Here is a 142,748-nt window from a genome sequence, read left to right as displayed (position 1 = left end):
CAGTTGAGATGGTTTGGGATGAGTTGGACCGCTGAGTGACGGCAAAGCAGCCAAGAAGTGCTCAGCACCTCTGGGAACTCCTTCAAGACTGTTGGCAAACCATTTCAGGTGATTACCTCACGAAGCTGTTTGAGAGAATGCCAAGAGTGAGCAAAGCTGTAATCAAAGCAAAAGGTGCCGACTTTGAAGAATCTAAAATATAAAACATATTTTGGTTTGTTTAACACTTTCAAGTTTACTACATGATTCCTTATGTGTTCCTTCATAGTCTGGATGACTTCAGTATTAATTTACAATGTAGGAAAAAAGAAAAACATTGACTCAGAAGGTTTGTCCAAGCTTTTGACTGGTACTTTATATAAAAGTAAAAATATTAAATTCTAGTCATTGTGGTATTTACAAGAGGACACGTTATGTTTTCTGATGGAAAAACACTTATTTGCCAACTTTTTACAGGAGAGGATTAGGTCCACTGAAAACAATTATGTTTTTTTTTTTTAAGGGCCTCAGAGAAAAAAAAAAAAACTGACAGGTACCCCAGCCATGCAGCATGAACAGGCAGGCAACTGAAAAAAAAAACAAATAAAAATCATTTATGCTATCTGCTACAAGCTGGGGTATCTGTTGGTTGGTAGTGTTTTAATACATCATTGGCCCCCTTTTTTTTTTTTTTTTTTGAGTGTGTGTGTGTGTGTGTGTGTGTGTGTGCGTGTGCCCGTGTGCACGTGTGTGTGCTCATGCTTGCATGTCCCTGTGCACATACATGCCCGTGTTCATGCACTTGTGAAGGCATGCATGTGCTCCCTTCCAAATTTAATGCAGTGATCCCAACTCATCATAAGATTTTTATTTTCTTCCCCTTTACAAAAAAAAAAAAAGAATAAACAAGAATAAAATAAACAAGAATGAAAGCACCTCACTTTAAAAAAAGAAGAAGAAGAAAAAAAAAGAAACCAATTATGGGTCACAAAAAAAAAAAGAGTGAAAAAAAGACAGAACTGCATTCCAGCTTGTACTGCAGAGTACACACAACACGTTCGGTACCAGTTATTGTCTATCCATTCATTGCTTCCACATTCTGCACTTGCAGTTTTTATTACTAGTTTCACTGTCCGCTGTCTCATTCAAGCTTCATGTTGCAACTGTTGCTCACATTTCCTGCAGCAAAGACCACTTATTAAGGTTTTTGGGAGGCAGGCAACAAGAAGCACAGTTAGATACAGACAGATGACAGGCAACTCCACAGCAGAGTAACTCATTTTACTGTGTCCAGCAGTTATGCGTAAAACTATTTCCGCCATGTGCAGCATGAAATCAGATTACTGTTGCTCGTGGCTCGGCGGAAATGGCGGATTATTTCCTGTTTGGATAATTAAGCGGTGCAAGTTTGTTTGGCTACTGGTTGGTTATTATAGAAAACTAAAAATAAATACAAAGTTATGTCAACGTGTGAAAAAAAAACATTCTAATTAACTGAAGTGGAAAAAGCTCCAGGCTTTAGAAAATAAACAGCACACAGAAAAATCATATTCTAATATTAGTATAGTTCAGTGAGTCTGTGCCAGGTTGCTGATGTAATAATCACCATCTGGAGAGGTGAATTATGACTGACCACAGCCTGTAAAGATCCAAAGTCTACGATCCCTGGAGTAGGATTACGAGAAAACACATTAGCATCTCATCACCTGGCTTTTAATGGCTTTGACTGCCCCTCGTTCCACAGCGAGCATTGAAGGGTTACGCAATTTTCTCGTAACTGTGAGTCACAGTGTATCCCTCGCTTCCATGGAGAAGAGGTTAGGATTGTCTTCTGTGGACATCTCATCCATTTCAGCCCTCTTTCAACCATCAGTTTTTCCACATTCAGGGTCATTATGTCCTCGGCAGCTTCTTTGAGCAGTTGGGTTTCACTTGTCACGCTCACCTTGTCACTACATTTTTATTGATTTGTCTGTTTTCTGAACTGGTTAAATATTTAAAAGGTGTGTAATCTGCTACAGTAATTTAAAATTCCAATAAAACATCTTGGGTTCATGTATTTTGGTAGTGCGTGCTGACATTTTAAAAATGAATTAATTAGACGGGTGAAAAGCTATAACTGCTGTAGGACTATTTCAATATAACGGAGATTGTTTTGGAGACTGCCTACATCTCCTGTTTGAGTAACACAAGCTGAGTTTCTTGTTTATATGCCAGTGAATTCCCAAACGTTTGCATGTAAAGCTCAATTAAAGTGCTTCTTGTATCGGAAAAACCATAAAAAAGGTCGATGAGTTCCACTCTTAGCTTTGAAAAATAGTGACATTTTCTGGAAAGTTCTTGAACATCTCATTTATTATTCTTCACACTCACTGCTAAGTTATTTTCTGCAAAGCATTCAGCGGCTCCAAAGCTTCAAAAGTCATTATGGGGCCTGACGCCGAGAGCCACTCCGACATACTACAGTCCATCTCATTTCAGCAGTGTGGGTGAAATGAGTGGGAGCCATTTCCATTTTTTTTTACAGACCTGTACCTAAAGACATGCTTTCAGCTCTGCCAGCCAGTATTGATCTGTTTGGATGCTCTCTGAAGTCTGGGGATGCATTAAGAAGAGGAGTGCTCCCAGAGCCACTCCACGGATAAAAAGCAAATGCAGTGAAATGTTAATTAGACAGCAGGAAATAGATGATATGCTCATCCATTTATGATGAATAGAGTGCATAATGAAATAAGTGATGCTTTCTGCTGAAATAGCTACGAAACTGCAGTGTGAGTTCCTTGCGTGTTTGGCTGGGCCTCTGACTGCTCAGACAGTTTTATGAGCATTTTTATTAGCTGTATTTAAACATGTACTGCAACGGATTAAGTAGGCGTACTAAAGTATGGGACAGCGGCGCTGGTTGGCAAACTTCTCACTCTGATTCATAATTCTTTGTTAAAATAGTCAAACCACTGCAAGCTGAAACAGTGGAAACATCATGCAAAGAATGAAGCGAATGCATCCCAGAAGTGGAGGACACATTCAGCTGAGTTTATTCACAGTTTAACCAATTAACTATTTGTGTGGGGTGATGTGTATGCCTGCATGCGTGTGCTCCCTCTTGCCCTCAGTCTCCTGACCGATGTTCTGGCTGTACCTGCTTAGTGTCCTGATTGGTATGAACTCCATTGCTTTGTGTTTTGAATGTTCACCTGCCTTGCCGCCTGTGTCCTCTGCCTGCTTTTCTTAAATCATTTCTTTCCACTTTGACTGCAAGAAATACAAATAATTTTATGTTAAGAAATAAGCTTATTGATATTTATTTTCACGAGGATGCAATTCTGATGAAAAATCCTGATGAAAAATAAAGCACACTTTGTATTAATATAACCTACCACTTATATGTGAAATGCAGTTAACCCATTTATATCCATATTACACTCGTACCTACCAACCCCATCCACATTAAGACAGACTTCTGTTGCAAGTTAGCATCATTCACCTCGGCCTTTAAAATTTTATATCAAAATAGACCTGAATCCAATCTCGATTGAGTGAAATTGTAAATTCCCCACTCACCCTGCGGGTGGTCTTTGGTCCTGCTATAAGCTCAGGTCCTCCACCAGAGGAAGATCTCGGATGTCATTCCTGCAATCTGCTGGAGACACTCCTGCAGGTTGGGGGTGGGGTGGGGGGGTGGGGGGGTACTTATATTTAATCTCTCTATTACAGTTCTAGATTGTATTTTTTAGGAAGGGGATGTTGCCAACCTGACCTGTGATAATGTTATTTTACAGAACAGTTTCTGTAATTTAAAACGGTTTTTTATTGTTAAAAAAAAAAAAGTCCCTCCTGCAATCTTTATAAACAGGTTATTACATTAAAATATATCAGCAAGTCCAATCCATTTACCCTGAATTATGATTTATGTTCCTTCAAGATATTGCTTATTACCTTTGCTTATTTCTCCACACAGCTAGACTGCTGCAGTATCAGTTTAGACTCACCCTGAAGATTAAATTGGCCAGCTGTGATTTAAAACCACAGGAATTTCGGTCATGGTGGCTCATTCCTCACCGACCTGCGACACAGTCCTTGGCCTAACAAACACTGAAAACCAGAACAGTAACAGTCTAAACCAAAATCGCTCAAATGACTATTACAACACTTTAAAATTAAGGATCTGAATTCAAACATTCTCTCTGTGTTTATTAAGTATTTTACAGTTTATTTTTAAATTTATTTACACTCACTGTGCACTGAATAAGGCTAAATAAGATTTTTTCAGATGAGTGAGGAGCAGAGTAAAAACAACAGAGAGCCTAAAGTCTGACAGTAGCTTGCTGTTAACAGTTACAGCATTTGCTTTATTAAACTGTATTGACAAAAGGGAGATTACTGTAAAAAAAAAAAGTACTATGTTTTTGCAATACTTTTTGCAGTGTGGTAGTTGAAAATATGGACACTGAAGCACGAATTAAACTTCTCTTAGGCCAGTTTGAGTATGAGCGCCGGGTTGTGTTAGCATGAAAAACACACTAACCGTTAACATTTGTCCCTGTGGTTGGGACACCGTGGCAAACTAGCGCTCCACTGCAACACAGCAATGAATGTCCTGTTAAATTTGTCTGGATGGATGCAGGCTCACTGAGATCAGAAACAGCTGCTATTTCAAATGAACTGCAATCCATATGAGAAGCCTGCTTTTGTTTATAACTGTCTGAAATTAAGCATCTCTCAATAATCGGTAATTATTTTTAAATGCTATGTGCTAAATCAGACACAGTTATTAGTGTAAATGGAATGTGTGCCTCGGGAGAGCAAACAGCAGCGGGAAGAGCAGGAAGCTGGATACTTCAAAAGGGAGTGTGCTGCCTTTAGTGAAGAGCATTTCCACCCTAACTCCTTACACATGATTTATGGGGGAAAAAAAGCGTAACGAGGCAGGCAGACATCTGAGATTAGCATCTACACTTGTATGTAAAGACAAAACAAAACAAGCGACTGGTGATAAAACTGAATAATAAATATGCACACAGACACTAAACATGGGCTGATTTGAGTCGTCTGAAAAACTAAAAACTACAAGTTGCCTTTTCTATTTTGGGAGTGCCTGGGAGCAGAATATGATTATTTTCAAGGGCAGTGGCATTAGCTGCTTTCCTGTTTGTTGTACTTTAGTTGCTGACGGCCCTTTTTTGGTGAGCTTGTAGAATTGCTATTCAGACTTCATAATCTTTCTCGTGATATCCCAGAATCGCCTTAAAATAAGGGGCACATGCTGTCAGTGGGGTTAGGTTAATTGGTGATTCTGAATTGCCCATAGGTGTGAATGTGAGTGTGAATGGTCGTCTGTCTCTCTGTGCGACAGGCTGGCGACCTGTACGGGGTGTAATGTTGCCTCCAGCAGCTGGGATAGGCTCCAGCTCCCCTGCAACCCTGAAAAGGATGAGCGGAAGAGAATGGATGGATGGGAATTTAGCAGCAATCAGGTTAATGAGTCAATTTCTCTGAATTTACCGTGCTATTCAAGTGTCTTCAGTTATGACTAAGTTCTTTATATTTTGCTGGGAAAATGGGAAATACGTACAGTAATTTATTGAACCATGCAGACATATATTAAATACATTACATCAAGCAAAAACAGAGTTTGTACAGTTCTGACAAGCTTGAAAGTCAATACTTGGTGTGACCACCTTCAGCACAGTCTGAACTCTGTGAGGCAGCTTTCTTCTCATTTCTTTAAGCAGTCGTCAGGAACAGTTCTCCAGGCTTCTTGAAGGACATTCAAAGCTCTTCTTTGGATGTTTCTGCTTTCTGTTCTGTTCTCTGTCAGCATGATCCCACACCGCTTCAATAATGTAAAACTGTAAAACAGATGGCTGCAGACACTCACTGTTGTACCTCTCTCTAATGTGGCATACCTCAGCCTTTTCTCCCTGTTTCCCTTCCTTAAGAATGGCGTCTTGACAGCCGCCCTTCCACTGAGACCATTTCTGATGAGGCTTCAGTGAACAGTAGATGGATCAGCTGAAGGTCCAGATGCATCTCTCAGGTCATGTGTCAGGTCCTACTGTAGCTGGATTTTTTTTCCCTATGTCTTTAGGACATGACTTTCAGATACTGTTCATCTGCTGTAGATTCTGTTGACATTTTTCCACAGAACTAAAGAAATACTAACAAATAATGTGTTTTTGTGACAGGCTGCAAGTAACAAAGTGTCTAAAGATACAATTTAAAACCGTCCTTTGCTGTTGCCCTATATGGTTTATTTTGTGAACATATCACTTTAAACTGCAGTTCAACTCAGTCATCTTCAGTGTAAAAGAAACAGAAATCAGGGCATGAACAGAAAAGAAATTAGATTGTAATAAATATCCTACTTGGTACTTCTCTTCTGACTCACAGGCTCCATTTCTTATACTTTATTTTCACCCAGACTGTTTATTTGGATTTTTTTAAAAACGTCATCAGCAGCTAGTTACAGGAAGTGTTTGCCTTGAAGGGAGAACATGTGCACAACTGTTGATATTTTTCGGAGCCAAATGAAAGCAGAACTGATATGGATGCATGCCATCCAGCTTGGTTAACCATAGTTCAGAAAGAACTGTAGATATTATTAATGGATACCTCTTTTATTCCTTGATCCCGACACAGTTACCACAGCAAATCACCAAACAACGCAGCATGTTTTTCACTCGTTGGCTGGAATGGGCCGCACGAATTGGATCAATAAAAGCGGTTTATACAAGTAATTCTTGAGCACGCTAGACTGATTAGTCATAATGTTGATTGTGTGTGTGATTATTTTCTTTCAACGCCAAATTCCACAGAGAAAAGTTTCATGCACTTTGTCATGATCAACAGAACGGGGAGTTGACATCATGTCTGTCTGATTGAGTGTTGTTTGAGCTTTCTTTATTTAGACATAATTCCAGCTTCCAGATGTTTGTGTGCTTTTCTCAGTGAGAGTGGTGAGTCATGCGCTGTGTCATGATCCACGGTTCTCAACCCATGGTTTTGAATTATTATCTTATTTTCTGTTTAGCCCTTGGTGCTTTGTTTTCAGCTTCTTTTTTATGTTTCATATTGTTTTTGTTACTTTGTGTCCTCGGTTTAGTTATTGTTTTCACCACTTCTGTTAAGTCTGCATTTCTGTGTCTGATGTTACTTCCTGTTTTATTTTGTCGCTCTCTTCTGTTGTGTCTGCTGTGTTTGGTTTTGCCCCCCCGTGTTGTTTTCCTCCCAGTTAGTTGTAGCTGTGTTTCCTGGTGTTTTCCTTTGCCCCAGCTACACCGGTGTGTATCTAAACCCTCGTTTGCATTTGTTCATGGTTGCATTGCACTGTGTGTCCACCTGTGTGCACCACCCTTGGGTCCTTGATATTCTGAGCTCCCCGTAACAGATGCTGTAGCTCCCTTCAGTGATTGCTGAGCATTTAGGCATTACTGGAAAATACTTCTTTATACACTCCATGTTCACCTTTAAAGAGGAAGCAGGGATGCAGTCAGTGCTTCCTTAAGCAAACGGATGTTTATTTTTAATAACAAGTGGAGACTTGGGCAAACTCTGGCTAATGTTATGAAGACAAGATGTCCTCAGATATGAAGAAAATTAAACATCCTTTGTCTGTTTCCAAAATTTATGTTAGAAATTGGGTCACATTACTTTTTTTTTTTTTTTTTTAAAGACACTTATTAGTTTAGATTTAACATTTTCTGCATGTTCCGCTTGCCTGCTGTCCTCACTTGACCTGCGGTGTCTCCTCTCGGAGCGGAAGAGCTGAACAGAGGCGAGATTGTGAGAATTGCTGGGAATAACAAATTATGTAAACTAATAGCTCCGTAATGGATGCTTTCTATGTATCAGTGAAGCATAACGAATGCCGCAGATGTGACTGTAAACAGGACTGTTCAATTTTATACAGAGGAATGGAAAGGCCAGTGCAACAGTGATGAGGGAAATGTCAGAGTGTATACACAGAAAACTAAAGAGCGACAAATATTTTCCCAAATTTAAAAGTATGCACTCATTCCATTTTAAAATGAGAAGCACTCCGAGACCACAAACCTCCTCCAAGGCAGCTCCCTCTCTGGGTGGTATCTACTTTTAAGGGAATAGTTTTGTATTTTGTATATTTTTATTTATTTATTTTTTTTACTACACTCTAAGAAGTTTGCAGTAACAGCAGCATGGCAGATGTTTACTTTGCTTACACAAACACGAGCTTATTACAAAGTATTATATTACAGTATATTTCTAACCATATAACTATAGCTCATTTTGGGGTTCAGCTTGAAAGAAAGGCAGATGTGAATAAAAGTCAGGTCAGAGGTCAAATGTGACATTATATTTGAAATCTTTATATGTTGGAAACACACACACCACACTTGTGAGAACGAAGCATTTTTCCCATAAGGCCAGGTAGGTTTGGATAGCTTTATTTTCCCTTAATAAATCATATCAGCATTTAAAAACTGCAATTTGTGTTTACTTGGGTTATAGTTGTCTCATACTGAAATTTGTTTGAAATGTGTGTGTGTGACAAATATGCAGAAAAAATCAGGAGGGGGCAAAAAGTTTTTACAGCACTGCAGATTCTCAGTCATTCAGCTCTTGATAATGAAGGCTATTGGACTTCTTTTTGTTTTGTGCATCTGCACCTAAAGGAGAAAGACACTTTTTTTTTTTTTTGAGGATGCTAGTGTTCACATTTTTGTACCTAGAAGAAAGACGATTTGAAAGAGGAGTAAAGGAGGCCATCTACGTCCACTGGAAATGACCATCATTGAACAGAGGTGGTGGCCTATGACACCAGCGATCAGTGCAGTCCTGAGATCCCTTCCCAGGCGATTGATTCATGCTGTGTTCCATTTAAAGTTGGAAACTACGAGTCCCCAGTCCCCAGTCACATCCCCTCAAGTTGGAGAAGCTCCACCAACCCTGACTTAACAATCAAAAATGGCAGCAGTGCATGTACACACTAGGAAAACTGTAAAACTTGCAATCTGTACCAGTACTACTGTGTATTTTGACTCGCTAAATGAGCCGAGCGCAGACCAAGCTTATCCATGAATGAGCTGCAGTGGTGTTTTTAAGTGCAAAAAACATCAAGCACTGCACTGTAGAGTAACGACGCAGGAATGGCTCAGCCTCGCTGTTCTGACTTTATAACTAGAACACGTTCAGCTCGGGAGTGAAAAAGAAATGTAAATGGTAAAAAAAAGTGCCACATCACACCTTGACCCATGTGACCTTAATAACTCATGTGATGCTGGGGTGGGCAGTGTCTCAGAAAGGATTCACACCTTGGCTCATGTGACCCTGATTGCAGGGTCAGAGGGTCAGTGGCTCTCTGGATCACCTAAGGGTACAAACAGATAAGAGGTTAAATACCGAGAACTCTCAATCAGTTTTCAATCTTCACAAACTAAAAAAAAAAACTAGGATTACAGGAGCCTTTTTTTATTAAAACTTTTACAATTTTTAAGCTATTTACAGTTGTTTGCATCTAAATTCTATTTCATTTATTGTTGTGAACTCAATGCATCAAACTCTTGCAGTTAGCCTCCACCTGTTCACTGTGTCGCCATCAGGGCCGCAGCTATATTCTTTCTGAGGTGTATGTGGACACATTTTCAGGTGCCTCCCCCTTGTCCAGCACCCCTATGCATTGCATATAGTGCATACCCCCTTTTTGCGCCACTGGTCACCATCACAAAGTCAGGAAGGCCATTACTAAAGGTAATGACTCTGTGGCTACAAGATTAGGTCACCGCTGAGGTGAGCCATGTGTTTTTGCTTTATCAAGAAACGTTTTTTGAAATTTCATTTTATTCTAATAAATAAAAAGATATTAGGACAAAAATTCTTGAGCAAAACTTTCTCTTGTTAGAAAGCCTAACTGGGACGTCCAGGCGACGTTTAAGTAGCTCAAAGTGACGTTGTGGGAACGTCCTCAATGTCAGTTCCACTTTCATTTTGGAATTATTTTTCATGACCGGAGAGACAGTTATTCAGCACTGAAATGTTTGTCTAAATTTAAATTAGAATGATAGAATAATTAGAATAATGGGAATAAGAAATTAGAAAATGCAGGGCTTTGGAGGGCTATGCAAGCGGTCCATAAGCAGTCTCTGACTCAGTCTTCTTGCCAAACATCAGTGTCACACAGCTGATTAAATAACTATGAACAACACCACTGTAACTCAGGCTTGAATGACGATGAAATGAAACAAACCAAACAAAAACCCTCACATATCTAATCTAGTGATCAGCCCACGGTTAAGCTCCTCAACGCTGAGATACGTCAGAAATTTCCAGGCTGTTTATTCTTACTGATGAGATCAAAAGGTCACAGAATGCAATTTTTCACTTGGTGACAGGATAACTGGAACTGTATTTTTGCCGGGCCTGAGAGGAAATCAGCTTTGTGACGAGTAATTTGTAGTTCTCTTTGGATTTATCAATAAGAAAACACGCTTCAAAACCAAAACCAAAAAGGATCATTTGTGAAGAATGCTTTGCTGTCCATGTAATCTATGACTATGAAGCTGCAACTAACACTGGCAGCCATCATTCACAACTGGCCGTTTGGCCCATCTACATTAGGCACTGATTTTTTGGAAAAAATGGATGGTCACCATTTTGAATATGAGTAATATGAAAGCTGATGCAAAGGCTGGCTGCAGTACTTCACTGAGATCACACAGACAGAAAATCCTTTTGTGTTTGTGACCCTTAACGCAGACTAGTCCCAGTGGGATTGTTAATTACCCTTATATTCAAAGGGTTCGCCATTCATAGAGTATCAAAACATCTGAAACAGACTTGACAGTGTAAGAAGTAATACTGCTATCATTTGGTGCTCATGGGACAGGTGCATCAGTCAGATTCATCCTGTCGGGCCATGAATGAAGAAATGTAAAACTGCATCCAATTATAGCTGAGATATTTCATTCTGGGCTTAAACCAGCCGATGGTGACAGCTTTAGTCACACAGCAGTGACGTGCAGTCAGGGGAGGCAGGTGAGGCACGGCCTCACCTGTCATCGTGGAAATATAAAATTAAAAAATAAATTAAATGGTTATATTCATTCAGTGATTTGTATTTTAAAGTTCTTTTCCATTTAACTACACCATTTTTAGATTAGTTTTTTCAAAATCGTTGAATTTTTGCATTTGCCGGTCAAATACTAAGAGACGAACGGTGAGGCACCAGCCCGGCGAGCCGCACCACGGATTGCGCAATCCGTGGTGCGGCTCAGTATAGTCATTGCCAATGACTACTAACTGTGCTGGCATGCTATGCAGTGAGACCGGATTACTTTCCCTTTGCATGTGGCAATTAAAATGTTCTAACACTTTTACTATATGAACTAAATTTCTATATTTTAGCTGGTGTATATAATGCACAGTTTTTTTTGTTGTTTTTTTCATTAACAACTGTATGTGTGTAATGCATTCTTGTGTTGAGCGATCATGAAACTGCTGCGAAGAGACACTAGGTGAGGCACGCAGTTCTCGTGCCTCATGGTAGGGGGCGCTGGTGATCCCAGGGACTCTACGACTCCTCGGCGGCAAGCTACCATAAACAGTTAGCAAGGCCAGTTAGTTTTTCCTGTTGCTTGGCCTTATGTTCAACATGGAAGATTACATAACTCAACTGAAAGAATTTTCTAAACTGGACTTTCAATCGAAGCAGAAGATAATAATTAAAGGAAGACCAACACCGGAGCTAAAAGGTTTGCTTCAGACTATGTTAATGTTAAACAAAACAACTGTTGCCAATCAAATGGTGAATAAGCTATATGTTTGTAAATCTGATGTGATGACGTCAGTGCCTCACCAGTCACGACCCTCACCGCACGTCACTGTCACACAGCTAGTGTGGCTAAGAAATGCTGGTGAAAACAGTTAGCTGACCTCATAAGGACTGAAAGGTGAGTGAGTAACTACAGAGCTTTACTTGTAAAAAGCCTGTTCAATGTTACAAAACCAGGCAGACAAACAAAGGGAGCAGACTGAGACAGAACGCGTGTATATGCTGCAGGATTGATAAGCTGAGTGGAATCCAGTGTGTGGAGCGGAGGCAGTTCAAGTGACACCATTGGTGGGAATGGACAGGCAGGTCAGAGTTTCCAGAAAATAAACAGACCGAAAGGACGGCTGAATTCTCCACATCAGTGCTGAGATTCCCCTGGAAAGGCCACACTGATGTTTATCCACCTTTTCACAGTAACTAGTTGTATAAATACATTATTTTCCAGGAGGTCAGAGGACATTTTACTCTGGGCTGACTTTCCCGGTGACACAGACATACAGTCATGTGAAGAAGAAAACACTCCCTCTTTCAATTCTAGAGACCATAATAATAATTTTTTTAAAATTAAATCTTAAAATTAGCTGGATACAACCATAGATGGACAAAACACAGCATATCACACAGTGCCATTATACACTCCTGATCAAAATCTTAAGACCAGTTAAAAAATTGCAAGAATTTGCATTTTGCACTGTTGGATCTTAAGAAGGTTCTAAGTAGAGCTTCACAATGCTAAAAGAAGAAATCGGCACAAGAGACAAAAACTTTTGAGCAGGGAATTTATTGAAAACTGCATTTACACTCAAACATGATTTTTCAGCTGATCAAAAGTTTAAGACCAGTAGCCAGACTATTACACTGTGACGACACCCCAAAAATGGCAAAACAGGAAATATGCGACACAGAAAAATGAACTCAGACCATAGGGATGTGGCCCTCTGTGCTAAATATCTTGACAGCTTTAAGAGAGGAGGCCGTTTCCAGTGAAGCTCCACAGCTGTGCAGTTTAACAGGAGGGCCGCCTGCAGCCTGACCACAAAAGGAAAACTAGAACAGAGACTCACAAACACGGTCATGTAGTAAATTCAAGGGAGTGGGAGAGATTATCTTGGCAAAACAAAGTCGGGACTGTAATTGAGCTGCACAATAAGTTTGTCTGGGCTTCATTAAAAATATTCCTGACACATTAATGTGTTACACAGATGACCGTGTGCTCCTCAGCACCGCGCACAAGTGTACAGCACAGGCTTTGATCTTGATAAGATCCCTAATCAGTCGTCAATTAACACGGCAGCGGAAACAGTGCACTTCTAAAGTAAAAGAATACTCAACATCACTTCTACACTGTCAAACAACATGTTTTATAGTATTAGTAGCATTTGAATTTCATTATTCTACTTGTCAGTACCTGTCACAGTACAACCACATACACCTGAATGAGAGTTTCAGGTGTTTTTCTGATACTAAGCCCTGAGGGCAGAGTGGAAAAGGAAAGTGATTTGCACAAATTTATTCTTTTTATTATTGTTTTTTTATCGTTGGTCTGAGAAAAATACAAAGAATTGCTGGATGTAGCCAGTTTTAGTTCAAACTTCAGGAGGATGGGATGAGGTGAGTTGGCCACAGGTCCCATTCAGCAGTCTGATACAGCACGCTTGAGGCTTAAAGGCGCCTTTGAGGTCTTTCAGCTCATTGTTTTGGTTTTATGGCCCACAACTGTACATCACTCTCATCCACCCTGTTTCCAGCTATTTTTTTTTTTAATGAATATCCCATTGTGTGTTACACCCAGCACAAAACAGCTGGCAAATTTCAGCCATTAGAGAGCGTTTATAACGTGGCCGGACGCATAACTCAAAATAAATGCTGATGCTTCTCCATGGAGCATTAAAAAAAAACTGCTGAGTCTAAAGATGCCATTATGTTAATCATCTGTTTAATTCACTGGGTTAAAAAAAAAAAAAAAAAAACACCAAACAGTTAAATCTGCTTTATTTACATTTTTTATTATTTATTTTTGTACAATTTTTAAAATACTTCCGCACGACAAGACTAGCCTCACTGTGATCCTTGGCAGGAATCTTTGGAGAACGTATCCCTCATCGCAGTGGCCAAAGAAAGAAAAGTGCTGAATGACAGATCACCCCCACCCCACCCCCCATCTGTAAACTTAAGTCCTATTATTAATGCTGAATTATTGTGAACAAGAACAAGAAAAGGATGAAGCGAGCTGGGAGCACAGGGACAGTGGGCTTCACCATATCTGAAGTGGTTATTGTTCTCACATAATGACTATTGTTGGGAGTCTGCTGTTTGCCTCTGTTATACGCTTCCCCTGGCTCCAGTGAGGCTATACCACTTAAGAATAATTTGAACACTTGCCTTTTATAGAAGCATAGAAGAACACACAAGCTGTTTCTCATTGTTTTCATTTAAAAACTTTCTTTAAAAATGCTCATAAGGCCAGTTCAGGAAAGTATAATATATATAGCATATTTCTGCTTTAAGCTAATCCTGAGGGCCACTGGGAAGGGATGGATCAGTGCTTTTGTTTTGGTTTCTTTCTTATAGTGGTGCGTAAGAAAAATGATCAGAACTGTGATATTCATGAGCCTTAAATGTCCAAAAGTCTGAGCTGATATTTTACATCACTCTGTTGCTGCAGATATGTCAGCTGCACATCCATGATGTGAATTTTCCGTTCCTCCACATTCCAAAGGTGCTCTATTGGATTGAGATCTCGTGAAAGGAGGTCATTTGAGTGCAGTGAACTCATTGTCATGTTCAAGAATCTAGTTAGAGATGATCTGAGGTTTGTGACATGTTATCCTGCTGGAAGCAGCCATCAGAAGATGAGTACACTGTAGTCATAAAGGGATGAACATGGTCAGTAACAATACTCAAATCAGCCGTGGCATTTTTGCCCTAAGGGACCCAAAGTTCATTTCCATTCCATTTTCTGCAGCTTATCCATGTCCGGGTCGTGGGTGCAGAAGTCTAAGCAGTGGTGCCCAGACCTCCTTCTTGTGGCCACCTCCTCCAGTGCATCCAGGGAGACAAAGAAGTGTTCTCAAGAATGTCTTGGGACTGCCCTGGGCAGAAATTCCTGCATTTGAGCCCTTTACTTTGCAACTCAGGAGATGCATTGAAAAACCCACAATACATTTCTTTTTACTATCTGCTGAATCGTTATTTATAGGGGTGGTGGGTTAATATAATGTATAGCCTGCAGATGAGACCAGATTCATGTCTGAAAAACCTGAAAAAAGGTTCTTAATTAAGTCTCTGGAGCTTGAAAGAGGGGTGACTGAATGTTTCAGCTCTCATCCGAAAGGTGAAACGTCTTCAAGAAACAAAAAGAAGTCCAGTCGCCCCCTTTTCAAGCTCCAGAGACTACTATGACCTGGAGTACTGAGAAGCTACACAGACAGGTTCTTAATTAAAGAATTCAAGTAACATACATAGGTCAGGATGATTACAATAGCTGAACTAAGCAGAACAAGAATGCTGTCCTTTTATTCAAAAACCATGACTGAAGAAAAACCAGTGTTTCTGCCTTCTTGCAGGATTAATCCCACAGGGAAAGGCTTCAGTTGGATATTGTTTATATCTGCCAACCACAATGGATGGAAGTCTTCCCGTCCACAGCCCCTGAATGTGCAGGATTCCCCTGCAGCATTTTCAAGTCAAGTCATGTTTATGCTTTTAGGTGGACGGTAATTAGCTTGAATATGTTATTTCTTCTCCAGGCTACAGTCTTTCAACAAGTGCCTCTATCTGTCAACACCAGCAAATTGCTTTTCTTATTATATACTTCTATATAACAATCACAGCAGTCGTTTCTGAAGAGAGTTCGATCAATAAATGATCCTGCTGGTGTGTGATGATAAGGCAGATTGAATCATTGGGTATTACCTCATCTAAAAGGCATCTGGCAAGTGGATGTGCTTGTTTGCCAGTAAAAGACAAAGCATCTGGAGGCTCTTGCCAATTTCCCATTTGAGGCTGGAGGAGGCAAATACAATGACAAGTGAAAAAGAACCACTTAAACACTGGCTTTTGCTTCGATTTCAGCACCAACTGGAAGATGACACAGAATCAGATAGCCACGAAAGACTCCAAAGTGGATCTAAAAATGATTAGGTCTTAAAAGGGATGTTGGATTCTTACTTATGGTCGGTCCACAATCACTTATCTCAACAGCTATTATGAACTGCTGTGAAATTTAGAGACGTTCAGGATCTCCAGAGGATGAATCTTGTGGCCAGAATCGACTCGGGGATCGTTTGGCAGCTCCCAGCGGTTTGTTGTAATTGCTCTCTGGTGAAATAGCTCAACATTTGCCCTCACGATCAACATGAAAACTTTGGTGGTTACTTAAATTCTCACCTCGTACCATTATCAGATCCTCGGCTATACCTCCCGGTGAGTGCTAATCAATCGGTCTTAGCATTCTTAGATATACATACCTACTAAAGCTCCAGTACAGCTTCAGGTTTGTTATGGATTTTTCTGTGATATGTCTTTAAGGTCATGCTCAATGGTGCCATGTAGGAACGCTATGTCCCAACCTTGGGGTCTCTGCTCAGGCATCTCATCATTGCCGCCGCCTCACAAAGGCAAACTAAATACTGAAAGACAGTTCACATCCGGGCCACACAATCTATTTGAAATGCTGCTGTCAGGCAGAAAATACAGAATGCTAATAGCTGAGACAAATAGACTGGACAACAGTTTTTATCATACTGCCATCACCACACTAAATGCTGCCAAACATATCACATGATTATTCCAAGCAGCCCTGGAACAATCACACGGGTGCAGCATACAGTGCAACATGGAGAGGAATACGTAAGGCATTTGTTTTCATGTGGTTCTACAATGGACTTATTTTTTCAGCATTATTTATGGACTTGTTGTTGTTTTTACGTTCAAGCAGCTGAAGGACCGCACTTTAATTTCATTGTGTAAATTATTTTATGCAGTAACAATAAAGATACTCCATTCTAGTCTAGTCTAGGGCTGAAGAACCGAGAGAGAGAAACCTGTAGAAAAAAATATTCTCTGTGGAAAAACATCTTAGGAGTGAATATACTTGTAATCAGTGAGTCTCTCTTTGTTATTCTTTAGGATGAAATAAATATTACTTAGCTCTTTGGCTAAGGAGTGAGAAGGATTTTGGGAATTCAACCAAAGCAGAGACTTCTGAGATGCATTTGCACCGCGCCACCTGATGCGGACGACATTATGTGTAGGCTGAATGCTGATTGGTTGAAAAGCTGGCTTAGACAGGAAAGGGGACCACAGGATTTTTTTTTTTCAGACAATTACTCCGCTGAGAGGTTTTAATTATTTTTAACAGTTAGTTTCACTTCACTGCAGGACTGTGTTCATTGAAGCAAGAATACATATTATAGTACATACATGTTCAGCTTTTTTGAGATCGTGCATCCATGTCAGATGCAGAGATCAGATTTTCAGCAGCAATGTGAGAACAAGTAACTGAGCCAGAGGAAAACAAAAGATTCTATCAGAGAGTCAGATGCAATGATCTGCTACCAGTTCACGGAGTCCGATCATCAATTTTCAGTCGTCACTGTTTTGTCATCCACATCTGCACTGAACAGTTAGAAAGCTTAATGCTGCACATCACGGATGATACATGAACTCCCTGCAGCTGCTGACAAATCAGCCTGCAGCAGCATCCTAGACTGGGACTATCAGCACTCATTCAGTGAGCTTTGAGCTTGGGGCCACTCCTGTGGCTGCTTCATTAACTAATGTAACAACTGCAGACAAATATGGGCTAGTATCAGTAGGAGTCAGGGTGGAATATCAGTAAGGAGGTTCAAGACAAGGATGCATTTGGATGAAGGTGTGCAGAACATAATAATTGAAGTTACCATACAAATACAACATAAAGCTAAGCTGTGTGGACAAGATAACCCTTATTGTCCTCATATAGTTTTGAGCTAATGAATGCTGATTCCTATAGCTGTCTGCTCTGTTTCACTATGAAGTGGAGAAAGTGGTAGTCTGTAAAATCTCCACCAAGGATCTGTAGGTTGGTTAGAACCTCTTCTCTTCATTGTATGCTCTCTAGCCCAGACCTCCCTCTCCCCAGCCACCTTCACCAGCTCATCCAGGTGGACCCCAAGGTCTTCCCAGACCAGCTAAGAGATATAATCTTTCCAGCATCTCCTGGGTCTGCCCTGGGGCCTCCTCCTGCTAGGACATGCCCAGAATACCTCACCCAAGAGGCGTCCAGGAGGCATCCTAATCAGATGCCCGAACCACCTCAACTGGCTCTTTTCGATGTGGAAGAGCAGCAGCTCTACTTTGAGCCCCTCCTGAATGGCTGCACTCCTCTCCCGATCTCTAAGGGAGAGGAGTGCAGCCACCCTTCGGAGGAAGCTCATTTCTGCCACTTGTATTCACGATCTCGTTCTTTCGATCACTACCCAAAGCTCATCACCATAGGTGAGGGTAGGAGCGTAGACTGACCGGTAAATCGACAGCTTTGCTTTCACACACAGCTCACTCTTTACCAAGAAAGATCGGTGCAGCGTCTGCATCACTGCAGACGTAGCTCCGATCCATCTGTTAATCTCCCGCTCCTTTCTCCCATCACTTGTGAACAAGACCCCACGATACACCAAATATCAGTAGTTTTACAACTATGTTTTAACAGACACTACAAAACTTTGTAGAACACACATCCACGTGACTTTGTGGATGGATGCAGTGATTAGTGCTGCAGCCTAATGATAAGAAGGTTCTGAGTTAGGACCAGCTGGTCAGCCTTTCTGTGTGGTTTTATTGCTTTCTCATCTCTGGCCATCTTTCCTCTTTTTCTTCCTCATTTTCCTTTTCTTACATGTAACCTGTTCTGCCTTCTCTTATGACATCCTTATGCTCTTGGTCTCTCTCTCTCTCCCACTCTCTCGAGGGGGAGTACTCCACGTACTCCACAGTGAACATTAGAGACAGTAGATAAGTCATTTTCCAAATTTACTTGCAAATCAGGAGAATTTGGCTTTCTCCCTGGATAGAAACACACTTTGATACATGCATACATGTATTTGTGCTCCTCCATGCTGTAGCGTAGACAAATAAGTTTTGCTCTCAGGCCTCTCCAGGAAGTTCCCCAATTTGTATTTGGACCACGGTGCTAAAGGAAACAAGCTGTACCCTGGGAAGGGTAGCGCTCGAGGTCAAGAGGAAACTGCAGCAGGAGATTCGATGAATGATACAGAAATGAAAAGGACTGCGACTCAAACAGTTTGACAGTTCAAGGAAGGCAAACAGAAAAGAGAGATAGAATCTTTTAGTGGTGTTATTGTTTGTGTCAGCAGAGACTCTGTGGCAATATGACAATGAATGACCACTTCAAAGGGCGCTGCAGCCATCTGTCATGAGTGCTTCTGTATGACCTGGATGTCACACTTCACCCAAATATGCCATTTAAAGAATGTAACAAAGGGCATCGGCTGTGGTGCACGAGTGTGCATCACAGCTTTTATAAACATTTATTTATTTAAACTTTACTGAGTCAGGGAAAAAAAAATAAAATTAAAAAATAATTCAGGTTAATTTCCTGGAAAATTAGATTTTGCACAAAGGTTATAAAGGAACGCACACGCAATACTACCAAGCACTCTTCACAAAATAAATACACAAAATGCTCCACAGAAATCTCAGAATCAAAAACTTCAAAACAAATATACAAAAAAAGGCCAAGCAGTCAAATGTGTCTGCCTTCAAGTCATTTTAAAAGGTTACTTTGAATTTACTGAGAGAAGCTGCCTCCCTAAAATTCCCTTGATTTTGCAGTATTATTATATTAGAAAATATATTTAAAGTTTTCTTGGTAAGTGAAAGGTCACTGGTTCAGTTCCAGACGGAGACACAAATCCCCTCTGGGATTGCTTCAGGAAGTGCACAGGTCACAAAACTCTGCCAAATCAAACATGCAGAGTGACCCCTTGCTACAAGGAGCAGCTGAAAGTAGCTTCTTGTTTCGTATGAGTGGAGCTGGTCCTATAACACTATAACGCCTTTAAGGTTCATGATGAATGTCAGTGCTCCATGACATCCGTATCCAGCATTTGTAAACATTGCAAAGACATATGAATGCATAAAAAAATACCCTAATGTTAACTTCAGTATGTTTCACCAACTCCTGGATCAAGCACAGTCCCCAGAGGTCCCAACCCCACAACACAAACTAAAAGACATTCTTTATCAGTATTAGGCAGGTGGCTTTAGTGTTGTGACTCTTCTGTGTAGTGACTTAATCCAACATTACTTCCAAGGCCAAGAAGCTTTTCATCTATTATTTTGTGGAGAAAGAACATTAAAAAAAAAAAAGGCACATCCATAGTGTGTACCAAGGCTGCACGGTGAGGGTCACCTTCTTTGATTTCCATTCGATACTATTCAGCTGCTGCTACTGAGAGAGGTGTTTGCTACAGGCAAACACAAGCTCACGGATTACTGACTTTAATGGATCTTTCATACCACATTATTATTTAATCATCATTTCAACTGCTGTAACAAAAGAATTTCCCAAATATGGGGAAAAACAAAGTATTTCTCATCTCATCTCATTTTCCAACCCTTCCTGGCTGGTCCTGCTATCAGGTACTATGACTTTAGAATGATGTTAGCCTACTCTCTGTTCTACTGAAACAGGGGACATTTACACACCAATCAGCCCAGCAGACATATTCAAAATGGTATTACTGTTTGAAATCATGTGTGGAAATGATCAACATTTGTCAGCTCCACTAACAATATTAAAATTCCTAGCTACAAGTAAGCGGAGACTTTACACCAATCGACGAGCAGTCATTTCTGCTGCACTTCTTTGAAGTCCACCTGAAGGGCGCACACGTACTGCAGCTGGTGCACTGTAATGTCAGCTAACTATGCTGCCACGTGGCTGATCCAGTCCAGCACAGTTAGCAGATCAGACTGTGGACAGTTCTGAGGTTTGATGGTGTCTGTTCTGTTCCTGTGAAAGATTGGCTCTCAGTAAAGCTAATCTTCACAATTAAGAAGATAAAATGAACTGTTAGATAATTTAAGCCACAATCAAACAATCAAAGGAAACTTTCAGGAAACTTGAGGAGCAATCGACTAAATTAACCACACAGCTGACAGCAAACATCCCTGGCTTTAAATTCAATTATACTGTTTTGAAATCACTGGAAAATATGCAAGGGTGGAAAACTTGGCAGGTCTAGAAACCATTTCCAGTAAGTAAGGCCACTGAAGAAGCAACAGATTAAGACATCGGAGTTAACGCCATATTTCAGCCACAAATTACAGCTACAAATTTGTCAAATCTGTCGAGTCAATAAATGTAAATGCTAATCCAGGTGTCTAATGGCAGCATGAAGGGCCAGACGGAGGTCCGTGTTTGAGTGATGTGATGCATCTGGTCTCAATCAAGGAGGGTGCAGGCAGGAGAGCCCATTACACTCTGGCTGGCACTTTGTGAATGAGGCCTTTATAAGGGTTTGGATGTGATTCTATAAACTAAATCCAGCCAATTCAAGCCACACTTTGACATTTAAATTAGTTTTTGGCAAAGGCCATGTTATTCTGCTACACATATACAAGCATCTTGAATGGTGAGAGAGAGTGACTTAAAAATCAAAGTTCAAAAACTTGTTATTTTTGCCTCAGGAGCATCACTTGTGTAAACCTAATATTTTTGCAGCAGAATATGCAAAGGCAACACAGAGTGTTATTGTTATGCTTTAAAATTTAATATAGAAAAGTGCAAACTGGCTCTGAAGCCCTCCTGAATTATGTTTGATTATATTTTAGTGCCAGACTTCCCGCTGTGTCAGCAAACACTGCTTGCTAAATGACAATTTTTTTTTAGACCTCACATCTAAGAAAAGAAGGATTATTTGCTTTAATGCAGAATGAGATATTCCATCCATCCATCCATCCATCCATCATCCATTCTCTTTCACTTATCCAGGGCTGGGTGACTGTCTAATTTAGCCCTGCAACAGACTCATGACCTGTGCAGGGTGTGCCCTATGACAGGTGGGATAGAGCTCACCCCCCTGCATCTCTAAAGAGATTAAGTGGAAGAAAATATATGGATAGATGGATGGATTTATGGAATTTCTAGCTTCTAAATCATAATTGTGACAATACTTAGGTTGAACTCTGTTAATTGCAGGTCACTTAAAGGCATACATTTTTAGGTTGTAACTATAAAAAAATAAGAAAGTTTGAGGAGATAGTCGTAATGACAGATTATTGATGAAACCACTGTAGCGCAAGACCTTTAACCCTTTGTATTCAGTGGCTGTTGCTAGACTAGATTAGCCGAAGGAAGTCAGACGAGGGGATCTCTGCTGTGATTGGTTAGAATTAGTGTCAGACAACAGAGCCGATCCAATCTAGGACCAACCATTGTCAGAGGAGCTTCAGGTCAGACTGTGGGTTTACTGGGCAGGTTCCAGGTTTGGGTGTGTGAGTTTTAAAGTCCCAACTGATGCAAAGCTGCACTAACATACTGGTTTTGCTGGAGTTTTAAGCGTGAAACTGAGCGAATGAAGAAACCGTTGAGCATGGTCCTCCATTTTTCAGTAGCCATGCCTCGGGGGAGATGAAAATCAGCAAGTACAAGCCTTTTAAATTTCTGTAGTTGCACACAGTTTGACAACAACTTTATGAGAGTATTTATCATACCCGTGGCGTTTACTGGCTAATCCCAAGCTCTCACAGTTTCATGTCACGGTGCCAGTCGAATCAGCCAACTTAATGGAGCTGAGTGGCCCAGACCCAATCAGTGTTTACTGGACTTCTACCTAATAAAAATTAATTTGAAATATGGAATTCCTTCATAATTATTTATTTTGACTTTTGAGGTCATACCTTTAAAATCAATTCCCGTTATTTACTTGCTAACAATAATACATTCATTTTGAGGTGGATTTTGATGTCACAGTTATTATCACTCTCTGATTTAGCAAGAGCGTGATTTTTGTTTGCATTGTCTTACTGACAAACACACGGTGCTGTCATATGTCATGAATTATTGGAGGATTTGCTAAAAAGTCCCATACAGTTTTTCTCTGTAACCACTCAGCTAAACCTCTTTTAAGAAGTCATGCATGTCTCTGTGGAAGCTGCTCACTCACGGGCATGTACAGCCGTGCATCCAGAGAGCGAGAGTTCTGGGTGATTAATGTGAAAGGCTCACGGAGATGTAATGAGATCATCTAAGATCCTTTGAATGGGGATACCAACACTGCAAAATGCTTTAAAAAGTATTCTGGTTTATACTTTATACCCTGGGGAGCATGTGTTGAACTCACTTGATAGTTCCTGTGTAATGGGGGGTAGAGGCAATAAACACTAATTACATGGAATTTATAGACTCACTGTTAATTAGATAATTACACAGAACTGACGTCACTAGCTTGACTTGGAGCGGAGCATGGGCAATGAGACTTTGGAAAACTGTGCCATAACTGCAGTTACTTTAACCTACCAAGAAAAGCTGATATAAACAGCCTTAATCTAAATTCTTCATTTCTGCACATCTTTCTCTTGCTCCTCTTTGCAGGCTTCCATTGATCCCATATGAAGTATATTTGGTGCAGTTGATGCTGGATGGGAAATTTGGAAAACTGGACTTCAGTGAAACAGTTTGTTTTGTTTGAAGCTAATTGTATTATGCTGTGGCTGTGTGATGTTTTGAACATGCTGTATAATTTGGAACTGTGGTCCAGGCAGAAGCTGCAGTTTAAAAATCAGCTTCGAAATGAGCTCAACAAGTTGGTTTTCATAAAACGCTGAACGAAACCCAAACACGACCTTGGAAGTGAGGCAGGAAAAGTTTAAAGAGTCCAAAACGCGGATACTAAAAATGGTTAAATATGGAAAAAATACTGTAAAATCTCCTTTAAATAGGCAGACGCTTTAATCATTAGCAAGGCGAGGCCTATCTCATGCATATTGTTTGACCTAAGATAGTCAATGACACAAATGACAAGCATGTTTTGTTACCAGACAAATATATATATATATATCTCTGCCTCTTCTGTGCTGCTGTGATATGGAGCACAGAGGAGGCAGTTATCCTGCTGCAGTTTCTCAGCAGTTCTGATGTTTATTCAGAAAAAAGCATTTAAGATAAAAAAGAATAAATAAAGTGGTTCTTTGAAAAAAGCTCTGCCGTTTAGCCATCTGTGAGCTGTTGGGTGAGGTCAAATGTGAAAAGAGGGATTGATCTTAGGGCCAGATTATGAACAAATGGACATTTATCTTACTGCTTCATGTGGCTAATCATTGAGAATCTGATATACACCTCAGTGAATAGTTGTAAAGAAGTTATGTACAGATTCAAGGACTCATATTATCAAAAACTTTTAGAGCTCATTCTGAATCCAGCAGGTAATGATGGCCATCTCAGTTCGGCACGCTTGCATGCAAATTACTGTAAACATGAAGTATAGCTGAAAGCAAAGAGAACTTAATCATTTTTGCAGGTATCTAAGCATAAACAGACCCCCAGTGATGGCACTAGAAGAGAAACATAAGTTTTTAAATGTCATCCTGAAGGGTTGATGAAAAAAGTTAAAGTTTCATTATTAAACTGGAAGAACAGTGGGCACCAAATGTCATCAGATTAAATTCAATGACTAGCTGGAACTATTACTTACTCATAGAGATGACTTCTAAATAATTATTGGGACCAGAGGGGACCTTCAGAGCTTACATAACTATCATCTGGTCCAGTGACACCTGATTACTAAAGTTTCCACAGGTTCTTTGCAGTTAGCCGTCTTTGCTTTGCTAGCACGGTTTGCTGAAATGTTTGACTTGTGTTGGCATTAAGGTTCTTGAGAGGGACTTGACTCGTGCTGTGGAGAAACTGAGGACAGAGGAAGAAAGGTAATTGCAGAGGACAGAATTGGACAGCTCTTGATTTTTTAAAGGTCGCTTTTTCTAAGGTCTAATGAGAAGAGGACCTGAAGAAGAGATGTGTAACTCTCATAGTCATATTAGTTGTCTCATCATTTTTCCCTGCTTTTTTATGTAACTTTTGGAAAAGGAAGACATTTCAAAACTGTTTGAAGCAGTTTTATACCTAACAAGTCTCCACTGAAATCAAAATATCTCTTATAAATATCTCATTAATTTAATTACAAGGTTAGGAACCTTTTTACAGGCAGTAAACGAAGCTTTTCGTTGTTGTTCATCTGATTTTTTTTCCTGCCTTTACTTTATTTAAAGCACTCATGGCTTCATAAAGGCACTGAAAATCTTTGATGAACCCTGTGTGGGATCGCAGGTTAGAAACCAGCTAGTGCAGCTCAGTGGATGACTCAGCTGCTAAGCAGGGAAGCATTTTTCTGAAGAGCTGATGGCGACTGAAAACAGATGGTTAGAAAACTTGAAAAGGAATGATGCAAGAATGATGGAACACATAACTGAGGTAAAGCTCTGTTCATATCTCCTCCTGGAATTTCAAGTAAGTTAACATTCTTAGCAGCAACTATCACAGCTATGTCAGGCTTATCACGAATGGTGCACACAGCAGTAAACTGCCAACTACAAACCAAATGATGACTGCATGACTCATTTAAGTGCTCTCCCAAAATGCTGCCTTTTGAAAGGAAAACTCCTGCAAATATGAAGGCAATAAAGTGAGATTCAAAAATAATTCCTGGAACAGGGCTTCTTTAACATCAAGAGAGAGGCTTGGACTGGCACAGATGTTTACCAAATTTGGCTCTAGCTGGTGTTTTAACTGCTAAACAATCAGTTAATGCAGGTGTAATAACTAAGAGATAACAGGGACTCAATTTGACACAGTAACACAGTCTCACAGCAGTTTGTCAACTAGTCACAAAATGTAATCTATTGATTCGTGTTCCTGGATCCAAATTTCCCCTTTTTACATTGACATGAACACAAACTTTAAGATATCATTGATTTGTACCAGTGTACACAGAATAAAGGGATTTCAGTTATCAGGGGAGGAAAAGAAAGCTGTAACTTTTTTTAACTTAGTTGCATTTTCATTTTGGTTCAAACTGGGCACCAAAGCTGCTGGGTTGGAGTTAGAAACTGAAGTCTTTATGAATGCTTACTGTGTGGATGGGTGAACCCAAAATGCAGGACTCGAGGCAGGAAGACAGAGCAGAAGAAAAAAACCAGACCTTTATTTACAGCTGGACTCAACTGGTCTCAACTAATCAGGAACAAGAAAGACACTTACAGAAGCCACAGTGGGCAAATACAAACTAGGAATATTGGATCCCGGGATTACAGGGACATAGACAGGGATGGACGCCACCACGATGCAGAGACTCTGATGAAGGACACGGGAAGACTGAGACAATAAATACACAGAGGGAATAAACAGTCAACAGGTGGGAGCACAGCTGGAAGTAATAACAGACAAAGAAGACAAGGGAAGTAAACTAAATAGAAGCACAAGAGGAAAGGGATTATCCAAACGCAACAGGAAGCAACAAACACTGACTTAGACACAAGTACCTGAAACTAACTTAATGCAGGGAAACAAAGGCCCACACACACAGAACAGGGGACAAAACTGAACCTAAGACATGAGACCAGGGACTGGCAAAGTACAACAGGAAGTAAACATACAACACAAACACAGGCCTGACATAACACAGGGAGGCAGGCACACCAGAGGAAGTACAATAACACAGCACACATGAATGGAGATAGCACTGGGAAGGCCGACACCCTGAGAGACAAGACAACAGAGGGAAGGATAAGGGCCGGAAAAACTGAGCATCCAAAGGCCTCATTACCACCACAAGAGAGCAGCTGCTCTAGCCGGTCAGTGAGGAAAGTGGCAGCAGATGTGACGGCTGGGGCCCCGGAACAGAAGGGCTCCGCCTGCAGGTGGAGCGACCGGAGAACCAGTCCAACTCTCCACCTGAGAGAGGAAGACAAAGCAAAAAACAAACAAAACAAGCCCCGGGCCTGCCCGGACCATGATGTGTAGTCACCAAACTCCATTCAAGCAAAACATCATCCATCACCTTCTACAATGTGAAGATATGAAGGGGAAAGGGCGAGCAGAAACAAGCTTAATGTCACTGCCTAGACCGAGACTGAGGATGGAAGACCAGCAGTCAAGTTTACAACAGCTCAGACTTATCACGTCAGTGACTTTTGACTCAGAGAAAATCAAATATTTCCCCACTCTAAAGGAGCCATTTAAAAATTGAAGACGATGATGGATATAGACAATAATCACCTGTGAATCTGTATTTTGAAAGCTGGTTATGACGATAACGAATGGCCAAAATGTCAAAACCACTTAAGGGAATATTTTGAAAGCGCTGACCAGGGGCTCAGTCAGAATGAACTCTGACTGTCTGAGGAGGAATTTGTCACTGTGACAAACGCAGCCTCCAGGCCTACATGATGTAATGCATCCTGCAGGTCCACCATTACATAATCGCACAGCATGTCACGAGTCCTGTGAACCAGCATGTCTCATAACTGCAGCAGGACGGCTCTGAAATGAGACAGACGCGTGCATTAAGCAGAGTTATGCATTGAGGTTGTCTGCAGCGGTGACGTTTCTCTTTCTGTGCCCGACCTTTTCAGGATGATTCGGTCTCTCGCTCGCACCGGATAGAGCCTGTTTTTCACATTCCCATTCCCTAATGGAGTTTTCATTTGATTTATACAGTAAATGAATGATAAGTGGTGCCCGCCCTTGTGCTGCCTCTATTTCACACTTCTCTTAGTCTTGGGAAGTGACCGTTCATTAAGTATGCTTGGTGAAAGGCAGGAATGATAATGAGTTCAGTGTCTACAGTTTATCTAAGCAGGGCAGATTTTACAGGAAGAGTCAGGCATTCACAGTGATCAGAAGGCAATTCATATAAATGTGTTTGACATGTTTGAATATGTGCGACACAACATTTAATGTTGTTATTTCTATGGTAAGCGCACTGGGGGTTGGCTGCAGAGATTGAATTGAATGCTGTGGCTCTGACAGGAATGATGTGTGGCAACCAGAGGGTCCCAGCAGAGAGGTCAGCTGGAAGAGGACAATTGTGATGCTAGAAGCAAACAAATCTGCATTAGTTTCACTTTTTGACCAGCTAGTGACTAAAAAAGAAATTAATGGACTAAATTGGATAAGCTACGTGAACATGTTTGGCTAAAAGGAAACGGTACAAAAACATAAGTGGCTCTCAGGCAGTATTAACTGATTTTACGGTCACTCGATATGGGTCGAGCACATTTTACACATAACATTAATGTATCACCTTACATGTGAAGCATAATTATAGATCGAAATTCGTATTCATCTAGAGTCACCATGGCTTTGTGTGTGCATGTGTGTGTATTTGTGTATACAACTGAACCTTTTCCTGCATGCATCCTTTTCAGCAATCTGTTGCTTATCCATTTATCAATAATCTAAGGCAAACTGAAGCCCCGCTGACAGCAGGTAGCTTTGAGTCTTCTTCAAACTCTGCACACCTGGGGTCTCATTTATAAAATCGCAATAAAAATGCATGCACCACAAAAGCCTCTAATAGCTCTTAATCTTTATTGACCTGTGAACACCTGCGGGTAATGTTCGCTTTATGAATCACATTCAGTCTGGAAATGTGCGCCTCGTATGCCGCCCTCTGCACACCTCCATTCAACCATAAACCATTCAGCCATAAACAGTGAGCGTACAAAGCAGCTCATAAATGTTGATGCAAAGAAAGGAGCCTGAGAAGCATAGGGTTTTCCATTACCTAGCATTGCTGCTGCATCGTGTTGCTGCAGCATTTACGTTTACAGCAATGCAACTGTTTGATCCACAGCTGGGCAAAAATAATCTCAGTAATCAGCACGTCTCCACCCTGAGATATCATTTGAAAACTTGGATAATAAAGTGATATGTATTTATTTATTTGAGTTAGTTGTGGTTCAGGATATGTTCAGCTCTGTCACTGGCTTTATTTGTAGGCTGCAAATTAACCATCTGCATGTGCATGTAAAGGTTTGCTTTGAAAAGAAAAAGGTTGCTGGTTCAATTCCAGCCAGAGACACAAATCACCTTCGGGGTTTGCATCAGGAAGGGCGTCCGGTCTAAAACTCTGCCAAACTGAAAGATTTATCTGCATTTTTGTGACAGGGAGCAGCTGAAAGTAACTTCTTTATGTGCATGTGAAGGGTGAGGGTGAATGGAGAAAGCATGGTGTGAGTGCGTCTGATAGCCTGGTGCAGAGCTAAGGCCGGTGCATCCTGTGGGATGTGGCGCAGAGCTGAAGTTAAGTGCATGTGAAGGGTGAGGGTGAATGGAGAAAGCATGGTGTGAGTGCGTCTGATAGCCTGGTGCAGAGCTAAGGCCGGTGCATCCTGTGGGATGTGGCGCAGAGCTGAAGTTACAGTTTTCTAGATGAACTTCTTTTAGGGATGCATTTCAACAGGGCCGTTGTTTGCACACAGACACATTTTAACCACACATTTAAGCTGTAATCATCTTTTGATCTTTATCAAAAATGCAATAACAGCTTCTGAAAATTAATTCCCAGTTAGAATTCCATAGAAGCTGTCACGGTCCCAGGGTTCTGCTCCCGGGATCCCAGGAGGGGTCACAGTTTTGAATTCTTTGAGTTTGGCTTTCGTTGAGGGTTTGTTGTTAATCCAAGTGTTTGAAGTTTAAAGTTCAAAAATAATTCTGGGCAAAGTGCCTATTTAATATCAAGAGAGAGGCTTGGACTGGCACAGACATTTACCAAATTTGGCTCTATGTGGTGTTTTTGTTGCTAAAGAATCAGCTAATAACTCTGTCTAAAGATAATAGGGAATCAATGTGACACAGTAACACAGTCTCACAGCAGTTTGTTGTTAAATGGTCACAAAATGTAATCGATTGATTCGCGTTCCTGGATCCAAATTTCCCCCTTTTCACATTGACATGAACACAAACTATAAGACATTACTGGTTTGTGCCTGTGTACACAAAGTGAAGTGATTTCAGTTATCAGGGGAGGAAAAAATGCTGTAACTTGATTTGATCTTTATCAAAAATACAACTAAATGGGCTTTCGTTGAGGTGCTGTTGTTATTTCAGCTGTTTCCAGTTTTGAATCAGATTTGGGAGGCTGAGTTTTGAATCTATGTTTTGATTTCTTTATTTTTCTAATAGTGAGTCTAATTCCTTGTGAAATTTTTGAGTCTTTGATCTCTGTTTTTACAACATGATTTTCCTTGTAAGAAGTTTCTGTTTTGCGAACCTGTTTTTGTGTTCATGATTTCATTCTTATCGTATTATGTTGAGTTCAAGCCTCATGGTTCCTGTCTAGTTCACACTGATTTGTAGATATCTGTTTATTATTTACTGTTGTAGCAGTACCTGTGAATTCTTGGTCTATTTTCAAGTTTGTTATTCCTCGTGTGTTTAGTCCCCGTGGAGTTTCCATAATTGTCTCATTGTTCGTTTTTTATTCTGTTTCCTTCTGTTTTGTTTCTAAGGTTTCCTTTGTCTCTGTCATGTTAAAATGAGCCTCTTGTTTCTGTGTTTTGTGTGAGGTTACTTCCTGAAGCGTGCACTACAAAGCAGCATTTTTGCGTATCCAGGAAGCTTCGAGATCAACCCTGTTTTTTCTGTACTATGAAGGTGGGTGGCCCACTTCTGACTGGGATATATCACTGTGGTAACTTGTGCTGTGCTCTCAAACCTAACCTTGAGATTAGGACTCAGCACCGTCCACGGACCAATCAGTCATCTGGAAAAGAATAGCGTCACCATTCCTGGAAGATCTGTCGGACCTTTGTGTGCGGCTAGCAGGAGGGTCTGAAGTTTTTTAGTAGCACTGAATGTTGAACGTGTTTCCCTGATGAGCATCAGCAATAAATGTTAAATCTTAGCTGCAGCTTTATCCTTTGATTTTTTTTTTTTCTGCTGGCTGCAAACAAATTTTGCAAAAATTTGATTGTTCTACAAGCACCCATTTATACTTGTAGACTTTACATCAAATCTGCATGTAGTCTAAACCTATGTTTGAATTATGTTCTTATAGTTCTTCTTTACTTTCAGACCGTTAAACACCATCGGGGCTGCAGCCGAGGGAATGAAACCGAGAACAGTTGTTAAAGCATTAATTTAATAAAGTGCTCGATTAGAATCCGTCAGATTCTCCGTGTCTTAATAATAGAGCCGGGATATTGATAAGTCTGTTCACTTAGACAGTTAGCATGGGACCACACGGGACCAACAGCATTAAGGAATGATGTTTTTGATCCTGTGCGAGACCTTTGTGCTTTCTCTCAAGCCTGCAGCCCCTCAGATGAAACTGTTTGTCGTGTCTTTTCACAGGGATCCTGTGATTATTGCTGGGTTTTTCCGTGTGCAGGAATACGCTTCACTGCTGTCAGCAAGAATTCATATTATTGCGGACGTTAAAAGCTGAAGAGCTTCAGGATCAAAGCAATCAATAAAACAAAGACAGTTTGACAAATCTGCGACTCCTGGATTGTCTTGATCATGGTGGACTATCAGACATACAACTCATGTTAACATAAGCGCCGTTGCAATTATTAGTTTTTATGCCAAAGTAGACCAAAAATGGCTGGAATATTTTTAACATTTTGTTTCTTTTTTTTGTTTGTTTCATATTGAATGGGTGGCTAATTGGTAGCTTTAATCATTTTTTGTGTTACTTGGGGTAACTTGTGTCATTTCAGTGCTAATGACATAAAGATTTTATTCATTAGGGAGAAAACAAAAAGAAACACAAAAATAAACTCTTCCCAAACCAATATTTTTTACACTACCTATTAGCTTAATAATTACTTTGCCAATGTTTCAGTTTCACCTCTGTAAACACCGTCAGCATTTAAAGGGTCTTTTTTTTTTTTTTACCAAAATAGGAGCAGAAATGAAGAGCCAAGATACATATGAAGATTAATAGGTACCACTTCCACAGAAACGGCCACACACACACACACACACTGCTGATTTGCAGAATTTGTTTTCATTTAGTTAAAAATGTTCTGCAGTAACATAAAAGCTCAAAGGCCTCACAACCAGACAGACAGGAGACAACAGGCAGATGGGCTTTTACAGAACTGTGCAGGCCAGAGGAGGATGATGCTGTTTGTGTAAATTATACATGCACTGCACACTGCAATCTTTCATGATGCTAAAAGTATTTGCATCCATTCATGCATTGAAATTGATCCTATATGCAGTGGTGCAGCAAAGATGGAGGAAGTCTTTGGCTCCTTACTGCAAAGTGAAAGTCCAAATTCCTCCAAATTTTCCTGCCCTCTGTTTTTGAGAAATGCACTTTCACTGAGGCAGTCCAAACCAAACAGCAAAACATGTGTAATTATGCAAAAATGTGTTTTCTAAAACATGGCAATTATGAGGCTCTCGGCAAATAAATTTCAGACAAACAAGCAGCATTTAAACCTTGTCATACTGGAAACTGTCACAAAATGATCCTCTCTTTAAGAAAGGAGCGCTGACTTTTCACTAGATGCGCAGCAAGCAGAAATATAACAAACATGATGGCAGTATAAGAATACATGGGAGTTCCTGCAAAGGCCGGTGCTTCTGGGTGTTTATGCGAGGACGTGGGCAGTGCCATTCAGCCAGCAGATTCCTGTGAAATGAAGTGAGACATTCAAGGTCCAAAACACAACCTTAGACGGGGGTGGAGCTCCTTGTATTTGAGGTATCAGGTAGAGCTCGTTTTAGGAACGGCTGGACTTACTGCTTAATTCATGTCTGTTGTTCATGTAACACACAGCCACTTTTTACAGCTGTCTTTGTCACGCTGTTTCCTGTCTGTCTGCCTGCCTGTGGACGGACTGGCGCACATCCAGAGATGGCAAAGAGGTCTTTAAAGCCACTTTTTCAGCAACTTTGGTTTAATTGATCTAATTTTGCATTTCCAAGGAAATCCTCTCTCAAATATATGTTTTGGCATCTAATCTGAAATGAAATGTTTACGGTGGAATAAAACACATTTTTGTATAGTACTGTAATTGGACTCAGTTACTAATAAAGTCTCAAAAGTAGTACAATAAACATCTTTTTGGCATATTTGTTCACAGCATGAGCACATGTGTTGCTACAGACCTTCCATAGCCTTTTGTTTTGCTCCTATAAAAAAAGACAAAGAAATGAGGTCTTATGTAACAGTTATGGCTTATTTGGCTGTAGCTGCATTGGTGAAAAATGGTCCATAATTGGCAACCTTTCCTTTTTTTGTTTCCCAGAGTAAACTGACTTCCTGTCCCACCATCCTAATGGCCTTTCTCATCAGCGGATCACTCATCTGCACCTCCTTCTTTCCACCCAAGCTCTATTCCATTCATGAATCCATTTAGCTATATCTGCGCACTGGCAGGACTGCATTAACCCAAGCTAATGGTGCTTTAGCTGCACCTGTATCTACTGTAATGGCATGCCGGGTCACTCTGTGGGACACTTCCACGTGCAATGCAAAATTTTAGTTTTTAAACGCCTCTTTTTGCTTTAATTGAATTGTTCTGGCACACATACCGGTCCTCACTGCCAGCCAGAGAACGTTTTTCCACACACACGGCACCAGTGTTTCTAGGAACAATGAGGCACACTGTGTACATTAGTGTTATCATTTTACAGCAGATTCTTCGTGCTGTTTTGACATAAGATAACAATATAATAATACATCCTCTTGCTGGAGGAGGAATTTCATGAGTTTCATAAGATATGGCTGAGGCTGGGAACCCGAGCAGCTCCAGATACCTTCTTTTCATCATCTGATAGTGCACTCTCGGTAGTTTGTATATTTTCAGAAGTCTGGCTGGATTTCTGGTGAACTGGAGAATCACAGTGTTGCAGCTGCAGCCCCACAGGCTGAGGCAGACATGTTTGCATTAGTGGGAATACAGCTGGTTTGCACTGATGAGAGCTGACCACAGGGCTGCTGATGTTGTTCAGATGAGCCTCAGGAGAGCAGAGTGTGTGTTTTACTTTCTAAAGAATTAAAAGACAAGGGCCCCTTTTTAGTATCTTGAAGTAGAGCAGCTTTGCATGATTCACAGTAGTGATAGTATCGATAAATAATCCTTATTTATTCTATGCTGTGCCTGGGTGCCACACATCTCACGGACAGAAGGTGCAAATAGCAAGTGGGTGGCACTTCCTCTCCTCACAGCCAGAGCTGACCACAAAAGGGATAGCTACTCTCTATGACATCATACAGAGCCAAGAGTGGAAAAAAAAACTCTCTGAAATGGGGAATTTAGAAGACTCACAGAGCCTACTTGTACATACTTTAGATACTTACTTGTAGATACTGTGGGTTTGTTATTTGAAAATTTGGCCATGTGTAATGTGAGCATCCACCATACACTTCCTCCTCATGCTGGTCACACACTGCTGTGAGACGGCATCCCATTCATCAACCAGCATTTGTTGCAAGTCAGCCAGTGTGGTCATGTTGGTCACAGAATGAGCTGTTTGGCCTCGGCAGAGAAGTTTTGGCAACTTTTTCAAAGGCACAACCCACATTCTCAACTCTGCTGCTCAACCCACAAATGCATTTTCCTCACAAATGTGGCACCATTTAAGGGGAAATAAACAGGCTTTCCAATGGCATAAGATTTATTGCCGTGAAGCATTGTTACAGAAAAGAAACAATCCACCAAAAACAAATGTCCTTAGTTTTTGGGCTGAGCTTGTGTGTATTAGAGACTGCTCTCATATTTCTGCCCATTAAAAGAGATCCTTGAAAGAAGCTTTTTCCTGCAGAATCATGCAGGTCTGTCCATGTAGATCTGCACATAGTTATGGGCTTAACATTTGAGCCTCCACATTGTTTGGTGGGGTGGAGCTTCAGACAGCTGGATTTTAAAATATTCATATGTGGGATATGGGATTTGTCCGAATGGCCTGTTCATTCCTTACCCTCCAGGGGACTCTGTCTGCAGGAAATAAGTGACTTTCAATAACCAAGACACCCAGAGGCGGCGTGGGCACAGTGCAGCGCTTTAGTATATAAGCAGCCAGTCGCACTCACGGCTCACAGAGAACATGTTTGTGCAATGCAACAGAGAGGCTGCTTGTTCTGAGAGAGGAGTTCCCTGCATAGTTTTCTGAGGAAACACTCCAGGTGAAGGAGTCATCTTTCTCGGGAGCAAAACTCAGGCAGCATAAAGAACAGCTTGGATTAATGTGTTTTCACATGCGCTGAAGATGACTGACTGTCAAAATCAAAGCCATCCCGATCGTCTTCATGGATTTTATGTTTCAAAGGTAAGCAGAACGTTTTTTAAAATGTTAACTTTGCTTGAAAAAAATGTGTGTACTGTTTGTTTTCCCATTATTTACATCAGGAGATGGATCGACTTCAGCTGGACACTTTTAAAGCACCTTAAAACACACCAGAAATGGTTTAAAACTAAACACAGAGCATTTCTCTCATTCTGTGTGCATCTTTATGACTTTTTCAGCACTTTTATTTTTTTACTGTTTTTTTTGTTTTCTTTTGTTTTTTTACTGTATTTATAATGATATGTTACAAAGAATAAAAATCAGGTCATAAATAAGAATAACATTAAATAAACATGCTCAGATAAAGAGGCTCCATAGTGTGGGGTTCAGATAAAGAAAAGAAAATGCATATAATAATGAGGAAAACACTAAACACAGCTAGTGCATATTAAATCTATTTTAATGGACAGTTGGGCTCTTATAGTATATTAGATCAGAAGACATTTTTTTCTCTCCTGTGTGTAGATACCTATCAGCATCTACATGTGTAAATTCCTCTGTTTTGATATAACGCAGTGATAGCTTTGTTGCTGCCCTGTTGTACTGTAACTACACTTTAAAGGAATGCATGCCGCAGTATCCTGACTGTCACAACTTGTTTGGACTTCTGTTCTTGACTGGTATGAAAAGATAAGCGAGGCTCTTTGCTCCAAGCAAAGGTGAGGGCGCCGGGAACAAATCTGTGGCTCGAATAGTGAGTCATGTTATCCTGAGCACCTTTGTCTGCCCTTACTGGGATGACAGTAAACAAAAAGTTGTTTTTTTTTTTTTACACTATTCCCCAGTACATATATGTGTGCTCATTCTACATAAAAACTGTGAGGGGTACGTGGTGAGCAGACGCAAGGAAGGGTAGTTTGAATGTTCTGGGAGAGGAGGAAGTGGACGGAGTGGGTGTGGAGTTCAAAGATTAGGGTGTTTATTTTTTTCACCCTTTGATTTATACTTTGGGCCAGCTGTGATGCTGACCAGCTACATAAACAGCTACATGCTGCTCAGTCATTGTGGATTCATGTGGTGATGGACAGTCATGCATAAGGTATTGTAGAGTTTAGACAAATCAGAGCATCACTGAACTAAAATTTATTCTTTAGATTTTGCATCTGGGGGAGATAAAAAAAAAAGAAGAAGTTATGGCTGAATCAAAAATAAAAATTTGTTCAAAATGTTCAACATTTTTTTCCATTAATCTGTCCATTTTGAGAAATTAATGAGATCTTGCAGTTGTTGTTATTCCTCCAAAATTCATTATGTTAAATTGGGATACTTTTGAGATATTGTGGGAAGAGTTTTATATCTATACCTTTAAGTCAGAGGGAAGCACCTAAGAAACTAATAATAATGAGGAGAGCTGGCAAAAATCATTTTCACCATGCTAATCCAGTCCTTTGTCCCCTCTCAGTGTGTTCTCAGCTAAAGGAACCACATCAGGACAAGAGTCCAGTGGTGATGCTGGCAATGCAGCAGTCCAACTCCTCAGGCATCAGTGCCTCACTTCCTCTCTCTAACCACACCACCATGGCACAAGATCCTAAGGTGGAGGCCATAGTAGCAAAAAACACCACCCGTCCAACAAGCAACCCCACAGCGGCTGGCCTATCCATGACACTGGGCATCTTTTTCAATGTGGTAGCCCTCATCATCCTCATCAAGGCTTACAATCGCTTCCGTCGGCGGTCAAAGGCCACGTTTCTGCTCTTTGCCAGCTCCCTGGTAGCCACAGATCTGGCTGGACATGTTATCCCCGGAGCCATGGTACTGAGTAGATACTCGGCGAGCACTGAGACGGCAGCTGGCCAAGCCTCCAGTTTTCAAGATAATTCTACAGATGAAGATGCCTCTTGCCTGTTCCTGGGGGGTTGCATGGTGTTCTTCGGCCTGTGCCCACTCTTCATGGGCTGTGCCATGGCTGCTGAGCGCTGCATGGGCATCACCAGGCCTTTGCTGCACGCTCGTCTGGTGACCACAGCACGGACAAAGATGGCACTAATACTGATCTGGCTCCTGGCTTTGTGTGTAGCACTTCTACCTTTCATCAGACTGGGTGATTACACTTCCCAATACCCAGGGACTTGGTGCTTTATCAGGGTGATGGAGGGCACTGAAGCCACAGATCTGGCTTTTATGATACTCTTCTCTGGACTGGCTGTGAGCTCTCTGGCCCTGGCCTTTGTGTTCAACACCATCAGTGGGATCACACTGGTGAGAGCCCGGCTAAAGAGGTCCTGCTCCCAGCGATACTCGGCCAGGTCTCATGACACAGAGATGGTGGTCCAGCTGGTCGGAATCATGGTCACTTCCAGTATCTGCTGGAGCCCTCTGCTGGTGAGTGTGCAGGACATTTAAAGACTTTTGAAAGACGTACACTGGTGCAGTATTTGATTAAAGTGTGAATTTTCAAACCACAGATTAGAGTTTCAGATTTAAAGGTCCAGCACTGATAAGGCAAAATAAAAAAAAAAAAAAAAAAAAAAAAAAGCTTTAAAAACTTACATTTGCTGCATTTTTTTAAGTAACAATTAATATTATTTTAAAGAACAAAGAAGATTATTCCAATAAATTAAATGACAAGAACAAGTGATTCCTAATATAATGTTAGGAATATGTATCTATAGACTGTCTGTAGAACATATATAGAATAAATATCTTCTGTTGGCCATAATAAAAAGGTCTTTCACGGATTTTCCTAAATATAATTTCCCACCAGCTGCCCTTTGGAAATGGTTTACAACAAGTTGTTCGGTATAATTATGAGCTCATTCATTTTTTTCATGAATGCACCCATAATTATGTAAGATTTGAAAAGCAATTAAAAGCTGATTTTTTTTAATGAAGGGGCTGCACTTGACTATTTGATGAAAGTTGTGATGTTGGCTTAAATATTGTTTCATTGTCACTGATTGCATTTACTAACTGAATGTATCAGTAATATTTCTAAAATGTTTGTGTGATTGTTTGTTGTACAGGTTGAAGGAACTATTTGATTTTCATTGTGGCTTTTTTCAGTTTATCGGTCGACTGTCTGTAGTTTGATGGTTCGATGTTTTGTTTTGATCAGTGGGCCGTGAGAAGAATAGTTGTTGCTGTGGTAACAACTGATTGGGATCGAAATAAAGAAGAAAGGATAATTATGTCACATTGCAACAATTATACTGACATACCACTATAAAAGATACAATATCAAATTGGCCAGATATTTGTTAGATGAGTTATGAGCTAATATTACTTTACTTGAATGTATTTGTTATTGTGATACAGCACGAGCCTAAAGCTGTTTCCTCTTTTTCTTTTAGATCTTTGGATTGATATCAGCCACACGGTCCTACACCAACTCCCCATTTAGTGACAAAGACACTTACAAACGTTTGATGGTGACAGGTGTCAGAATGGCGACCTGTAATCAGATCCTGGACCCGTGGGTCTACATCCTGCTGAGACGCGCCATCCTCAGAAAAATCTACCGCATCACCAAAAAACAGGCCAGCTTCAAAGGAAGTACCCTCCGTCGCTGGGATCTCAGCTCCTTTCAGAACTCAGAGAAAAACAACGTTATTCTCAAAAGTCTTAAATAAAACGAGCGATGGGAACACGAGCCATCCTGGTTTAAATAAGATTGTTATTGTGAGTGGGGATGTCAAAGTTTCTGACCTGGAAGATCACCAGCTGGCTAAGGATAGCCTCTGTCAGTCAGTCCTCCTCGAGAGCCCATGTAAAAGTGGACTCTTATGTATTCACTTTTCCTAAAGTACAGACTCTATCTAGTCTTTAAGAAAACATCTCAAGTAAAAGGTTTGGTCTTCAGTGTTGTCTTGTTTTTGTTTGTTTGTTCTCTGAGGTTCTGTAAATGACTTCTGTAAATGCTTAGGCAACAGCAAAAAGATGTGAAAAACTCCTTGTGTGTGCACAGTGTAGGGTTGTGACATGAATGTGAATATGTGTCTTTATTGTGTGTTTGTTAATGTATCAGCAGTGTATACTGTTCCCCAAGTGTGCGGGGACTGAAGTGAAGCTATGTGCTGCAAAAGCTAACTGAATGTGACATTGGTTAAAAAAAAAAAAAGAGAATGTAATAAATAGCTGCATTGTCTCTTTTTGAATTTGAATTTTGATCATATTTTTACAAGTTTGTTAAGATCTGGTAAAGTTACTTTTATTTATACATATATTCTGAATGAAGGGAAGCTTGACAGTAAAACAGAAGGAGTGAATTTAAAATGGCAGCTGGTAGGTTTCAGGTTTAGATTCAAATGTATAACCAGCATTTAAACCTTATATGATAAAGTTACAGCAGGCAACAGGTTAGTTTAGAGCTGGCTTTAATTAATGATCATTGACTCCTAACAAAATAAAAAGACAAGGTGCAAAAACTTTAATGTCAATTAGTGAACACTGGTTTTAAAAATCTACAATAAAGTTAAAAACAGCTATAAGAACAAGAGCTGTCCTTCTGTGAGTCTATCATGTGCATCTTGTGTGGGTTAACCTGCTGTGAAGGGGTCAGGGTTTCACAGCAAAAGAGAAAAAAAAAAAAAAAGGCCGCCCCAGCACTTTTTGCGCATTCCAGAGCAAAAGGGAGGCGTCTGCTACGACTTCTCTGAACTCTTCAAGGCCGAAAGACAAAAGACCTCAGTTTTAACCACTCCTTATCTTATGGGAACACAGACGTTCACTCTGTGTTAAAAATTTCCATCACAGCCTTAATGGTGCTGCTTGTAGGATTTTGGACTCATAGCCCGCTGTTATTAATCTTTTTACTAACTCAAATGTGGGTTCTTACATCATATAAATGAGAGAAGTATAATTTTAAGAGTTCCTTTTCTTTTAACGGACCCTTGGAAATGGCAAAGGTACCTGTGCGTATAAATTTCCCTAAATGGTAAACTATGTGTTGTCGAACCCCTGCAACGGACTGGTGACCTGCCCACTGTGTATTCTGCCTCTTGCCCTGTGACTGATGGAACAGGCTTTTTATGACCATTACATTAATGGATTTTTACACAGCCTAATTAAAGAGTCTGTACCACGTGAGCTTGTGTGTCTAGCTCATATGGTACAGACAATTGCAATTACAGTAAGTCAATTAAATGCACTTTTCAAACATTTGTACTGAACGTTGGAGCCGAACCGAGTCACAAAAATTAAAATGATTTTATAGGGTTTATCTAAAGACACCATGGAGACAGACCTTGGATAAATAAGTGGTTTGTAGTATGTCAAAATAAACTTGTTGACCTCCAGATATTTGACAATGGAATGCTGAAATGTTCATGTTTCCTTGAACTGAGTAGAAATCCATGTGAATGAGATGTAGCACAGTTTTATTTGAAAAGATTGTTCCAGACTGTTCCTGCTTACACTGAATGCATAGAAACTGAAACAGGTTTTATTTGTTGCAGTCTTAAATCTAGTTTTGAATGACAGCAATGTCACCTAATAAAAGGACTATAGTTAATTTGTAGAAATGTATGTTGGTTAATCAGGTTGCTTTGAAAAATCTGAACAGAAACATGTACAGAATGAATCAAAGGGGATAAATATCAGTCTTTGTTCATACTGAGTTTCTTTTTTACCTAGTTATTATACATGCACCATTAAAGGGTCCAGGTACAGCATTAGGTGATATTCACTTCAATTTTATTTATATAACACGAAATCACAACACATCACAACAAGCAGTCGCCTCAAGGCGCATTATATTCTAATGTAAAGACCCTACAAATAATTACAGAGAAAGCCTAACAATCAAAATGACTGCCTATGAGCAAACACTTGGTCGCAGTGGGAAGGAAAAATTCCCTTTTAACAGGAAGAAACCTCCAGCAGAACCAGGCTTAGGGAGGTGCAGGCACCTACTATGACCAGCTGGGAGTGAGGAGAGGGAAACAGGACAAAAGACATGCTGTGGAAGAGAGGCAGAGATTAATAATAACTCATGATTAAATGCACAGTGGTGTATAAACAGAGTGAAAAGAGGTGAGTGAAAAAAAAATACTCAGTGCATCATGGGAACCCCCCAGCAGCCGAGGTCTATTGTACTGTAACTAAGGGAGAGTTCAGGCTCACCTGACTGTAATCTTTATCAAAAAGAAAAGTTTTAAGCCTAATCTTAAAAATAGAGAGGGTGTCTGTCTCCTGAATCCAAGCTGGGAGCTGGTTCCACAGAAGAGGGGCCTGAAAGCTGAAGGCTCTGCCTCCCATTCTACTCTTTAGTATCCTAGGAAGCGCAAGTAAGCCAGCAGTCTGAGAGCGAAATGCTCTATTGGAGTGATACAGTACTGTAAGGTCTTTAAGATAAGATGGAGCCTGATTATTCAAAATTTATACAAGAAGAAGGATTTTAAATTCACTTCTGGATTTACAGTGGCTTGCAAAAGTATTCATACTCCTTAAACTTTTCCATATTTTGTCTCATTACAACCACAAACATAAATATATTTCACTGGAATTTAATGTGAAAGACCAACACAAAGTGGTATACAATTGTGAAGTGGAAAGAAAATTATGCATGATTCAAAACATTTCTTACATATAAAAAACTGAAAAGTGTGGTGTGCAAAAGTATTCAGCCCCCTTTTCTCTGAGTGCAACCAATTGCATTCAGAAGTTGCCTGATGACTGCCAATGACTAAAAAGAGTCCACCTGTGTGTAATCTAATCTCAGTACAAATACAGCTGCTCTGTGATGGCCTCAGAGGTTGGTTAAGAGAATAATGGGGAGTAAACAGCATCATGAAGTCCAAAGAACACAGCAGACCAGTCAGGAATAAGCTTGTGGAGAAGTTTAAAGCAGGCTTAGGCTATAAAAAGATTTCCCAAGCTTTGAACATATCACGGAGCGCTGTTCAATCTATTATCTGGAAATGGAAAGAGTATGGCACAACTGTAAACCTACCAAGACAAGGCCGTCCACCTAAACTTACAGGCCGAACAAGGAGAGCACTGATCAGAGATGCAGCCAAGAGGCCCATGGTGACTCTGGACCAAATGCAGAGATCCACAGCTCAGGTGGGGGAATCTGTCCACAGGACAACTATTAGTCATGCACTGCACAAATGTGGTCTTTATGGAAGAGTGTCAAGAAGAAAGCCATTGTTAAAAGAAAACCATAAAAAGTCCCATTTGCAGTTTGCCAGAAGCCATGTTGGGGACACAGCAAACATGTGGAACAAGGTGCTTTGGTCAGATGAGACCAAAATTGAAATTTTGGCCAAAATGCAAAACGCTATGTGTGGCGGAGAATTAACACTGCACATCACTCTGAACACACCATCCCCACTGTCAAATATGGTGGTGGTAGCATCATGCTCTGGGGCTGCTTCTCTTCAGCAGGGACAGTGAAGTTGGTCAGAGTTGATGGGAAGATGGATGGAGCCAAATACAGGGCAACCTTGGAGGAAAACCTGTTGGAGTCTGCAAAAGACTTGAGACTGGGGCGGAGGTTCACCTTCCAGCAGGACAACGACCCTAAACATAAAGCCAGGGCTACAATGGAATGGTTTAAAACCAAACATATTCATGTGTTAGAATGGCCCAGTCAAAGTCCAGACCTAAACCCAATTGAGAATTTGTGGCAAGATCTGAAAACTGCTGTTCACAAACGCTCCCCATCTAATCTGACTGAGCTTGAACTGTTTTGCAAAGAAGAACGGGCAAAAATTTCATTCATTAGATGTGCAAAGCTGGTGGAGACATACCCTAAAAGACTTGCAGCTGTAATTACAGCAAAAGGTGGTTCCACAAAGTATTGACTCAGGGGGGCTGAATACTTTTACACATCACACTTTTCAGTTTTTTATTTGTAAGAAATGTTTTGAATCATGTATAATTTTCTTTCCATTTCACAATTGTATACCACTTTGTGTTGGTCTTTCACATTAAATTCCAGTGAACTATATTTATGTTTGTGGTTGTAATGTGGCAAAATATGGAAAAGTTCAAGGGGTATGAATACTTTTGCAAGTCACTGTAACAGGGAGCCAGTGAAGAGAATTCAATATGGGAGAAATATGCTCTCTCTTTCTATTCCCTGTTGCTGCATCATTTTAGATCAACTGAAGGCTATTCATGGAGCTTTTAGGACAGCCTGATAATAATGAATTACAATAGTCCACCCTAGAAGAAACAAATGCATGAATTAGCTTTTCAGCATCACTTGTGCAACTTTTTTCTCAGATGCAAAAGTTACCCTTTTTGTGTGTGTGTGCTGCAGCTTTAACCAAACCAAATCCTTAAAAAATACCCGTCAGTATTCTTGGAGGGGAAACTCTATGGAGATCTCCCACAGTAACACGCAAGCGTTGGAAATAAATAAGAATGATCTGAAGTAACATAACTGTCATAACAACATCGTGATTTTAATTGATATGACCGCTAAGATTTGCCCCAAACACCGCTGAATGAATCAGCCAACTGTTGGCTATGATTATTAGCCACGCCCCGCATTCGCTACTCCTATTTCCTATTGGTAACAACTACAGTCACGTGCAATGAGCAGTCCAATGAGCGCCATCCTGGTTTCACTCGACGGCGTTTCCATTTGAGCTCCGGCTAGCTGCTGCCCATACCGGGAGCTAACGTGCAGCGCTGTGTGTTAACGACATAAAGGTGAGTAATAGGTAAAGACCTAAATTTCTCACTTTATATATTTAGGAATGAACATACGAGGGCAGCTGAATGCCAAGAGTACTTCCGAAGCTCGGCCATGCATTCTGGCCTGATCTCGCAGGCTTTAGATGTTGAGCTTTTTGCCATTGTTCGCAAAGCTAATCTGCTAGTGCTAACTGTTGCTGAGGATTCAGTGGGGTCTCGTTTTGTCTTCTCTACCATTTTGCTGTCTGACAAGCAGCAGGCCAGTATTTAAACTCAAAATTATATGCACCTTATTATTGAGCTCTAAGGTTGACAGAAATGACGATAACTCGTATGGTTGTGTCTCGCCGTTTGGAGAGCGTATCCAGCTTTAAACCATGGGCGGTCGGTTTTTGTCGGGGATGCGAGCTAGCTGCCGTCAACTAGCCAGACTCTGCGCAACATTAAAATGGCGTCTGTTTTTAAATTCAGCCGATGGAGCTGTGAGGGTTGGGGTCCTGGCTTCTCCCTCAAAACTTAAGTTTTCTTCTTCTTGGAAAGGTTATGGCTCCGTGTCGTCTATAACAGCATTAGTGGCTCGCAGGAGTGCGACATGAGGTCATTTTGGCTTTGTGCCCCGTTTAGGTAAGACAGATTGGAGCGGAGAAAGCAGGGCAGTGCTGACTGTGTTTACAATTTCAGCTCATTTACCTTTTGTGCACCTGGATACGAAGTGACGTAACGTAGAGAGTTTATGCTAGAGACCCGTGGGTGTGTCGTGATTAATGAATGGGTTCTGCCCGCCCACTTAACGCCGCTGTTTCATCCAGATCTCGTCGTTTTGCTGTAGTAACACATCAGCAGCCACACTCACATCACATGAGACAACACAGATGAACAGTCAGTCATCCGTGAAGGTTCTGCTGGTGACCTCTGCTCACATAAATCTCTACACTTTTTTTTTTTTTTAGCACCGCCCTTGCCTTTTATTTGAATTAAAAATAAAAATCTAACATAATTTTCCTTCATTTTGAAGTAAGGTGGTTTGTAGAAACAAATGAGTCATATTAATTATGCTTTTATTTATTACTGTGGAGCAGGAGAAGATAGGTCTGTGTCCTGAGGCATGTGATGCTGTGCCAACTATGTTGCTGCAGCTGGTGACTAAAGATACCAGTGAAGTGTGAAAATGTTTCCTCCTTGTTCCCACTGAATGTCTGCATGGATAGCTTGAAATCAAAAATATGTGCCTTCCTTGGCTTATTTGAATTTTGGCTGTAGTTTGATTTTTGTTTTCCTCCTGCAGTTTCGGACAGCAGCAAAGTCATCTGCTGCCAAGACAACCATTTTAATACTGTTGGTCACTGGATAAGGCAGTCATCACGGTCTCCAGAACAGCAATGGTAAAGAGTTAATAAATTTCCTGCACATTCTTGTCATGCATTAAAGTCTGGGTAGTGTTATGATGGGACTGTTTTTGTTGAAACTAGCCTGTCTAGCCTTGCTACTACAAGAGGCTTCCAGATACGTTTCCCTTAACTTCATGCTGCTCTTTCTTTTTACCCCTAGCCACCACCAATGCGCCACCGAGCCATGCGTGTCTTTATGAATGACGACCGCCATGTCATGGCAAAACACTCCGCCATCTACCCAACACAGGAGGAGCTGGAGAGTGTACAGAACATGGTGTCTCACACAGAAAGAGCCCTCAAGGCCGTCTCTGACTGGCTGGATAAACAGGAAAAAGGGACGTCCAAGTCTGACTCTGGCACAGACACTGATAAGGAAAGGTGAGGAGATGTTGGGGGGCTCAGTGAGCAAAACAGTACCCCTTTTCAAACCAAATCGGATTTTGTTTTTGTCTTGTGGTTCTCCATTGCACTTCCTGTGTTTTTTTTTTTTTTTTTTTTTTTCTTTTCCAAAGTGAGCATAAGGATCAGGCCACACGCTCTCTGCGGGGCGTCATGAGGGTGGGACTGGTCGCTAAGGGCCTGCTGCTGAAGGGGGACCTGGACCTAGAGCTGGTGCTCCTTTGTAAGGATAAGCCTACCATCAGTCTTCTGAAGAAGGTGTCTGAAAACCTTGTTGCACAGCTGAAGGTGAGAAGTGTGACTCAGCTCATTCAGTGTATATCCAGAATATGCATATTTATCTGAATCAACATTATTATAGTCAACTAAAACTATGTGTGATTTATCTAACTGAAATAAAAAATAAAAAGTAGATTTTTAAAAACAATCAAACCGACTGAGCCAACTGTTACGAATTTACAAAAGTAACATCTGAGGCTTTCAGTCATGTGTTTATTGAGACATGGGCTACCTACATGGCTGTGAATCAAATGTTATTTATATTTTAATGTCTGTTCTGATTTCCCTAAATCTTGGCCTTGACAAACACCTTCCCTATTATAATAAATAAAAACTAAAACTGCACATCTTGAAACGGTAAAGGCTAAACTGATACAAGCAAACCAACTCTGGGAGCTAAACAAAACTGACTTGGAGAAAAAAATCTGCATTTTGACATGGCTGAGCTTCAGGGTGTCCTTGTCCTCCTGTGCAGTGTGGCCAAACAAATGCACTCAACTAACTTTAAACTGGAAACATTAAAACTGCCCACTGACAGCATGCAGAATAAGCAATGACCCCAGCCTAAAAAGCAGCTCGTCTTTCCATCATTTGGGAAGAGGAAATGGAAAGCTAAAATGAATTCAGGGTTGTAGTGAACTTATGAAAATGTTGTTTGGCTGAAATCTTACCTAGTTGTCAACCTGCTAGCATTTTATAGATTAAATGAATTAATAATTAGGCATGAAAAGCATGTATTTGCAAAATATGAAATAAATTTACCCTTGTTATTTTAATAGCAGACTCTCGGTCATTTTTCTGTTTAGCTGATTGAGGAGGCTTCATATCTTGCTTGTTCTGAGTGGAGCTGCTGCTACAGGTGAACAGTTAAGCGTAATGTGCCTGTTCTGATGTGTACAAACTGAGCCGTGATCTGTAAACTGCTGTGAAGTTTACACTCAAAAATACTGCCACACCAAAGTAACGGGCGCTTCAGCAGCGATCGCCCGGCGTTAAAGGGCTACGCAAATCAAAAACAGTGGTCTAGTCTTTGGCATCCCTACATGTGCCCTGCTTCATGGGTGGATGAGTAAAGGAAACCAGCATCAGGATTAAGTCCTATTCAAACTGTACCGATTCTGCCTGTTTTCTCTTTCAGTCCATCACAGAAGACAAGTATGTGGTGACCCAACAGATCCGTGAGGCTAGCATCGTCATCAAGAACACCAAGGAGCCCCCTCTCACCCTCACAATTCACCTGACGTCCCCTTTGGTTCGTGAAGAGATGGAGAGGGCTGCAGCTGGAGGTAAGCTCCTGAACGAGAGCCTCAGTATTTTTCTTTTTTCTTCTTTTTTTCTTTTTAGTGCCGCCCTGCTTCCAGCAGGGAGGCCAGGCAGGTAACCAGCCTAGACAGATATTGTTTATTGGGCCTTCAATGGAGCTAGGGGACAAGAAATGCACTGTCACATAATAAAAGTGTGCTATGCTTATAGCTCTCTAGACACTCTCGTAGTTCCATGTAATGTAATTGGACATTTTTGATGGCCCAATATACAGTACAGGGCAGGTAGTTTACTGACTTCTGAAGACGTGGCTTTCTCTTCCCCCTTAATGATCAAGGTCACCAAAGAAATGAAGGCTTACTGAGAATTTAACCAAATACAAAAAGAGACCACTTTGTTTGCATGTGTTTTATCATTGATGATGAACAGTTTGCATTGCAGCAAAAATGAGTAGCAAAACATGTCGTGAAACTGTCTTTGGTTGTTAAACCCGGCAGTGGGCTGCTGACAGTCTCTGTTGTTCAGCAGGGAAGGCTCGGGGTTGCAGATAATGACAAGGGACGCTTGAAATTGGCGCGCTCGCCCAACCACACTCAAAATCCAGGGATTGGCCCCAGATGTCAGCTAGTATTAATTAAAAACAAACTGAAATATGTAGTGGTTTAGGTTATTAGTAGCCATACAACAAAACATTCCTTGTATTTTGCATCTTTTTTGAGAGTTTTAAACAACAGTGAGGACCTCTACCTTGACTTTATCTGTAGCTTCGTGCTCACAGTGGTGCCCAGTTTGGGTCTTGCTTATGTTTTTCTCTCTCCTTTTTTAAGCCATCAGTTTTGCTGCAGTGTGGACTTGTTTTTTTTATTGCCCACCTTTTGTGCATCTGATCATTTTTGCCTGTGGTTTCAATTCTGATTCTCTCTGTCAAGCCTTCTAGTTTGTCAATTTTTAGGGACGCTGGACCTTTGACCAACTGGCCGCTCTCTGTCTCGGAAGGGGCAAAGCGCAGTGTACCCAACATAGGGGTGAAGGGGAGGGGCTCTACCTCCTGTTAGCAACAGAAAAAGAAAACTAGACCATTTTAGGCGACGAAACTAAAGCATCCATTTGAGTTGAAGCACCTATGGAGAGACAACCTCCCATTTGATACGACCTATAATCCCTTTATGAAGTTGCTTTTTACAGCAGGGATTTTGTTTCCTTTTGGTAAATCATCTTTTATTTTTCTCACGGTCCAGTCATAACCCACTCCGTAATACAGTCACTTCGGTGGGCTTTAAGTGTAATTGTTATATGCCGGGTCATGCCAAACCATATTAACTGGGAGGTTGGGCGCGTTTGGTGGTTCTCCAGTGGAGGGGTCCCCCTCCCCTTCCCCCTCCTGGCTGTGGTTTGGGAAGGCTGCCTGTGTTCCCCCTGGCCGGCTGACAGAACTCCCCTTGGTCAAACTGTACCTTGTCTTCTTATTCCACCTGCCAATAGAAACGCTTTCAGTCAACGATCCCCCGGATGTTCTGGACAGGCAGAAATGCCTAACTGCCTTGGCGTCTCTCCGCCACGCTAAGTGGTTTCAGGTTTGGATCTTGTCTTTATTTGTCTCTAAAACAGAAGTAGTTTTGAGTTTGGTTAAATGCTGTTTGTCTTTTATTTGGGCGTTCCATGTGTTTTTTTTTTTGTTTGTTTTGGTTTTTTTTTTATATATTTATTTATTTACTCTTTTGAAGTGTACTTCCTGTAGTAATACTTGATGACCTGGATGTTTGTTTCTTAGGAAACCTTTGTCATTACACTGTTGTAGAGTTGCTTTACTCACATAACCGATTCTATTGCTTTATCATTTCATAAGCAGAAAAATTGTTGCTTCTCAGTCCCTGAGTTTCTTTATTTTTATTTTTAGCTCAACAGCTTCTGAACTCAAATCAGTTAAAAAAAACAAACAAAAAAAGGGACTAATCCATCATGTGTCCAGGTGCAATATTTCTCTAATGTCAGTGTTGCTGTGAGTGAGTTGTCATTATTTTCACACGTTTGCAAGAAGCCAACGCCACATTTGGTAGTTTTCTGAGAAAGAGTTCCCTGTAGATAACCGTGTTTGATAATACCTCATTGTAGTATTGTCGCCTGTTTCATTTCTGGCTTTCACACTATAACAATCAGCGCTCCATCTCTGCAGCTTGTTATTGTAGAGTATGTGGCCTCAGCTGTTCCTGCTCTCTGGCTGTTTCTGTTACTCTGTGTGCCACAAAATTAACAGAAATATTGCACCTTGAGTCATATTTTAACGTTCTTTTGCCACTAACTTAATCATGACCCCTTTTTAATGACAGCACATGTGCTCACAACCTCTTAAATATTACACTTGTTGATCATTTTAAACCTGGCGTTAAGTTTGAGGTGGCTTTGGTCACTCCTTCGTATGCATGGTTTTTCCCTACAAACACAAACAACTGGTAACTACACCATCAATCATGTTGGCTGTTGATTTGCATACATAATTAGACTCTTCCAACAAAGTGACCAAACATCATTCTATCACCTAATATCTCTGGACATTTCCATAATGACAAAGCTAAGCTGTTATAGTCTGTGGCTTCATTTTTTTTATCTTTCCACGTATTTGGATGTTTATCTTTGTTTCGCACAGTCTGCTTTTTTTCTTTCTTTTTTTTGTTTCTTTCTTTTTTTTTAATAACTAAGGCTGTTTGTCCCCCCCTCATGCCCCTCCCCCCCATCCCTGCTTGTTTCCCCAGGCCAGAGCCAATGGGCTTCGCTCCTGTGTCATTGTCATCCGGATCCTAAGGGACTTATGCTCCCGCGTCCCCACGTGGGCTCCACTCCGTGGCTGGGTGAGTGAAAGAAACCAACATTATTTAAAATTTCATTTTTATTATGTTGATTGTGGCTTTTGAAGACTGTCAAATATGTGAACTATGGTTTGCTTAAGGCTAAATAAGCAAACTATAGGTATGAATTGCTAATATCAGTTGGTATTGCTATGACCTGAAATCTCTTTGTGTTAGTAACTGGGATTAAAAATAGCATCCTCCCTCTCATGCTTTGCAGCCACTGGAGCTGATCTGTGAGAAAGCCATTGGCACAGGGAACCGGCCCATGGGGGCAGGAGAGGCTCTGCGGAGGGTTTTGGAATGTCTGGCTTCAGGAATCCTCATGGCAGGTATGCCCGTGGGATCTCTTCACCAAACTTTATTTAACTGTGCAAATGTAATTGCACTTGTTCAGTTTGTGTCTTTTATTCTAAGCACAATCCAATGTACTTTTCTTTATGTTGTAAGATGGGCCTGGAGTTTCTGATCCATGTGAGAAGGAGCCAACAGATGCTATCGGCCATTTGGACCAGCAGCAGAGAGAAGACATCACAGCGAGTGCACAAGTTAGTGTGATTAAAATTGTGTGCATGTGTTAGTATCTGCTGAAAAATTGAAGCCAATTTTCAGAGTCCATAAAGCAGCAGTTCCTCAAAAAGGCCCATTTGAGACTTTGATATCATTGACTTCTGTGTTGAAATTCACAAATTTGCAGCAGAGGAGGAAAAAGCCGTGTTTACATCCTGTAGAAAAAAGTTTTGGCTTGCTTTTATTTTTTTTTGGCTTCTATAGCTGATTTCCTGGTTGAAAAGGGGGGGGGGTTATTTATTTATTTTAATTTAACTCATTTAAACCTAATTAAGGTTTAATTTAGGAGCATGGCTGCTTTGAAAAAAAAAAAAAATTCTAGTATTTTGTTACTCTATTAATTAGCTTGAATTAGCTGGTTTCCATGATGCAGTCAAACAGTTTATGGATTCAGCTTTCTAACCAGGTTTGCCTGCTGTAGCCGATAACTTAGCACTTCATCCTCTTGTCCAACATTTTTGTCTTCCAAAAAAAACCAGGGCTTCATAAACTGTGTCCATCTTTCACATACAGTCCAAGTTCTGCATATTTATGAATGGGTAAAATTATAATTCACATCATGTATTTGTCATCCCCAGCATGCCTTAAGGCTGTCAGCTTTTGGACAACTTCACAAAGTGCTTGGAATGGATCCACTTCCTTCTAAGATGCCCAAGAAACCTCGCACTGAGACTCCTATTGATTATACAGGTAATCCTGAGACTTAAGTCATCTACAAAAGCACAATAGACACACAGAATTTTTATCTAGCCATGGCTGAATATTTAATGTTATTTTGTTTGTTCTCATGGCACAACTTTGTGTGTTGTTACAGTGCAAATCCCACCCAGTACAGCATATGCCCCACCAATGAAGAGGCCCATTGAGGAAGAAGAAGGTACTGATGACAAAAGTCCCAATAAAAAGAAGAAAAAACTGCAGAAGAAATGTAAGTGCTCTTTTAGCTCTTGTATTTGGTGAAGCTTGACTGACTTGAATGTGAACTTTTCACACTTGACACTCTGCCTTTCCCAAGCATGTTTGAATCCAGTAGGTTTGGCAAGTGTGTATGTGTACTTATCTGGGCATTAAACAACAATCTGTGCCCGGCGTGGCTTGGAAGAGGTACACTTGGATGCAGTACAGATCAGGTGTGATAGTCAGCTGTACCACAAATTGAGGAATGGTACTAAAATTTGTGTCGTGTGTCTTGACTGCCATATAAACATTTGACGCACAGCTCATGAGACTTGAAAACAGCAAGCATGCTGGGTGTCCTCCCTGTTAGTGGATTCAGAACAAAAGCAGTAGGAATGTGTTGTGTGGATGATGATTTGTGCTCACTCACCTACGGGAAAATGTGGTCTTAATAGTGACATAAGTAGGCAGCAGAGAGATGAATAGAGAATAGATTAAATACTAGAGTAAAGATTCTTCCAGGTTTGGTACAATTAAGGGACAAATAAGTGTTGATGTTTGATTGATCATTTTAAAAGCAATTAGGATATATTTGGTTTTAATAATTATAACTTAATTTTTTTTTTAATTCACTAGACTGATAATACACACTTTGGTTTTACTGAATGTTATTATTGGTGGTATAATACTGTTGTTCTAACCTTACCAACAGCTGCAGAAGAGAAGGCTGAGCCTCCCCAGGCCATGAATGCTCTAATGAGGCTCAATCAGCTAAAGCCAGGCCTCCAGTATAAACTGGTCTCCCAGACCGGCCCAGTTCATGTTCCTGTCTTTACAATGGCTGTAGAAGTAGATGGCAAGACGTTTGAGGCTTCGGGCCCATCAAAACGCACCGCCAAGCTGCATGTAGCTGTAAAGGTGAGCAGAATGTTTGCAAGACTGTCTGAAAAATGTATTACATTTCATTGTTTGCTTATACCCCACTGTCTTTCTCCTACACTGTCTTTTTGTTATTAGACTTTATTCTTGCATGCTTTTAAACTACACTGAATCTTTGTGGGCACCTTTTAGGTCTTACAGGACATGGGCCTGCCCACTGGAGTAGAACTAAAGACTGCAGAGCCAGCGGTAAAAGCAGATGAGGCGGTAGTAGCAAACACTGTGGAAGAACAGAAACTAGTAGTAACACCAGTCGAAACTAGCACTGCTGTCACAGGAGCAGCCAATGCAGAGAGCACTGAAGCTGTAGAGGTATGTGTGTTTAACAAGCAGCATTTGGGCTTTTTCCTGTACTACTCAATATCCTGATTTTACCCACCATCTCTCTTTCATATCAGACTGCTCGCCAGCAAGGACCAATCCTGACTAAACATGGCAAGAACCCCGTGATGGAGCTGAATGAGAAGCGGCGAGGCCTCAAGTACGAGCTCATATCAGAGACTGGCGGCAGCCACGACAAACGCTTTGTCATGGAGGTGGAGATTGATGGGCAGAAGTTCCAGGGCACAGGATCCAATAAAAAGGTGGCCAAGGCTTATGCAGCTCTAGCTGCACTGGAACGGCTCTTCCCTGAAGGCTCTGCACCCGAGGCTGCTAAAAAGAAAAAGGGACCACCCATGGTAGGCATCCCATTTTTAAAGTCCAGGCTCAAAATATTTTGGCCATAGCATGTTTGCAGTGAAAGTAACTGTGGTGAGCATATCACAGATCAAAAAGCATCCAGTGGTAACAACTTGAAGCTTGGATCTTGTAGTGTTTGCGCAAATGGGTGTTTTCATTCTCTTATAGTAACTTGCACAGAAGCGGAAGTGTTGTTAGGTCTTATTGCTTACACAAAAAGTGAGGTGTTAGAACTTTGACATTTTTGATGTGTTAGAGTTTCTAATTGCTCCTGTGTGAAATGGTAAATGGACTAGTTCTTATATAGCGCTTTTCTACTCAGAGCACTCAAAGCGCTGAAAGGATTGTGTTAAAAAATGAGACAGTTTCCTCTGACAGGCTGAAAAGTGATTTCTATCTGAAGGATGCAGAACAGGTTTCTCTATTTAAAAAAAATATATATATTTAAATAAATAAATATAAAAAAATAATGGATATGCTGCTTGTGTGTTCTCTTTGGCTCCCACTGGAAATAGGAATTTTATTGTCAGGCAAGAATTATAGTCTGCAGCAAGACATACAGTTAATGGAAGTCTTCTTCTGGCTAATGATAGTAACACTAGCTTGCCTGTTAACACAGATGAATTGCAAATGATCTTACATAGAAAATATTCTCTTGAGTGGATGATGTTAATTCATCCAGACTGCTGGGCTGATCTGGTGACTGCCTGCTACGGCTAAATTACAGCCAGCTGGCTAACCATGTCTTGCTAAGACCTGATTTAGACGTTGGTGAATCTTTTGCAGAGCGTACAACGTAACCTGTGTAAGTGGCCGACATTGTTGCTGACATTTGTGATTGTGAGGTGTATTATGTGGTATCTTATCCTGGTGTTTTATATGTGGTGCCAGCTGATAGAAACAAATAAAGGTCTGGGACTTTTTTCCCTCTGGGGTCTTTCCTCTTTATGCATGATAGAGGTTAGGTTACAGTGTAGCGTTTCAGAGGTGTTTGCAGTTACAGTGTACCTACGGCATAGATTTCCCACTGAAGCATAAATCCTGAGTAGAAATGTAACTACACATCAGCCCACGATTATTGTGATTGGGCAGCTCAGTATCGTTGATTCCTCCCGTGTATTTACAGGTATTTTTTTTTTTTCCACAGTTTTTGATTTTTATCAGTGAGAGAACAACAAACATCATCTCAGTATAAAGAATAATAATCATAGTGTCAGGATAAGGACTCACAAATGTCAGCAAATTCCTGGAGGGACATTGCTGAAACTATCTGAATTGACATACATACTGTAAGAGCCAATATGGGGGTGGTTAGCTAACTGTAGCTAGTTACTATGCAGCATGTATCTGGTAGCTTTGTCACTTCCAAATCAACTTTGTCATTATTACTGAAACTCGGGTATACAGGACGTTATGTTGAACTCCTTTCAGTGATGATCGTTTTTTTCTTTAGCACACACCAGGGTTTGGCATGATGGGAGCTCCTGGAGTCGGAGATGTCGGTGCCCCCAGGGGCAGAGGGAGAGGAGGCCGAGGCCGTGGAAGAGGCAGAGGCTTCAATAACGGAGGTGGCTACGGCCAAGGAGGTACAGATACTGGATTTACTGGTACAAAGCGGGTAAACTTTGTCAATGTCATTAACACAATATTAAATCTGTATATTAAATGTGTGTACTGCTCCTAGGTGGCTTTGGAACATATGGTTATGGGAACAGCGCCAACTCTGGATACAGTAAGTGTCCATTTCTGCCTTTCTAGTCCTGTTATGATTGGGACTGTAATCTTTGCCTTGGCTCTCATTTACCATGTGAGCTTTTCAATCAAATATGTCTGCCAGTGTGGTAGCGTAGATGTTGTTGTCACCCTGCATCTGGCTAGAATTCTGGGAAATGTAGTCTATCATGTAATCCAGCAAGCAAGACCATATTATAGTAATAGGACATGCTGGGATGTTCCCAGTTCAGTGATTTTACATTTCTCTGCTTTAAGCCACAGGATTGAATCTGGTATTGACAAGTCGCCTCTTATGAGTACCCCTTTCTTCGTTCTGGCAGCCTGTTCTGAGGACTGACCTACCTGAGCGTGACAGGAGCAGAGAAATCTAAAAAAAAAACAAAGACAAAAACAAATCCACAACTCAGTTTGAACAAAATCTGACCGAGCATTTCACCTGCCGCCCATTAAGGCAGGAAAAAAAAAAAAATTCAAAATAAAATCTAAATCTAATTTTGATATTTTTTTTTTTCCCTTCTCTGCCCTGTCTCACTCTTTAGGTGACTTTGTCTCAGACTGCTATGGCTACCACGAGTTTGCGACATAGATGTTCCCCAGTCTTAGAAAATCCAAAACAGTGCTGTAGCGAGGATAAAAACGGACAAAATACTCAGTAGTTTTCCAGAAGCATCACGAACTCCCTTCGCCACCAAGTCCTCAACCCTGGGAACAAAGTGACAACAACCCTCTGCCCTGTCTTGCCAGTTCCTCTTGTCGTATCCGTGGCGCCTCGGGGTGAGGATGAGCCACTGCATGCATGTAGCCATAACACCTTCTGTTCTGTCAACTTGCCGTGGATTTACCCAAACACTTGGACCTCCCCAAGCTGCAGGGCTGATTTATTGCAGAGTGTCTTCACCCGTCATACCGGGGACAGGGCTTTGTATCTGGAGCGTGATTAGCTGGCAGCGGGACACTTTCCTGCCTTTTGGATTATTGTCAAGACCATAACAGCCTGGTCTTGGATACGAATGCTGAGAAAATTTCCGCGTGATTTGATTTTATTTCATTTCACTCTTAATGTTTTTCTGTCACTCCCAGTCATATTTTGTATTTTCTGGTTTGCTTTTGGAAATTGGTCATGTGGTTTATCAAAAGAACAAACCAAAAAAAAAACAAACTGTTGAGCCATGACTACACTGAATGCAGGATGGTCTTATTTTGGGGATGTCTGATCGTTTCAGTTTTCCATCTGTAACAGTATTAAGTTCTGAGCTGAAGCTGTTGGTGCACACAGACTGGATGAATTACAAGATCTGATGTGTGTTTGTGAAGAGGACTTGCTCTAGCTGTTTTTATATGTTTTTGGAGGTTTTTTTGTTTGTTTGGTTTTTGGGTTTTTTTCTAAATAAATGTGACAACATTCATCACTGTGCTACTACAGGCTCTGTTTCAGTTGTTCATGATGAGAATGTGTTGCCATTAAGAAACATGCCAGCAGTAGGTGTACCAAGTGCCATGTTATGTTTTAAGACTGTGCTGTGCCGTTGTTTCCCAGATTACTACAATAACGGAGGTACAAACGGAGGAGCTGGGGTATCAGGTAGCCCGTCAGGTGGCCCTCCAGCCAACACAGCACCAGGATCAGCACAGGGCTCCTATGGTTCATACTACCAGAATGATGGAGCCTACACTGCCGCAGCTGCCAACAAGCCCCTCAAAAAGAAACCCCCTATGCACAAGGGAGGGAAGGCAACCTTTCCAGGTCCCCCAGGGACAAATAGTGGGCCTGTAGGGGGCTACCAGTCTGGCAGCGGCTCAGGGCAGGGCTCCTATAACCAGTATGGCCAGGGCTATGGGCAGGGAAAGAAGAGTTTTAACCAGAACCAGGGGGGGACGGGTGGATACTCGTACAGCACTGCCTACCCGAGCCAAGTGACAGGAGGGGCTGGAGGTAACCAAGATTATAGTTATGAAGGTAAAGTGATGGGATTTTAATTCTGAGCAAAATGTTGTATTTATACACATTTTTATTTAGAAATTTCCATTACTAATTGTCATGGTTTTCATGTAGGATTCAACAACCAACCCAGTTACAACTCACAGGGAGGCGGAGGAGGCAGCAACCAGGGCTTTGGCTCTCAGTACCACAACTCTGCGGGCTACGGCAGAGGAGACGGCAGCATGAGCTACCAGTACAGATAGATGGTGTCCCTCATCTGTGAACCTTCGGCGCCAAGCTCCCTGCGTCAGTATCCCAAGCCTTCTCCAAAGAAAGTGATTGACGGCTCGCCTGTGCTCTCTGCCTTTTCCATGTCTGCTTTTTGGTTTATATGTAGCACATGTGGGCACAAAATGACATGTCTGGACTTTTCACGTGTCAGAGCTGAGTTGTGGCTGAGTTTAGTGGTCTGTTTCAATGGTCTGGTCAGTGCTTAGTCTTGTGTTTTTGAGTTAGTTTTTTTATTATTATTTTTAGTCTATGCCACCAGTCCTCATTCTCATCACTAAATATGAAAGCCGATGCTACAAGTTACTCGCTTGCTCTGACTTGGTTTCCTTTAAGAGTTATGTGGCAACAGCGTTTATTTTCACGTGAAATTAGTTCAAGCTTGTGGTTTTAAACTACAAGAGTTTTTCTTTCTTTCTTTCTTTCTTTCTTTTTTTTTTTTTTTTGTAACAATCCAATGGACCCAAAATCTACTTTTCTTCAATGCTTGTAATTTCAGCTTATTTTGTAATTTACCTAGTGTGATGTAGTTATTTTAATAAATGGTTTTGAAAGTTACTGGAAAGTAGAAATTTACGTTCTGGTGTTTAAACACATTTCTGCTCAGTGTAGCTTTTGGATTGGGCGGGATTTGTTTCAGTTGATGTACAACAAACTGTGTTTGTATTAATAAATGATTTTTATTTTGAATAGCAGCCTTCATTACGGTTTTGACTAGAAGTATCAGTTAACTGTTACCCAGCTTTCTATTACTATAATTCAGAGTTTATAATAATTAGTTTTCTGATTTCCCATGAGCCCCCCATCAAAAATTTCAATTAAAAACACCTGAAAACTGGGTGAAATTGCAGTGAGTTATAAATGAATTTTTTAATGTGCACAGACCCCCTGCCTCTATAAAAGTGCTGCAATGATGTAGTCTGACAGTAAATATGTTTAATATTACTGAGCTGCAGAGGTAAATAGTGTCTCACACGTGCTTTGGTAGGCAGAAGTACACGAGGGGAGTCCTTTCCAAACTTATAAATTGTTTTCCAGCCATAATTTAACCATTAAATTTCACTGCATCTAATGTAATTTGCAAAACTTATTCACAGAAAAGGGGGTCTTAGACCTCCTTTTACCCCCATAATATCCACCCATGCTTACATTGACAACACAATTTTCTTAAACATCTTGAAAGGATGGTGGTTCTCAAGGGAAGAGCAAGCTGAAATCCTCGTTTCAGATAGTGGATGAGCTGCACTAAGAGGCAGAGTCAGAAAAATCAGGAGTATTTTGACAGCAGGTTCTTGTATTCTATATTTGGTATCTTTAAAAAAGCTCTAGGAAGTCTGTGCGGTTTTACTTTATTATGAGATTAGACATGAGATTCTTAAATTGATGTAATGTTTCATTTCTACAAAGTGGAAAAAACAAATTGCACATAAATATTGTACTTACGGTAATTCATTTCTTGTCGCGCCGCTCCTGTGTGTTCGGCCTCTGAGAAAGCGACGTCACGTCCGGTCTCTCTCGGGCTTCGCAGGGCTACAGCATGGCGGACACCGGTGTGGTGGAGGTTCTTCTACAGCGGGTTGAGAAGGTGGACGACGGCGTGGACAGCCTGGACGTAGCGACCAGCATCGGGGTGGATCACCAGGTCATCGTCGGGGCCGTGAAGAGTCTGCAAGCTCTCGGTGATGTAAGTTTAACGACCCGAGAGACAGCGGAAGTTAGATTGTATGACTGATGCAATAAGTGGAGCTGACAATCGTGTTTGTTACCTGCTGTCCAGGTGATCTCAGCCGAGCTGCGTTCCTCCAAGCACTGGGAGCTTACCGAGGAGGGCACTGAGATAGCCGAGCAGGGCAGCCATGAAGCCCGGGTCTTTAGCTGCATCCCCCTGGAGGGCCTGGCTCAGAGCGAGCTCATGGTGAGTGCCTAAGGGGGTCAGGTCAGGTGGACCACAGAGGGGCTCGCACATCACCTGCAGGACTGAAACCAAATAAACTGCTGTCAACTTTGAGTTTGTTTTGTGTTTAACCCGTGTGCGTGTAGCAGCTCTGAATCGGTCGCTAATGAGACGAGGACACTTGCTCTGGTCACCACAGCTTTTATTTGAATCCCCCCTTTAAAATGGGGAACGAGGGGCATTAGTTTGGTGTACACAGCCAGGCTACACTCTCATCACAAGCTGCTTGTCTCCTCTGAGCGAGAAACGCAGCAGCCAACAGTGTACATAGAAAAACAAAACATGGGTAGTCCAATAAAAATATATACACTCAAAGAGAATTGACAACACAAAATTACTGAGTGACCAAATATGTTACAAAAATAAAATGAATAAAACAGATAATCAAAACGCACCTTTAAAATGGGGAACGAGGGGCATTAGTTTGGTGTACACAGCCAGGCTACACTCTCTGTAAGATGTGGATGAAAGAAACACAGATGATTTAAAATCTATTATTTCACAGGCTGGAAACAGATACAACCCTATTAACATCATCTTTATATCATCATCTATATATCTTTATTGCAGTAATTACATCAGTGTTGGTCCTGAGTTTCCCAATTTGTGCATCTCTTATTTATTTTATGCCATAATTTGTAATTGTTCAGTAACAATGTTGAACTCTGTCTTCGTTGCTGTGTAGAAACTGCCATTTGGGAAGATCGGCTTCAGCAAGGCTATGTCCAACAAGTGGATCCGAGTGGACAAGGCCCACGAGGGCGGCCCCAGGATATTCAGGACTGTAGGTGTTTCTTTATACCAGCCTTCCATCATTGATTTTTCTGCCTTTTCCTCATTAAGGTGTTTGTGTGTGTGTGGGGTTTACTTTTTGACCCCTAGGTGGACAGTATAGAAGACCAGGTCAGAGAGAAGCTGCTTCTGGTGCAGAAAAGCAACAGCACTCAGCTGGAAGAGAAGGAAAAGAATGAGCTGAAGAAGAGAAAACTGCTCTCTGAAGTGTAAGTCCACACACTTTCATACCTTTGTCTGCCAGGTGGCGTGAAAGGTATGATGCTCAGAGGTTTACCTGCACAAGCCAGTGTTTCTGGTATTACTGAATTGTAATCATCTTACTGCACTGAGTAGTGGCACTTCAAAAGTTTTCGTCAAGCTTAGCAGTAATATAAGATAAACAAGGTAGATACGGCGTATCCACAGGTCTTGAAAAAGAGGCTTTAGAAGACATTTAATGGTCTTGAATTTCATTCACAGAAGTATTTCTTGTTTCTTGTGACAGACAATATGTATTTGTTTCTTTGTCTGATTGTGGTGGACAGTGAAGCCTGCTGCAGAAGGCTGGTTACAGGCAAATGGCTACAACAGTAGCTCAGAGCATTAAAGATTTTTAGCAAAGAACGTGAGTTAAATCAGCCTCTTTTTTGTCAGTTGTCTGGGTCTGACTCCTTAGTTGATTTGTTTCATAAAGCTAGGAATTACGACAGCTGGGAGGGACTGTCAAAAAATGGGATTTATGTTTTTAAAATGTTCCCAATAAATAATTGTTGGTCTTATTTTTGTCTTATATGGCTTCAGAATGAAATGGATAAAAACAAATACATTATTACAACAGAAAAATTTCCAGAATAAAAGCCTTAAAGTTACAGTGTCTAAAGTTTTCACCACTAGATGTCAGTAGATTGCAAATTGCAGTCATCTGGGTTCTGTTTTCTTACCCCTCCCAATTCAAGTGCATAAATCCTAGCTACGGTGGCTGCTGTAGGCCAAGAGAGATCAAAAACATTAAATTTAGACTGAGCCGGCTGGCATGTTTCTACCACTGTTTGTGTAAAAAGTTTTTTGTACACACTTTATCTTAATTTATGTGAATAATATCTGCACTTAGCAGTAAATCAGGTAATTAAAAATGGATATGCTCAATTAAATATTTTGCATATTTTATGTTTTTACCCCCAAATCACCTCAAAAACTGGCCACTGATCATTTGCGGTGAATATACTCAGATAGTAAAGTGACTTCGGACTGGATCCTTCCCGGAGTTTTTCCATGGTGTGTAGGCTGTCAGTGCACTGTTTACCTCAGCTGTCAGTGCTGGGTGAGAAGTGTCCACCTTTATTTGCTCTGGAGGAAGATGTAAAACTTTGAAAGGTCTCAGATACGAGTCGATGAGTCAGTGAAGCTCACTTCTGTCTGATGACAGTGATACTGAGGTGACCTGTTGATGATCCTGAGCTTTTTTGTCGGTAAGCACTGCTGCTGGCTACTGATAGCTACTGTTAGCATCAGTGAAACTGTCTTTGAAGTGGATCTAACATTGTTGGACTCTGAGGTTTAGTGAATGAACTGGACTAGATTATTCTGCACAAATAGCAGAATACTTAAAACCATGTGTGTGATTTGTGAAACCTTTATCTGATTTGTGAAACTTCAATAAAGGGCCATTTCAGCACATTTTTTTTGCATAAAATCAAAGAGAAGCTGTGAAATAAAAGTGTTTACAAGATTGAAGTTTGGGTGTTACACCCCCGGTCTAGGGCTAGGGCATAACACCAGAGGTTAGACAGGCGGCCCCCTTGCCTCAGCCCCCAAAACACCACACATCACAAGCGAGTCAGACATCCATGTGTAATTTATTGTATGTGCGACAACATTGGCTCGGGGGTGAGCCAAGGCCAAAACAACAAACAAAAACAGCTAACCCAGGGGAGAAAAACTACCTAAACCCTACCCAAACAAAACAAACAAATGACAATTACTACCCCTAACTCCCTAATCAAAAAAACAGGAGAAACAATCCCAAAACCGAAATGGCAGCTCACCCCTTCCGCTCCGCACCTAAAACACATAAAAGAAAAACACAGTACTCTGCACGGCGACTAGGTAGCTGAGGCAAGGTCCGGCGCACAATATGCTCAGCTTGGGCCGCCCTCCTGGGATGTCAGACGCAAAGAGCTTTTGAGCTGTCAGCTGGTCATCAGCTGGTCCTCGGAGCCAATCACCAAACGCCAGATGGAGCGCCAATCCCCCCAGGTCGTCCAATCATCAGCGAAGGAGGCGGGACCGCCGAACACAGCAAAACCCCTGCGGAAACATGCTTGAAACACAGACATGTACACAACCAATAACACATACCACTAACACTACGGCAGTGGCCGTAACACAGTTTATATCAGAATCAGTCTAATAAGCTCACAGGTGCCCAAAAACAGCTCAAATCCCTGAAAATGTTTAGCCGTCCCAGAGAAACAGCTGTTTGAAATGCTGCTGTTCCATCCTCTCTGAGCAGCAGCAGAGCCCCTGCTTAAGAATAATGGATGGTGTCTGGGTGGTGTAAACAAACAGCTGTGAATAGAAGCTCCAGGCCTGTTTTTTAAAGGTATAGATGAAACTATTAATTTAACTGACAAGTTAAATGACAGAAAATAAATAGTGTTTGTCTCCTCTACATAAGATTTAAGTGTCTCTAAATGATGTTACTCGCCTCAGTCATTTCTTGGAACTATGCTGACAGTTGTCTAATGTTCCCTCTGTTGTCTAATTATTCATAATCCATGCATGATAAATCTTCTGTGCCCTCAGGGAGCAGTGGATCATTTTTTTAAGATCTAATAATAATGAAAAACCTTAAATCCAGAATGGATTTTCTCTCTAGTGTTAGATCGCTGCCAAGGAACGTTCTCTTCCAAAAACCTCTTACTCACAAACCAGTCTGTCATGAAGTGGAAGCCAAACTACAAATGTATGTTTGTTTAACGTTAAAATAATCCTCTGAATTTGAGACAGATGCACATGTTGTTGTAGGTCACATTCTCATGTGAGTGAGGTTCTCGTATTAACGCCACAGCGTCTCTGCTAATCAGCTTCATATCATAGAGCCTGTAGTGCAGGGAAGTCACAGGTTTGGATTGCTACACAGTATAGAATTTCCAGAGCATGATTTTTTTTTTTTTTTTAAAGAAAATAAACAACAGTGTAAGGCATTTGTGTAAACTTAATGTGTCAGACTGTTACAGCTCTCACCTGCCCGATGTCAGCATCGTAAACCCAGAGATGAGACTACTTAAGCGTGAAGTCAGTTAGCTCGGTAGGTAAAGAAATGGGCCTGAAAGTGTGAGCTCACAGGTTCGAATCAGCACTCAGGTGTTTTTTTTTTTTTGTTTGTTTGTTTTTGTCTTCTTTCTTGCTATCAAGAACATTTTGTTTCATTTTATTCTAATCAGTAAAGTGATAGTAGAACATTTTTCTTGAATACGCCTCTCAGGGACATCCAGGTGAACCTTGAAACGACCTCAAGCAAATCTTTCATTGTGGGACTGTTACCATGACCAGATGCTGAGAAAAAGTATGCATGACCATTAAAAACAGCTGCACCATGCAGGAGTTTAAACTAGTTTATTTCATGTTGTCTAGATGGTACTTTTCTGCTTGCTGAGTTCATTTTAATTTGTGTTTAGGACTGTGAAGTCTTACTGGATCACTAAGGGCAACTCCTTCAGCACCACCATTACCAAACAGGAGACCGAGCTCACCCCCGAGATGATCGCCACGTAAGTACAGACACATCTCATGAGCGCACCAGTAGCTCATCTAGTAGAACGTGCGCACCATGTACTAAGGCCGATTCCTCGCTGCAGAGGCCTGGGTTCGATTCCGCTCCCAGGCCCTCCCTCCTCTGGCAGTCTGTGTCAGCTTGCAGGGTCTCAAGCTGAGGACAGAAAAAAAATCTGCCCATAAAAGGGGACAAGTCCAAAGATGTGGGCTCAGTCCTAAAGGCAGGGCAGGACAGAAACTTTAGGGAAGCAAATGATTCTTTTAGGGTGAAGTTGTGAGAGTTGTTTAATAACTTATTCATCGTCTTTAAAAAAGTAGCAAAAAATGTAAATAAACGGAGCCGTGCTGCAGCTCGTGCTGTTTTCATGCTAAAGGCAACAAATGGCAACAGAATGAAATGAGCGCTCGTATCAGGTTTGCACGAAATCAGATGATAGAGGGGATTTGACTAAAAGCAGTATCCAGATGTTGTGCTGCCCAAAATTCAAATTGATATTCTGTGTGCTTCTCTGTGCTGACGCTGTGCTCGGTGGCTTTGCTCATCTCAATCATCGCAGCAGCGGATTAAAAAATGCCCAAATGAATTGGGAGAAGTGTGTATTTGTTACCTGATTGTGGTGATGTGTTTCAGTGGCAGCTGGAAAGAGAAGAAATTTAAGCCCTACAACTTTGAGGCCATGGGTGTCGCCCCAGACTGCGGTCACCTGCACCCGCTGATGAAGGTGCGGACGCAGTTCAGGCAGATCTTCCTGGAGATGGGGTGAGCAGCTGTGAGACAAGGAGAAACACACATACACATAAGAAAACACCCAATTAACCATCAGCTTTTTTTAGCTTCACCGAGATGCCGACCAACAACTTCATAGAAAGCTCTTTCTGGAACTTTGACTCCCTGTTCCAGCCCCAGCAGCACCCAGCCAGAGACCAGCACGACACCTTCTTCCTGTCAGGTGAGCCCGAGGTCGCGCGCGCTGTGCAAATGCGCTCCGATTCTAATCGGGAGCGGTTTCTGATCGCCTTTCACTCGCCATTTTTCAGATCCAGCCCTCGCTCACGAGTTCCCACAAGACTACCTGGAGAGGGTGAAGAAGGTCCACTCTGAGGGAGGCTATGGTTCACAAGGGTGAGACGTGATCACAAGCTCGCTTACCAAGTAACCGTATAGTTGCCATCGCTGCGTTTCATTGCATTTTTATTGACAAATATGTGTCCGGCTGGCTTCGCAGGTACAAATATGACTGGAAGATTGAGGAGGCTCAGAAGAACATCCTCCGCACTCACACTACAGCAGTCAGTGCACGCATGCTGTATAAAGTGGCACAGCAGGTGAGAGTTTGGGGCTGCTGCACTTTTGATATAATCACTCACATCTGGTGACTCAGTTACTTGTGACATACCAAAGAAATGAATGAAGTATGTTCCAAACAACAAGAGCACCAGCTTTTGACACTTATGACCTGCCCTTCAGGCACCTACTGTCTTTTTGGAGACTGAATTGCAAAGCTGGCTGAGAGCCAGACCTTATGCCTGACCTCACTAATGCTCTTGTGTCTGAATGTGAGTAATTCCCTTCATAGAAGAGCAGCTGATTTAGACTGAAATGTTCAGCAGTGGTTTCGCATGTCCACGTTATTTTGACCTTGTCACCTGTCCAGTCAATAACCTGGAAGCTGTTCTCCCTCTCCTCCTCAAACTGACCTCCAGGAGAAGTTCACCCCCGTCAAGTATTTCTCCATCGACCGCGTGTTCAGGAACGAGACCCTGGATGCCACCCATCTAGCCGAGTTCCACCAGATAGAGGGCGTAGTGGCCGACTACGGGCTAACACTAGGAGACCTCATGGGCGTTCTGCATCAGTTCTTCACCAAACTAGGTCAGAATCAAAAGAGGACACTGGAGTTTGAGAGGGTTAATTGAAAACCTGCCAATACACAGAAGCACAGCACTGATTTATTTATTTATTTAATAGGCAGCTGCAGTATCCTTACAAACTCTGGAACCTGAATTTATTCACCAAAGGGAGGGCCTGCCTGATTGGTTTGAGTTTCTTCAGGTGTCTGTTCACACAAACATTCCCTTTCTTGTTTGTTTTTTAGGAATTACCAAACTACGCTTCAAGCCTGCCTACAACCCCTACACAGAGCCCAGCATGGAAGTGTTCAGCTATCATGAAGGTACAGTGGAACCCTTCCCGATGAGGCTCTGTTAGACTCATTGATGACTGAAACTGAGCTTTGAAAGAACTTCCTAATCATCTCTCGTTTTTTGTGTATAATTTCTTTCCACATGAACAGGATTAAAAAAGTGGGTGGAGGTGGGAAACTCGGGAGTGTTCAGACCAGAGATGCTGCTTCCCATGGGTCTCCCTGAGGGTGTGTCTGTAATTGCCTGGGGCCTGTCTCTGGAAAGGTGAACATACATGAAATACAACACGAGTTAGCATCTTCTCAGTTCTCCTCTATCTAACTAACTAACTGGTCAAGTTGTAGGAGTGCGCCTGCATGTGTCTCCCAAACTATGGCAGATGTCCCATGTAGAGATTAAAGGTGTGTGATTACTTCTGTCTGTAGTTGTAATCACTCCTTTAGTTGTGTATGTACTGAGCTGACCCACATTTAAGAAATGTAGGTTTGTTTCCTGGAGAGGATTACTCCTGTTTGTACATGATTTAAGTTTATATTATTTTGTGAAATTATTTTAGGTCAGTCTGTGGGTCTTTGTTGCTGTTGTTTGCTATTTTTTTTAAGTCCCAGTTTTCTAACTAAAATCTTGCCAAACAGGTCACTTGCAAGTCACACTACTGCAGATTGTATTCAACTTCCTGTTTAAATCTAGCACTAATTGAGTCTTAACTAGGATCAACTGTCACAGCTAATCACTAAAGTGAGCTGCGTAACGTTCCATAATCCACACCAAGTAATCCTTTACTACTCTGGCCTCTGTTGCTTTCGCTCTCATCTGTTAGACACAACATAGTCGCGTCTCCGAAAGAACAACCGCTCACGCAGTCTCTTCCTCTGTCTCGCAGGCCCACCATGATTAAATATGGCATCAACAACATCAGAGAACTGGTGGGACACAAGGTGAACCTACAGATGGTCTATGACAGCCCTATATGCCTGTTGGACTCCTGAGTACCGCACAGCTATTGTTATTAATGTTATGGACCTTTTTTTTTTTTAAATATCATTACCATGTAACACCTCATGTTTACGTCTCACCTCAGAAAGCCCCCCTTACCACCTCTTTCCTCTTTATCAAAGCTCAGCCAGTAAAAGCAGTTGGCCTGAAAGCGGCTGTAGCACAAAGGGGGCGGGGTCTGTTTTTCACCACCCAGTTCTTCAGACAGATCTGATTTTAGAAGGCTTTAACACAGAAGAGCAGCATTTTATGAACTCCACACTGCTGCTGGGAAAATGGGAGGATGAGTCTTGAATTTGTTACAAACTGCTATTTTTTTTTTCACATCACCTTGACCCACATACTACATTAAATGATCTTGTACAGGTAAAAAAAATTCTACTTTTGGAAGGCACAATAAAAGCTTTTTCCAGCTATCAGTGCAGTCTGGCTTTTAAGTGTGTTTTACTTGTGTTCATATAGCTTAAAAAACAAAACAAAGCAAAACTATTAACAAAAGAGAGGATTTACAGCCATTTTTATACACATGCCTTTATTTTCAGGGGCTCCAATGCACAGTAAAATTTTAATACTTAGTTGAAAGTGTTTGCAGACAGTGACCGGCTGAACCCACAGACATCACAAAGCCACATCTTTATCGCAGCTGTCTCCAGTTCTTTGCTTCTCTGCCTATTTTCTTTTTTTCTAATCGAGTAAATGGAGCTCAGACTGAGATCAGGTGACTAACTCCATAGCTTTCCATTTCTTTACCTTCAAAGACTCTCGCCTGTGCAGTATATTTTAGGTCTCTTTGTTCTGTGATACAATATCCAGGCAGCTTTACTGCATCTGGAAGTTTGAATCTGAGCAGAAAGCAGAGCTACAAACACTTCAGATTTCCTCTGGCTGCTTCTGTCCTGTCACAGCAACAATAAAAACTGGAGACAGTGCCACTGAAAGCCATGTGTGCCCGTGGATCATTACAAACACTGTAAAACACAATGAAGATGTGATTCTTTTTTTTCCCTATTCCATTAATCTTTGGTGGAGGTTTATCTCAAATTCTTTTTCATAGGTTTACATGTTTTATGGCAAAGTCTAATCTGACCTTTCTGTTCATAAGGCTGATGAATGGTTTGGACCCTCTGTATTTTCCTGCTTCCTGGAGAGTGTTCTTCACTTAGCTGCATGTTGTGAAGTTTTTTAAATTAATTAATTTTATTATTCAGCATAGAAAGGATCCTGTGATCATCCACTACAGAATGTCTCTCTTTAAAATGCTCAGACCTCAGAAGCTTTACAATCTGCATCAAAAGTGGGTCTGAATTGATTCCAGAGTTTTTGACAGTTCCCTCCGCTTATTAACTTACCCATTCTGAGCAGCTGCTGCGAGCTGGTCTTTGGATAAGAAATGAACTTTCCCAGCATGCCTCGCTACTTTTGAGTTATAAGCTGCATTGTTCTGTTCTGCGTACTAGACGAGGGGGGAATCCACAAGTGCGTGTGACACCTGCGATAAAGCTGCAGGATTAAGCTGTCCTGTGTACGTAGATGTTGTATTGCTAGAACTCCTTTAAGTCTTCCTCTAATCCCTCAGTGTCTTGAAATAAGATTTTACTGAAGAGTGTGAGAGGGCCAGCTGGTTGGAAGCAGCTTTGTCAAAGACTACAGAAACTGATTTCACATGCGTCTTTTATCAGAACATAAGGTGCACATGAAGGGTAGCAAAAGTCATTTTTCATGAGAAAGATGGTTAATCTTGTTGTGCAGGTGGATTTTAATCTCATGTGGACTAGACAATACAGCACCCGATACAGCACAGCCAGGATTTCCTTTAAAATAAACTTTATTTCAACATGTTCTAAGAACATGTCATGCCTATTAAACTCATCTAAAATGTATCTCACTGAAGGTCAGGCACACAGAGACAATATCCTCTGATCTTCTCCTCTAAATCACTTCCTCTTTGGATTCCCTGCCTGAGGTTGTCAGCTTTTCTTTTTGTGACAACAGTCTTAAGCCATGTGGTATAATACTGACATATTCCTTAACATGTTAGAGACAATTTCATTACTGCTGCTCATTTCACAGTGTCACTGAAGGTGTACTGGTAATGATGCAGGATATGAGATGGGGTTTTTAAATGCTCCATTTGTCACAGCAATCTCTTCCCATCCCTGTGTCAGAGTCATATGTTATTCAGTCTGGAGTATGTATTCATAGTCAATGTCAAAATCAGAACTCCCTCAGGATCTCCTTGGTTGCTTCTGGGCTGTTGAAAAAACCCGGAGAGCCGTGAGTTGGCGGGCTGTGTGAGTGTGGGAAGAAAGAGGGCATGTAGGGGATAGCGGCCAGCAGCAGCGGACTGGTCTGGGGGCTTTCATCACGAGATAGGGGAATGACCACATCGTCCTGGTCCCACACATGGAAGGCATTGTGAGCGAATGGATGCACTGTGGGGGGATGGCTGCCCATGCGGTGGGGATTATCCTTGTCGTCGTCTTCATCACCAGGTGGACCCAGCATACAATCTAAAAAAGTAAGGAGGAGTAGCAGACGAGTATTGACAATAAAGTGAACAAAATGAACAAGGAGGCAAATTGTCTAAAGGTAATGCATTAATGGTTAAAGCTGGTAGATAACCAAGGTTTATGGTTTAACCAGGCTGTGAACAGTAGCTTGAATTCCTGCAGAGGCTGGCTGAAAGTCACAAAGAAATGGTTCAATTAAAGCCTCTGTAGTGCTAAAGCTACTGAGCCAAGACAGTCCCCTTTTCCTGGCATGCTTATCAACATGTAGTACTAAAATAACACCCACCTTGAATTCAGATGGTAAAAGTCTATGCATCAGTATTCAGTGTATCCTCACTGCTGTGCAGATGCAGAGCATGTGATTGGACTTTAGTAGTGAGTTTGTCTTTGCATTAGTGTTGCTGTACTCCCACATCTGCTCTGCCTCATGTAACAACCTTGCATAACTCACCCATTTCCCTATAAATGACTTAAACTGACTGACACATACCTGCTATGTCAATGGCCAGATCCTTGATGAGGTGTCCAATAATGGCATAGGCGACCCCAACTACTACCAGGGCGGCCATGAGCAGATATAACACCGCCTTTGGCAAAGGGATGAGTTCCTTCACCGCGGGTTTGTACTGCTTGTACAGGGGGTCGTCTATCGACCCTGAATAAGCATGCGCTTCGTGAGTGGAGTTGAAACCGGTGAAATTGTAACCATTCATGGTTATGAGGACGGATGATGACTCTTGTGGGCTCACTTCTTATAACTGGACCATACTCCCAACACGAAAGTGATATTCTTCACACGAAACTGTGGCGCAAAAAAGAAAAAAAATCCGAGCTGCCATCAATACGCGGACGAATGCTCAAATTCTGCAAAGGAAATAAAAGAAACGTGTCGAGATAAATGAAAACGAATTCGAGCTCTTGATAACTTTGCATTTCACTTCTTTCCTTTATCCCGTATTTTCAGGCGCAAACTCCATCCGGTCCTTTACGGTGAAAGAGCTCTCCACAGGTGCAGCAGCTGTTTCGGGGGTCCTTGTGTGAGGTGTTGTAGGTGCCTTTGGCTCTGTCCTTGGTGCTGAATGAAGCGTGCGTCGCGCTGTAAACTGTCGGCTCCGCCCACTTTGCCCACTCTGCTGGAAACTCTCTCCGCGTACCTAAGCCATACGGGATTCAGTTCTTGGCAGGCTTACGCGCCGCTACTGAGAAGACGCCGTAAAGGAAACTAGCCCTACTGGGTAGAGATGGCTATTTTTGTCCATCAAAATAGTTCCAGGATTTTCCGGGAGGTCACAGTGTCAGTGTCTCACACACAAAGGAGCAGTCTCAGTGGAGTGAGGGTAAAAACAGTGTGTGGCACCAAAGTGTGTGTCAGTGCATTGTTATATCACTGTTGGAGAGACAGGCCGGCTGTTTCCACGGTCTTAACCCACAGAGGAGTCTTTCAGTTAAACCAAAAAAAACATTCGGGTTTGTAGGCGGAATATAGGGACGGTCTGACCCTTATCAGCACCTTTGAAGACTTGAAGGCGACGCTGTGGGCAGATTTGCTTTTTTGACTAAAACTTTGTTGAGCTGTGGGCTTACAGAGAAAGTAAAGACTGCTGAAGATCATCCTTAAAGCCTAAGATATCTCTGATGAGTCTCTGTATTTAACCCATGCTAAGTTTTAGCAGAAGCCTCTGTGCAGCACCCAGGGACCAACACAAGATATAATTCAGCTGGAGTGACCAGACCCCAACAAACAAACAAACAAAAAAAAAAAGAAGTGAGAATGAGAGCATGTCTGTGTGGAATAAGTTGCCTGAAATGTCAATATACAACTCTGTGATTGCAGTCTCTCACTATGCTGCAAGAATTGCTGCAACACTGTGAGTGTTGCAGCAATTCTTGCAGCATATTTACCTTCATGGTCTTTTACACACCTCCAATCACACAAACACATTTGAACAAATACCATTGCTGCCACTGTCATACTGCTCCAACAGTTTCCAGTTATGGTAAAAATGTAAATATATTGCATTAAATATCCTCAATATGTTTTTTGGGTAAAACCCTCCAGATAGTAATAGCAGAAAGTAGACTTTTGCATACTTCTGCATTTCATAATAATGATAATTGTTTTGAAAAAGCATGACTTGAGACATCCTTTTTTTTTTTTTTTTTTTTTTTTTTTTTGCATTTTTGGCCACAGCAGCTTTTATGGGCAGTGGAGAGACAGGAAATGGGGGAAAGATACAGGGGAAGACATGCGGGCAAATTGGCATTGGGCCGGGACTCGAACCCCCGCCGCGGCATATATATGTGGTCACTGCCCAGGCGCCCAACTTGAGACATCCTTTTGAAGTAAAGGAAATGTATAATCTGGAAGTCTAAGAAGCATCCCCCAAACATCTGAGAGTTCCTCTCACGTTCCACATCTAGTCCAGACTGAGATGACTCGGTTATTTTTACCAAAGCAGTCAATGATATGACAGTGATTCAGCTTATACTCAGGTCACACTATCATTATTTTATTTATCCAAAAACTTCTAAAATACTTTGAGACTGAAGGCCAGAGTGATGATCTGTTTATATTTATTTATTTTTATTCATGTATGTACACAGATAAGAAGGAACCAGCCCAAGCAGAGATTTACATATAGAAACCAACCAAGGGACGGACACACAGATACAGCTGCTTACCAGCAGCATACAGAGAACAGTGATATAGACCATTTCCACAGCCAGTAATTAAATATAAATGGTAGACAGACAGTGTCTAACCTCTTTAGGTAGGTACTGGTGAGGTGCCTTCACAAAGAGCAGATGGCTGTAATCCAATGAAGGTAAAACAGTCGCAGAAATAAAATATTTCCTCACCTGCAGAGGGAGGGGAGATTATTTTTCTTTAAATACTTTAATACTGATTCTTTTTTGAAGCAGAGCACAGATCCATGGATTGATGCTTGTGTGCCATGGACCTGCAGCAACAACATGCACCCTGCATATATGGACACACCTGCAAGATGCACACTTCAGCCTGTGTTTTGAATTAAACTGTGTTACTGTACATCAAGCAAAATCTAAATATCAGTCTAAAGAAGTTTGAACCAATGCAAACTATGTCAAACCTCAAACCAGAAATTTTAATAGTAATCATCTTTGGGTTTTAGTAGATTCGCACCACAAATTTTGAGCCGCATGATCAGTCCTGGAAATTACTACGACATTTAAAATACTGGTCCTGCTGATATTTTTGGGGAATATATCATAATCAGAGCCTTGTTATAGCCACTAAGCTACTGTGCCATCTTTTCAGATTTGCCCCTGCATTTGTTTGTAACACCTTCCTGGCCATTACCAAATCATCAAATATCCGAGTTTAATAACTCAGTTAACAACTCAGTGGTATTTACATTTCTATTCTCAATCACTCCGGTGCTTTACTTTGAGACAATCATTCACCTTAGATGTGGTAATCAGACAGATGGGTGTGTTATTACTGAAGGTGTTTCATAATCATAAAAATGGGAGATACTGAGCTTTTAATGACCTGATTTAGCAAAGTTCACATTGCAAAGTGTACAATGTGTCTGTGTCAATGCTGGCAGACTTTTACATTCTCACCTAATCTACCTAACATATGGTATAAAGTAGGGTGGAGCCTGCTGCTATCACATCCAGGATTAAAATAAACCCCAAAGTTAGATTTATGTCCAAATAATTTGTAACCTTTAAGCCTCTGAGTTAAATTGAAGATGGGCTTTAACCTACCCTCCAAAGGTTCCACGGCTCATTCCCACAAATTCCACATCCTGAATCCTAATCCTGTATTTCGATGTAGTCAGAGGCTTACCATGTTTGTCCCTACTGAATGTGTTAAAAACTCATTTTGACAGAGCTGTTAACCCACCGGGGACATAATCTAGATGATTCTTTGAGATGAAAAGCCTCCTAATTATCCAAGTATTAGACTGCCATGGCTGCTGCTAATGCCTGGATGAGGAAATATGAGCGCTCATCTAATTTCCCATAACAAGGGAACCATCATGTCAGCCTCCATCATTCCTGACAGAAAGGACCCAGAAGACAGAGTCCATGCAGGGTACAATTAGTCACATCTCCATACCCAAAAGGATGAAAGGCTATTGGCTGAGGGGGAAAAAAAGGAAAGGAAAAGCAATTTCCTTATGTAAGCACTATGTAGAACATGCCTGGGCATCATGTACAGCTGGGGATTTGTCAGTTCTTTAATTCCCTCCACTTCAAAGTGGCCGCGACAGACATGCGATGAAGCTGGAGAGGACGGAGGTCTTTATTTGTACAGCAGCCTGCCCAACCCAGCCTCCCTCATGGCCTCATGGATTATAAAGGGGGGGGCAACCAAAAGATTATCTGAAGCACCGACAGCATTTTGTGGTGGCTGCTGCTCCTCGGCTGTCCCGGACATGAAGTGAAGTAGAGATGGGGAGAGAAAACAGCAGAGACAAGTGAGCCAAGCAGGGAACTGTGTACTGCTGATATGCCACAGTTTGATGCCCATGTAGTGTAAGAAGTGTTGAACCTTCACTTTTTCATGTTTTATTACCATCATTAAAGTAGAGTTCAAAACAGTCTGAACAGTCTTTTTTTTTTTTTTTTTAAGTCTGTTGAACGTGATCTCATTTCTGGTCTGATTCGACCCCGTCAGCACGTTACTGCTGTTTCTTCGAAGCTGCTGGAAACCAAATTATCCTCTAAAAATGTTTTTAACGGTTTTTAAATAATTAATTTTTCTTTGATCAGCTACTCTGGGCTGCTGCAGAAAAACACCACCTGCAGCACGATGCTACCACTGCCGTGCCTCATGCTGGGGTTGCTGATGGAAGCCAGTTTTCACAGCACAGGCAGATTTAATGATAGCTCAGTTTAATTATGTGTGCCAACAAACCATGACAGTGATCCAGCATGTACATTAGTACGTGAACTGTCAAAATGTCTGTCAAGTTCTGTTTGCTTATTTGCGCATAGAAACATGTACCTGATATGTTGTACGAGTTTATGTAACACTAGGATTGCTAGAGGCCGCCTCATACTTAAAATTGCCAACCTTATTAAAATATAATGAGCTTGCAGTCTGCAGAGGTCTGTGCATTCTTCCATGGATATGTCTCCTCAGACCATCATTGATCCACCACCAAACCAGTCATGCTGAATGATGTGTCAGGTAGTATAATGTTCTCCTCTGTCACATGTGCTCAGGGTGAGCCTGCTTTCATCCGTGAAAAGCACAGGGCATCAGTTGCAGACCTGCCTATTTTGGTATTCTGTGGCAAATGCCAGTCAGGCTCCACAGTGCAGTAGTGAAGGGTAGTGAGCACAGCACCCACTAGAGGTCATCGGGCCCTCAGGCCAACCCTCATGAGGGGTTGTCTCATTGTTGCCCCTCTAGTGCACCTGTTGTTTATTTAATTAATACTAAAGCAGCAGAAACTAATTAACAACCCCTTCTGCTACTTAACTGACCAGAATGTAATTATCAATATTAAGTTTAATTGACTTACACTTTTTAAAAGTGTTTTTGTTTTTTTTTCTGAGCAGTGTATAATGTAAATGGTACCGGTTATGGACTTACTGCACTACAGAATCACACAGGTCAGACTTAGACACTGCAAACAGTCACCGCAGTGACAGTAATCATATAATAACATGACTGCAAAAGCTGATTAAAACCAGCTTTAAGCCTATGATTTTCCTTTATTGATCTTATGTGCAGTTGAAGTCAGCGAGCTGTGGTGTTTATGTTGTCCCTGGAAGCTCTGAGCCAAAAAAGTGCAGAGAGCTACTCCACACATTTTTCTGATTAACCCCACATGTGCTGCATCACCTGAGAGAGATTAAACTACGACAAAGTGAGACGAGGATTATCAGTGAAATCCAAATCCCAAATATAATAACACCTCATCTTTATCTGCTTTTATTTAGAATAGTTCTGATGTTCTTACCACGGTGTACTAAAAAATTACTGTGCAGACATTTTTTTTAAAAACATTTTTTAATTTAAGCTCTGAAAAACTTTGCCCTCTTACAAACCATGCAGAGTTCTGACGTTAGTGTTAGATCCTGTAAAGTGCTAAACGTAATCACAGCATACCATGTCTGACACCAATTCAACATTTCAAACAAAACGCTTCACAAGCAATTACAAACACGCTGCAGGCATTTATGTTTCTATAACTGCAGTATCAGCTTTTTAACGTGACTGTAACGGCAGCCAGTCTCAATCCTGACCTCATTTGGAATTATTAAAAATAACGTTTTCAGTAAACAATCAATAAAGTTGCTTCCTGCTGGGAAAAATATCTCTCTCTCACTCTAGTGTGTAAAAAAAAAGTTGATCTGAGTTGATCACACTCTACAACAGTCCAAAATTTAACTGACACATTCAAAACATGACAGATTTCTCCCCAAATATGTTTTCTACAATCAAATCCTTTCCATAAGAGAATTCACATAAATGATCTGAAGTCTGCTCCTGACTTCTAACGGTTTGGATGGGTTTTGCATTTCTGACGGCAATCCTGGTGTTTGGGAACGGCGGTGAGAAGTTGGAGCTATTTGCCCACAGTGAAGGACTGCAATCCAGTGATGGCTCTGCCCAGGATCAGGGCATGGATGTCATGAGTACCTGGAGGAGGACATAACACAGGTGTTACTCAAGTGGAGGTGGTGCACAGATGGCTGGTGCTCAGGATTAATGGATTCTCTTACAAAACAACTCACTAGTGATGAAACAATTTGGTTAAAATGGCCATTTTTTTTTTTTTTACATAATCCACCAACCTCGTAATACCCTTAAACACACATATTCAGACTCTCGCCCACACAGTGCAGGTTCACCACCTTCTCACCTTCATACGTGTTGACAGCCTCCAGGTTCATGACGTGGCGGATGATGTGGTACTCATCAGCGATGCCGTTTCCTCCCAGCATGTCTCTGGCCTGCCTGGTGATGTCCAGAGCTTTCCCGCAGCTGTTCCTTTTCAACATGGATATCATCTCTGGAGAGGCTCTGATAAGGAAACAGATTTGTTAAGCACTGTCTTTCCCAATGAAGTGCAAGACTTTAGCAGGTAAAGATCGTTTCTATACATGTGCTCCATTTTAGATCAATCTGTGTTTTTGCATCTCTTTACTGTTTGCAACACCTTCATATGAAATACACTAAACCCAAAATGAGACAGCAGCTTCTCTCTAAGGTCAAATATTTATCATTTTGATGACATTCAGGTTCAGATTTTTTAGGTTTCAGCCCTTTATTGGCTTCATGATGCTGCTGAAGGATTTTTTTTTTTCCTCTTGTCACCCTGACAGAAAGAAGCCAGAGTGACCATTTGGTTTGCAGGATGGGACCCTTAAGAACCAGTGCAAAGGCCCTGCTGCATCCCATCTAATGCCCTCCAGCTAGAAGATAAAGTTGTTTTTACTTTTTCTCATCGATAAGTCTGCCCAGCTGCAGGCAGGACTGCAGGCCGATGGTGATTTCTGTCAGCATGTCAGCCATTTTCTTCTGCATCAGCTGATTTCTTGCCAACGGTACTCCAAATTGAATTCTGGTGTAGAAAAACAACAACAACATTGTTTTATCGTTTTGTTAATAAATAATGGACTGCAACAAAAAAGCAAATAAATAAAATTGTGTTAAAAGAAAAAAAACACAACAATAAAAGTCATTTGTTTGTCTGACCTGTCGAGCGTGTACTGACGAGCTGCGTGGAAGCAGAACTCTGCAGCACCCAGAGCACCCCATGCAATACCGTAACGAGCATTGTTCAAGCAGCCAAAGGGACCCTAGGTGGAAAAAAAAAAAAAAAGAAGGGAGTCAGGAGCAAGTACTCTGATGGCCAATGTAGAATATTAAGTTACTGAAATGTACTTATTAGAAACTATACAATTACAATAATAAGTTAGGGTTTGAATAAAACAAAGACATGCAATATTTTATAAACATGGTACTGCACCCACCCCCAGGCCAGAGACTTTAGGCAGCAGGTTCTCCTCAGGAACCTCCACCTCATCCATGAGGATCATACCAGTGGCCGAGGCTCTCAGGGAAAACTTTCCTTCAATCTTTGGTGTGGAGAGGCCTTTCATGCCACGCTCCAAAATGAAGCCGCGGACCTTCCCGTCGTCACATTTGGCCCAAACTACGGCTATATCTGCCGCCGGGGAGTTGGTGATCCTGGAGGAAGAATCAAATTAAACATTATGAAGACATCTTGGTAGACCTTTTGTTTTTTTTAATAAAGAGTACAGGACACCTACACTGCTCAAAATAATTAAAGGAACATTTTGAAAACATCAGATCCCATTCGGGGGGGGGGGGGCTCCATGTGCTTGTATGCATGCCTGACAACGTCAGGACTCCTAATGAGATGACAGACTGAGGACTGAGCTCAACCTGGCGGCATCGTGTGGACCGAAAAATAATGTTCCAAAGATGTTCTATTGAATTTAGATCAGGCAAGTGTGGGGGCCAGCCAATAGCATCAGTTCCTTCATCCTTCCTGAACTGCCTGTATACATTCTCCATCTTAGGCCGTACATTGTCGTGCACCAGGAGGAACCCAGGACCCACCAGCGTAGGGTCTGACGGTGGATCCATCTTGACTTGGACTACCTGTGTAACCTCTGTAGGGTCCAGGTATCACATCATGCTACCAGTAGTGACACTGACCCTAGCCAAATGCAAAAATAGTGAAAACAGTCAGAAAAGATGAGGAAGGAAAAATGGAAAAATGTCAGTGGCCTCCACCTGTAAACCCTTCCTCTTTTGGGGGTTGTCTCATTGTTGCTCCTCTAGATGCTATACTCTGATTAAAAGTGTATATTGTATAGTATAATAATGTAGCTTTGCAGATGGTTTGGACCAAACTGAGTCAGCCAGAACAGTTTTTACCAAATGATAGAAATATGTACTGATTTGTTTTGTAATTTCTTTGATTACAAAATGTAAAATGTATATAAATGAAAATTGAATTCTATAACCGCTGAACATAGGATAGATATGCTCCAGAAAACAGTGAATGTAACCCTAGTAAAACTTCAGTATTGTACACTGTAGCAGCTGTGAAGAGCTCCCCCCTGTGTACATCTAATGACATAACATCCTAAGAAGAGAATTTTCTTTTTTTTCTTTTTTTTTTTTAAAGAGTATATGAAGTGAAAGAAAGCTGCGCCCCAAAATAACAAACAAAAAGCTCCAGAAAAAAACAAACAAAAACACACACACGAACCACTGTACCTAAATAATATACAAGTCAAATGATGGTTGTATACTGAGCAATTTAGAGAGAATTCATTCAGAATATCTGAAATACAATCAACATCTCAGACATTTTTTTAATATATGTATAAAAAATATATGTATAAAAACAGTATAAGGCAGAGAGGGATACAAACAATCCTACATACAAAAATAAAAAATTTTAAAAATGATGGTTGTCTCGTCCCTCCTCCCAAAGAGCCAATCATTATGCTTTAAAAACACCCAGAGTAGCAAACAATTTCATGTGTCGTATAACTGATATTGGTCCCAGAAAAGACTTAAACTTTATTTTGGGACAAAGTGACCAAACTTTTTCCCCAATAGTTCTCATTCTAAAAGTTTTTTTTTTATGTCTCAGTGACCACTGAAATTTCACACTTCTCTCCATTTATTTAGCTGTGTGTGTGGGCTTATTAACCCAAAAGCATTATTAATATGGCTTCTAAGTGGTTAGATTTGTCCTAGAAGGACTATGACACTACTTACCATGTCTTGGAGCCAGTCAGAGTGTAGGTGCGACTGGAGGGATTGTATTTGGCTCTGGTTTCCATGCTACCGGGGTCACTCCCATGGTTAGGCTCTGTCAGGCCAAAGCAGCCCAGGATCTCTCCACGAGCTGGACAGAGGGGATACCTCACTCAGTAACACACATACCTGAGAGCCCAGGAACTTTGCACTGGGGTTCTACAGTTAAACCAGCAATATCTCATTTATTGCTGATAAAACATTGCTACTGTTTTCTCTTCTTACCCAGTTTGGGGAGGTACTTCTGTTTCTGCTCCTCTGTGCCGTAGGCATTAATGGGGTGCATGACCAGAGATGACTGCACGCTCATAACTGAGCGATAGCCACTGTCCACTCTCTCTACTTCTCTGGCAATCAAACCATAGGCCACATAGCTTGTCCCAGCACAGCCATAACCTTAACATCAACCACAGGAAGAAGAGTAGCAGTGAGTGTAATTAAAAATAGAATGACGTATTGAACAAAAAGGGAGAAAAGGTGTATAGGGCTAAAACCTTTGTCATAGAGACTTCCCAAAAGCAAACATTGCACAGAACCTCAGTGTGCACAGGTCCAAGGTTCATTCTGTGCCATTAATGCCAAAGCAGTATGCCTGTTTTGCAACTGAAGCATGGTTAAACTTTACAACTTTCCATTAAAACCAACCATCTTGGGCCAAGATGCGACCGGACTGACCTTTAATAGTTGGACCCAGGACACCCATCTCTCCCATCTCTGACACAATTTCTCTGTGGAACACTTGAAATAAAAATGACAAAACCAGATATGATGTGAGCTTAACAGGAATTTCTTGATTTCAACTATGGCCATATTCACAAACTGACAGAGGTAAAAATGCTGCACTCATTACTAACACTGAATGAACAATCTGATTCAGTATACATGTAGGGAAATAAATGGCATTCTCTCACCTTCATTTCTGTTCGCCATCAGGATGCGAGGCATGAGTTTCTCCTGACAGTAGGTCCGGAAGGAATCCCTGATCATGATCTCCTCCTCTGTTAGCTGGCCCTCCAGGTCCAGAGCATCACGCCAGTCGAACTGGACCTTCGCTATCAGGCATTTAGAAGACCAATTTAATTTAGATCAATTTAATACTTAAAGTAAAAACTAGGTTCTGGGTCAAAGGTACGACTTATGAATGTTATCCAGAATTTGAAAAAATGTATACTTGTTAACACGTACGTGCTTTAGATTTCTGCTCTGTCTTCTCTGCATCTGTGATGGCACAAAAACAAAAAAACTAAAAAGCAGTAATATTATGAAAAAGAGCTGTGAATTTGTGACTATTTAAAGTGTCCTAAAATAATAAAACAATTTCCATCTATCAAAATAGTTCATGGAAATGCAAGTGTCACTTTGAGAATACTATCTGAATTGAATGTATATTTATTTCTGCAAAAACACACCTTCACATTTAAAACCATCATATTTCCCCCTGTGGCCATCACTGACTTAGCTGCACAGTTTGATGTGCCTTTGGTTAGTAGCACTCAATGTCCAAACATACACTTTTTTTTATATATATATAAATAAAATGCAAACTAGAAGTGCACTCAGAGTGCAGACCTCACCCACACCAAATTTTTGATGTGCCAATGCTACGCTGCAATATTTTGGTGTTCATCGCATGCCACTGGTTTTATTTCTTACTCTACAGGAGTGAATGATCTTTTGATCCTATAATGTTCAGCATTCTGGATCATTAGACCTGAATCCTCCTTCAATCATGAACAAACTTTGATATATGACAGAACTTATGGTCATTTATGTGTCACCCTAATCCTTTTTAGAGGATTCGGGCTCATCCTCATAAGGTTAGATGCAAATATGCGAGTATTGCCCTATCTCGCAATGGTAAAAACTTTTTTTTAGAAAATCCTGCATCCAGATCGTGATCACCATCAAAATTTAAACAACTGTTCCTCGTAACACCCCCAACAACTCCAAAATTTACATCGAAATCCGTTCATAATTTGAGTTATCCTGCTACCAGGCAAACAGACAGACCAAACAGAACAATGCCACCTAAGACATAACCTCCCTCCACCCTATCGATGAGCGTGGTAACGATAAGCGTGAACATCACACACAGAAACCAATGCTACTGATCCTGACGACCTGGACGTCACTGCGGGTGACAATCACACCTCTGCGGCATGTCTCAGAGTACTAACCGTGTGTGGCAGCTGCTGCAGTTCCCTGTGCTCTGGAAGCTGTGATGACAGCACATCTGTGAGGGTTGACTAAGAGACGGCAGACAGCGCTTCTCAATGCCATGATGAAAATGAGTCTAGAAAACAAGCAGACTATTATGATCCACGCTGATTTATAACTTAGGCTAGTTAGGCTAACTGATGCTACATTAGGTAACTTTTGCAGCCAAAAGCTAACAGCGCTAGCTCATGATAGTTAGCCGCTAACTCCCGAATTAGCTAATTTTTGAACGACTGTAATAAAAATGTACTCTGAGTTGAGAATAACACGCACTGCCACAATGACAGGCATAAGACGAACTCTTACCTGGGTCAGGTGGAACAACTAAACCTCGACTTAGCTTATCGTGTCTGTTTCCCTGGATGACCCTTACTGGACGTAAAAATATTCCCCTACGTCATCACGCAAAGCCAAACAAGCTGGGGTGCCATGATGAGTGTGGCGTAATCCCGTAACCGCACGCCTCTGACTCAGCAGTACTCCACTTTTCCCATTCAGAACTGATCAGCTTCCTATAGGAAGGCTACACATATAATGTCTGAGACCGAGAAACAGATACTATGACTGCTCTCGTTGGTTGTGGTCACCCATCATCACTAACCATGGCTGCCTTTAGTGGACGCGTCGGCCACCGTAGCACATTCTGATTGGCTCATTAGTGGGGGCGTGACAGATGTTGTCGTTTCCCAAAATAAAAGCGTCACGGCTACAAGGAACCATAAGATTATAATTTTCTTTATCAGATTTAAGAACTTGAAAACAGTGTTGCTTAATCATTTTCTGCTGCCTGGTGATAAGGTACCTTTATGTTACTTGACTATTTTGAGTTCACGTTACAAGATCTACTCAACCACATGTTTAGACTAAAATATTGCAGCGACTTAGTATGTATTAGATGTTTTAAATTAGGACCAATAAGGATGCATTGCTATACAGTAGTACGTTTACTTCAGGTATTATGCGAAATCACATGTTTACAAATGTAGCATAACTAGTTTTAAAGGGCCAGGGTGCTTTCACCAGTATATTATTATTTGTATTTTATCAATCTAAATAGTATATTCTTTATATATGGAATCAGCGTCACCTTTATCATGTGAAATTAAAAAAAAAATACATTCTACTTTGAGAGTCTTTTGCTGATGCAGTTTTACATTTGGCCAGCCAACAATACACTCTCATAAACAGTAGTGGTTTAGTAGTTGTGTGTGTGAAGACAGTTGGACACTTTGAGTCTCTAATGTCTTAAACAAGCAACCCAACAGCGTTTTTTCATAGGCTGAATACTCCGCGAGCAAACTGTAGATAGTGGATCACCGTCAAGTGATCTGTTTCATTCTGAAAAGCCATATCAAAAAAGAAAGAAAACCAAACTCAAACTCAGACCACTCTTGTCATCTCTGACTTTTGATAAAGCCACTGTGTATCATGATATCACGCAGGGGTATTCCACTTCTCCAGTGCGTTCAGTTTCACCTCCTAAATTCTATTTGGCTCAAAAAACTTGAGTAATTTTCTGAAGTAAAGATAAGCAGCATTTTACGTCCCGATTTTATTCGTGTGAAGGATCTTCATAATTCTCTGCAGCTGCGGCAGCTGTCGTGACTCACACAGAGTGCAGAGTCGGAATAGGTAATGTTATGCTAGGCCTGTAAGTTGAATTATGAATGAATAAACTGCTTTTATAATTAATGTCTTGGATTTCATCGGGCCAATGAAAGTTATGCTATGTCATTGTTTTGCTGCATTGTGGTCCGATGAATATGAAGTTTTGCTGTGAATTAGTAACAATGTCCAAACAAATCATCTAACCCTCGTTAAATATTGAGATGAACCGCATTTGCTGCGCTGTCATGACAGAACAAGTCCTGTATCACTAACGGTACCAGAAATTAACTCAGTCTCCAGGAACACAAACTCCCGCCTTCGGCATCTGATTGGTCTGATGTCCTGTCCACCATGGTATACCGGGTTTTGATTGGTCGGCGCTCTCCTCTAAAGAATCTCCCTTTAAATGTTGGCACGACGGTCAAGATTTTGGAGCGGACTTACACAAAGTGAACAAGTTGAGGGAAGCGCAGCACAGGGACCGCTGTAGTGGTATGAGCATCTTTGGTCCAGGAGAACCATTCCCTAATCATGGAACTGGAAGAAAAATCGAAATACGGTAAACATTTAAAGCCTAAAGCGGACACGCTCACTTCATTTGTCCGCGGTGCTTATAGTTAACGTAAAACCCAGTTTTGTTGTGGTACAAGGCGATATCGCTTCGTCTTAGGAATGGCGAAAATAGCTCTCACAGTGGTCTCAGTGGCGTTATTTTACAGTAGCACTTTTCTTCATTCGTGACTTTTAATGGTGGGAGTTAGCGCTTTCTCTGGCGAAGTGGTGAACCCGTGAGTATTCACAGAGTAACGTAATGTGAGCTGGCTTTGCTTCACTTCTTCACACGCAGCTACAGCACTTTGACAGCACAGGACACCTGAGGTATGCTGGTATATTGTCAGGGTATACAATACCCCAGTTTGTCTTGTGCTTCTCCAGTTGCTGCCACATTCCTCAGACTGGTATGGCAGGCAACAGGAGCTCAGCTAACCCAGCTATGTATAGAGCATAGCTTATTAGAAAATTCCTCCAACAAGTGAAGAGGGTCTCCGTTAATCAACAGAGTGCCTCCAGTCTGCTTTGGGAAGGCTGTGCTCAGTTTCACACTCCACTTTTGAACTGAATCCAGTGTCAGCGTGTCTATTTTCCAAAACAGCATATTTTCAGTTGCCTGTTGTGGTTTGTAACTAGGTAATGTGGGTGTAATTATGCCTCCACTTACCCCAGATACCTGCTGAAAATGTATTTGCATTCTAGCGCATAATGCTTGTGGTATAGTTTGTGATGCTCAGTGAAATCAGTATAGAGGAAGTGGTTTTTCCTCTGAAATGAAAAGACTGATTTAAACAAAGAAAATGGGAAAAAAAAGGTTATGTTGCTATCAGTTTTAACAGTCTCTTTTTTTTGGATCATTAAAAATGTCTTTTGTACAAACTAATAGTTTTTAAAAATGCAGCTTGCAGTTTATATGGTTCTCGTGAGCATGGTCATGAAAGGCAAGGCCAGATGCTTCTGCTGTTTGCAGTTCCTCTTTTTCCCTGCACACACCCTTTCCCACTGTGCTTGCCACATGATGGCTAATTGATTCAATTTACCCTCCACAAAATGCAGTGCATACTGTGTGTGTGTGTGTGTGTGTGCGCGTGTGTGTCCCTGTCTGAGTTTGCCAAGTGTAGTCAGTTGCAAAAGTGTTGTATTTAGAGGCATGGGAGAAGCTTAAGAAATGACTCTGGCTTGAGATAACAGTCTCTAGAAATCTTTATTATTTTTCAGTGACTTGATACTTGACACAAGCTAAAAAAAAAAAAAGAGGAGAAAAGAACAATAACCTGAATGTTTCATGGAGAGAAAATGTAAGAACATGCTATGGGATCTCCACCAGATTTATGTGCTGGTGTAATTTCAGGCTGTGATGTTATGAAGAAACCTCAATGACAGGATGTGTGGAGCCTTGCCTTGGTACAAGTTAGGCGTAATTATAAGCCGTATTTAGGAGTGCAGTTTGAAATCTGATCTCCTCACTCCCTGACCTCTCCTCCATGTCACGTTAGAGTTTGTTCAAACTCTGTACAGATTTTACTTTCCCTCTATTGCCTTTGTTTTTATTCCACTTTGTACTTACAAAAAAGACCCCAAAAACCATGTCTGTTATTGCAGCCTTGTCTGATCATACTCTTGCAGACCAATATTACAAGTTTGCAGTTGTGCCAGCTGTTAGTGTCTGCGTTTGTAGCTCTCACCCTCACTTCTGTCACAGGACATTGTGACAATTTGTGCCTGTGTAAACAAAAGATTAAACACAGGGAGGCTTTCTGATTGCTTCCTGTTGTCTGCTGGTGGTTGTTATGACTTTCTAGATAAGAGTCAGTCTGTAAAAGTGTTTGGGTTTCACTTTGTACCATATGTGTTGCAGGAGTGGCTTCACTGCGTCTGACAGCAGAGCTAAGGAGTTGATGTAGGTCTCATGAGATGACTTACTTTAGAAGGCATCAAAATTTTTGCCAACATGCCCCAAAGAATATAACAGCTTGGTGTATTTTTGTGTGTGGTCATTGTGTTGCTTCCTCTGTAACACTGGAAATAGATCTGAAGTTGCGCTGAAATGCTCCATGCCGGCTTTCTGTGCTGATAGACATGCGGGGCACAGGCAGGGAGGGCCGTGACCTTTAGCTCCAGGATTTTCAAACTGCAGCCAGCGGGCCAGTGGCAGCAAGACGAGCAATTGTGAACATTTAATCTATTTATACTTCATGCCATACTCTGATATCATTCTGCAGAATTGGACCATTCAAGCATTTCTCTTCAATTCCTGCTCTCCTGCTGTAGCTGTCATAGCAGACTTAACCTTCCTAACACTGATACATACGGTTAATTCAAATTAGTTTGGGTTTATTATCAACATAAGGCACCATTCTCTGAACAGATGCATTACTCACTAATTACAAATGTTTGTGTGAGGCCCCAGAGGTAGCTTTTTCTTCTTCTTTGAATCCCATTTTACTGAAAGTGGCTCCGCTGAAAAGCAGGAAATGGAGCAAAACAAATAAAATATTTATTTACACCTGCTTCTAAAGAAAAACAGCTCAATTTTTGTTTGTGTTCTTGCAATAAACTTATCAATTATATATCCCAGTTTAAATTAATTAATAGCATTTCTGATACTTCTGCTGTTCTTACAATAAAACTGACTTTCTCTATAAAAGTCTACCAGTCTGTCAGTGTGAGCTGATTGGTCAGAAAATTATGCTGTCATATACCGGTGCAGTGGCGGATGTTCATTATAAAGATGGCCCCCGTCACAGCAGGTAGCTCCACTTGTTTGATTTGACAAAGCTTTACGCCGGATTCCCTTCCTGACACAAACCCAAAGGAGATTTGAGTCTCCAGCTGGAACTGAACCAGCAACCTTTTTGCTTGGATAGCAACTGTGTGAACCGCTACACCACAGAGCCATGTTTACAAAACAACAACAAAAAAATCTAAAATAATTCTGTCGTTTATCTAAAGATAAAAGAGGAAAAAAATGTAACACATGAACATTTGTGTTACATTTTTGGCTACAGTTCCATAGTACTCAATTCATCTCATGAGCGCCTCCTATGAAAGCAGAAGGTATCAAAATGGACTTTTCCTATTTAGAAATTCTCTGGTGGCCCTGAATCTAATACCACCTTCTTAAACTGGCTTTCAGTAAACAGCCCAAGCTGCTGTAGAGGGTGGGGGGGGGGGGTGGTGGTGGTGGGGGGGCTCAGGAGGTAGAGCAGGCCCTCTACTAATTGGAAGACTGATCCCTGGATGCTCCAGTCTGCATGTCAAAGTATCCTTGCACAAGATACTGAACCCTGAGTTGCTCCTGATGCATTCATCAGAATCTGTGTGTGTGTGTGTGTGTGTGTGTGTGTGTGTGTGTGTGTGTGTGTGTCTGTGTGTGTGTGTGTGTGTGTGTGTGTGTGTGTGTGTGAATGTTAGCTAGAAGGTGCTTGTATAAATGTGTGTGTGAATGAGACATGCTGTATAAAGTGCTCTGAGTGCTCATGTACGTGTTTTCATGTAATAAAAAAATCTAATAAAATCTTATTTCAGGAAAATTCCTAAACAAATAGCCAGTATATCAGTCAGCTGACAGAAAATATAGTTCCACATGTGTTTCCTGCTATAAAGGGTCAGAATGTCTTTAGGACAGACTCAGAGAAGCTTTTCTGTAACTGTAAAGGATGTGCGGTGAGGTATCAAGAAAATAAAGCAGGGAAGCTCAGGAATGTAAGGGGAGTAAAGGCTGAACCTGAAGAAGAAACACTGAGCAAAAACAATGGAAGACGTCAGCTTTAATTTCAGTTACAATAATAATAATGCAGACTGTAAATTTGTATCTTTGTGAAGGCTCATTAAAAACCAACATGGCTTTTCATAATTAACTCAGAGCTCTTGGAGACCATTTATGAGGTTAAAACTGGCTTCATTTCACTCGCTGCACTGTCCCACACGCAGTACTCGCCGTTTACCAGGGGAGGCCGTTTCCAATGACTCACACATGGCGGTGGAAGCAGCTGCACAGCACCAGCTATGTCAAATCAGATTCCACAGAAAAGATTTGCTTGTGTTTCGTCACGGCACTCAAAAGAACATGTTTTTGCTGTTTAGAGAAGTACAGGAAGCCAAAGGCTTGCTGTGGTAATTCCCTTGTGCGGTAACATTAGCCCAAAAAAAAAAACAAAAAAAAATGGATGGAAACTTTTATTCCAGCTCTTTTTTTTTGTTGTTGTTGTTGGTTTGTTTCTGTGAGTGTCTGTGAAAAGCATTCGTGGCATTTAGTCTGTCTGTGGACTCTTTGTTAAAACGATGAGTTCATTTAACATGCTCTGATTGCTTTTGGCCATCAGACGAACAGAAGAGGAAACCAAAGGCGCCGAGAGTGAAAGTGGGGGGGGGAGAAAAAAAAAATCAGTAGCTTGTAACATTTATTGTCTTTCACTCTGTCCCAATGCGGTAGCTCCATGGTATTGGAAGGAAATGGATGAATAGATTTTTTTTTTTTTAGCTTCTCCACATACTGATGTGTTTATTTTTTTTGCTTGTGAGCTGTCGCATCACCACAGGTGATAATTTTCCAGCCATAAATGACCCACACACCTGTATTCAATCAAAGGGAGCATCTACACAAGCCACCACCAGAGGCAGAGTTAGTCCTTGTTTACTGCAAACACATGTTTCTGATCATATACACAAATGAACTTTAGTCTCCTCCTTGCCTTTCACACACCCACGCCTCTTTAACGTCCAGCCTCTCTGTAGATGAGTTCAAGTTGCCAGTAAGTTCACACAGAAACAAGAGTGGAAAAGCGGGCAGGCAGACGTCCTTTGGAAGTGCTGGGAGGTGCTGTAGGGGGGGGGGAGCACAGATTGGAAAGAGGCAGTTCTTTTGGGATAAACAGAGAAGTGGGGGGGAGAGAGGTTTGAGGTAGGTTAGGTGGAGCTTTGCTGGTTGTGCAGCTATTTCAGGGACAGGTTGAACTGGTTCCTTCCTCCACAGTACCTGCTTCTCTCGCTCGGTCTTTTGTACCAGCAGAGAGGAAAGCGGAAGAAGCGAACCTGATCAAGGAGCTGTGAAAAGAAGAAAACTAGTGTTATCTGCACATTTCAACAATCTGTCAAAGAGAGAAATTTCACCATGCCTGAGGATGGAGAATATTATGGAAAGAACGGTACAGACTCCTTCATTTTTACTTTTACCTTCACTGGCCGCTCTTGTTTTTGTTAATCTAAGGCACGCTGACGATCACTGGTTAATCTTTAGATCTGCTGTGTGCCTGTTTCATAAAGCGTGCAAGTGGTTACACCTGAAACTGGAGCGACGGTATCAGGTGTGGGATTGAGAGTAGGTGTGTATGTGTGTGTGCTTGTGTGTAAACTGCTGCTGGCAGTTCTGCTGATTGCACAGGTGTGCGAGGTCAGGCAAATCTTTTATCAGTGTTTTTTTTTTTTTTTTTTTTTTCCCTCCTGCACTAATGTTACAGGGTTGAATGTAGATCTGCTTCACCAAAGAAGCAGATCTTTCTGTGACTAAATTGGTGTGTTTATACTGACGAACAGGGCAGTCAAAGTTTCCTCTGAACCTGCTGAAAAGTTAGAAGTCAGACGCCAAAGCCAACTATAATACAACTCCCGTGCTCTCTCTAACAGGAAGCTGTGACTCGCTTGAAAGTGGTAAATGCTTGTTGCAACATTACCCCACTGACCACATGCATAATTATCACAGATGTTATGACGTGTTTTCTAGACTTCAACGATCCATACACTAAACATGTGTCCAAATGCATGCTGTGGTAGGATTGTGGGGCAGCGATGTGACTGTTAGGATGGTCATATTAAAAGTTTTAAATGATGAGGACAGGTGCTTCCTGTGAGCCAGAGGTTCAGGATTTTGGGACTCTTACAGCACTTTCCTCCCATGACAGACTTGTATTTATAAAGCAGGGCAATTACTCACCGCAGACATCAACTTCTACTTAATAATGAAGCCCTGAAATGTTGATTTTTAATTACTTATTTATTTTTTTCTCAACTCTTTAGTAAAAGCAAAGCAAAGAGGTGGATCCACAGCTCAGTCAGTAATGCAGCAGTGGGGGGCAAGAGTGTTGAAGCCTTTTTTTTTTTTTTTTTCTTCTTTGTTTTGTTTTTTATTCTTGGCTCTTTATAATAGAGAGGATATCATAGTCATAGACAGAGGATATCCGTGGTTGTAAGCACAGAAGTCCACCCACCTTTTGTTTGTGTGGAAGTCAGCTGGGAGAAAGTTGGCTTAAAGGGAGGGTGGCCTTAAAGTGAGAGGCACTGAGCTACTACACCAAGATCATAGACGGTATAAAAGATGGAAGAAGCTTCTGGGTCTGAAATGTGAAGCTAACGTGGCGGTGCCTTAAAACTACTGTCAGGGGGTGATCGCTCAATCAGACAACCCCCTATGAGTACGCACTTGGTGACAGTGGTCAACAGGAAGAAACCTCCGGCAGAACCAGGCTCATGAAAAGCTGAAGGCTCTGCCTCCCATTCTACTCTTAAATAGCTTAGGAAGCTCTCACCAGAACTCACAAAACGGAACATAACTCCCCTGCTCTGGCCTCCCTTCACTGGCTTCCTGTGCATTTTTAGGATTGATTTTAAGATTTTATTGTATGTTTTGTTGCTGAGTAGCTACTCCTTAGTGTTCCCAAAACTAGACATGAGGATAACGGGTCCACTTTAGTTTGATTTTTAGAGATTCAGTGCTCTAACAAGGAAGCTGTGCTGATACATCGAACACTGAACTGTTGATTTTGTGTTGTGGTTGTTTTTGCTGCTAATCTGTCTTTTGACTATTATAAGCAATGACTTTAATAAGGCATTGCTGTAATATTTCATTTGTACAAGGCTTAACAGTTTGTTTTTTTTGTTTGTTAGTTTTTTTGATCACCTATCATAAAATTAGGAAAACAGATGTAAAATCTGTCAAACTGAATTCATATTTTTAATACCCAAATTTGAGTCGGCACACTGGAATTGAATCAAGCGTAGCATTCAACCCCTAAACTAATTTTTCTGTTCAAGAATGCAAGTAAATGACTGTCATTTGGCATCTTAATAAAAACAATAATGAGGTGCTTTATTGCAAATCTGAAACTTAACAGCAATAATTATATTTTAGCATTTAAAAACATACTGGTGGATTAGCCATCAAAGAAACAAAGAATGATTCTGGGAATTGCAGTGCTGTTAATTTAAGGCATCTGTAGCATAAACCCTATGTTGGGTGGTCTGATAAATTTGTTAAGTGCTGTAAAACTGATGAATTCAGACTGGAGCTACAAGTGCTTCCATAACAGACACTCTGCATCTATCCTCAGATAACCAGCAGCAAGCTTAAGTGGCTGTCCGAGCGTGCAAGTTCAGCTGAAAGAAAAGAAAAGGCTGTCCTTGTTATGAGGAACAGTGTGTTGTAAACTGATGACATTTAGACCAAAAAACCCCCAAAAAAACCCTTTGCTCCTTCTGATGCATGAATTAAGAGGCTGTGATGAAATCATAACCGTAAACACAATCAGAAGTGATTCAAACACTGGAGTTAAAGAGTGTTTACTGTTGAGCATGATAGATGTTTTGTTTTGACATGAAGCTATGTCAAAAAGATTCTGGTGGGTTTTTGCGCGATGTGTCGGCTCCTTGTTTAACACGAGTTTGCTCCTGGTTAGTCACTCGGGAGGAATTTGTCGAGTTTCCGGGCGTGTCCGGCCTTAAGGGAAAGTCATGTGTTAGAAGAATAGGAGGAAGACCGGGGTACGCTGGTCCTTACCCTTAATCCAGCTCTGTTTTTTTGCATAAATTTAATGTGCAGCGATTCTAAACCTGTTTTCTTGCTACAAGCTCACTGAGTTCTCTCTTTTCATGCAGGTGAGCCCAGGAAGTATGACCCAAACTTTAAGGGTCCAGTTCAGAAAAGGTGAGACAGAGGTGACTAACCCCGACTGTTACGCTGTGCGGACGACTGCAGAGGGCTCCATTAATCGTTTGAACTTTCTCCATTGTAGGGGCTGCACAGACATCGTGTGCTGCATCCTGTTCCTTATTGCCGTACTGGGTTATATTGCAGTGGGAATACTGGGTAAGGAGACAGCACTGCAGTTTGGTTTACCTGTAAACATACAAACTAAAGGCAAGTTTTATAACCTTTATTTCTTATTCTTTTTTCTCACCCAGCCTGGTCACAGGGTGACCCAAGAAAGGTTATCTACCCCACAGACAGTCGAGGCCAGTTCTGTGGGCAGGCTGGCACTCCACTAGAGTAAGTTGCTTTCCAAATTATAGACTGTCACTGCTGTGCTATTTTCTTCATTTGAGTGTGATCTATAGGGCATTTTTAGTGTTGGTGCAAAATTAAATAATATAAAAAAACCAGCAGTTTTTTATAACTGTTGCTGCCTATAGCTTAATTCACCAAACAGCTTAATTTCAGGCATCTTTACTTTATGGCTGTGCTGTCTGTTTCCAGCTGCTTTATTTATACTCATATGACTGATACTTCACCATTAATCTATTTATTCAAATCAACATAATCATTTGTTTTCTAAAAATGAAAAAGTCTCCACTTCTGCACCCACCAACAGCCCTGCTAATATTAAACTACTGTGCAAAAGTCTTGAGTCATTAAAATAAAAAAAATTGCTAGGGAAATGGGGAAACAAGTGGAACAATGTATTGAAACATATTTAAACATACATGGAAACACAGCATATCAGGCAAAAACAGAGTGTGCAATTTTAGCAAGCTTGAAAGTCAATATTTGGTGTGACCTCCTTTATTCTCCAGCACAGTCTGAACTCTGTGAGGCAGCTTGCTTGTCATTTCTTTAAGTAGTCTTCAGGAACAATTCTCCAGGCTTCTTGAAGGACATTCAAAGCTCTTCTTTGGATGTTTCTGCCTTTTGTTCTGTTCTGTCAAAGATGATCTCACACTGCTTCAATAATATTGAGGTCTGGGCTCTGGAGAGGCCAATCCATGTTTGATAGTATTCTACTGTGTGTTTTTCTATCCAGGGATTGGCAGTGTGTTTGGGATCACTGTCATGCTGAAAAATGAAACTGTTGCCAATCAGATGCTTTCCACATGGTACTGCATGGTGGATCAAACTTTGATTGAACTTTTCTGGGTTCATAATTCCATCAGTTTTGAGATGATCTCCAACAGCACTGACTGAAACGCAGCCCTAAACCATGACAGAGCCTCCACTGTGTTTGCAGATGGCTGCAGACACTCACTGTTGTCTCCTGACCTCCTCCATACACACTAATGATGATTTGAACCCATCCCAAACCCGTTGCCATATTTTTGCCATATTTTTTTTTCCCTGTTTCTTGGGGACGTGACATTTAGCTTCTGACATTCATCTGCTGTAGATAGCTTTGTTTGTTTTTTGTTTTTAGGCCTGTCTCTTTTGTCTTTTGTCTCCATTTGTCCAATTTCTTCAAAATTTAAGGACATACTGCACACCACGCTTCCAAGTTTTCAGCTAATAGCTCTTTGGGAATCAGTTTGGTAGTGCAAAAAGCACATTTATTTATTTATTTATGCCTGTCAAACTGTGGTATGTTTCTTTGGTATTTTTTAATTTTTTAAATGTCTTTGTAAAGTCAACTAAAATAAATGTGTTTTTGTGACAGGCTGCTTGTAACAAAGTGCCTAAAGAAACAATTTAAAACTGGTTCTTTGCCAGGTTGTCTGTTATGTGTAGACTGACTCATCCTTTGAGTTTGGTGGCTTTCTGTGCTTGAAAGGTCAGCATTAAGTAGCTTAAGAAACAAAAAACATTCCTCTGTAAATGGACGGGTGCACTGGGAGCAAATTACAAAGAGACGAGGGGTGGCTCCAAACTTTTGCACAGTACTGGAGCTTCTTCTTCATCTTGTCGTCGACTACTACGTGACTACACTGGAAAGTACTCAATACTTCAGCCTGTCAAAGGTACAATAGCTAAATATGTGAATACATTCAGTTCATTGGCAAAAACTGAGAGATGAAAGATTTTATGGAGCAGTTAGCAACTTTGTTTCAAATGTATCTTTTTTTGTTTTTTTTTTTTTTGGTTATACTACATACAAACTAATTTCCATGTACACAGACAGATTCTTGTTATTTAATATAAAGTGTTTCTTTGGCATTCATATGTCTACATGTAAATAATATTCCAGTCTCATAATTTGCATGGACGTCTGAACTATCACCGTGCATAATAATCGTCCTGCTGCCCTTTCACTTTAAGCAGCATCAGCCTGTGTTTGTGTGCACTTCATCTTGGTCCTCTCCCATTATTGTAAACATGCTCTGCTAGAAACAACAAAGGTCAGTCATGACAAAAAAAATAAAATAAAATAAGCAGACACTTCAGTCATAATCAGAAATTGTGCATGATGCCATTTCCAGTCAGACTGTGTGCTGGGACGCACGGGCCTACTGAAGAGCTGTGTGAAGTGTTTTCTACTTCACATACTTTGCTGGATGTTCAAATCCTCAGATCTTGCTTTTTCTAGTCGTTTTCCTCTGCTTACCATTTTCTGTTTGTGTTTTTTGTTTTGTTTTCCTGTCCTCAACAGGAACAAGCGCCTTTTGTTCTACTTCAACATCATGAAGTGTGCCAGCCCCATGGTGCTGCTGGAGTTCCAGTGTCCGACCACACAGGTGCAAGCTCCACTCTCCTCCCAGCATATTCAGTTTATTCTAAATGCTTAGGGAAAAAAAAAACAGCATTTATAACATGTTCTGTGTCGTAAAGGCTTAAAATTAGGACTAGAGTTGGGACGCACGTGTTGCTTTTGTCTGTTTTCATCACTGCTGAATTATTTGCCTCCATTGGCGCATATTCTTCTTGCTGGACTGCATTTTGCGACATGAATGCAGCCTGACGCTGTCCCTCTGTAAATGTCCATCTTCAGATGTGTGTGGAGACCTGCCCTGAAAGGTTCATGACCTTAATCAAAGCGTACACTAATACAAACGACTTTAACTACTACAAAAAATTCTGCAGTGACGGTGTGACTAATTCAATGGTGAGTTGGACTTGAAACCTTTTTTTTTTTTTTTTTTTTTTTTTTTTCTTCCCAGTGTCATTCTGCACTGTAACACTTATTTATATATCTGAATGTTTTCTACAGACTTTCACATCTGTTTTGGATATATTGTGTTTTAGGGTGTTCCAGAAATCCTAAAGCAAGGTCTCTGTCCTGCCATGCTGGTTCCCAGCAAGCCCTGTGAGTTGAATCTCTAATCACAATTGTAATTTTGGACTCTAGTAGAGTATCATTGCATGAGTCATAGTTCTAATTTAGCATATTTAGCTTATATTGGGCCTTGGTGTGACCCCCCCTCCACCCTCTTCTTTCAAGTCAAATTAGTTCTGATTGGCTGCCACTCATAACATATTTAAACACATGTAGGGGGAAACAAATTTCACTTGTTTTTATATTTTTGACAAGTGCGTGTTTCTCATTTTTTCCTTTTAGTCACCCGTAGGTGCTTCCCAGCTTTGGGAATGAAAGGAGGGGTGGTAACTGTGGGGAACAACTCAAAATTTGATGATGGAACCGGAATGAGAGATGCCAAGGATCTTCTGGATGGAGTAACGTGAGTATACATCGGTGGCATTACTGAGACATAGTGATGTAACAGAAAAAGGCCTGTCCCAGCCTGCCATATTGGGTAACACAAATAGTATGTGATGAAAAATTCCACAAGCGGATAAACATGCAGGGATCTCTCCACAGGAATGCCACTGTGGTAATGGAGGCTCGTCAGGCGGTGATGAAAATCTTTGAGGATTTCACGCACTCCTGGTACTGGATCCTCTTGTAAGTACTCGCACTCGTGTTTCGTCCTTTCTTGCCAATTCCAGTTATGGTTCAGAGATTTTCCTCAAACTCCTGTACTTCCTCTTTGCAGGGGGCTGGTTATTGCCACGGTCCTCAGCCTGCTCTTCCTTATCCTCCTGCGCTTCCTGGCAGGCATCATGGTCTGGGTTATGATTGCCTTGGTGATAGTGGTGATAGGATATGGTAAGGGCCAAAGTGCATTAGATATGTCATCCTTTTTCATAATGCTTTATAATATTTAGCACTCCGGGCCTACCCACGATTCAGTTCCAGAGCAGCCAGTCGGTACATTAACCGTGAGCGTAACTATGAACATGCACAGTGATCATAATGGGACCCGCCATGGCAAAAAGTATTCATGCAGGCTTGGCACCTTTGAATGGGAATGGATTGTGAGTGGAATTTCCTTGTTGGCAGTTAGGGGAAAAGAACAAACTGTAGGCAGTGTAGAGAAATGGAAACTGAAGGAATCTGCATGCAAGGATGCTTCCGTGGGCTGTAGCATTCAGGCAGAACTTGAGTGAACTGACCCACCAGGACAGCTGTGACGTAAAAATACACATTTTAGTTTAATTAGAAAATCTGTTGACCTGATTGTGATAAAAATCACAGCATCCGTTCCTGTCACATCCCACCTGATCTTGTCTCTCTGTGAGGAGATTAAAATAATAAAGTTGCCAGAATGAGACACACCTTTCAAAGAGCCCGTCTCATGGGGGGGGGGGGGCAGCATGAAAGTTGGCAGCCCTGACTTTTGCATGTGCTTGCAAACTGTGTACTAAAAAGCACAGCTGTGTTAGTGTGGTAAAACAATCGTATTCATCATCGCAACAGATTACAGAATTCAGTTTGAACACCCCAAAAATTAAGTCATTGACTTCTTTCTTTTTTTAATAAGTAGCTTTAACCTTTTTCTTTTTTTTAACCTCCTCCTACCATCCATGCAGCCTTCGATCTTTGCCACCTCCCCAAGCTGAATGAATTACTGTACACTACTGACAGACTGATTTTACATGCAAATAAAAAACAGTGCAAGTATCTGTTTTTTACCTCTTAAACACACAACGTAACACTGTCAACTCAAAACAGATCAGCTCTAAAGGATTTGTTTAACTCAGTCACGTGCAGCAACTTTTACAGAAAGACGAGTTCAGGAAAACAAGCCTACGTCTTAAATATGAAAAAGGGTATTAAACTATATTTAAAAAAAAAAATCACAGCTGAATTAAAAGGCATCGTGGTTGACTCTCAATAACTAGCATTGTTGCACTGTACATTCATCCAGCTGAGTGATTTCTCAGACACTAATCTGAAAGTGCCTGCACCTTCTCCAAGGCTTTCCTTGTTGATATGAAGGAGTTATTAAATATTTAACACTGCACTCCATCTTCTCTACATTACACACGTTGGCCAAGCCCATTAAGAGAAAACACATCTGTTACAGTGAAAAATCACAGACGCTCGTCTAGTTGCTAACGGTAGCTTTGTTTCTGCACAAAATGTGGCTCATAACTGATCTCAGACAACCTGCCACTGGCTCAGTTTTCACTGCTCTAACACACTAATGCTGCTGATTTTTACAAAAATGTCTTTATTTTTCTGTGTGTTGCTGGTTAGGAATTTTCCACTGCTCCATGGAGTATGTTGCTCTGAAAGGACAGGCCGGCGCTAACGTGACAATCCAGGAACTGGGCTTCCAGACGGACTTCTCAGTCTACCTGCAAATCAGGCAGACCTGGCTGGCCTTCAGTCAGTATACATCCCCAAAATCTCCACAGAACCACACTCAACATATGTTGATGTAAAAAAAAAACACTCTTGTGATCGTTCTTTCTTTCTCTGCCTCTTTTCTCCATTTTAGTTATCATCCTAGCCATTGTGGAGGTCATCATCATTTTGCTGCTCATCTTCCTCAGGAAAAGGATCCTTATTGCCATTGCTCTCATTAAAGAAGCCAGCAGGTCAGACTTTACTTTAGATCTGTAGGACTTGTAGAAGAGAGAATGGGAGGAGTGGGAAAGCAGATCGATAAAAGTTAATGTCAAATTGTTAGAGTCGCTTATAGTAATGGATTAAAGTGCTGGACTAATGGTGGAGGCACAGATAAAGAACTTGACACATTACTGTGAAGGCAGATGTTTGTTTTTAGGCTTTACCAGTGATGCTGCTGTCCTGTTTTATAGAGCAATTGGACATATGATGTGTTCCCTTTTCTATCCACTGTTCACATTCCTCCTCCTGGCCATCGTCATCGCCTACTGGGCAGTCACTGCTGTGTATCCTTTCAAGTTACAGTCGGTGGTGGTGGTGTTATTTATGGTTGATTCTATTCAAAATACTGGAACACAAGGAGAGAAACTGAATCCTTTGCCCCTGAGCCTGGTTTTTAACCGCCTGTGAGAGCAGCTGCTGGAGAGATGATTAAAGAAACCAATTGAGAGATTATTTTTATTCTTAATTTGTTCTTTTTTTTTTTCTTTACGATTAAATCACAGCATGATTGTTCTGTCAGAGTAACTTTGAAGAACTTCTGTTGTTTTTGTGTACATGAATTTAAACTCATGTGCTTATGAATTAAAACAGTTGACACTTTATACAGAATATATGCATGGATGACTGGATTCACATTAAAAGCTAAGGTTCAGTTTGATCATGCATACTCTGCAACTAAATGATCAAATTTCACTGCCTTCATGAACCAAAAATCCCAAACCGAACAGAAGAAATTCATTTTTTTAATAATCATTATACTCATAATTACATATTTAATTTCTTTGTTTCATTGTCACACCTGCTGTTATAGATTTGTGTAATTTGATGAACAGTGTCTGGGGAAGTCTTCACCCCAAAGAGATTCTCTGGAAGTTTGTTAAATCAGTTTTAGCTCAGAAAATCAAGTCAGTGCACAAGTGACTTCAGTCTGCATTATTTCAGATGGCCAGCAGGGGGCCACTCCTGCTTCCAAAAAGATGTCTATTGTATAGAAAAAGAACCCTTGGCTCCTTTGGCTTTCCAGATGTGTTTGACTGCATGTGGCATGATGTGCTTTTTTTTTTTTGGCTCACAGCAGAACCACATTAATCAATAGGTGTCAAGCAACATTATATATGTGTAAGTAAGCTGTTTCTATTGCCAGCTTACTTGTGATTCCTGGAGTTTCTAAAAGTAGAATGGGAGGCAGAGAGCATGCTGTGGAACCAGCTCCCAGTTGGGTTGGGTACACAGACATCCTCTGCTTTTAAGATTACTCAAAACTTTTCTTTTTGGTAAAGCTTATAGTTGGAGCTGGAACAGATGAGCCCAAACTATCCCTTAGCAATGCTGCTATAGGCTCAGACTGCTCCAAGACTTCCTGTGATGCACTGAGCATTTCTTCTCCACTCACGTCATTTCCCTCCGCACTTGACATGCAGCATGTCATTAATGTCATCATTGGTTCTGCTGGAGGTTTGTCTGTGTAGCTCGTGTCTCCAGCACTATTTTGGACACTTTGTTGAATGAAGGTGGGATCTGTTGTCAGTTAATGATTGGAAGCCTTAACAGAACTGATCAGTTTCTTGTCTACGTCCAATGAGCCTGTCTACAAAATTTTCAATGAGACAAACTGTGAATACTCCAGACAAACATGTGACCCAGCCGTAAGTTTTTCTCCTTTTTATTTGTATGTAAAATTTTCAGCATTCTTGATTTGTGAAATGCATATGAAGTGTCACTAACTGAACTATCTTTGTTCAGAACTACACGATGACTACCATGAAAGCACAGTGCCCTGACTCAAAGTGCCTTTTCGCCTTCTACGGTGGGGAGACGGTTTACCATAAATACCTGATTGGCCTGCAGTTCTACAACGTCTTCCTCTTCTTCTGGTGTGCCAACTTTGTCACGGGTCTGGGACAGATGACCCTAGCCGGGGCCTTTGCCTCTTACTACTGGGCCTTCAACAAGCCGGGTGAAATTCCCGCCTTCCCAGTGTTTTCTTCTCTTGGGAGATCTCTCAGGTGTGTATGCGTGTTCAGGGTGAATTTTTGTAAATCTCTCTCCTGACACAGTGCTGTTTTGGCTGAGTAGGTCCTCTTTACTTGCTTTAGGTATCACACAGGGACTCTGGCGTTTGGCTCCCTTATCCTCGCCATCATTCAGATCATCAGGGTTTTGCTGGAGTATCTGGACCACAAGCTGAAAGGTCTGCTACTTTTGTGGTGTTCAGTATTATGTGTGTGTCTGCTCAAGGCTGAAATCCACTGTTTGTAAGAAGACAATCAGTAAAAAAGTGAATTTTTAATGTCTAAAATTTGCTACCGGTGTGGGTTAAAGATTGACTGCTTTTATTCACAGGAGCCCAAAACAAGTTTGCGAAGTTCCTGCTGTGCTGCCTGAAGTGCTGTTTCTGGTGCCTGGAAAAATTTGTCAAGTTCCTAAACAGAAACGCCTATATTATGGTGCGTGTTTTATTTATTTTGCTTATATCACACTGAGCTGGCATGATTAAAGGCATAGTATTTAAAATCTTTGGCCTCTAGGTGGCGATTTATGGCAAAAACTTTTGCACCTCTGCCAGAGATGCCTTCTTCCTCCTCATGAGGAATGTGATCAGGTGAGTGTAATGAGCGTCGCCTCATTAGAGAGCATGCTGTTAAATGTTTAATTATATTAATGGTAAATGGTTGTCTTCAACACTCCAGGGTTGCTGTACTGGATAAAGTGACAGACTTCCTCTTATTTTTGGGTAAACTTCTCATAGTTGGGCTTGTGGGTAAGTCTGGTTATTTTTATTTTTTTTTCATTCATGCTGACCATATTTAAGATTAGCACTGACTGTAGAGATTGTGTGTAGTATCTGTGATGATGAGCAGTTCAGCTCCCAGTCCAGACCTGTCTGCGTAGCATATTAAATCCAGCAGACTCACTCATTGTGAGGTTTAAATAGGACTGGCTCACTTACACAGATTTAATGTACAACGTTATTTATAGCAAAGTATTAGCTCATGCTCAGTTAATCAGGGGCATTTTGGAATAACAGTTTGTAGTGCATGTGGGAATTATATATTCTTTGGCTTTTGTGTCCACAGGTGTCTTTTCTTTCTTCTTCTTCTCTGGGAGAGTGAAGGCCTTTCAAAATACAGCTCCAAACCTGAACTACTACTGGGTACCCATCCTGGTAAGTCAGGGAAACATGATCATCCAACTACAGCAGGACAGAATTGCTTTTCTGAACCCTTAATATGAGGATGATGTATGTGTGGTTGTCCTCTTCATCAGACTGTGGTGGTTGGCTCATACCTCATCGCCCATGGGTTCTTCAGTGTGTACGCCATGTGTGTGGACACTCTGTTCCTGTGTTTCTGTAAGTGACACATCCTCAGTCAGCCGTGACTGATCCTTTTACTGTATTACTGACACAAACATCCAAACAGGTGCTACGTAAAAGAAAGAAGCTTTGAATGAAGGGCTTAATGGAAATTATAAAGCCAGGAATGAGCTAAATCACAACTTTTCTCACTTTGCTTCTGGTGTCGGGCTGTCACTAATTCTAAACTGCATGAATACAGTGTGCCACATTTCAAAATAACAGTCTGCTCTTTGTTAACCTAAAAAAGATTTTGCTGCTTGGTGATGAAGTGATACTGTGGGTGCTTTTGCTTGCTTGCCATTTGACTTTCTTTCTCTTTTTGTGTCTCCTTTCCCATTTCTCACTTTTCATAATCTACCCCCCTCTCATTTCCCTTTCCCTTCCTACCTGCCCTGTAACTCCCTGGTTTATATATACATTTTTCCATCTAACCATTAACACACAATAATCACACACGCAATAAGGCGAAGACCTGGAGCGCAATGACGGCTCAGCTGCAAGGCCTTATTACATGTCGCCGGCTCTTCGTGAGATTCTGTGGAAGAACAAGGCGGAGGAACCGTCTGAGCCCTCTGCTCAGCAACAGCACGATGAAGACGTCCAGCTGAAACAGGAGGCGCAGGAGGAGGACACATCTTAGAGAGGGGCAAATGTTGTGGGCAAAGACTCTCAGATTTTACTTAATTACAGGCACAACAAAATCCACTTTAAATTATGAGCTGGACCTCTGTCATTTGCTTCCTTATTAACTTATCTCAGATAGGAGTGCAGCTACAGAACAGCATGCCTTAAAGTGGCAGAGATTCAGTGTTTAGCTTCAGGCCACTGGATGTAGATACAACCCTCTGAGTTCACAGTGATTTCCTTTTTTAACCAACATCCCCTTCTAACGTAAAAGGATGTTGACCATTCCCAACACCCCACCCTCGACTAGTCCAGGCTTAGTTTAGTTTGGCACTGTTGGTCTTTCAAAACAGCATTAAGGTTTTTCAAGATTAAAAACATTACTTACTATATTTATGACATCAGTAAATACATGTGGCTACTTTGATATCTTGATGAATACAGAATGATGATCAAACTAATAACTGTGGTCCAAATGACTCTAACACAGATGCTAAAACAGGATCTAGTATTGTGATTAACCAGTGGCTACTGAAAGGGCGTGAATGGACCTCACACTCACTACAACCATGGCTATAACCATCTTTTATTTACAGTTTATGGTCTGAAATCACTGACTGTTCCTAAAATAAGAATTCTGATAAATCTCCAAAACTGGCATTATTGTAAGTAAGGGGGTGGGGCTTAGCGAACAGCCTACTAATCACGAAACACGCTGGTTTACAGTGGACAGGAGTGTTGTATGCCTTTGTTGCGTGAATATTGTGATGTGAGCTGGTAGATGTTTCATGGTAATCAAAGGTGAATATCTGGGTAGATCAATGGCTCTCTCTGAGGTAAACTCGTATTTCTAATGTGGTGTTGCCTTTATTAAACACACTGCTGTTAGTTAATAGACACTTGAAGCCAATCATGTGCCTGATTTACAGTGTTTAATAACGTCGGTCTCTTTGCACAATTTTAGTGTTTACAGGTGATACAAACTTTTTACTTTTTAAGTATACTCAGTAAAGCACTTTAATTTGTGTTCACTCTAAGCAATAACAGATTTCTGTTTAATGAATGCTGGTGAGTCTTTAAGGCTAGCTGCTTTTTAAAAAAACAAACTGTAAATCAGTGTAGATTTGCCTTTTTAGTAGTTTTTTTTAAAGTGTGCTTTTGCAGTGCAGTTGGTTTAATAAACAAATTTAAACATTAATACGTGTTTAATATTGCCTGAACTACTGATTAAAGCTGCATGCTTTCTTTTTTTTTTTGCAGAACTGAGAGGTTTCCATTCAAATTTCCTACCTGTGAATACATGTTGTAAATGCTTATTTAAACTTGCGTTAAGTGTTTGAAATCCTCACATGGGTTTAATTTAATTTTTCTCCTTTTACCTCTTTCCAGTGGAGGATTTGGAGAGGAATGACGGCAGCCCGGAGAGGCCCTACCTGATGCCAGAGAGCCTTCGCAAAGTCCTGAAGAAGAAGAACAAGGCAGAGCCAGCTCAGTAGAACCACCACCACCACCACCACCACCCCCCAATAGCGTAAGCTTTACCGGGGTGAGACTGTGGGCTGAAGTCGGCTGGGATTTTGTTGAGTTTGAAGTTAGACCAGAAGCTCTTGTCATCAGCCTGCAGGTGACAATCAGCTGTGTTCACTGTATTTACTCAATGCTAAATACAGTATGGACCTAAAAATGTCCACATTCCCACATCGTTTCTCGTTCAAACCATCATGAAGTCGGGCAGGTTTTGTGGATTTTAAAAACTTAGAGATTTGTTTGTTTTTTGAAGTCGATGCACGTGCAAACGTTTGTGGTATGTTGCATTCTTAACAACTATATAAGGTTTTATTTTTAATGTTTGACTGTTTGTAGGGTACATATAAAAGGTCATCTACTACAGTTGTGTAATGTTTATGCTTTTATTCTTGTATTTTTTTTTTTATTAAATATGTATAACTTGTCATATTTGACCATATGTTTAACCTTGTAGTTACCAAAGCCATTACACTGCCTGTCAGGTACCCATCAGGCCTTTTGTACTTTTATACCACTGTGCCTAAAGCATCTGACGCTGTGGTGCTCCTTTATCAGCATCCATACAGAAATATGAACAGAAGCAAAAAACTATAACTGGCTTGTGCGAGGGGGGTCTTTTTGTTTTTTTTGTTTTTTTTTCTCTCCTTTGGAGCTGAACTTTTCTCAAATAAAACATAGTTTTCTATAAAAATGCACTTGGCTCTTCAGTTGTTGATTATACCAAAGGCTTTAAGGTGCTCCCAAACTTTCAGCACTGGCGTCATTCTGATAGTTTTATCCATGCTAGACTTGATTCTTTGACTCGAGTCTTTCAGGTACTGGAGACGAGCTCAGTCCACTTTCAGTTTCAGCTGAAGCGGAGCTCATATCTGCGTTCAGCTGAAAAAAGGTAGCTGAAACAGACAGTGACCCGTTGGTCACAAAACTGACACATAAATTTCCCAGCTTTCCTTTTAGCTTTAAACTCAGAAAACCTGGCTGTCAAATATAACCCCATAAAATCCTAACTGCTGTTCTTCTTTCGACCATGAGAGGGCGTGCATATTCCAATCTGATTCCTTCAGTTGAGGTCAGGCAGCCTGGCAGAGGAAACTTACAGCAGGGTGTCCTGATGCTGGCTTTACGTAAGCGTCATCTGACTTATCGCGGGAAAATCCATCTTGGGTTGATTACAATCAACTTTCTAAGGGTCATATCAACAGCTCAGCAATGTGCTGTTCATTTGTGATAGTGATGGAAAAATGTAATGGAATACTTTTAAAATGTTCTTCTACGGTTCAGAGCACAATTCCCCTGACACTAAATGTTTAAAACTACAAATACTGAATGAATTCCAGTTGTCTGTTTAAAAGTTTCAGCATTTATTAGAAAATACCTGTTTTTGTTTTGCTTTTAAATAAAGTCTCCACATAATCTTCCAAGTGGAGGGAAAGTTTTTTTCCTCACTTTAGTCTTTCCTCTTAGTAAAAGAACAAATCCAGTTTAAGGCCATCCATTGGTAGTTGGGGACTAACAGGAGAGACTCACAATAAAAAGCAGGAATTGTTGGAGTGTGTTTGGCATCTGGAAGTCATTATTCCCTGTGTTTGTTTTTGCATCTAATTATGAAAACAAGCTGCAACCCAGTGCTGGCAGACCTCGGTATGACAGCACATTTTATGTTCTACATAAGTTTATTTTATCAGGAACAAATAATTAGACTGAACATGCCCTTCCTTCAAACCTGCATTCCCCTGCAGTGCTGCGTGCTGGAATTTTCATATGGATGGTGAGTCATTCCAGGACAGTCACACATGTGGTCAGAGAGAGCACATATCTAAAAACAACACTGGGATACAGTGGTGTGATGCTGGGGTGGGGGAGGCATCTTAAACTGAAGCGTGACAGTATGCATTCACACAGCACTGCATCGTATTTGGCCTTGAAAGTAGGAGTGTGTATATGTTATATACAGGCAACGAGGATTTTGCAATGCAAAAGGTTTATTTGTGATATGAAGACAGGCCATGACACCATAAACAACTATGACACACGCCACCACTCAGAAATACACAGAACAAAACTGGAATACCCTTCACCGCCTTCAAATCTCTGTTTTCAGTCAACATGCACAGGTTTGTGGTACATTTTGTGCTCTATTTCTGACCAACACCTCACTTGTGTAACATCACCTATGACTGACTGATTTGATCTCCTCGTGGTTTGCGTAGATGTAGCGCACTGATTCAGGCTCGCAGCACAATGCTGGAAATATGAACTTATTTCACTGAGCGAGCAACGTTTAAGACCCGCGATCGCACAAGCTGCTGCTTTCTTAGCAGTTTCAGGTCAAAGGTCCTCAGTGGTCAACGAGATTTTTTTGTTTGCTTTTTTTTTTTTTTTTTTTCCCCATTCCACAGAACACCTGAGCAGCCTGAGAGGCTGACTCATTTACTAGAGTGGTGGAGTCCTTAAGACTGACTAATATGCACTCACCTGTGTGAGCCTGAACAATGTAAAAAAAAGCTTCTTGGTGGCTGAAAAAGGCTAAAATGCCTTTTTTTTAAAAATACTGAAACACAGAGGTAATGATTTAAACATGGCCATAAGGGAAGCAGCTTTAGACTAAATCCAAATTGTGGATAAACATCAGGTATCCCTTCCAGCTCCTGTCATGAGGTAATGAGCAGGATGACACATGATCTTTGTCTTTGATAAAAAAAAAAAACGGTCTGTCTGCATTCCTCACGGCTTCTGCTCCTTTTGTCACCCTCTGAAGTCTTTGAATTCCTAAATCCAGAGACTTCTGTTAACTTCCTGTCAATTTATTTCTTTATGATGAGACGAGGGACCCACCAGCCAGCTTTTCTTTATCCATATATTGCTGTGTGATGCCTTAGACCAATCAGGTACCTGGAGCCAAGAAGCAAACGCTGCTCTTTGGCCCAATCAGTGTCTTAATCAAGACTGTAATTCCTGACAGGTGTTCTCATGACAGGCGTCAGACATGAAAATATTCAGCTGACTGCCGCTCAAGAGCCTCACATATCTAAGGACATTCTTGGCAGACAGTATGCTGTGGTTACGACTGAATGCTAAACAGTGACATGCCTGAAATTCACTGATAGTCAAGTGGCACCACCATCCATCCATTTAGCACTGCAGATTAGTTCAGATGGAAATATCGTTGTGACAAGTAGATTACATTTTTACAGGAGAAACCCCACTCGCAGTTGGTTGTCCTCTGATTTTTCTCAAGAACCACCACAATGTACTACTTCCTAGTAAGACTTCCAAATTGTTGCCAAATTCAATCACTGGGAACTTTTGAGATCTTCACGATGACCCAGACACCTGAATGATGACTTGATGAAGACAGGAAGAAACAGAGCAGACAATAAAAAAAAAATAGAATAAAAGCATTGAACAAGCAAAGCTTCATGTTGGGAAATCTCACTGCACTCCAATCTTACCAAAAGTACTTCAGTAAGGAAGAAAACATGCAGGTCTGTGGAGTTCTGGGAGGCTGTTTTGTGATGAGATTGAACTGGAAATGTTTGGACCCCCAGATCAGGAGGAGGCATCTATGACATCATCCCATCAGTCTGCACGGAGGCGGGTAGATCCTGCTGAGGGCTTTTTATTTTTCAGGAATGGGTAAACTTGACTGCATCACATCACTTTTATTTATGGTAATGGCTGATGGGGGTAACTGTATACTATGTACTTCAAATCTGTTCAGGTGTTGGCTGTGCACTCAAGACAAAAATCTTATTCTTTAAATATAAGACTTAGTTAAAAAGGTCAGTCATTCCCAAATCATCAGATTTTCAGAGCATTTTCTGCTCGACCATCTCCGCTGCGCCTAAAGATTTTATGGTCCAAAGTTTCAGCTTCATATATCAAATACTTTTCAGGATTCTTTTTTTTTTAATAGTCCATCGGCCCATTTTCAGCATATAACGTCACAGATGAAATTCAGATGAAGTGAACTAATTCTGCATGCTACTGACACCGTTCTCCCAGAATATGATGCCAACACCATGAACAGTGACGAGGACGAGAGCTGAGAGCGTCACCAGCGTCAGAGCAGTGACGTAGCTGCAGGGCCTGCTCTGGCTGCAAAATGGAAAACGTGATCTGAGCCAAGATCTGAGACAAAGTGGAAGCAGGAAAGTGTCCCTGTGAATTGTTTCAGGTCTTTTGTTACCACAAAACATTTCAATATGACTTGTATGCGATAACACCCATGAATGCTGGTAACCCGAAACATCTGGCAGTAGCTGTTCCCCCCAGGGAGACTAAACAAAGACAGTGTCGTGTTTTTGTTCTGGGTTTCACGTGAAAAGGGAAAAGAAGGACGCGCCGGAGTGAAGTGCCAAACAGGGGAAAGAAGAGCCGTCCTTCACACGAAGGTTGAGCGTCTTTTTTTTTTTTTTTGCTTTCTGTGAAAAAGCTGGAGCCAGAACATAAACACACATGCACGCTCATTTCCTCATGGTTCAAAGCTTAGAGGGCGAAAGTAAAATGAAAATGAGGCATTTGCATACTGAACGTCAACAATAAAGTTGAATACGATTTAAAAATCAAGAAAATATGTATTTATCTCAGAACCGATCAGAGGTCATGACTCTGTTCATGCAGGACCTGTTTTGGGATCTCACAACCAGTTTGAAAGCCAGTCACGGTCTAATGTTGAACCTACACGCGTGTGTATAGTTCATAATAAGAAAAGACTTCTCAGACTGGTGATGTAGGGGACAGCTTGTGAATACGACGGTGCTCAGTAACAGCGCGCATTCTGGGATGATACCTATCCAACTTTGTTCCTTCCTCAGTAATTAGACCCATACATGCAGAATACTCTAAATCATTATGGAGAGCATGGCACCTCACTGCAGAATGAAAAGTAACCATCACAACTTCAACCTTAAAGTGTCTGATTGATATTAAAAGGAAAATAAACCAGCAGAGCTTTTTATTTTTCATGAAGACAATTTCATGTTTAAGATAAATGTCCTCACACACAGCTGCTGTTGTCTCCTTCCTCTACTTCTCGGTTCTTCCTGATGATTTCTTCCTCTCCTCTTTTACAGCTGACGGGCCATTACAAATCTTCTTCCGGTGAATCCATTATTTCATTTCTGGATTCAGCTTTGGGTCGCTGTTGCGCTGAAAGGTGAACGTTGCTCTTCAGCTTTCTAGTAGACACCTAAAGGTTTTGTGCCACAAATATTTGAAACTGTTCAACAATTTCCCCCCACCGTGACCAAAATCCAGTTCCAGCTGATGATAAACTGATAGATTGTGACACCGTGCCTCACCACGGGTCTGCTGTTCTTTTGGTAATGCGCAGCACTGTTTTTGTGCCAAACATATCTTTTGAAATTATTGCTTTTTAGACACTTGTGATGTACGCTATTGCAAAATTTAGCTGGGCATAACGCTTTGTAAGCTCTTTGGAGAGCATGGCTTTAGCTGTAAGAGACAATTACATGTAAGGAAAGACTTTAAACCACATTATTTTAATTTGTGTTTTATTTTCTCCATTAAATATTTCAGTGTATTTTTCAACTGATTTGTACTAGTTATTTTCATTTTACATACTAAAAACCAGGGATTTCAGCAGAGGTGTGTAGACTTATTTATATCTACTGTAGCACTCCATGCTTTCTAAAATTAGAAACTTCTGGCTTCTAAAAACTAACATGATGCTGAATACAAAATTAATAACACCACAGAGACTACGGCCATCCTTTATACAGTCTATAAATAGCAGCCTGGTTAAGAAAGAAAAATGGGAGCCTGGTAGCACAGCGAGTTAGTCATCAACTGTGGTCTTTGCTGAAAATAGTCCCACACAACCTGCATATTTTTTACGCCATGGCTTTTAAGTAATTTAAACGAATTTTTATCTTTATAGACACACACACATTGTATGTAAGGTTTATGTAGACATTTAAACCAAGGAAGCACCTGTCCTGAAAAAAATAAAAATGTAAAAAAAAAGAAAAAACGTAGGGCGGAGCGCCCCCTCCGCACACAGAAACAGCTCATAACACACTCAGCTCGAGAAGTCGCCTCCTATTATAAAGCCGAGTGAAGCCGAGGCGCTCAGTGAGGGAGGCTGTGCCGGTGAGGAGCTCCTTCAAGTTAATTGGAACAGTTTAGATGCCGTCCGCGTTGGTTTAAGTAGATAAGAACAACCCTGCGCGTTTGAATATCGGAGAAAAGGAATACGGTGCGCTGAAGGCGGATTGGTAAATGTTAAGGGCGCACGAATTTAGTTCGAGAGAAGATTATTATTTTAAAACAGTTTTCACATGAAGATGCAGCCTTGAACCCACTCTTTCTCAAAGTGGGAGTTCATTTTAGGTTCAGCGCCTATTATGATGAAACGCGGCGCTCCGTAAGCGACCAGGCGAGATGGGAAAATGGGAGATAACGATGGTAAGTTCGCAGTCCCAGCAGATTTGGTGTTGCCTGTGGGCTGCCACAGGCTTGTCCGTGAAGCTGCACAAATGTCTGCTCCTTCTTGTCGTGTGTTACATTGGAGTGACATTACTTTTTGAGGTGTTTGAGGACGTCCAGAGAGTCTTTTTTTTTTTTTTTTTTTAAACAAATGTGGTTCTAATGGTGTCCCCATATATTGTAACAATGCCAGTCCTAAGGTGGTGACAGCGCATGCTCGTGCAGGAGAAGTAGAGGGGGTTTTATGTGGGCCCTGTGAGGGTAAAAGTTGATTTTGTACTATTTTAAACTGGCTGCAGTGCTTTCTTGGAGAAAGAGGTGCAGCAGTCTCCATTTTCAAGCCTGTGCGTGCTTCTGTGACTCAAACGCAAGAAAATACAAAAGGTCAGGAGGGACTACGTGTTTGCTTTCCTGGTTAGGGCTTGATGGGTCCTCTGGCTGCTCCGTTATTGAACCCTAAAGCAGTTTGTTAACCTCTGTGTCCAGCTCCACTAACGCTCAGACAATAAATGGATGCGTTTGCTTATTCTGAGTTGGATTTGGCTGTTGGCAGTGCTTAGTACCGCCAGCACACTGGTGACACTGAGTGGGAAACAGTTTTCCATTTGTGCAGCTCTGATTCCAGTTACTATGAAGGACAATGGGGGCTTGAGTGTTATGGTTTAGCAGGCGTGGAGGCTGAAAGTGTGCCTTTTACACAGTACCATTTAAAAAATTATTTACTAAAAAAGCATGTGGGACCTCCCACGATGGATACCTGCTTTTAAATGAGATGTGTGGAGCTGTTTAACAATCTTACTTTTTGTTAACCGAACCGTGCAAAGGCCACACCACCATATATTAACAAGACAATGTGGCTCTGTGGACTGATTCTGATATTCAAGCATATCACACACATTATTTTCGGTATTGAGCTTACAGTCTAAGTTCAGCTGTGTAGATTTGCAACAAATTTGCATGTGTCTCAGATTGATTAGACAGCAGTCACGCAAGAGGTGCTGCTGATGCCTTGCTTGTGGCTGCATTGGAATCGTTTATAGGCATTTAAAGGTGCAGTCCAGAATGTACACGCAGGTTTCTCAGAATATGACAATAAATGTGTCAAGTTGCATCAAGAGAAATGTAGGCTCTGCCCAGTTTTTGAACTCCTGTGTCTGCATCAACTAAATCTATTTCGAATTTTTTTTTTTTTTTAAATGTGTCTACAAACCTCATGGAGGTTTGTAAAATCTGTCATAGTTGGACTGAACGAATTCCACATTAAACAGCTTGGGTGGAGTTCCTTGTGATTTTTGGTGTTCAGTCATCACTAAAAAAACAGAGCTGCGTGTTTTCGGTTTCCTTCAGCCAGCCTCTGCAGGTTATGATGCAGCTGCTCTCTGTTGTACTAATAATATGAATGCTTAAACAAAGTGCTGAGCATTGAACACTTGTTAAACCACTGTGCCCCTATATTAAGTTTCAGACCAGTTTATGTAATGACAAACCAGTATGTTTCACTAAAAACATTGCACCTGCTCCTGCACGAACCAAAAACATTCATGTGTAGCCATAAAATTCTTGGAAATTATAGCTTGCTGCGTTGCAGGAAAAATTGTGAAAATGAATACTAAGCATTTTCTCAAGCTAGCATAACTTGTTTGCGTGCTCAAAGTAGACTTTGTTATGACTGTAAGCATCTATTATGTAGCTGCTGTGGTTCATATGGGATCAGTGTGGCGCTCAGTGGCTTTCTGTGTCACTTGTTTTTGTGCGGATCACCTGCAGGTTTGGCTGTGAAGACTATTTTTACCTTTCCATGTCTCAACCTCTGACACTGATGTTGTGACCTCAAACATTCCTTATTATATACTTTCTATGTGTGTGTGTGTGTGTGTGTGTGTGTGTGTGAGACAGAGAGAGAAACTCATGTCTCATTGATCATCACTACTTTCGTTCCCAGAACCCAGTGCAGGAGTGGGGAGAGGAGACTGAAGATGGTGCTGTTTACGGGGTCACTCTTCGTCGAGAGCCCGTCCCCTCCTCCACAAAGGCCACTGAGGAGAGCCCATGCTCTGCTTTTATGCAGTACCGAACCTGCAAGGTGCGCCGCCTGAAGGCCGCCACCCTGGAACTGCTTGTGAATCACCTCCTGGACTCTGGCTGCCAGGAACAGGACTACAGCAAGATCTTCCTCTCCACATACAGAACCTTCACCAGCACCACAAAGCTGATAGAGCTGCTCTTCCAGAGGTACAGCCACTTTTTGCTGTAGCGCTTGCTGGGAAATGCCCTTATCGGTTGAGTTGAGAAGATGTTCTGACATTGTAGAACCCTGTTTGTGGTACATGCAGAAACAGTTGCCATGCTGTGGAGGGATCTTTTCATCCGTTGTTTCCCCTGATAAAACAACAATCTCCTTCCAGCTTTGATGTAATAAGTACCTGGCAGGTGCTCATTATCCGGAGGCTTTCAACAACAGCTATTATGCACAGAGGTGTACTAGAGGGTGGTTAGCAGGATTTGATGTTGAGCAGGGTATTTGAAAATATGCATAACGTGGATTTTGTTTCTCTTATATTCAGAGACAGTGCTTCCTCAGATCTGGACAATGGCGAATGCTACAGGAGGTAAGTAAAATGGATATGAAGCTCAATAACATGGACAGTCTGTTATATTTCTGCTCTGTCCCTCTCCTTTAAAGTGCCATTTAAATGGTTAGGATGTAATGGCTTTTCTCCTCCCTCTCCAGCCCTCTGTTGGCCTTTGTTCAGACATGGCTGGATGAGTACAGCGAGGACTTCAGGGACCCTCCCCTGCACCCGGCGCTTCGGCTGCTCTTGGATCACCTGAGGATCAGCTCTGCAGTGCACGACAGCATGCGGAGCCAGCCCAACTTTTGCTCACTTGCCGGGCAATCTGAGGAGCTCCTCAGGAAGTTCCAGAAAGAAGGTGATCCTCTACCAAGTAACATGACCCATAGCAATCAAAGCCACATGCTACAACCTCTTTGTTGTTGTATAACTTTACTTTTGAGGCATGATCTCAGTTTTATGATTATTGTTGCTGGCTCTTTCAGAAGTGGCATTAAATGGTGGTTCTGCTTCTGCAGATCTTGAGCAAGATGATGTGGAGTCTAGTGATGAAGACTCGGGCAGTGAAAACTGTCAGGATCAAGGTGGGATCATGGATTTTTCTGCAGCAGCCATTGCTGAACAGCTCACTCGAGTGGACTCTGTACGTTAGAGGATAACTTTAATGGCGCACTTATTTATTCTTCCATATTGTATCACCCTCACGATTGAAGGCTGATTTGGTTTTCTTGACGTTCCAGGCTCTGTTTGTCAAAGTGATACCATACCAGTGTCTGGGCTGTGTATGGTCCCAAAGGGACAAGAAGGAAAACATGTCGCCCACCATCCGAGCCACCATCGCACAATTCAATGCGGTCACCAACCAGGTCATCGGGTCGCTGCTCTGCCGCCCTACAGATAGCAGTCCCACTTCCTCCCCTCTAACTCCCACCTCGCCAGTGCAAAGGGCTCGCATCATAGAGAAGTGGATCAAAGTAGCGCAGGTCAGTTGAAATGCTTTGGTTATTTTGCAGCCAGGTTTTAGGCATCATTCCCAAGTCTTCATTAGCAAAACTTTTTTTTTAATACAAAGAACCCCTGATGGGTTATTTTTAAATGAAGTGGATCCACTGAGCACAAGTTTATTCTGCAGGATTGTCGCCGCTTGAAGAACTTCTCTTCTCTTAAGGCGATCCTGTCGGCCCTTCAGTCTAATGCCGTTTACAGGCTGAGAAAGACCTGGGCTGCTGTCAGCAGGTAAGCTTGCATAACTGCAGGGTCAAAGGTGCTTTTTTTTTTTTTTTTTTGTGTGTGTGTGTGTGCTGGTCTCCATGGTTGTGTTTATATAGTTTGCTACATAATCATCTTTTAATGAGGGTTTTGAACTCGCATCACATTCTATTTCTAGAGGAAGTCAGCAAATGTCTGGCATTTGGCTGACCTGTATTCTAGGTCAGGTCAAGAAACACTGGAGTAAGCAATTCTGAGTTCAAAGATGAGTGAAGCATAACTTTTCCTTACGGTGGAAACGAGCAGTAAAATGTAAAATTTTAACACCTGCTATCCTGTAGAATTGTTAATAATTAAAATATCTGGTGCTGGATTAAGTGGCTGTTTTATCACTGTCTGTGCAGGGATAACATGGCGGCATTTGATAACCTCTGTGCAACTTTCCCTGATGAGAACTGTGTTCTGACCAACAGGGAGTTCCTGATGGAGGTGAGAAGGAAACCTCTTACACATGCTTTAGCGGGAACACTCAGATTGTTTGCACCCATATTTTTCCATTCAGACTTGTGCCATGTTGAAAGCTTTGGTTTTATTTGTATGACACCAATTCACAACAGTCATCCTAAGGGATTTTATCTCGTAAGGGAAAGACCCTATAATGCACTATAGTAAAGGGAGAATCCCAATGATTCCATATGAACAGCCACCTGGTGACAGTGGGCAGGAGGAAATCCCTTTTTATAGGGAAAGACCTCTGGTAGAACCAGGCTAAGGGAGAGGTATCCATCTGGTCTGACCAATGTGATGTTCAGGGTGCCAAATTAATGGAAAAGCACTCTTTTTCCATGTCTGCTTTATTGACAGCAAATCTGTCAGTAAGGAGGGAGGGAGACGGACTTTATTAGTGCTGCATATAAAGCCCAAAAATTACAGTAACATAAACCTGCTGCTTGATGAGAAGGCTACATGTTGGACTGGTGTATGATTTTTTTATCACGGGGCGGATAAATTTCCATGGAGATGTATTTTCCTTTAGGCAACTGCGTCAGCGGTGTCTTGTGTCTGTTACAGTCGAAGCATTCAATAGAGAAATGAATCGGATCGCCAAAACTTTCTGTACACAGTAACCAAAGCTCCACAATGACTCAGGAGATTTTTCGCTGAAGAATGAGCGCCTTGTTTTCACTTTTCAGTGTTTTTAAATCAGACAGTGCCGTTAATGAAGGTGGTTTTTATCTATGTAAACACATTCACTCCTACATATAGGGAGCTTGAGTCTGTTTGCTATTCCATTAGACACATAGTTCAAGCAAAGACTTGTGAAGCTTGAAAGTAGCCTCTCTTCCTTTGAAAGATGGCTGATTAACAGGACATCTAAGTTAATGTATAACAACCTAACGAGCAGTGGTTGTACTTTTTATTTCATTAGCTGGCTTAGAGTTTTGCACACTGGTAGGCATATTTTAGATTTACTTATTATGAACTTCATAAACACACAGGCAGGAGGGAAATATTTTTCTAAATGACATTAAACTGAATAGAGCTCTGTGTCTGTCTGTCTGGCAGGATGGAGGTCCTGCACCTGATAACATTTCTCCAAAGATATTCAAACGGTGTCCACTCACCCGACAGATGGTAAGCCGTACTTCAGGGTGAGAAAAAAAGTGACTGATTTTGACAACACACAATGTTACTTTGTAGTGTTTTCTTTTTTCATGCAATGCAGGATTTGGTTTTAGTTTTTGAAAAGGGATTCATGGAAAAATACTCTTTCTACAACTCCAAAAAAAACCCCACAAGAGAGCTGGATCTTTTTTTTTTTTTTTTTTTTTTCCCCCCTCTTTTCCCTGAGTGTGGGTGGAGTATCTGTCACAGCACAAGCCTGAAACTATCTTTAGCCCCGCTCGGTGCTGAACAAGTTTCAAATAGCCTCAGATCACCGGGATTATAGGACAGTAATAATAGACTTGGCTGGGGTCTTGTATGAGTCATGCACACATTCTCCTGGGTTGTAATATGACCCCACAGTGCTGCTAACCGGGTCCTGTCTTGTCTGAATGTTGTAACTTTTAACCCATTAAGTGTAATTAAGCGAAAGACCAGATAAAGCAGCACAAGAAAATATAACTGTCACCCTAACAGCTGTGTGCTTACGCGTTTGCAGAGTATCTCAAGTGGAGTGGTTCCATACCTTGGCACATATCTGACTGTCCTCACCATGCTGGACACGGCCCTGCCAGACACTGTGCAGGTACACTTGTTCAACATGTCCTCTGAACAGTATTTTATAGGTTTGATTTTTAAGGGTTCAAAGTGTTTGCAGTGTGCTCTTTATGCTCCGTGTGTATACAGCATGTTATACTGTGACACTGATTACTGCACACAGGAGATTATGAATGGATTCTCATATTGACAAAAAAAAATACAAGGATGAATAATTTGATTAAATGCTGTTATTGTGTCATTTCTTTATCCAGTTAGTCACTGCTATGTAATAAATGAAATGCTAACAACGTGCTGTTTTCACAGGGTGGTCTTATAAACTTTGAGAAGAGGAGGCGGGTAAGTGTTTTTTTTTTATCGTCAGCTCTTATTTGTCTCATTTTTGTTTTGGCTTTGCTTTTGGTTGCTGGGGTGGCAAAGGTGTGCGCATGAGTGTCAGCACTTTGTTAGCTGTGTGTAAACAGTACACTTACATTGTTGTACGTTAGTGCGTTTCATGCTGAAAGCTGGAAGTGTGATAGTTTTGTTCTTGTTATTTATTTTTCCCCAAAGGTTTGCACTGATTGTATGAAAAAACACAAAAGCTGTGTAACCATAAAAAAACAAAAAAAACCCTTTTGTTGTATCACCATACAGAAGCATCTCAGTCTGCTTTATCTGTTTATTCATAAAACATGCCTCTCCTTCCCTACAGGAATTCGATGTTCTGTCACAGATCCGTCTGCTCCAGGCGTCCTGTTCCCAGTACGCTCTCGGCCATCAGCCCAGAATCGCCGCCTGGCTGCAGCGACACAAGCTGCTGACTGATCAGGAGAGGTGAGCTAAAACCTTAACTTTAACATAAGACATGAAAGGAAGGCCTGCAGAGAGCACAATAAAACTGAGAGCCGAGTTATAAAAGCTGCAGCTGTCATGTAGGCTGTCCTTTTGATAATATTCCATTCAAGGATTAAGTTGAGTAAGTTTGTCATAAAGAATCTGTGACTTTTAGCCAATCGCATGCCTCTTGCTACCACATTTAGCCAGTGTTAATTGAAGCAACAGCTTTCCCAGTTATTCTGACTGAGCCACATAGTGGCTGCTGTGTACAAACACTACACAGATGAATCCCTCAAACCCTGTTTATTTGTGACACTCGTGCTTCTCACATGAGACAGACTTTTCTCATTTCTCTAATTTGTGCCGTTCCTGTGCTCGTAAGTGGAATATAAATCTAACTGCGTCATTTTTGAAGGACGTCTCAGTTCCTAAAATGCATCAGGTTGAGACAGGACAGAGGAGAAGGGGGGGGGTTTCCAAAGGAGCTGTAATCAAGGGTAGAGAGGTGTATCCTCTGCAGAAGTGTAGATTATAAAAGAGGCATGAGACACAGCTGGAACATACAGGGGAAGGACTCTTTAAAGAGCTAGTTGTTTTTTTTTGTTTTGTTTTTTGTTTGTTTTTTTAAATAGATAAGACGCATCACTGATGTGACCGAACTTGCTGCCCTTCATTGTTTGTGTGATATTTAAAAAATGTATGATGGCTTATCTCATTGTGTCATGTTGTAAATTTAATTAAATGCACCCGAAATGTCAAATGTCATATTTAATTAAGATTGCTTTAAAATAAGGGTCTGAAGCAAGGATCTCTTAATTCTGTTAAATGCCTCGACGACCCCCCCCCCCCCCCCCCGTCTCTTCCTCGCCGCCTCTGCTGGAATCTCTGGCTCTAACGTGTCAGGAGAGGATGTGCAACCTGAGAATTGAGAATTGGGGATTTTTCTGTCTTTTTAGCTCCTTTCATAATGTCTGAAAGTCCCCCCCCCCCCCAGTGCTCAGTAACACCTTTTTGTTACATTGTTACAGCTACGAGCTGTCAACACAGCTGGAGCCTCCTGTGGACTTGTGCTCGCCACCTCCATGGAGCCACCGCACTCTCTCAGTGAAACTCTCTTTGTGAGTATCATGCTCTTGTCCAGTTTGCATATTCAAACATTCACATTATACTTGGCATAAAGAGCTGCATGCAACATTTGGACTAAAGCCACTTCTGGGTCATGGAGTTTTTGTTGGCCCATGGTTTTATCTTCAATATAATAGTAATCAAATGTTTAGATTACAATTTGTGTTATGCAGTAAACTGTAATGTGTATACTTTTATATTTAACTGTATTGTTCCTGTAATTGATAAAAGCTCAATCTGTCTTCAGCCTCAAGATGGGGAGTGATGGTGCTAAGAAACCCCCTGCTGACCAGATCAGCGTTTCATCTTCTGGATCCAGTGGATCTGAGATGGAGGATCTCTCCTCCCCAAACCCGACCTGTTCCATCAAACTGCGGGTAAACAACTGTCTGTGTGTGTGCGTGCATCACTTCTCCTTTCTCTTGTATCATCCTTTTATCAGCTGCATCAAGAGTGGTGTCTTTGTTGAAAGCATTGTCGTGCGGTGCCTTCAGAATGGGTCTCTCAGTTTAGAATAAGTCACTATTTACACTGGACAAACAACCATCCCATTTTGAGCAGTCAAACAAACCCCCGAAACATTTCTAATGTGACGTAAAATGCACTGAATGCCTTTTTAAAGACTGGAGAACTTGCATAATCTCCCTTCACAAAAGGGCCATCGAAACTAGCATGAGCGCTCTCCAAGTGGAATTCATATTGAGGAGGTGCTTAGCTGAGCTGGAGTAGTGTTTAATGGTCCACAGTTCTCTGCCTCACAGTGGGTCAACAGTTTAGCTGTTCCCTGCAGAGCAGTCGTTTCTGAATGGCTTCAAATGCTCTGACACGGTGGCACTCAGCAGTCTAATTCCCTTGTTTCTGTTCCCCTCTGATCTCCTCTGCAGTCCTTTCACGGCTCCTGCAACAATGTGTCCGAGTCCTTCTCTTCGTCGTCCTCCTCCTCCTCCTCGTCCTCGTCCTCTCCCAGCATCTCAGCTTCCTCCTCTGCAGATTCCCCTTCTCCCTCGATCTCGTCCCCTCTCTGCCGAGCAGACGTCTGCGCTGCAGCCTCATCCTGTGGGGGGGCGCGGCCGAAGCCTTATGTGGCCTCCCACAAGCGCTCGGTGTCTATGACCTCCCTGCCGGTGTACAACCGTCAGGTGGATGACTCCTGCATCATCAGGGTGAGCGTGGACCTGGGCCACAACAATGGGAACATGTACAAAAGTATTCTGGTGAGTTTATCCTCAAGTTGTGATTTTATGTTGTGTTTAGTAGTTAGAAGATTGTCTCTTGTGTCTCCTTTTCGTAACTACTTCTCCTTGACCTCGAGTGGGTAGGTGAACTCACAGGAACGTGTTATCTGAATGAGCGATTTCAGATTTATATGGTGGACTAGTTTGTAATAATGCAGCTCTTTTCTGGATAAATCCACCTGAGTCTCAGTCCTTGGGACCTCAGTGTTCAGCGATTTCTATCAGAAGTTATCCCTTTATGTCAAACACTCATTGATTCTCCTTCAGCCTCCTGATTGATCTGAACTGCTTTGCCATTTTCAGAAAGAAAAGCATGCATAAAACCTGAGTTTGCACTGTATTATTTTGGTCAGTAGGCCTACCACTCTCTCCCTCACGCTCCCTGCTTGGGTCTGCTGGTTTTTGAGCTGCTAATATGTGCTGCTCTGGGTAGACTGGTTATTACTGAAGTGAGCTGGCTGTTAATGGATCACCCTTCGACTGCAGAATCCCAATAATTTGCCCCACAGTATAATCGGTCTGGATTTCTGACTGAAATAAAAATTCCCTCCATCCATCACTTATCTCAGCTTACCAAAGTAAAAATTCATTTATGATAATCCTTACTGATGCAAACTAAATTAGCCCAAACCTTGAATGATGAATTAATATATAATAATCTTGATTTAGAGAGCTTATATAAATCTGTTAATGCAAGACAACAACTGGACAACAAGCAGATTTTGTTACAGCAGTGTGATGAGCGTTCAGCTGTGCAGTGGGGGACATTTTTCGCCTCTCCTTTCTTAAAGGATGGTCTCAGTGTATCCTGTGCTAAAGGAGGTAATAAAGGAAGCACTGAAGCTCCTTTCATAAGCGTTTGGATAATTGAAAGGTCTCCTTATTATGGCTGCCATGCAGATAATTCTGGGTCACTTCACTCAGTTGGAAACCTTCCTGAGTCCATTTTGAACTGTTGGAATTTACCCTTGACCTGATTTTACTTAACTTTGTTTTTTTCCTGCCCTCATTGGCTGGTTACATTCACCTGTTATTACCTTTCTCTCCTGGTCTGTACTTAGTGTGAATACTTGGGATTATAATCACTTATGTCATTCGTATCTACAAAAATAGAAGTAACCTCTAAAAAAAGTGTATTCACTTGTATTCTGGAAACAAGCGCTTCGCAGTAGTTCATTCTCAGTGGATGTGCACAGAACTGAATGTGAAACATGAGCTAAAGAGTTAGTTCACTTTAAACGCAGTGTTGCATAAACCTCCGTCTTCACTGAAGTAAGTGTGTGTGTGTGTGTGTGTGTGTGTGTGTGTGTGTGTGTGTGTGTTTGTGTGTAACAGTATTTGATTCTTTGTATTTCATAGTTGACCAGCCAGGACAAAACTGCTCAGGTGATCCAGAGGGCTTTGGAGAAACATCACCTTGAGCACAAGAACTGGCAGGACTTCACTCTGACGCAGGTCATCTCTCAAAACAAAGGTCGGAAGAGGAGAACTTTTTTAGAAGAATTGTTCATAAAGGAAAATGCTTAAATTTTTTTCTTACAGTGAATTCTGTTTTTCCTGTTTCCAGAGTTTCTCATACCAGACAAGGCAAACGTCTTCTATGCGATGTCTACAGCAGCAGACTTTAACTTCGTTTTGCGCCAGAACCACAAAGGCCAGAAGAAACCGCTGAGAGCAACAGCTAGTCTTGGACGATTCACAAAGTAGCGAAAGCGGCTGCAGAATGAACTGAGCTGTGCGGCACTTCTGTATAATGGCCTTTATTTTTAGAGGCTTCGTGAGGAAGATGCATTCTGTGATGTTTCGGTCTTCTTTGGTTACTGAAAGGGGCTAAAATGTGACACTAAAGCGAAAACTGAGAAGACTGCCCACGTGGGCAGAAACTAACTGGTATGCTTTTTATTAAGTCTGCCATTAAGCCAAAAAATGTTAATCTTTAACCAACAAAGATGTCACTTCCAACAAACACAGACCCGTAGAGCAATGCCTTCCTCTCCTGCATCGATGCATTGGTGACCTACTTATATGTGCGCCCTGAGAACTGATTGGTTGTTTCCCAGCGCAGCTGGGTGCTGTTAATAACCGGCACATTTAAAAAGGGGATCGGGGCCAGTTGCCAGTGAAGGTAGTGGAGTCCTGGGGCCCTGCAGCGGGCTGTCAGCTCAGAGAGATCCCTGTGTGCTTAAGTGCTTGTGCGCCAGTGGCATATGAGAAGTGGGTGGGGACGTTATCATCAGGGATCAGCGTGTACCCTGGGAGTTTCTGAAACGGCGCCGCTGGTGTTGCTGTGACACTCGCCGTGTGCGGCTGGCAGCTCCGACTGGAAGGATCGCATTCTTAAGGTTGGGTAACCGCAGCAGTGGAGATGATGAACTGGAGGGGAGCATACATGTGCAAATATCTGCTGAGTGGGAAAGAATACTGATTGTATGACTCGACTAGATTTCAGTGTTAGTACGTTTGACTCTTTTATTTAAAAAAACCATGTTTTTGTATTTATTTTCACTGTGGCTCCTCTGTGATTCACTTTGCACTTTGATGTAACATGACTGTGTTGTCTCAACCCAACATACTTTGCATTTTGAAGGAAAGTATGTTGGTGGTAAATACTTTCATTTCCTAATTTTTGATGAATACTGAGTATTTAAAATGCTAATTTTTTTAAAAATGTTTTTTGTTTGTTTTTTAAATGAACAAATATCTTCCTCCTCGTGCTGTGAAGCCTGGGTGTACCCGCTGCATAAATGGCCTTTTTTTTTTTTTTTTTTTTTTTTAAGTCTACCAAGGAATTCATGTGGATCTAATCATTTCAATGACGTCAACTGATGCAGAGCTTGAGCTAATTGATGATGATAATCATCTGTACAGTTAAAGCTCCAGAGAGTATTTGCAAAGATTATTTGTACTATGAGTTGACGCACTTGATCTAATGTCAAGTTTTGTAACTTTTGTGGGAAAGGAACACGCCTCATTTCTTTTTTTTCTTCCCCCTCCATACAACTCTCTTTATTACTAGAAGTAACAGTTGGACAACAAAGGAAGCTGCTTTTTAAATCCTGGCTTTAATACGTGTTGACATGCTGTATCTCAAGCTTCATATTAAACATTTTGTCAGCTACATTTGGCTCTGTGTTTTCTTTTGCCAAACTTGGCAAACTTGCCAGCAGACGCAAAGCTCCCTTTTTACCACATCCCACCTGAACTGAGATCTCGTACCTGTGAAGATCATTTGAGTACAGTGAACTTCTTGTCATGTTCAAGAAACAGTTTGAGATGATCTGAGCTTTGTGAAATGTTATCCTGCTGGAAGGAGCCATTGGAACATGGGTACACTGTGGTAACGAAGAGATGGACACAGCGATGGTGAGGGGCCCAGAGTGTGCCAAGCAAATATCCCCCACACCGTGATGCCACCAGCAGCCTGATCTGTTGATACAAAGTGGGATGGATCCATGACTTAATGCTCACACCAAATGTCGCAGCAGAAATTGACTCATCAAAACAGCCAACAAGCTGCAAGATGGCCTCCAGCAGTATGCAGAAGAGCATCTCTGTTGTGTATTCAGAGATACTCCTTCATTATAACAAGTGGTTATTTGATTAACTGTTGCCTTTTTATCAGCTTGGAGCAGTCTGTTCACTTGCCTCTGACACTGCCAAAGCATTTTCACCCAGAATCGCTGCTCACTGGATGTTTTCTCTTCTTGAGACCATTTTCTGTAAACCTCAGAGATGGTTGTGTGAAAATCCCAGCAGATCAGCAGTTTCTGAAATACCGAGACCAGCACATCTGGCAACAACCATGTCATGTTCACTCACTTTCTGATGTTTGGTTGGAGCTTCTGCAGATAATTGTGCGCATGTATACGTGCCTGAATGCATTTAGTTGCTGCCATATTTGCATTAACAAGCAGTTCAACAGGTGTACCTAACAAAATGGCTGATGAGTGTCTAAGACATCAAATTAATTCACTATAACCCAAAGGTATGTTCCAATAACACATATATACATATATATATATATATACATATATATATATATATATATATGATACGAATTTTAGGCAAATGTATGTCTGTTTCAGGCATCAGTTTTGTTTTCAGCAGTATTTGTAGCTTGATGTAAGAAATTTTTGGTAATGAAACAAGAACTAATCAAAACAAAGAGATTAACTGATGGTTTCTCAAGTAATATTTAAAAATGAATCTCCTCTTTTCACCTTTTTACAAAATTGACTAAATTCCACTAAAATTATTTTCAGAAGTTAATGAGGAAATATAAAGTCAAAATAAATGGCCCGAGACACGGAGTAAACTACAACGGGGCCACGTATTTTAAAAGAATTAAGAAATGTTTTAATATCAAACTAGAAGTTGGTAAATTTTCAAATAGAAAATAGCTGCTTTAAGCTTGTTTTATGTAGGTTGAAGTGGTTTCTCCAATGCATGCCGTCACTGACCCCTGCAGGCCGACATGCGTGGTACATCAGAGATGTACTGCTCGAGCCTGTTTCTTTAAAGGCGTCAAACACCACAAATAAATATAGATTTCCAAAAGCATTCACTCGTCTTCTGCCTTCATACACTTGTGAACTGAGTAACATCCCATTCTTAATCCATATGGTTTAATACGATGTTATCTCTGCGCACTATGACCCTCAGCATCCACCGACCCCACTCTATGATTTTACGTGTCCTACCATTTGATGGTTGAGTTGCTGTCATTCCCAGTCACTTCCACTTTGTTATAATCCCACTACCAGCTGACTGTGGAATATTTAGTAGTGAGGAAATTTCATGACTGGACTTGTTGCACAGGTGGCATCCTACTGTATCACGGTACCACGCTGGACTTCACTGAGCTCCTGAGAGCGACCCATTCTTTCACTGTTTGTAGCAGTCTGCATGCCTAGGTGCTTGGTTTATACACCTGTGGCCATGGAAGTGATTGGAACACCTGAATTCAGTGGATACATTGGGCAATATAGTGTATATATATATATATATATATATATATATATATATATATATATATATATATATATATATATATATATATATATATATATATATAATGCTGCTGCAAAGTGACCCGCCGCTGTCCGGTGCACCAATGGTAAGACAAAGTGTCATTGTCACCACTAAATGGCGCCAGAGAGCTGTCTGCGCAGTTCATTTTGCAGCAAACTGCACCAACATGGAGAAGCCGCTCGGCTGTAGCACTGACTTGCTCTAAGCACAGTTGGTTTACAGTAAAAAATGCTATAGATGTATTTTGTGTATGGATATTTTGATATTAAACAGCAGCAAATGGTTGTTCCACAACTTTATCTGCTCAAGGCAACATCGCAATCTGGTAAACCAGAGAAACGAGAGCCTCACTTATGCTTATGGAGGCCTTTAAAAAAAATCTCCTAAATAGAAATAAATCATAAGAGCACATATAAGGGTTCAGCCCAGCAGCTGCTCAGAGGCTCACCTGATCCCTGGATGAGCACAGCAGAGGCTGCTGGACCATCAGCCCATACAAAGCACTTGGCTGCGATAGATGCGCACTCAGCAAAAGGATGTGGGTTTTGGATTCATTAGATGAGACCTGCTTCGCACTGTATGTATGTGTGTGTGTGTGTGTGTGTGTGTGTGTGTGTGTGTGTGTGTGTGTAAGGGGTTGATGCACAGGTCAGCAATTCTGGAGGAGAAACAGGACACGACTGCCCCCCCAAGTCTCATACTTTCTCATGTATTATGTATGCCTGTGATGTCCGGCAGTGAGCTCAGCCGTGTGCGTGAGCTGCATGCAGCCACTGAGATACTTACTGTATCGTTTGTGGCCTTCGCTCTGATAGAGCAAAAACAATTTTCATCCGCCTTTGGAATAGATGCTGTGCAGGCCACATGAGACATTCAAGGTCCCAGGAAGATTTCTTCGGGAAATCTATGCAGCAGGTGTCTAATGAGGATGGATGAGACATGGAGTTTAGTTGTCAATAAAATTGATGATTTCCGCCTCTCTTGACCGTGAACTGCTTGAAGAAGTTAGATTTCAGTTCACGTCTGCTTGCACTCTTAAACTGAGGTGTTGGAGCCTGTTGTGCATACATGTTATAAAGATCATGATGACATTAATTTCCCTCACCTTTGCATGTAAATCTGTAGGCTTGTGCACTTCTGCACACACATCCATATGAAATCGGGCAAATTGGAGAAAACTTTGCACCTGCCCCATTTATTTTTATCTAATAAAACCTTCACGCAATCTTTTCCATTTTCTCTGTATGGTTTATTGTCTGGCAGCTTCTTGTTTGTTCGCTTATGGTAAGAAAAAAAAATCAATCCATAAATAAAATATTTTAAAAAAGAACAGCAGATTCTGAGGGGGTCAGGTGGGAGGAACTCACTGATCGAGTAACCTCTGTAACTTCTGCATTGCTTTGCACAAGGGCGTAATTATGTCACATCCTGTGCAATGGGTAGGAGGGAAGTGCAGCAAAGAAAAAAACAAAGCTGTCTTACCCTCATCTCCCGCTTTGGAGGAGATGAGGGTCTTTTCTTTACTTTCTTTTGACTGCTCAGAGCCAGAGATAAAGTGCCAGGATGCTGCATGTGTTGTTGAGGTCAGGGTGCTACAATTGTGTTTTTAGCACCTCCATAGATGTCACACATGTGCCTGTGCCTGTAGAAGTTGTAACAAAGCCAGCTCGAAGCCTCGTTTGCATGTGTGGGCCCTGCACGCTGTTGATATACACAACCTTGTTCCCCATTCTCAGAGGAAGTGTGTCTGTGTGTGGGTCTGAGTCCAGAATAGCCCACATACTGACCCTCGTGTATAATTAACACATGCACAACAGAAAATAATCACACAGACACACCGTGCGTACAAACACTGTCACTGTGAGCAACAGTCGTGATAATTTGCACCCGTGCACTGTTGGTTCTTCTTGGCTGGGTGCAGATTGGTTATGCCATATGCTCACATGCTCATGCATATGCGTGGAGGGCTAAACATGACTCCCCACTTTGACGGAGACTCTGCACGTATAAATTCATATACAGATGTTTTGCCGCCCACATGAGTTATTCACGGTTTTCCAGCCTCACCTCTGAAATGAACGTAGGATGGATTTTTAACCGCTTCCTCGCCGCCGGCTAATGATGCCACAATGCGACTCCTTTGTCGCACGCTGGAAGCTCACGCTCACGCGGGGGTAGTTATAAAGTTCTATTCTCAGAAACTTTTAATGAAGTTGCGTTACTATGAAGTGATACTGTTGCTTCTCTCTCCACGCTGCTCTCAGTGGTGTGAAACGTTTCTTTGTCTTGAAACTAAGCAAGAAGATGTCAGGCTCAGGCTTTTCTGAAGGTTGCGGTTTGTGTTTTAAACACAATAAGATAGATATAACAGAAAGCTGGGTTATACAAAAGGTGTTTTTTTTTTAAAGACAGCAGAGTGAGCTGAATGGAGCTGGAGTGGGAGATTTAGGGCCGCTGACTGTCAAAGATCTTCAACCTGAATGTTGGTTTCCTTGAGATCAGATGTGAATGAGAGTGTGAATGAGAGCAGGCATCCTCGTCTGGCTGTGAGCACAGAAGCCCCACCGGGCCTGCCTTTAGCATATGAGGGGCAGCCAATCAACTTTATCCATGGTCACACGTGGTAATGGTGGAACTAATTTTAAGGAAACGTCATCTGACCTTCTTGTTTTCAGTCAGGCTCAATAACGATGGCGAGACGAGCACGATTCCCAACAATGTGTGACACGTTTTCAAAGTCCAGGAAGTGTTAAACGTGAGCAAACATCCTGCTGTAACACAGCTGACCTGTTAAAGTCCAGGGCTTTGTAAAATAAATTAATGTATCATTGACGTGAACAGGGGACACGTGCGCATTTAAGCAGGTTGTATCGCCAAACGAAAACCACCCGCAAAAGTAGCCTGACAGCACAGAGGCCTGTTAGCTCGTTAAACTCTGACTGACGTTTGGACACAAAAGAGGACAGAAGAGTAAATTGTGCCTGTGTTGAATCAGCAGTGATGACATTAAATGAGGAAAAGTGGGGAATAATTATTTGAAAACAATCCAGAGTGCCTGAGAGCCTCACAGCACTATATTCCAGTGTATGTTAAGCCATCACCTGGTGCCCCCTTAAATCCTAATATTCCCATCATCATATCCTCCTGAACCTGGAGGGGGGGTTGTTGTTTACCTCAAGTTCGCTTTGACTGCATTTGCGAGGGTTATTTGTTTGTCTCGTCTATTTTTAGACGGGCGCACTTCTGATGGAGCTACGTGTGCATCTCTGTGTGTGTCTGAATGGAGGTGTGTGGAGCTCAGCCTTCTGTAGTGTGAGTCATGCAGTGACGTGAGCAGCTCCAGTCACTCACACGCCTGGCTCGAGCACATGGCTCTCAGACAACACACTCCCTGCCTTCACGTGCTGGCCTTCCCCCTTCTTCTCCTCTCCCACTCTCTCTGGCTTTTTCTGTGAAGAACCCACCCTTTCCCTCAGCTCTGCCCGTTGCTTCACGGACAATGGCAGCCATTCTTATTCCCTGATTTAAGTACATCCTGATAACCTAGTTTCTCCTGATAAACAGCGAGCTTATATTTATTGCTTTAATAGGAATGGGAAGTTTATTTTGCTGCTGGAGCATTTTCTCTACTTCTTTTTGCAACTCATGACAGAGTCCTAATCAGGCTGAATATAAACATGCCCCAACTGCTGTGGCAGTCGCTGCTATTAATACACATCTGTCAGTGCAGGAGATGCCTCATGGCTGAGAAAAGCTTTTGCCACGAATCCCTGTGGGCCTTTTTTTTTTTTTAAGCTGGAGGTGGTTTCTTGGAAAAGTAGGTGAGTGAGGATGGAAGAGGAGGTCAAGTTAAATTTCAGGAGCCTCCCAACCTGCTCAAATATGTTGCTTTGGTAGCTACTTCACGGGTGTAGATCCTGTTTATACACTCAAATGCTAAAGAGTTCCCAGGCTCTAACAAAGATCCATCTGGTTTTGCTATTCTAGGATTTAATCTATTTGCTCAGTGCTGGAGCAGAAGGTCACTCTGCAATGAAGTGTTTGAACCAGCGCCGCTGAAATGTTAATTGTCATTGGCAGCATCATGAGTGGAGCTGAAATAGTCGACCCAAATACTCCGAGTGGAAGTTCAGCTGAACTTTCTCACAAGTGGAAGCCTTATGGAAATGCTGCCTGTGTGTGTGTGTGTGTGTGTGTGTGTGTGTGTGTGTGTGTGTGTGTGTGTGTGTGTGTGTGTGTGTGTGTGTGTGTCAGTCCGTCTCCCTGCACTCCACAGCTCCAGACATGTCATTCATACCTACAATTGCGTAGCCCTGAACTACAAAGCGGAGACTCAGCAATCACAGTTTGATTTGTCATCTCCTCTGCATTCATCACCCTTCCAGTAAAACCTGCCAAATCTAAACTGCTCACACATTATGTTTTTCCGGCGGCCAGCTTGCGTGCTTATTGCGGCACATTTACCCCGGCATGTAAGCAGTAGAACAGCTAACACAAACAACAGCTGATGTTCCCAATCCCCTCTGTCCTATTTGCTGCCATGTCCACCTGCTTACCCAACCAGCCTTTCCCATGCCTTTAGTGTATATATATGGTGTGTGTGTGTGATGTGTGTGCGTGTGTGTCCGCTTTACATAACTGCCTGCCACTGCCCCAGTAAAGGTGTTACTGTAACACGTTGAGTGCTGGCTGCATGTGAGCAGCCACTCACATGGGCCCTGCTGTTCCTCCTCCTCCCTCCCCCCTCCAGGTGTTTGGATTAGAGGAGGAAGGATTGAGTGACTGGGAGGAGCAGTGAGGCCCTTACTGTAAAATGACTCCTCTGCCGTCACTGCGTACACATATAGCTCACTTCTGCCGCTTTGCTGCCTCCTCTTCCTTCAGTGTATCTGCCTCAGGGCTCTCGCAGTTGTTGCTGCCGCGCTCACTTTTTTATTCCATCTGCTTCTGTAATCATATCTGTTGCTTTTGCTTCCAGTGAGCCTTCATGCACGCTCTAACTTTTTCAGTGAGTGAGCGAGAACTGGTAAACGCAGCGCTGCATAAGCATCTTCAGAAGCAGCCCTGTTTATGTCAAACATGTGGTAAACACACGCTCATTTTAGCCCCAAATACTCAAATTATATAATGGTAACTGATGCGATTGTGTTATCAAGACATCAAGGTGATACGATCAGATTTTAGGATGTGGAAAAATGCACCTGTAAGGTATGCACTTGTTGTTGTTGTTTTTTTTTTAGCTTTATTGTTGTCTGTTCCGAGTCAGACGTGACCTTATTTGAACTGGAGGGTGACAGATACAGATACTATATGGGTGGAAAGCACAGACAATATTATTTGTCACATAAGTGCATTAAAATTTCTTGAGAGAGCACAATAACACAAAAAAGACAGGCTGATTTTACTGACTCATATTAGTGGAGGTGAAGCGTAGCTAGTGGCTACAATCACCTGTAGGCTGTAGGCTGCTCGCAGTCGCTGTGAAGTTGGTCTCTAAATTCTCAGTCACACATGCCCAGAGACTTTTTTTCATCTTGGCACTCAAGCAGCACGATAAAAAAAAAATCAACCCATCAAGCACATTTTTAATGGTTGAAATATTAAATTGGGTTTTTGCACCACATGTTTTTGTTTCAGAACATTTTCATTGGGCCACAAAAAAACTTCTTTGAACAAGAAATTCTACTAAAGGTTTGTGAAGAAAAAGTTATATAATTTATGTGTTTCATAGTCCAGCACAGACAGAAGCCAGGGTTTTTTGTTATGTGACTGCACATATTCAGGCACAGATGCATACCCTTCTGAGATTTACTCCCTAAATGGAAAATTTAGATGCATTTTGCACTTGGCGGTTGTAAATTTTTGAACCCTGTGCGCCGCTTCGGAAACTGATGCCATCAAAACAAATCCTGAATGAAAAGTATGCAGGCTCAAAGTCAGGAAAATCTTATTCACCTGAAAAATGAGTGCGACCAGAGGCATGCCAGTCACAGCTTGCTTCCAATTGCTCAACAGAAAGATCAGAAAAAGACACGTCTTTTATCAGCAAAGCAATAAAATTCACAGAATTCTCACTGTTAACACAAATTTTTTGATCACAAAATACGAGGCAATGCTTTCAAAGAGGCTACAATCCACACACACACACACACACACACACACACACACACACACACACACACACACACACACACACACACACACACACACACATCAAGAAATGTAATGTCAGCTCTGCATTTCTGCGAGAAGAAAACCCCTCAGCGTCGTTGTGTTGTAGTGGTTTATTTTGATTTTGTTATGAAAGTTATGAAACATTTTAAACCAGAGAACTTCCTCATTAAAGAAAAAAAAACGTTTACCCTCTTACTGGCTTTACCAGAGAAGCTACAATTGGACACTTCCTGTATATGTTTCAGTCAGCAGTCAAAACACTCCTGGAGGGTTGTTTATGAGGTTATTGCACCAGGAAGCCACCCCACCCCCTACCTTCTCCACCTTCTTTTTGTTGTTTTCTCCCAGTTCATACTTTGACACACTACACAGCAAACAGGATGTGTTTCTTTTGTCAGCTGTCTGTTTGCTCTAATTCAGCACTGAGGGCCGCAGGTGGAACTTCGCTGGCCTGACTCAGTGTGCTGCTGACCGCACGTCCTACGTGTGGATGTTTGTGTGCAAGGTGGTTTAGCGGAGCCCCGAACCAGAGGACAGGTACACAAGTCCCTGCTGCTCTCCTTGCGGTCACTTGAACCGGGATGGCTCTAGACAGATGGATGGGCCTGTTGACACTAATCCACTGTGTGAGGTAATGGAGTTAGCTCGTGTTTGTGAACTCCTTCCCTGCCACTCCTGACTTACTGACTGACCTACTTAACCAGCAGCTCACGTGGCACCAAAAGCAGGCACACACACATTTGGTCTTTCTTTCCCAGAAGCTATAGAGGACCATAATATACATGTGAGTGGGCATCTATTTGTGGTTGTGCTGTTCAAACTATACTCCTGCTGTGAGCATGGAGATAACGCTCTGATTTGATCATTAATAAAGTCTGGGTGAATATGCGCGTGCGTGCGTGCGTGTGTTTGCTTTTTCCTTGCAGTTGTGTGTACGTGTACACGTGGGCGGATGGGTGGGTGAGTTCATGCAGTGATTCATTGGTTCATAATTAACAAAACTCAGAGCAGGACTAAAATGGTGCTGCCAGTAATGTGACTTCACATATATTAATTCAACTATGTATGTGGTTCTCATAACACACTAAAATGTGTGTTCATGTATTGAAATCAGGATAATGTGCCTGAAAATGATCCTGATGTCCATGTTTCACATCCTTGTGGCTTCTAGTAGCATAAACCTGTGTTAGATGTGCTTTGATTTAAGACACTGTGTTAAAATAGCCCCTGCAGCATTACAGAGTCACCAGACCCCCCCCCCCCCCCCCCCCCCCCCCCCCCTCTGTAGCGGGGGCCAGGAGTTTCTCACTTTAATAAGTCACCAGACTGTAGGTAACTCATTAGCAGTGGCAGTAAAGTGAAAGAGAAAGTTAAAGTCTTTTGTTTGGAAACAAAGATTGCATCAGAGAACATAGCAAGGTCTGTCGTCGCGCATTGGTGTCAATGTGTACGTGCTCCTTTGCGCTTGGCTGCATGCCTGCTAGCTCTACGAGCAACTTACAGGAACATTTTGACCTGGAGGGAGGGACACGTGCTCTGCGTGTTTCTCTCAGGCTGGTACAGCATCGGCAGGTTATTGTGAATGGTGATTATTGGCGGATTATAGCTGTTTGAGTCCCCCCCACCCCCAATTCAAGGCAAGCAAAAGGTCAAAGAAAAGTATGAATCATAATTTCATGGTTATGTTTTTGAAATTAGAAGAGAATAGGACAGGTGACCTTGATCGCATGTGTGTGTGTTTTGTACACAGTGTTATCTTCATGAGAATATACGACTCAGAGGAAAGAGAAGAAAATGTTAAATGGAAAGGTAAACAATGCACACAGGAGTGTGAACACCACTGTGCTTTTGTCAAATAGTTTCACAGTGCCGGCGCGTCATGGTTGGCCCAGCCACTGTGAGCAGATCTAAAACTCTGACCCCGGGTTAGATGGAAGTCTCTGAGGAACTACTCCAGTCTGTTACTTGATCAAACAGAGTAATTTTACTGCTTGCATTTATACAGTCATTGGCCACTTTATTAGGTCAGCCAATCACGTGGCTGATTGGAATCATACAGAGAGTTCTCTGGGCAAAAAAATTCCTCGTTGATGCTAGAAGTCAGGGGAGAACGGCCAGACTGCTTGGAGCTGATAGGAAGATGGCAGTAACTCAAATAACTGTTAAAATAACTTGTTTAAACCGAGTTATACACAAGAGCGTCTCTGAGCACACAATACAGGTGGGCCACAGCAGCAGCAGCTCACTGCAGAAGACTGTGTAAAACTGCACGTTAATGTCAAGTGTAAATAGGCTTGAACTGATACCTGTGAAGGGCCATGAAGACATAACAGACCCAATCAAAACTTCCATCAAATTGCCTTTGGGTGGTTTTATTGTATTACTTTATTATTTTGTATCCATGCACCAGGGTCATAGAGTTATTACAAAGATGATAAACGTATGACACGTGTTCACTGCACAGATATCGGCCAGCAAAAGTGAAATAAAGAACAATGCAGAGCAAACACACTGATAAATGACAGCAAGATAGCTGTCATTTACTGTATACTGTATACTGTATACTTTTTATTATTAAAATTTTATTATTGTTATCAAATAGAGCTCATAAAGAATGTCACAATTGGACAGAGTAACACAGTTTAACGTTCACTCACTTTCACGGTTTCCCGTTTGAAGTTAGCTGCAGTGCATTTCTCTCAGTTCATTAATCAAATCGACTAATCTTTTATTGCTATTATTTCCATTATGCAACTCGATAAGCTGACCTTTTTGTAATGAGGCCATATCTAGAAGTAGGTCTCAATAGGCAAGTGTGAGCAAGTTCATGTGATGTTATAATAATAATAATAGTCCTTCATGTTATCTAAAATGGCTCTTTTCTGTATTTCAAATGCCAGACGTGACATGAATTTAATGTAAACTGAAGCCATATGGTGATATTTCACCACTCTTCAGCTGCAGAAGCATACAGACCTCCTGACAAAACAAAATAATAGAAGATATTTTGTTTAGAGCTCCAGAGTTTTGCAGATACCTAAGTAAACAATAACCACTTGTTAGAGTATATATATCTATTTTAGATTCTGCTTGTTAGAACTGAACAGATGCAAACGCACACAGAGCATAAGCCCTCCAGAAGAAGCTGCTTTCTTGTTTTATTGGTTTGGTTACAAGGTGTTTGAGGGTTTTCATTTTCTTTTTCTCTCTGCAAGTACCATCTGTTTCAAATCCCCCCACACCAATTTAGTTGGATCAAATATATGTGCATTTTTATTATCTTGACTTGGCCATTTCAAAACCTTCTCTGTCCCGGTTCTTGCTGGATCTGCTGGTACGCCTCGCATCATTGTCCTCTTCCCGTCAAGCATTCACTGATATGAAGAAGTGATGTTTTAGTCAGCATCTGCAAGCTATCCAGTCACTGAAACCATAATATTTCCACCATCATGATTTATGGTCGAATGAGACTCTTCCTGAAAATCTGTCTTTGCCAATTTTGTGGCCAAAGGTCCAGCACTGGTTCAAAATGCCTGATTTTGGCCTTTATGTTCATCCTTCCTATGTATGTTAATGTGAGAAACAGCGACACTTCTACTGTGTCACGCTTTATTTACTTAGTTATTTTATTAATGTATGACTTAGCAAGTGGTTTCATACACATTCCTTTGGGGCTGCATCAGGAAGGGAATCTGCTGGGTTTTTTTTTTTAATTATCTGCTAAAATCAAACATGTGGGATACCTGCTGTGGTGACCCCCCCTGTGAAAAAGGGAGCAGCTCCTGTAACTGATACAGCTGATTGATATGATTGGATAATCTGAAGTATTCTTGCAACAGAACGGCATGCGGTACCTTGTTCATCGGTCCTTGATGGTGTTAGCCCTGAAGTCTAAACGTCTCTAGGAAACACTGAGCAGAAGCTGATTTACTTTGCCCTGCTCTGCCGTTGGCCCTGATGGCTGCAGTTACAGCTCTAGCGGGTAAACTGACTTCACTTCGAAGTATTATTAATGAACTCAAGCCATTATTTCAATTAAATCCTCTTTAATTTCCTCTGTGAGTTTCCTCAACGGGCACTTCATTCATCTTCACAGATTGCCGCTCCTCAAACGAGCTGCAGTCAGTGAGGGTAGCTGTGGAGGCGTAGGGCGGGGGTGCGGTGTAATAGAAAATGATGGTGACCTAGAGAGACATGGACTGAGATACAAGGCCTGCCATTGTCAGGGAGTGACTGACTGCCTGGCACAATAAACCAGATCCACACGGAGGCCTGAGAGGAATCCAGAGGTCAGGTTCTTTGTTTATGGCAGGAGGCCATTGCCATAGTGGAGAGGGATGAGATGTCAGCTAAAAGGTCACTACACCTGCATCTATTGCATGTTTATATGGGTGTCACTATAAAAGGAACAGCTCTGGGTGCACGCCTGCTTCATTCGTTAGCAAAAATCTACCACTGTAAGCTAAAAATCACATATTTGAAATCGACTTGATTATGAGGGCCGAGCGCTCAAAGTCACACAATTCTGCCTCAGAGTTGTTAGAAACAAAGAAGGATGGAAACAATTAGCAGGTTAAGTAGCAGCCAAATGCTGATAATCAAATGCACTTGGTTAATTGATCATCTGCAAGTGAGAGTGCCTCTGTGAAAGCAGGTGGTTTTTGATTATGTCCTGATATGTAAAGCATTAGAATTGAAAGGGGGTGTGCTTTCTTTTTCATATGACTCCATGCATGACATTAATGGCCAGCGAGTGTCATGTGATCTGCCTTAAAATGAGTTCATTTTTCACCACATTCCTGTTTATGAAATGATGGGTTTCTGTAATGGTTTCAGAATAATAAAAAAGTATGATTATGGTTTATGGTGTTAGCATTTAGCTCTGAAAAGCACCAGAATTGAATATTTTTGACTAGGGAGAGCTCCCACGCTCTGGTTTCCAGTGTCACAGTGGGGCCCTCACATGGAGTTCCAGCCCAAAATATAACATTCATGGGGAAAAACATTTTTTCTTGAAATTTTTATTATATGTAGAAGGAAAAAAATAGTCATAGTTCCATTATTAAATCTTTTCAGGGTGTTGCATGTAGTAAAATACCTCTGTGTAACTCTCAGAGTACCGCGAGCCACTTTACAGCATTCAGCATTTTGATTTAACTGCGCTCAGAAAGGGCTGCCATCACACCTGCTGCTTCCCTGTAAGAAATATCTGTTGTTAGTATTGTGTCATTGAAATTTGGATGTAAATGTAAAAACTAAAATAAAACTTTTAGCCCTCCTGGTTCATCCATTCATATTCATAGCGGACTGTAGCACCCTCTGAATGAATTTCAACTAATTTTGCTGGCTGTGACTCTCCGGGTCTGATGATTTCCTCTAAAATCATAAAAGATTTTAGACCCACTGAGGTCTGTGTGTACGCAGAGTGCTGAAGCAACATGAGAGCAGAAAAGCATGTTTCACTGAACCGAACAAATGAACACAACCCAACCTTCCCAGCATGGCTGACCCCTGTCCCTGCACTGTCTGTCTGTAATAAAGATTTCTCCCATTTGTGTTCCATTGTAGTTCCAGCACTGTTTGCCCTCTGAACCTGGCTGAGCCTTTTTCCTGATGCCTGGATTGCTGCTTGCTGCTATGAGACAAACTTGATTAAACTGGATAAGAAACTAAATTCAGTGGATTCAGACTTTGCGTGTGGGACGAAGCATCAGTTACTGTGAGAATGTGTGTGAATGTGTGTGTGATTGACAGCAGTGTGAGAAGAAAGTGGACAACTTGAGCAAAGCGTGTGGGCCAACAAGGCTGCGATGTTTTGTGTGTACTTGAGTCACCGTATTATTAAACTCCCTTAAATTCAATAATACCCTGCAGACAAAAACATATAATGCCTCATGAGTGGACACCTTTGCCAAGAATTATAACCACTGTGCAACCAGTGGCACACTGTGTAAACAACCCTTTGCATTCCAGCATATGTTTGTGTTGTCTTTTCTATGCGAAGGCCTCGGTGGAGTTTAGCTCTTCCTGTGCTCAGTCCAAAACAGAAGTTGCTTTTTTTTGTGTGTAAGAGGCCTTTCTGCTTCCAGATCATATTTCAGCTGTCTCACTTGGAAACTGTTCTCTGAAGTTTATCTTCGCTACCACCATATCTGTGAACTGCAGTCATGCTGACCCCCCCACGCCCCCCGTGATGCGTGGATATGAGCACAAATAGATGCACTCTTCAAATCTAGTAACTTTCACATGGGGTTTCAAAGCATGCCACTATCTTAAAGACAGTGACTCATTAGAAACATTTTCCTCCCACTTAATATTTTCATGCTGCTCAGTTGGTGGTGCAAAACCTGTGATTCAGCCCCCCCCCCCCCAACTCCTCAGCCATCCACCGTCTAACGGCTGCAGCTACACCCCTCTGTAGTGTGAAGCAGAGAAAGTGTGTTCTTCCCAGCATGTGACACACTGCCCCAACCAGCAGACTCATAACGGAAGGCTGTAGTCATCCATCTACAGCTGTGCAGTCAGCTGCTATATGCCCCCCCCCCATCAAAAACGACTTCGTGCTCACATTTCTGCCTCAGGAGACAATATAAATGACCCCTCCATCTCTCTTTCTCTCTGTTTTTCTTTTCTAGCTCAGAGATCAAATGCCACTTTTGTTTCTTCCTTAAAAAGGTGGCTTTGTTTATGTTCCAAACACACACGCTGATGACCCTGCTTTAACACCGTGGAAAACGAACTCATAGATAACCGTCGCTCCTGAGAGGGGTCACTGCACAGACATGACGTTCCTGCAGTCAGCTTATGAGGCTGAATCAAAGCCAGCTGAGACACGTGACTGCAGTTTAGTCTGTTGATTTTTGAGCCCACAGGCTGCTGTATATGGTCAGAGTTCTTGGAGCTGGGGAGATATTTCCAGGAGTCCATGAGGGGGAAATAAAAAAAGGGAGGGGGGAAATCACCATTTTTGGAGTGCCAAATCCAAATTTTTAGCATGCCCCTCTTTGCTGGAGTCTCTTTGCTCTGGATTAACCACGCTCACCCCCCCCCCCCCCCCCCCCCCCCCCCCCCAATACTTCTCCGCTACCCCACGGTTTCATTTGCTTTGCCAGGGGTTCATTTGAGGCTCCGCTGCTTGAAATCTTATTTAGTGGAGGGGTAAAAAACAAGGTGGGGCCGTGTTGAAGAGAGAGGGTGGAGCTGACCTACATTCTGCCCGTCTGCTTCCAGTGAGCTGGCTTGTGTGCCGTGTATCCACAAAGGACCAACTGACTAATATCTATTTTTGCTTCAGACTATGGCTATCAGGCATTAGAAGACATCAGTTTAGCTTAGATGGGAACTTGTGAAAGCATTTCAGTGTGTAATGTGTTTTTAAATGAAGATTTACGTCTGAAGTTAATAACCAAGGGAAAGCTGAATTTCTTCACCTTTCAAATATTGTACATTTGAAGCTTTTCACTGAAGTGGCACATTGCGACACTCCTATTAATCCTATATTAGTGCCTCCAGAGCCCAGATGTAGAGGTGATGACTGCAGCTGTGCAGGTCGTTGTATGTTACCAGAAATATTTTCTTTTAAGTATGCAAAATTGTAAAATAGCTACTTTCTTCTCAAGGGAAATGGACAGATATGTTGCTCATCTGTGGGTGGTTAGCAGAGCAGAACAAGAAGAAATCAGTTAACATGAACACAATGTCAAAGATGACAAATGAAAACCATGAAGGATTTTTGCGGTTATCAAGCTGGTTCCATCAGTGAATATGCTAATAGGTTTAGAGGCCACTGAGGGAACTCTTATGATTATATGATTCCTCTGAATGTTACAACCTTTGGATGAAATTAATCAATGTGAAAAAAAAAAAAAAAAGGATTTATAGAAGTCTGTGGGTTGGTTCAGGCAGGCGACTCGAGCCGCATTGCATAATACACGTAACATGCCTCGCTCTCCTTATGTCATAAAGCAAACACACCCTCGCAGTTTGGCGCTCTGTTTGAGCTGCAAAATTTCCCACTGCTGCTTATGCCATGCATCACCGCCTGTAGGCTTGAGGGAGCCCCTGTATTTACTTATCACTCCCCAACTTTACATCTAGCACACCTCTGGGGAGTGGTGAGCTCAGGGCCGAGAAGCTGAGGTCTACCTGCGTTCTGCAGCTGTAATAAATCCTTCATTTCAAACGTGAGTTTTAGCTCAGCTGTTAGTTTGCTTGTCATTGCCCACTTCCTGATGTGCTGAGCTGGGTCTTTTCATTTAGGGAGCGACAAGATTAGAGACAAAATGCCAAATACAGATCCTGTGTATATGCAGTAATGAGCCATTCAACGTGAGTCACCCCCCACTGACTAAAAGATGTGATTGTCATTGTTTTGTTTTTTTAAGCAAGCTTGTGTCACCTGATTTTAAATAAAGGTTGCCTCCAGTGATGACAAGCCTGACTGTCAGCACCTGGGGGTACCAGAAGAACGAGCTGTTTGTCTGTGACAGAGAAGCTTTGGCAAGTTTTTCATGGGCGCACACCACATACTCAACTCTGCTGCTCGACCCACAAATGCATTTTCCTTATAAATGCGGCTCCATTTAAGGGGAAATAAACAGGATTTTGAACAGTATGAGATTTATTGCAAAGAAGCATTGTTACAACAAAGACTTAATCAACCAAACACAAATTTCCTGACTTTTTGTGCTAAGTTTAGTTATTAAATCCTGAATAATGCTGTAAAATGATCACTAAGGCCAGTGTTGAGGCTGTTAGACATAAAACAGCTCTTTCATAAGCAAAAATTTCAAAATATCCCTTTAGTAATGCTTTGTCCAAGGCGGCGATGCTAACAAATGTGACTGAATGCTGAAACATATTTTTGAGCTCAGTGGCGTTGCAGATGATGTAATCCCTCCGCAAAAGAATCTCTAGTTTTTCTAGAGTTTCAGATCAGATACAGGCCGTTAAATGTCTGGAATATTTCCCCTAACGTCTGTGTAAAGATGGGGCTCACTGTCTTCTGTCAGCCCCACTAAAATGACATTGCAAATGTTTGTTGTCAGTATGCATATCCAATCCAATCTAACTTTATTTATAGAGCGCTTTAAAGACAACAAAGTTGCCATATGTGGGCAATGCATGTGAAGTTCTGTTTCCACTCTTGTGGGCCCTTTTCAGGAAGCCGCTCACAGTTTACGCTCCAGTTCGAACCACAACACGAGCCCGCCATAAACAGCGACTTTATTGTACGATTGCCGAGCAGGATGAGTTATCTCTGTGACACTTAATGCTTTGCTCATTGTTTCCTCGTTCCTGCCACTCCTATCTGTAAACACTCCTATCTGGCATTTAGATTTAGGGCGCGCGCACGCTCACTGCGGCACCTGTGACTGTGACTTTCCACAAGGTCACCGAGCCTGGCTCTCCTCCAAAGTCAACAGTAAGTATAACACACATGGCCAACTGCCATTTCCGCGGGGCTCGACGAAGAGACAGCCCGTCTTTGTTTGGGGTGGTGAAGATTTGACCTGAAAAAATCTGAAGTTGACAGATTAATTTAAAACTGAGCTGCAGACTGCCGAAGAGGTGTCTGTTAAGAAGGTTAAGAATGTCTCTGCTGTTCTTTCTTTCTTTTTTTTTTTTCCATCCCTTGTTGCCTCTCTGGCTTGTACACATAACATGTGACTGCTGACCTAATTTTTAGTCCTGGATGGGGAATTGAAAACAAGAGCAGAGGAAAGTTTAGGGTAATTTGCCTCGAGTGAACCCTCCCCTCACATGCGCACACATAGGCACACACACCCTGGGCCCCCTGACTGAGCCCTCTAAAATCATAACACTCACCCTGCCCCGACCCACAGTAACACAGGCAGCTGTATGTTACTCAACTATAACTTCAGGCATTCCTAGTATTGTGTAATACCTTCCCCAGCCGCTTTCCAGCTTACACCACAATATTGATGGCTTGCGATATGCTCGCTGTGAATGCAGCTTTCACAGCTAAAATGAAAACAAAACAAAACACGGTGTTCAGTGTGTGACAAAACACTAGAGGGGGGGGGGGGATACCACAACAGAATAATGCAAGATTTTATCACAATCAATGTGGTTTTGAAATGCGCCATAAGAAGGAAAGGCTTTAGTGATGCTCTTTTTTTTCTTTTCTTGATAATACACAAACAAGTTTTTTTAGCACTTCCGCAGTGCTGTAACACTCATCTCACAGCATCAGTAGAAATATTCATCCTGGTGTGTGTCATAAAACCTTTGATAGCCATCATGTCAATATTTTGATGAGATTAGCACAGCTACATTTATTCATGTGCTTCTGTATATCCTCCAGGAGCAGCACACATATGTTTGCAGCCGTTCTGTTTTCTAAAGGAGACGTTTTAGTGCATCCTTCAAGCCATGTCTGAAACATCCTGCCAGGCTTCCATCTTCCACCCCTCTTTTAACACTACAATAAAAACATCAATCAAACGATAAAGGTGTGACTGAAGCCTCTGTATTCCCATTCATGGCAGCATCTCTTGTGCATAGACTTTGATAATGATCCTCCTGCCTCCTCAGTGCCATTCCTGACTTGGTTAGCTGTTGTGAAGTTGTTTTTCTTAATCATGGAAATAATTCTGTGCTCACACACTTTAGCTGTCTTCTGTGGTCTTTGGGGCCTTTTGGTGCTGCTGAGCTGATCAGTGCATTCATTATTTTTCAAACACACCACACTGCAGATGTGGTGTGTTTATATCTCTTTGACAGGTTTATTTTGTTTTTCAGTCAAATGATGGCCTCCCCTCTCTTCTGGAGAGTTCCAGTGAAAAGATCCCACACGCAAGTTCAACTCTTGGAATCATTTATCAACGTAATATTCAAGAAATAATAAGGGAACAGGCCTCACCCGGCCACTAAACAGCTTTTTAGTCAATTGTCAATTTACTTTTGAGGGCCACAGATAAAACTGGCTCTAGTTCCTGAACAGTTAATATAATACTTTTGTTGGACCCCTTGAGTTAAAGCTGAAAGTTGGGCCCATCAATCACATCACGATTGACTCCACTGGGGTAAGGTTAGTGGAGGCAGTCACTCCACTAAGGGAGAGTTTAATCCTGTCTGTGTGTTTGTGGTGGCGCAACCTTGTAGAAACAATGTTGCCACACTACAGTCAAGATGTTTATCATTCTTTGGTTCATTGTTTTGACCTTTGGCAATAGATGTTATGTTCACTGCTTATCAGACGCAATGGGATTATTTGTGATTGTTTGACATATGTTATGCTTTACTATTGCACATCAAAAACCATGAGCTCTTAGACACTAAGCACCCTCCATCCTTTGCCTTCCTGTTGGATGAGATCAGGCATCTCCTCCTGAGAAAGTGTCTCACTGGGCCACAGTGGCATTTGGTGCTGCAGTGAGTGTGTGGAGAGCTGCAGCTGGGGGGGTGCCTAGCTGTGCTGAATACACAAACAGCAGAATTTGTGGTATTTGTGTCGCACCTACCTCTTACATCACTTCTGTGAGTTAACCCACTGTTTCACCAAGGACATGCAGGTGTGGGTGCTGTTTGTGTTGTTTGGGTGGGGCTGCAGTGGGGTGACATACTGAGCTGATTGTTCTTTCTTTTTTTTCTCCAGCTGCTGTTACTTGCTGTCCCAGTGGCCTTTCAGGAAGGAAGCCTGTGGGGCAAATGACACAGCAAGCTCTTTGTTTAACCCCCCCCTGCAATGTTTTCCCACTCCCTGTCTGGGCCCTGCAGGCCTCCATCATCATTCATCCTCTGAATCCGAGCCAAGCTGTTTTACTCTGAATCCAGTTGTTGTGAATACATGTGTGCACACCTGACCCAACATCCCCCCATCACACACACACACACACACACACACACACACACACACACACACACACACACACACACACACACACACACACACACACACACACACACACACACACACACACACACACATAGTTTCTCTCCTACTTACTAATATGAGCTGGCAGAACCTGGAGTTGCAGATAAAACTCTCAGCCAGGTCAGCTGCTGCGTGCCAGCTGGGCGCACACTCATTGCTGCATTTGCATTCTGCTTTGCTAGTAATGGGGAGCCCGCTGCACTGCAGGTGTAGGTGGTGACAACTAATTGATGTGTCTAGGATTTTATTCACACTGAGGGAAACCAGGACTGATACTAGGACTGGACTTGTTACTAAAATTAGTCTTTGAATTATAATGAATAATATTTATTCATGTTATATGAGTCATATTGTGTTCTCATGGGCTGGTCCCATTTCTCATTAAATTATATTACAAATAACTTTCTTTCAAAGCTTTCTATCAGAATAAATTTTTTTTTAAATCAGTGGTATTTTTTTTAATGAAATGCTTTTAATTCTTATTTCTAAGCCAGACATTAAAATGCAGCTGAAGTTGCAGTTCAACACTTTGTGAGTGTGTGTATGTGTCTGTGTGTGTATAGGTGTGTGTGTGTGTGTGTGTGTTAAACCCAGTTGACTCAGAGCTAATTCAGTGCCAGACCACTCCCTGTTCCAACTCTATTCACTGCACAATCCACCTCAAACCAGTCTGAATGTGGGTGAACAACTACAGATTCAGTTCTTATCTGTCACTTTTTAAATGTGTTTGTAAAAGGAAAAATCTTTCTAAAAACTTGACCTCAAATCTAAACAGCTTAAGTAAAGGTAATGTAAGTTAGAATGTGAAGCATTAATACATACATTAATAGTTTATTTCCAATCTGTGAACAGATTGCAACACAACTTAAAAATGAAACTGTCCTGACAGGCTTGGTTGCCTATAAGAGGTTATTAGACAGAAGAATGCAGCAGTTATGCTCTCTCTCCTGTGTAGGGACAGGTGCTGAGGGCCAGTAAAACTTAAAATGGGATGGTACTAAATGCACAACCAAAATTATTGTGACTATGTGCAGTAAACTTGCAAGCCCTCTGCCTTTGTAATGGTTGTTACAAAGACCGGGATCAGGTCGGCATCCGTTCATAGACAGTTGCCATCTTCAGAGCGATTTTGGTGCATTAAGATGGCAATAAGACTGAATCAGTCGGCTGTCAGTCTGCGATTTAGTGGTGTCAAGTTAGCAAACCCGGTGGTGACAGTGATTAACTGATAAACAGGGGGAAAATTGCAAATCTGTTGCTTTCTGTTGCAAATTGGTTGCTACTGCAAATGCAGAAATTCACATTAAATAGAAATTCACATTCACAACTTACTTCAGTGTCCAGCCAGGATGACATAGATTTGAAATAAAAATTCAGAGATTCCACCACAAATAGTGACATAGTTGCTGCAGTATGGCATTTAACTCCAAAGTGACAGGCA

The 142,748-nt window shown here is 41.6% G+C and overlaps 6 protein-coding genes across 12 annotated transcripts; 5 read left to right on the top strand and 1 right to left on the bottom strand.

The window, feature by feature from the left end:
• The first annotated feature begins 34,858 nt into the window (after nucleotides 1–34,858).
• LOC115784360 (prostaglandin E2 receptor EP1 subtype-like) lies at nucleotides 34,859–39,480 on the top strand. The gene is made up of 3 exons (XM_030735571.1): nucleotides 34,859–35,075; nucleotides 36,496–37,418; nucleotides 38,387–39,480. Exons 2-3 carry the CDS (start codon nucleotides 36,543–36,545, stop codon nucleotides 38,663–38,665), a joined length of 1,155 nt encoding a protein of 384 aa, XP_030591431.1. The 5' UTR covers nucleotides 34,859–35,075; nucleotides 36,496–36,542; the 3' UTR covers nucleotides 38,666–39,480.
• Nucleotides 39,481–43,579: 4,099 nt separating this feature from the next.
• On the top strand, nucleotides 43,580–57,577 carry ilf3b (interleukin enhancer binding factor 3b). 3 transcript variants are annotated; one of them, XM_030735504.1, is made up of 18 exons: nucleotides 43,580–43,697; nucleotides 44,968–45,064; nucleotides 45,231–45,451; nucleotides 45,586–45,760; nucleotides 46,890–47,037; nucleotides 48,497–48,588; nucleotides 49,765–49,860; nucleotides 50,078–50,189; nucleotides 50,308–50,405; nucleotides 51,006–51,117; nucleotides 51,242–51,355; nucleotides 52,037–52,242; nucleotides 52,396–52,575; nucleotides 52,662–52,943; nucleotides 54,398–54,530; nucleotides 54,629–54,676; nucleotides 56,216–56,635; nucleotides 56,732–57,577. In XM_030735504.1, the coding sequence occupies exons 2-18, from the start codon at nucleotides 45,062–45,064 to the stop codon at nucleotides 56,860–56,862; spliced, it is 2,571 nt and encodes an 856-aa protein (XP_030591364.1). In that variant the 5' UTR covers nucleotides 43,580–43,697; nucleotides 44,968–45,061; the 3' UTR covers nucleotides 56,863–57,577. The 3 variants fall into 3 exon arrangements, with proteins under 3 accessions (XP_030591364.1, XP_030591366.1, XP_030591365.1); XM_030735505.1 differs by having other exon boundaries at nucleotides 43,603–43,708; XM_030735506.1 differs by lacking the exons at nucleotides 56,216–56,635; nucleotides 56,732–57,577 and adding an exon at nucleotides 55,218–56,095.
• Nucleotides 57,578–58,378: 801 nt separating this feature from the next.
• farsa (phenylalanyl-tRNA synthetase subunit alpha) lies at nucleotides 58,379–66,570 on the top strand. The gene is made up of 13 exons (XM_030735554.1): nucleotides 58,379–58,571; nucleotides 58,665–58,802; nucleotides 59,527–59,625; nucleotides 59,724–59,842; nucleotides 63,296–63,388; nucleotides 64,024–64,152; nucleotides 64,227–64,342; nucleotides 64,431–64,515; nucleotides 64,619–64,718; nucleotides 65,097–65,265; nucleotides 65,489–65,566; nucleotides 65,687–65,801; nucleotides 66,421–66,570. Exons 1-13 carry the CDS (start codon nucleotides 58,425–58,427, stop codon nucleotides 66,524–66,526), a joined length of 1,494 nt encoding a protein of 497 aa, XP_030591414.1. The 5' UTR covers nucleotides 58,379–58,424; the 3' UTR covers nucleotides 66,527–66,570.
• Nucleotides 66,571–75,051: 8,481 nt separating this feature from the next.
• Nucleotides 75,052–81,673, bottom strand: gcdhb (glutaryl-CoA dehydrogenase b). The gene is made up of 12 exons (XM_030735563.1): nucleotides 81,378–81,673; nucleotides 81,032–81,147; nucleotides 80,040–80,072; nucleotides 79,766–79,906; nucleotides 79,530–79,592; nucleotides 79,080–79,250; nucleotides 78,816–78,945; nucleotides 77,027–77,243; nucleotides 76,749–76,852; nucleotides 76,489–76,614; nucleotides 75,913–76,073; nucleotides 75,052–75,689 (listed from the first exon to the last, which is right to left on the bottom strand). Exons 2-12 carry the CDS (start codon nucleotides 81,132–81,134, stop codon nucleotides 75,616–75,618), a joined length of 1,323 nt encoding a protein of 440 aa, XP_030591423.1. The 5' UTR covers nucleotides 81,135–81,147; nucleotides 81,378–81,673; the 3' UTR covers nucleotides 75,052–75,615.
• A 1,407-nt stretch (nucleotides 81,674–83,080) lies between these two features.
• Nucleotides 83,081–103,609, top strand: LOC115784328 (choline transporter-like protein 2). Of its 4 annotated transcripts, none has more exons than XM_030735516.1 (23): nucleotides 83,081–83,238; nucleotides 91,101–91,149; nucleotides 91,238–91,311; nucleotides 91,407–91,491; nucleotides 93,797–93,881; nucleotides 94,136–94,249; nucleotides 94,390–94,450; nucleotides 94,703–94,823; nucleotides 94,964–95,047; nucleotides 95,139–95,251; nucleotides 96,686–96,817; nucleotides 96,930–97,029; nucleotides 97,252–97,344; nucleotides 98,622–98,706; nucleotides 98,804–99,066; nucleotides 99,157–99,251; nucleotides 99,404–99,507; nucleotides 99,589–99,662; nucleotides 99,751–99,821; nucleotides 100,138–100,226; nucleotides 100,328–100,412; nucleotides 100,883–101,073; nucleotides 102,432–103,609. In XM_030735516.1, exons 1-22 carry the CDS (start codon nucleotides 83,211–83,213, stop codon nucleotides 101,056–101,058), a joined length of 2,181 nt encoding a protein of 726 aa, XP_030591376.1. In that variant the 5' UTR covers nucleotides 83,081–83,210; the 3' UTR covers nucleotides 101,059–101,073; nucleotides 102,432–103,609. The 4 variants fall into 4 exon arrangements, with proteins under 4 accessions (XP_030591376.1, XP_030591378.1, XP_030591375.1 ...); XM_030735515.1 differs by lacking the exon at nucleotides 83,081–83,238 and adding an exon at nucleotides 88,109–88,378; XM_030735518.1 differs by lacking the exon at nucleotides 100,883–101,073 and having other exon boundaries at nucleotides 102,432–103,605.
• A 5,056-nt stretch (nucleotides 103,610–108,665) lies between these two features.
• Nucleotides 108,666–121,312, top strand: LOC115784326 (ral guanine nucleotide dissociation stimulator-like 1). 2 transcript variants are annotated; one of them, XM_030735512.1, is made up of 17 exons: nucleotides 108,666–108,998; nucleotides 110,962–111,251; nucleotides 111,584–111,628; nucleotides 111,751–111,950; nucleotides 112,111–112,235; nucleotides 112,333–112,575; nucleotides 112,725–112,828; nucleotides 113,206–113,290; nucleotides 114,368–114,436; nucleotides 114,966–115,052; nucleotides 115,331–115,363; nucleotides 115,719–115,840; nucleotides 116,872–116,961; nucleotides 117,216–117,345; nucleotides 117,853–118,182; nucleotides 119,563–119,677; nucleotides 119,771–121,312. In XM_030735512.1, exons 1-17 carry the CDS (start codon nucleotides 108,975–108,977, stop codon nucleotides 119,908–119,910), a joined length of 2,232 nt encoding a protein of 743 aa, XP_030591372.1. In that variant the 5' UTR covers nucleotides 108,666–108,974; the 3' UTR covers nucleotides 119,911–121,312. The 2 variants fall into 2 exon arrangements, with proteins under 2 accessions (XP_030591372.1, XP_030591371.1); XM_030735511.1 differs by having other exon boundaries at nucleotides 112,078–112,235.
• Nucleotides 121,313–142,748: the final 21,436 nt, after the last annotated feature.

The sequence above is a fragment of the Archocentrus centrarchus genome, chromosome 8 (assembly GCF_007364275.1).
Source record: "Archocentrus centrarchus isolate MPI-CPG fArcCen1 chromosome 8, fArcCen1, whole genome shotgun sequence".
Classification (NCBI taxonomy): domain Eukaryota; kingdom Metazoa; phylum Chordata; class Actinopteri; order Cichliformes; family Cichlidae; genus Archocentrus; species Archocentrus centrarchus.
Note: the sequence above shows the minus strand (reverse complement) of the source record. Positions and strands in the feature narration are given on the sequence as shown.

Coding starts and splice junctions, on each gene's coding strand:
- LOC115784360 (XM_030735571.1), top strand. CDS start 36,543: ATGCTGGCAATGCAGCAGTCCAACTCCTCAGGCATCAGTGCCTCACTT. Junction 37,419..38,386: donor TCTGCTGGAGCCCTCTGCTG/GTGAGTGTGCAG, acceptor TTTTTCTTTTAG/ATCTTTGGATTGATATCAGC.
- ilf3b (XM_030735504.1), top strand. Junction 48,589..49,764: donor GCCACGCTAAGTGGTTTCAG/GTTTGGATCTTG, acceptor TTGTTTCCCCAG/GCCAGAGCCAATGGGCTTCG. Junction 52,576..52,661: donor AGAGCACTGAAGCTGTAGAG/GTATGTGTGTTT, acceptor CTTTCATATCAG/ACTGCTCGCCAGCAAGGACC.
- farsa (XM_030735554.1), top strand. CDS start 58,425: ATGGCGGACACCGGTGTGGTGGAGGTTCTTCTACAGCGGGTTGAGAAG. Junction 58,572..58,664: donor GTCTGCAAGCTCTCGGTGAT/GTAAGTTTAACG, acceptor CCTGCTGTCCAG/GTGATCTCAGCCGAGCTGCG. Junction 63,389..64,023: donor ACCCCCGAGATGATCGCCAC/GTAAGTACAGAC, acceptor GATGTGTTTCAG/TGGCAGCTGGAAAGAGAAGA.
- gcdhb (XM_030735563.1), bottom strand. CDS start 81,134: ATGGCATTGAGAAGCGCTGTCTGCCGTCTCTTAGTCAACCCTCACAGA. Junction 79,251..79,529: donor CCTGGGTCCAACTATTAAAG/GTCAGTCCGGTC, acceptor GTTGATGTTAAG/GTTATGGCTGTGCTGGGACA. Junction 76,615..76,748: donor CGTCAGTACACGCTCGACAG/GTCAGACAAACA, acceptor TTTCTACACCAG/AATTCAATTTGGAGTACCGT.
- LOC115784328 (XM_030735515.1), top strand. CDS start 88,345: ATGCCTGAGGATGGAGAATATTATGGAAAGAACG. Junction 93,882..94,135: donor TCCAGTGTCCGACCACACAG/GTGCAAGCTCCA, acceptor GTCCATCTTCAG/ATGTGTGTGGAGACCTGCCC. Junction 99,508..99,588: donor ACAGAAACGCCTATATTATG/GTGCGTGTTTTA, acceptor TTTGGCCTCTAG/GTGGCGATTTATGGCAAAAA.
- LOC115784326 (XM_030735511.1), top strand. CDS start 108,975: ATGGGAAAATGGGAGATAACGATG. Junction 111,951..112,077: donor CAGGAAGTTCCAGAAAGAAG/GTGATCCTCTAC, acceptor TGGCTCTTTCAG/AAGTGGCATTAAATGGTGGT. Junction 116,962..117,215: donor CTCTCAGTGAAACTCTCTTT/GTGAGTATCATG, acceptor ATCTGTCTTCAG/CCTCAAGATGGGGAGTGATG.